Below are 144,179 nucleotides of genomic sequence, written 5' to 3'. Positions count from 1 at the left end.
TACTGAGCTTGAGAGATTAACAATGGCCATAATGTGTCAGAGATGAGAAAATAAAAAATGGAATGAGGAGCAGTTGTGTTTTCTACTGTGGAATAGCTGCACTCAGCATCTTATACTTCCCAGTTCTTGAGTTTTACATCCACAATGCATTGTTTTTATTTTTATTTTTTTTTTTTTTGCAGCACCATGTGAGAGAATGAATTGTCATTGCAAAGGTTTCGTGTAGCATAAGACGGACATTTATTGACTAAGAATGGAGATTAAATCTTGAACTTTCCCTATACATTCCATGACTTTTTATATAATAAATAAAATCCAGTATTTAATTCATACACATGCAGATAAATAAAATATTAAACTTTGGCCTCATAAAAATGTGAATATAAACAACAGAGCCTCCAGTGAAGGCAGTACTATTCGATCGCACTGGAGATGTGATTTAGCCTCACCATCATAATTTTTATCACTGCACCGATTATGTGGTAATGAGGGGCTACATCATGGCAAACATGTCATCTTCCATGTGCACACATATGCATAAACATACACTCGCTCACACTAGGCAATAAGTCGGAAGTGGTGAACAGTGATGGGTGGCCCCTTAAAGGATGACTAGTCCCTCATTTTTCCCCACACTGCAATGTTTTAATAGAGTGCTGCACTGACTTTTTTCTTCCTTATGAGCAACCACTTTTTCTTTATGATAAAGCATTAATATCATTCAGCACCTCTAATGGGTATGGGGGATATGTGAGGGGGTTTTATACTTTTATATTTTTTTGTGAAAGAGGAGGAAGGAGTGGGCTCATCTATTATGGTTGAAAAATAAGTAAGAGCTGACTTATTCAACAATGTAGGTGCAAAAAAAAAACACACAAAAAAAAACCATCCACAACTCATATTTTTCATTGTGGTGGATTATTCTAAGATCTGCATTGTATAACGTTTGCAGAAAGTAATTTAAATATTACTTATGTAAGCTTTTTTTTTTTTTTTTTTTTTTTAACTCACAGAGGTGAATCTAAAATGAGTGGTAGCATTATACTTATAAGTGCAAACATTTGTGGTGATATAAATATTTCAGTTTTTATCCATAGTTATAAAGCTCACATTGACGCTCTTTTTTTTTTTTTTTTTTTTTTTTAATATTAGGCGGAATGTAACAGAGTAGTGGTTAGCACATCTGCTTCACAGTTCTTGGGGTTCGAATCCCAGTTTTCTAATGCGGAGTTTGCATGCTATCCCCATGCTAGCATGGGTTTTCTGCAGGTCCCTACGGCTATGCATGTTAGGTGAGGCAATGACACAAAATTCTCCATTGATGTGAATGTGAATGAGAATGGTTGTTGACTGTCCTATCCAATATATCCAAAAATCTAATTAGTATCTTCCGAAAACATGTTGCAAATCATGAAACTTCATTTCGGACATTTTGGCATTAAACGTTTGAAAAATATCACTTTTTTTTTTTTCTTAGACGCAATTAAGATCTTTTGATGTATAACAATTGCCAATCATTCAAAATACAGTGGAACCACGCGGTACAAACGTAATAGGTTCAATGACCCTGTTTTTAACCTAAACGTTCCTAACTCGAAGTAATGTTTCCCACTTAAATTAGTGGAAATTCAAATAATAAAAAATTATGTGATACCTACTTTTTTTTTACCAGTGTGTATGGTTAAAAATAAATGTGCAAAATAGAAATAAGTGAAACCCACTATTTTAAAGAAATAGAACAATAAATACACATGCTAAATGTTTATTGCTCATTAATTTTAACTTAAAAGTTAAAGTTAGGATTGTCATTTAAAAGATGAATTTCTCTCTTGGCCAATTTGATGCACATTTCTTTTGATCATTTTGATCATTTATTTGTTTTATCTTTTTCTATTGCCTCGGTCACGTTATCCCCTGCGAGCGCTTTGCCTTTTTTTGTCAGTCTAATACAGAGCAAAACAACAACAAAGATACAGTGCCTACGCACAGCGCACCGTCAATGACTGTTGGACAACGCGAGAAGAAGCACAACACAGATTTTACTGTTCCTCAAGTGGTTTCTCTTAGGAACCATTCTAATTTCAGACTATTTAGCTCTTTGTTTACTGTTTTTCGAAAAACGTTCTGTGCCTCGATATCGCACCCACTTTCATTTTCATTCATAGTCTTATCTGGATTTGCTGAATGCTCATAGGTTGAACATTCGCCGAGTGAATGCATGCATGGAGAGCTATTTTGACATGATTAAGCTGACATTAACTGTTCCTTGTCTTAATTAAAGAGACGCTACAATTCAATAAATAACATTCATACTGTATATAATAGTATTTTTTGATAAAAATAAAATGATTTGCAGACTTTTTCAAGTCAATCACAAATGCTATTAGATTTGTGATTGGATGACAGAGGATCCAGAAGCGGAGTTTATGCCACAAAGCGTAACAAATTTCTGTCTATGCCGTGGCGCTGAGCAGACAACTCGTTTTGAGCACACCAGATACTTCTGTTCGTCCATACCAAGACCGTTCACAAACTGAAAGTAATACGTAACTCGAGGTATTTTTTCTACGAAAACTGAACATAACCCAAACTGTACGTAAACCGGGCGTTCGTAACCCGAAGTTCCAGCATACTCATAACAGTAAAATTAATTGATTTTCAAAAGGAACTTCAGTGGGCTATGTCTTTAACGTTACTGTAAAATGTAGGCTGCCTGAATTTACCCAACGGGATTAATAAGATATTTACTGTGTCAGTCAGTCTGTCTCTCTATCTACATATTAATTACATACACATTACACTTACCAAGCAAGTGCTAATGTAAATAGCATGTAGTTACATTCATTATACTGTGCTGGAAATGTCACAACCTGAGCATGTCTATCAAATACATAAACAATACATACCGACGAACCAGTTGTAAAGATGTGTGCCAGATGTCATTGTTATATTATATGATTCATTTCTCTTTGAACTTGTATGCCAGTTGATAATATTCAAATGTTAGTTATAACAATGCCTGTACTGTCAATAAAGATTTCTATACGGACAGCTTGAGCCCGATATCAAATGATTCACTTGACATTATTTCCCAAATTCTGCCAAACATTTTTTTAAAAAAATGAATAATCATTTGACTACTAACATATGCATTCATCCATTTATATTCTATTATTTAGGGTCACAGGTGAGCTGAATTTAGGCGACAGTTGTCATACACTGGACTGGTCACCAGTAAATCGCAGGGCACAAAGACAAACAGTCATTCATACTGGTTTTGGAATGTGGGAGAGAGAAGAAAGATGAACAAAACCCTCACCAGCACAGGTAGGATATTCAAATTCCACCCAGATTCGAACCCTGAACCTTATAATCTTGCCCCTTTACCCTATAAACACAGAGTCCCTACTGCCCTCACCAAGCACAACTGATTCACAGCCAGAGGTCATGTCAGAGTCATTTTTAATCAGACTCCTGCTCAGCATCCCATCTTCACGCTTTTTTTTGTTTGTTTTCAGTGTCTTTATCTCCAGACGCCAGCTTTCCAAATGGAAAAATGGGGGCCTTCGTCTGAGAGATGGAGCTAAATATCAAGGGAAGGTAAAATAGAGTGAAACCATATCACTGTGAAGAGGTCCGTGACTCTATTAAAAAGACGGGGGGGCGGGGGGAATCCATCTATCTCATTTCCCAGTTGAGGCCCTCAATAAAGGAATTTTCTGAATGATGTCGATTCCCTCCTCACCTCCTCGTCCCCCAGCTGTAACGGTGACCATAATAAGAGAGGCAGGATCTGAAAGCCATCAAATCCTCGAAAGTGCATTGATAAGCAGCGGATGGCGCGCAAGCATCGAATCATTGGTCAGTGGATATTCTCAGATATGTGTCCATAGCAACGCGGCTTACATCAATGACATGGACTAAATGTAAAGAGTACCCTAAATTTGAGATTTTAAAATGATTTAGTATTGGGCAGCATTAGTTTAGTCTGGAAGTACTTGCACTTTGGTGTTCGGAGTGCACGGGTTAAAGTCCCATTGCAGACAAAAGAAAATGTAAAAATCTCAACTAGTTTTGAAGAGATGCTAGCCTGTTTGCTGGCTGCTTTTGAGGTGCCCTTGAGCAAGGTACTGTCCCCACCACCCCAGCTCAATTGATGCAGCACTCTTTGCACACCTCTTTCACTCAGAATCTCTCCTTGCATGCCCGCATGTGTGTGATCTGTTTCCGTGTGTGGTGTGCAACACAAAATATACATTGAAGTGTGAGTTGAATTTCTTCTTGGGAGACAGCAATGAGTAGAATACATTTAAATTATTACCAATGGGATTCGGGTTAATTTAATGTACCCTCAGATTTTCTTGCAAAGCACTTCATATTTGTGTGCTATAGTACAGCAATCCAGCCCCTTGTCAGTGCAAATGAATATCAGCTGGTTCAGTCCTAATTGATGGCCTACAAAAAGGTCTAATTGCTAACTTGTGAGTCAAGACACATCTCATGATGGGTAAGCGCAGAGAGCTGTCTTAAACTAATTGTTGCAAAACATAACAATGGCATTGGTTACAGGTGAATATCTAAGCTTCTGAACGTTGAAAACTAATCATACCACCATAAATGTGCCTCAGCCAGGTGCTCCTCACAAGATTTCTGACAGAAGAGTGCAAAGAATGATCAGAAGAGTTGTCCAAGAGCCATGATTTTGTGGGTTTTATGAGCTGGAAGACCAAATTATGTAAAAATAAAAAAATACATTTTGGGGCCTGAATCTATAATCTATGAAATTTTTACTTTTTGAATGGAATTATGGCAATAAATAAACTTTTCCATGATATTAATTTTTTTTTGGAAAGGGTCTGTATATATATTCGTTCGGCGAGACCAACACGACCACATAACACACATAACTTAACAAATAACACACATTGGGCGGCTTTGCTTGGCAGTCACTCTCCACCCCGCCCCGGCATATCATTTTCCACCGATACAGATAACCTCTGTCTTGTCGAGTGCTGTGCTCCGAGTGTACTAAACGCTTGCGAGTGTCATAGTTACCAACTCAAAGTCACTGGATGATCACAGTTTCAGCAAGTGCTGGCGAACATTTGCTAATTTCCTTTGGATATTGACAATTTTTGGTGTCATAGGTAATAAATGTTGGTCAAAATATCCATGACTGTCACAAACCAATGCAACAGCTGTCACTGGCACCCAGCGCGCCACTGAATGAGATGGCTGTTGCCATCGGTCCAGTTTTTTTTTCGAAGTCGGTCACACCGCGGCACGGTGGATGACTGGTTAGAGCGTCTGCCTCACAGTTCTGAGGGTTAATTTAATGTACCCTGGGGTTCAATCCCTGGGCCGGCCTGTGTGGAGTTGTCATGTTCTCGCCGTGCCTGCGTGGGTTTTCTCCGGGCACTCCGGTTTCCTCCCACATCCCCAAAACATGCAGGGTAGGTTAATTGAAGACTCTAAATTCCCCGTAGGTGTGAATGTGAGTGCGGATGGTTATTTGTTTGTATGTGCCCTGCGATTGGCTGGCAACCAGTTCAGGGTGTACCCCGCCTCCTGCCCGATGATAGCTGGGATAGGCTCCAGCACTCCCGCGACCCTTGTGAGGATAGGGGGCTCAGAAAATGGATGGATGGACCCACCAGTCTGACGTAATTTTTTCCCAATATTGGTCGATAATTATTGGTACTGATCATTATCGTGGATCCCTGGTATTATTATTATTAGTGTATATAGTACTATATTAGCATAACTTGCTGAGAACATTTGATCTGGCCTGCCATGCAAGTTTAAAACAAATAAAGCCTCATTTAACCCCAAAATGTGCATAGTATTTAATAATAAACATTTGATTGTTGCATCACAGTTATTAGTATGACCCTCATAAAAACTTAAATGAACCCTGATAGGAAAAAGGTTTCCCACCCTTGCTTTAGAGCGTGTGTCAGCTGCATGGGACATAATTACATACTTTTTTTGCACTCTTGTTATGGACAGAATTGAATTGGAGTCAACAGGAGCAAGTATTGAACATTTGTGTACACACAGACCAGAGATGAGGAAAACGCTGCCATCTGGTCCTCGCTGGCAATGACATGAAGAGGGTCCTTCAGCCCAACTTCCCATTAAACATCATGTCCTTCCGCTATGATAGCAGAAAAAGAAAGATGCTGTGTTCCTTTTTGTTTTGTTTCTTTCTCTGTGTCCCTTATGACATTTTTAGAGAATGTTATCGTTATTTGTGGCAACCCCGTGGCCTCCATTCCCGTTGGCAAGGACAGCATCAGATGAAAAAGACGATTATCTAGAGTTTATCTTTGGTGGGGTTTTTTTTTTTTCAACATTTCAGCCAGCAAAGGCATTGAGGTAAAAGTATTTAAAGGTATACAGTAGATACTGTAAATATGTACAGCGGTACCTTGACTCACAAGTTAAATTTGTTCTGTGATTGAGGTCGTAATTCAGTTTACCCGTACGGTATCTCAAATTGTGAGTGAGATGTGGGATGCTGGGTGAATGTTGTGGCATTCTGGAGGCAGCACATCTGAAGCCAGTTCGTAACACAAATTCTGGCTAGCAACTCAAAGCCATCCATCCATCCATTTTGTTTACCGCTTATCCTCACGCGGGTCGCGGGCTGCTGGAGCCTATCCCAACTGTCTTCGGGCGGGACTCAACTCAAAGCATTTGCTCAAATTGCTGGCCTTTACCATTTACACATTTCTGTAGTCTATTTTCTACATTCAAGTACACGTTGACACAGAGGTCTTTACTGTTTCAATTTATTGGCATGCTTCTCTCATGAATTTGCATGTCATCAAAAGTGTGTGATTTTCTTGAATATACTTATCTCTGGCCTTCATCGACCCCTCAATCATCCCATCATCAATGCGGTAATTCCTCATCAAGAAACCACACTAAATATGAAAGAATTTGGTATAACTCTTAAAACAGTACAACTACTTTACCCCCTAGACATCATACACATCATGATTTATTTTTCCCCGGTGCCAATCATACATGAGTGCAAAGAAATTTCATATTAAAAAAACATGCTGCGACAGGACCGATCCTAAAAAAACAGTATCACTGATTAGTAGATAAGTGTTTGAAGCCGTAATCTGGCACACATAAGGTTTGACTGCATATTGTAAGGGAGTTCCCCATGCAGTAGATGAACGCCATAATGTTGTCCATGTTACGCACCTGATTAGTCCATCAATTTTCCATTTATTTCTTCATAATAGTCAATTGTATTTTGTTTTAAACTCCAGTTTCACGGTATTTGAATATGTTATATGGTAGACTGATGCACACACATACTCTCAGATTGCAGACACTGATGAAAATTTAAATTTAAGTAGCGGCTAAGGCTCTCGGCACAATAACTCGCAAGTAAGATGCTACTGCTACCACTAAAATAGGTTGGAAACATATTCTCTTTCTTTCGACCATCTTTTTATCTTTTTTTTCTTTTTTTTTTGTCTTATTAGCATGATGCTCAAGGTTCAAGCCGCTGCTTAGACTTATCTCTATGAGGACTGAGTGAGAAAAACATCAAGTGGAAAAAAAAGGGGAAAAAAAGGTATTGAAGAGAGCGAACAAATGAATAAAACAAAAATGACAGCTTAATAGTGGGAGCACTTTATGGGCCTTATTCTCCCATGTGCTATAGTAAGAAAGGACAAGTTCTTTCTGGCTGCGCGGATAGTCTCAACCACTTAAGTATGTCATTTAGGCACCTCATCATACGCACTCTGGATGGATCAACCCTATAAAGTAAGGGTGTTCAAAATTGGCTCCCGTGCGATTTCCCATTCAGGTCGTCCCGTGACCAAGCTTGTAACTAAATTCACTCGTGCAACAAGGACATGTCCCCCATTGGAATTAATTGAAAATATATTAATCCATTCCAGTGGAAAAACAAAAAACACAATATACGTTTTCACATAGAATAAATAAATACATTGGTTTGAAGCTTAAAGTTGACAATTGTGCAAATGATGTCCTCAAGCAATTTAAAGCGCTTTGAAGTGACTCGTAGTGTGATAATATGACACAGTGACAACTGTGTAAATGGTGCAGATAGTTCTCAAGCACATGAGTGGCCAGTATTGGTCAACAACAGATATGCAAATAGTGCAGTGTGATGAGACTACTACAGTGATTGCACAAATAATGTAGTAGTGTCTCAACATAGATGTGCAAAATTGGCAGCGTGTTACAATGGAATTGTAAGTCAACTGTTTAAGTGTTTGATGGCAAGAGGGAAGAAGCTGTTGGAATATCTACTGGGTTGTCCGTTAGCGGCTACCTGAGGGAAGGAGCTGGAAGAGGTGGGGACCATGATGTGGAGGGTCCAAAAGGATTTTGCAATGATCCTGTTTTAGGTTCTGGCCGTGTGCAAGTCCTCAAGAGTGAGTCGGGGAGTACCAACAATTTTTTTTCGACAGTCCTGACTGTCCGTTGAAGTCAGAGTTTGTCCTTTTTTGTATCAGCACCAAACCAGACTGCAATGGATGAACACACAGAATTGCCTCAACAGCTCCTGTGGCAGTCCAAATCCACCAGAAGATGACAGGTGAGCAGCTGTGCTGAAGAAGCTTGTAGGAGAGTAGTTTGGGAATGATGGTGTTGAACACAGAGCTGAAGTCCACGAACAGGATTCTCACGTAGGTCCCTGCGCCGTCCCTGGCGTTATTAATTTCTTTTGTCAGCTGGTTTCTGGCCCAATAGTACGGGGCTCTGTCCCCACTCCGACAGGCGTCCTCTTTAGCCTGGCGAAGTTGGCGAAGTTTGGCGGTGAACCATGGCTTGTTGTCATTGAACATGCAAAATGTCTTTGTTGGTACGCACACATCTTCACAGAAACTGATATAGGATGTGACACTGTCCGTATATTTATCCAGGCTGCCAGTTGAAGTTTCGAAGACACTCCAAGCTGTGCAGTCTAAACAGTCTTGAAGTTCCATCTTTGCTTCATTGGGCCACTTCATTGGGCCACCTGTGTGTTTTCACCACAGGCGTCACACATTTAAGTGTGTGCTTGTATGTTGGTATTGGGTGAATGCAACGTGTGGTTCTCCCATTGTTCATATTTTTTATTTTTTTTTGCTCTGTTCTTCCTTTTCTCTCTAGCTGTCCGCTCTTAAGCCTTGTTCCGTGTGGCTGCATTCCCAATAAATATCAATCACAATACAAACAACAACAACCTCCCCTTTTGCACAAAAAAAAAATGTCCTAGCATAAAATGGCATTCAGATCCACCATTCACCATGCTGAAGCAGCTGAACAGGACAGGTTCCATCCATCCATCCATTTTCTGTACCGCTTCTCCTCACTAGGGTCCCGGGCAGAAGAAAAAAAAAGATTTTGCAGCAAACTGATTTTGAACATAAGGAGAACACCTTTGATCAAATGAAGGTCATAAATCGATTTGCAACAAACACATATTTTCACCATGTCATTGAACAATAAAAAAAACTACTAGTACTATTACTACTACTTGCCACTATGGAAGACATCCTCCAACCACTCCGCTGCCCCGCCCTCCACCAAAAAATAAATGATAAGGTCCAGTGATTTTACATTATCCTCCATGTACATGCTGTGCATTGTGTAATTGAGTGCAGCTTGCTTTGGGTGCGGCTTTACAATAATTCACATTCATTGCCTTCATTTACTGCCTCGTTATCATCAGAGCTCATCTTGTAGAAACTGTTGCTTGCCAGTGTGAGCTGAAAACAAATATACCACTTGGTATTTTTATTTTAACTTTTTCCAAGTTTTCTATACGTCATGCTATCACAGTGCAGTATTTGCAGTAGCTGCATCTTCCGCCCCATTTCAATCTCATGTTCATCATCATTCTTGCACTTCGCCATCAGCGTCTCCAGCCATTCCCTGTGTTTTCTTCCTTCTGTTTTGCCCTACTTTTGCAAATGTTTGATACCTTTTTCACAACTTTGGACTGTTTGGGGGTATTTGCTTTTTGTCTGCTCACACCCACTGCACTCCTTTTTGCTTCCTCATTTCAATGTTATTTTAAGTCCTAGTTTTGGCTTCCTTTTTGCCTGTTTTGAGTCAATCTTGTGTGAACTCACCTCTCGACTCACACTGAAATCCCTGCTTTGGTGTTTTGACCTTGAGGATAGTTTTTACTGTTTAAGGACTTTAAGGAGAGAAATCAGCCTCTTTTCAGCAAAGAACAAATCTTTATAGTAAGGATATTAGCTGAACTGTTTCCAAATTGAAATCAATCCTAAAATAAAAATTTTAAAAAGTGAAATTGCAGAGGACCTTTGCCAAGGCCAAACAACCCGAAACATGTCCGTCCGACTTGAAAACTGAAAACGATGAAATGCTGGGCAACATTACTCCACACCAGTCCTGTAGGTGTCAGTAATGAGCGCTACACTATGGGTGCAAACTGCCACACACAGCAGATCCCTCAATTGGATCTGGTGGATCAGTGTCTTACTGGGCCCCATTGCCAGCAGAATGAAACATCTAAAAGTGAAAAAAGATTATGGTTGCCCCTTTATTTGGGTCTGCACTAAAATGTAATGGCTTTTTCATTGGCTGATGTAAGAGCTTTTTCTTACAAACCTGAATGATCTCCCCAGTGCAGCGGAATGGCTTTAGCTTGTCCAACTCCATGGGGGCCGATTCTTGTTCTGTAGCTACTTTAACTTCACAATATTAATTCATGTAACCAAGACTTTGGGGAATGGAGATTATTTTTTTAAATGCTTAATGATTCAAGGGGCACTGCAGTAACATGTTCTGCTTTTTCTCCGATAGTCTGTGTGGCCTCATATTAAATATTAATATACATTGAAATATCATGCAGGCTGTGGAGCATGATTTTGTTCCCTGCGCTAAGTGCAGTCTGACCAGCGTGTCTGCATGTTTGTATTCATGTCACGACCGATGACACCTTCCCTACATGGACTAGAAGAATTGTTTACTTTAATGAGATCATTAACTCAAGTTATCTGTTTGAGTTGCACTCTGGTTCTCTGCCAGGAGAAAAATAAAAGGCTGGAGAATATCTAGCACATTTAATATAATTGGCATCACATTCACTTCTCTCCCTTCATTACGGTGCTTTAATCGCCTTATCTGTCTCCATCTGAATTAGTTGTGTTTAGGGTCAGCTGTCAGGCCCGAGTCCTTCGGCTCGGATCGCATTAGTACACGTGGAGATAAACAAGAGGGCAACCAGCCACCTTGAAGCTTTAATTTATACCATTACAAGTGCCAGCGCAACTTAACTCTTCGGCTTCTCTAGTTATAACAGTTAGGTGTCATTTTCATTGCTACACAGACGACCATAATGTATCCCATCGCACCGGGCATCCTGCAATTACTCGTGACATATGCCATTTAAAAAGAAATGCTAAAACGTCAATGAAATTCCAATAAAAAAATTCTGTTCATATGAGTTGGCTTAATTTGTTTAGATTTGTTTGGTGTAATCTTTGTAAAAAGAAATAATGTAAATACTGATACTTGAGTTGCTCGTCATGGAATTCCAAAAGGCCACTGTGAACAGTTACACCTGGTTATATATTACTTGTGTACGGTTGCCACCTACACTGCTTTACTCAATCTCAATGTTTGGCGCTCTAAGTATGTGCATAGATATTTGTGAATTGTTTACTTTTATTGTATTTTGGAAGTGGCTACTCACCACTTTGCTGCAGCAAAAACTGGATGAGGCTTATTGTTTTCTTTTCCATGGTGAAGGTAGGCACAATGTGGGGGTGGGGGGGCGGGGGGGGGGGGGGTGAACAGGAACAATGAGTAGTGAACAGTTGATGCACTTTTTGCTCCAAAAATTCCCAGTGGACTCATTTTTGTACTTCTTTCAAGAAAAAATAATTTGAAACAATTGAAAACTGTCTAAAAATGTTTACTTTTTTAGGTGATGTTTTATTTTAAATTTAATCAGATTAGCTTTGAGACTTGACTAGAAATAAGACAAATATTCCTGGTAAGATAGAATTTTTACAGTGCACAGTAAAAATTTCAAGCAATTTCCTTGATCCCCTCCAAAGAAACTTATTGTGAATATTCTCTCTGGATCTTCTGAACTCCTGATTGATGCCATTGTTGTACAGAGCAGAAAAATGTTGCCGAGAGGAATTGTACCGTGGTGGTTGTCTGTACTGTGTAGCTTCACACAGCTGATGTAATGTTTTTTCTTTGTTAGACCACAAACCAATTGAGACTGAATCAACAGTGTGTCAGCTGGTTGAAGCCAAGTAGTGCACACCATTTTGCATCAGTTGTTTCAATATCTCGTCTCACACAATTGCCATTATTTTTACTAATCATTTAAATCAATTATTTTAACCATCCCCGTTCCTTTGTACTAAAATATCTTTGAGGCAACACAGCATTTGACATTATGGCATTGGCACTAAAAGCCACCATGTGTGCCACAGCTTGTAAGAGGCTATATAAGGATCCCTACAATCAAACTTATCACTATTTCTCCCACTTGCCTTTTGGGAGGAGTAGCGAACAGGCCCCAGGTGGTGTTTGAAATGAGGCTACATTCTTTCTTTCTTGCTCTGACGTCTGTTTACACACTCTAATTCCCGCAACCTCCAACTCTCTGTAACAGGAATATCTGCCTATTTTCTCTCAACTCAATATATATTCATCAGTCCTTTAACTGCACAAGGATTTTCAATGTAAACATCCCTGACAAGACTTGCTCTCACAGTGTTGTCACCCAGGAAGTCATTTGCGGATCATGCTCATCAGAGCTGTCCAAGATCAACATTGTCTGGCGTGTGAACAATCAAACAAATGCCTTCTGGATTGTCTTGATAAATCAGTGAATGAAGACAAAAAAGAAATATCAGAGTAGTCCCATCGAATAAACAAAAGATATACATATTTCATGGAATGCATAATTGATCATTTTTGCTCGCAGGGTGTCCTTTGCAGTTTGTGCTGAGCACTGGAGACGTAAAAATAAAACATGTAGTGGGGTAAAGTCATTAAAGCAGTGAGTAGTGACATGACTCTCGCTCGAGTTCAGTGTCGCTGCATTGGTACAAGCGTTAGTGGATAATTGACCAGCCATTAATCACATGCACGGTGAACTGCCTGCTAAGGAGGTCGCCGTCTTTCTGCTTAGTGGGTCCGGTTCACATCACGGGTCCGTCACAGAATTGGCCTTTTGCACTGCAACTACATTTAATACAGTACAACATCTTCATGTGTACCTGTACATAAATATACCCTGGCGGCTAGGGAAAAGTTCAAATCAAGAAATCTGATTGGACACAAAAATTTAACTTATTGACACATACTGGAAGCATTGCAGCCGAGAGAAACAATACTAAAGAGAATGACTGTTGGGAATAAATTAATTAAATTAAATATTTTTCATTATTTAGGTCGTAAATGTAGGTCAGTGCTTCTGATAAAAGTTAGGCCAGCAGAGAAGGCCTTGCTGGTGCTGACCATTCACCACAGCCTAAAGTCATGGAGCTATTGGTTGCACAGGTTGACAAAAATTGGATGGACAAGACAGATCCCCACAGAGACGTATATGCCACAGTAAATTGTGGTATCGCACCAACACACACAAAAAAAAGCCCCCCCCCCCAAAAAAAAAAACAAGCATAATTGGAGTTAATCATAAAGATGTTCACTGAGCCAAAAGCCTGAGATTAAAATATTTGGGTCCAAATGTGGAACTTTAGATGCTACCTGTTTTCATGGGACAGTGACAGTATGTGTGTTTGTTTTCTCTTTGTGCAGCCAATGACACAGAGACCATACATCACAAGCACCATGGGGCCATCTGTGGAACAGTCTGACAAATGTCTCTCTCCTTTGTCATAAGGACACACGTAGCACACAGCCTGCGATGAATCCCTCTTCGTCGACACGTTTATTTGTCACGCAGGTATTTATCCCCGCAGTGTCGTGCACTGTATTACCAAGGCTGACAAGTCTGGCAGTCATTACCACCAAGGCCATCCTCCTGCACAATTTGGATGCTACTGCCGCCCCCTCCTGTTGTGGCCCCTTCAGCATCGCATGAAAAGACGCAAAAGCCCTCATTGACCTTCACACAATTGCCAAGAAGGGGAGAGAGGATCTGTTGTTTAAAATAAAAAAAATCACTCTTTCCCTAAAAAAAAGTGCTAGTCATGACCTTGGGCCAACATAGAGCATGTATCAATGATGAAATCTTTCATGTTTATCTTGTGTCGTAAGCAGCTGGTGGTCAAGACAAGGAGACACTCTTGTGGATGTGATTGCCTTATGGTCAATCTATCCATCTCTTTCGGTAAATACGGCCGAGGGGCCATCAGACAAGGTCGAGGACACGAAGCTTCTTATGTCATCACGTGTGCCGAGCGCTTTCTGTATCATACCCACCAAGTCCATCACCTCTTCACCTGTGGACATTCAAAGGTATTGGGACACCTTGCTCGTTAGATTGTCATCTCCACCTGTTCTCCTGAGCACTGTTCCTTGTGTCTACCAATCAGCTCTCTCCAGCCACTTGTGTCTTGCCCAGGTGTGCCTCGTTGTCTTCTCAGTTTGTTTGTATTTGGTTCCCTGCTTACTTTCTGTTTGTGTTGGTGCATTGTTGTCAAATGTCACGTGTCCTTCGTCCTGTTATGTTTCTTGTAGTTGTGAGGCTTTTTTTTGTTTGTTTGTTTCCTTGTGTTTTGGGATTAAATCCTAAACTCCTGCCTGCATCTCTGCTTCCCTGCACTGGGTTCACCTTTTGCCTCATGAAAACCATGAAAAACCATGCAGAACTTTCAAGTGTTCCCATAAAAATAGAAGCATACAATTGTCAATTGCCATGCTAATAGGAGGAATTAACAGGCTGGATTTACGCTACATGGTTCCAACGATAGTGATTATTTTTTTTTCTTCTCCCAAGTGGCCCAATTGCATCATCGCATAGGATTGCATATCTACAGATTGGAATTGGGCCTCTTCCAAATGTGGATGCAGATATCTACCAATGCAGCTGCAGTACAAGTGGACAGATTGGCAAGAAAAAGATCAATGATGCATATACACACATCCCTACCCAAACAACAAAATCGTGGTCAAAACACAAGTGATAAATCTAAACAACAATGAAAGCATAGACCATTAAATAAACATGGTATATTAGAGACCATTACATCAGGAAAAACCTTTATGTTGTTGCTATACAAAGTCACTCTAGTTGTTGTTTATGCACGCTATGGAGGATGTGTACATGCGGGTGTCTTCACGTTCAGTAAATGTAAGCACAGTGATTTTCGCTGTCACTCACTGATGAGAATATGTACAGTTGTTGCTAAAATAAAAATATGGGTCATAATTACATGTTAATTAGGGCTCTTAATTATTTATTGAAACCGTTCTTTCGCTATGTTGAAATAATCATACAATGTCCAATCTTTTACTAATAAGTAGTGCTGAAGGTTCCAGAATGCCTGGTAAGGCCAAGCCCAATTAGCTGCTTGTTAGTGATCATGATTGACGACAGCATCATAAAATAGTAAAAAAAATCATCAGTTTGACAGCACTCATTGGACCGACCAATACTCAGAACAACAAGTCCAAGAACCTCAGTGAAAAATTAACACTATTGGGGAAAGTCTTTTCTAAACCACCATGGCCATTTCTTAAGAAATGCATATTCCAAGATCATATGTTTTTGTTCAAGTTCAATTGCAATTTTAACATGATGACCGTTTTGGCAACTGCTGCTGCTCCAGTTACGATGTGTTTGTTGAGCATGCACAACGAAGGGGATAGACCATTTTTGTGTGCGTTTCCATAAGGCACTCCCACTTACACACACCTACGCGCACACACACACACACACACACACACACGCGCGCGCGCGCACACAGCGAGTCAGAGGAGGGTGAAAGCAGAGGAACAAAAACTCACACTCCAAAGAACTTGGCCCTCTGGAGTTAAATCTGCACACACCGATAGAGTCACTTGTTGGTAATGAGGGCCTGGAATCCAAATCAATTATGAATGTTCCATCAGGAGGCTTGGGGGCCATATCAAGGGAGCTAGGTAATGAGAAGTGGAACACAGAGAAAGAAAGTGTGGCCCTGCAGGCTATGATGTCTCCAGGCAGCATGTGATTCAGCGCTTTAAATACATTTGCATTCTTTCACATGGCAGGAGGGATTATATTTTATTTAAGTGTCGAACAATAACGCGGCGAGACAAAGTCTTTGATTCTTGGATAGATGAAAAGTGTTTCTTTTATGACAGATATGGCCTGACTCAACTGAACTGCTGTTTCGTCTATGTGAAGTGAGTGGTGAGGGGGAGTAAGTGGGTTAGTTCTGGCCCTACTGATCCCAACAAGTCGTCACGTTCTGCGTTTGACGTTGGCCAGAGCCTCGTGCGCTGCAGCTCTCCATGATTGATTCTTGTTCGGGGCCATGCCTTTGGGCCTTATTAAATCAAAATGTAAACTCACTCTTAGAACAGATTGCAGGGAAAATGCCAGTAGTCACCAGCTCCCCACCCCCACCACCATCCTTAGGGCTGAACCTTGATTGCTCTGACAAGCTAAAAAGCCAGAAAACCCTTCAGTGCCCCTTCCGTGCTTACTTTTTACTCGGACTTCTCCAGTGCCATAAAATTGGGAGAGGATTCTTCCTCCATTAATAGAAACAAATAGTTTGGACTGTGTGAAATGATTCTGGCAAATATGTTCTTTTTTGGCCATTGTTTTGTGAACATAAGTGTGATTATGTTTTTGTAATCCTATCCACAAACAAACACGTGAGTAAACACAAGCTTGTTTTCACAGGCAAAATGACCAGATTTGCTCAGCGATGCACAAAATCATCCACAATTTAGAGTGTAAGTGACCCCAAAATAATGAAATACAAGTCTATAAGACGAGCTGTGTTGATACGTTCAAAAAAGCGATTATTTCTTCATGAAATGTATCTTGTATTTTAAATTATTGTAAGCTGCCGCTGCCAATTCAATTTACTGTCGTTATTGCAATCGAGACAACAAAAACGGCATGAACACTACCCTTCAGGTATCGAACTACCATCTTAATATCGATCACAGGACTCCACAAACATAACCATATCTCCGCTGACAATCATGAGTCTCCTCCCCCAACCCCGAATTTTGGCGTCTGGCATCTTCTTTTTTGTAGTGAATGACTTGCTACACACGCTATACAAAAACACAACCTTTTGCCTCTCTCGTTTTATTTTTTTTTGTTCCTGATAGCAGGTCTCTCTTCAGGTCTCTTCCTAATTTTGATTCAGTTCTACATCACAATCAAGGAGTCCGTGTCTCAGCTGATCTCGGTGTTGACCACGCACATAAGGATGTGGTAATACTGAACAGGTTTAACGTATTTGAACTTAAATTAGCTCGATACATAGGAAAACATGCCATATGCCGCAGAAAATTAATGTAATGTACAAAAGAACAGCAGATAAAGTGAAATCTAGCATGTTCAATATCGGTTATAGAGAAATTAAGTAGCATTAAATTTAGTATGACCATGAAGCTACTATTAGTTTTACGTTCATTCCTTGTGCTTTACCACACAACTGTTTGTAATTTCCCAGCTGAACCTGAAAATTATGTCAAATAAGGCACTGTCAAGAAGCCAATGTAATCAATACGACTACTGTAGATGTGGTGGTTAAGGGTGTTGCTACCGGTTTATTTTTCTCAAGAGAATTGGGGAAACAAATATGTACAGAAGACAGATTTGTCTTTGTGTTGCTTATCCCCAGCTCATGCAAATAGACACATGCAAATACATACACACACAGACTGGCTCATCGCAGGCTTCTTAAAGGGCAAGTTTGCCTACCATCTGGCTTGGAAACTGTATTAGCACAGGTTATTATGTCAACAAAATCGTTAGCCAGCACATTGTTTATATTGCTCCCAATTTGCAGTTCTTAGCTGGAATAAGACATCTAGCTCTCCATTTGAGAAGCTGAATGCTCGTTGTAGCACCACATTGTTGTTTTCTCTTTACCTCTGTGTGGCTTTTTTCTCAATTATTTTTTTGTGGGCTATCTCCCGTCTTCTAACTCAACTGTACTTTTAAGGATCCTCTCTTTAGATATTGGTAACAATCCACACACTGATAAAATAATATTATAAAATATTAAGATTAAAAAAAATACAAACCTGTTTATAATTGATAAGAATCGTAGCATTGCCGAATCTTGAATGATTTGAATGACATTTGCTATATTTGTGCAGGTTCAGAAGCTGTTATGTCGGTTCTGATCTAAATTGCATCTTACCAACAAATTAAATGGAACACATTTAAACAATTATGTAGTCTGTATCTCTAGCAAATCTCGTCACGCCAGTCTGTAATTTGTATAATGTTAAATAAAGATACAAATAATCCATCCCAGGGTCAAACTTGTTATTCCATAGTGTTTTTTTAGGAACTTACTTATCTCTGACTTTAAAAAATAAAGTTGTTTTTTTTAAAGAAGATTTTGAGTCAGAATGAATTGAAACAGCACATCCGTTGTTCTTGCTTGCCATTTGTTAGGATTCGCCAAAATGTTCTGATATACTTTGTACACAATTTGCACAGTGCATACAATTAGACATGGACTATGTTTGAGTCCATGATTAATGATGATTAACGGAAGGATCGTACATTATATTTGCTGAGGAACAATAGTTTGTATCAGCACACTCATTTCATAGCACCAACATTGATGAATAATCCAATTTGCAGAAACGTTAGAGCTAATTGCAGCATTCACGCAGTATGATAGCCATGAAGCTGCTACGTGCATACACAAACACACTCAAAGAACTGAAGGCTGAAACCAAAAGAAGAAATAGGTCTCATTTTCACACCTGTAGGCGTAGTTGAATGTGCTCCCGCATAAGACAAAGGCCAGGCCCCTTTTTACTGTAGCCATGAAGCACCTGATTAAAACATGGGAACACTCTTTATATATGTTATATGTTATATGTACATATGTTACAGTATATGTTACGATACAAAGTTCCTTTGACATACTAGAGTTAACTGTGTTCGAGTCGACTTCATGAGTTGATATGAACAGATCAGGTCACATTTCCGATGTGCAATCTACAGCACTTTTGTTTGAGTGAAGTCTTCAAAGCTTATCAAGTGAAATGTGAAGTCTACTTTTGGATCAGCAATCTTTGTATTTTTAATAACGTGGACTAAAAATCCCTTTCACTTACAATTGCACCTTTTTTGATCAATTAGTCACTTGAACGCCACGAGGCGTGTGAATCAAATCTTGGCGGTTAGTGAAATGAAAACTTCTTTAATATTTGACCTTGGGATCAACTGCAGTTTTTTTATTTCAGAAAAAAATGACATTTAACAATCAGGCCAAGTATTTACATACATACCATAATCTAAATATCTGTCACACAGCTGTTAAAAAAAAATAATCCGTTATTACGACATTATTTGTGTTGCTCACTGTCTCACTTCGTTCATGCCAAAACATGATTGGCATTTCTTAAACCCCTGAAGCAAAATAATGTTACTTGAATGCATTTGGGGAGAGTATGGCAATTCTTAATGAGTAATTGAGCTCAAACAATGTCTTAAATGATTGACATTTATGATTGACAGTACAAATAAATATGACTAATTAAAAGTGGAGTGGGAACCCTGTGGCCCTCGACAGCATTTAGTCCGACCTTGCCATGCAATTCTAAAAAAATATAACACATAAAGCCTTAGAGGAACTGTTACAAAAGTCACCAAAATATGTAACGCACAAATAGATGCTCATATAATAATAAACGCATTCTTCATAAATTTAGTGTTGCTTTCAGAGAAATGTATAAAGGCCCCTGATAGTTAAAAGGTTTCTCTCCCCTGATGCAATATACTGTAAATGTATGTCCAAATGTTACGAATTACTATAACTAATGTACGCTATAACGACCAATGGGTCAAATATCAGCAAGAATAGCCTGGAAGAAAGAAAAGAACTCGTGCTAATGGGGCAGGTGGGCCGGGCACAAGGGAAGGGACACAGGTGTTCAGTGGACAATCTAACGAAAACAGGATGTTGATCCCTCTGCAGACACATGAGGTTAACAGTACAGGAAAAAAAAAAAAAGGTCAAGCAAAGTATCAGCGTAATCACTTGGTAAATATAAAGAAATATGGGCGAATGTGAGTTTGTAAGAAATCCCATTACTCAGCTTTTTTGCCAGATGAGCTTAACATTGAAACATAACAAAACGTTAGGTACACCTGCACCATCTAATGAGCTCCAATACAAGAGCTGAATTACAAAGTCTTTAAAATATAATGTTCTGTTCATGATAATACGGTCATTTTTAATATATACAGTAAATACAACAGTGCTGGTGGGGAAGAAGTTGGCAAAAGTTAGCTACTTGTACTTCTCCTTCATTCTTTAATTAGGGATCTTTGCAATGAAGTAAAAACAAACTTCAACTCGAGTTTTTTTTTTTTTTTTTTTTTTCCTGGTATTTGGAGCACAAAGGCATTTGGAACAACGAGGCAGGTGGAAATGGCTTATGTCTCCTTGGTAGCACACTGAGATAAAACCAGGTGGCTGCCAAACACAGACACACACGCACGCACACACACGCACGAAAACACACACACACTAAATACATTTGTGGGCACACAAACACTGTCAATATTTTACCCCTTGCATTTGCCAAAAATGAACTAGATGTGTTTGTGGGGAAGAAAACATACACAAATCTAAACTTAGCTGTGTTCCACACATACACACACATTGAGTCAGCCGAAGACCCCCCCCCCCCCTCCCCCCAGGTGAAATCCCAGAATATCGTCCCAGAATATCGACGGCATGATTCTCCTCTTTAGAAGTGTTCGCTATTCTTCTCCATGTCACGTATCTTTTATGAACACAAAGAGGAAGAATAAAAAAGAAACTGTTCAGGCAGATATCCTGCCTTCATCAGAAGAAATCATTCTCATCCTGACTGCACAGTCACCAGCGAAGTCTATACAGGTGAAAAAAAACAAGAGTTGTTGATTTCCACCATGCACCTTCTTGAGGGAGACAATCGTTACCTCTACCAAGGAGGTAATAAGTTTGTTTTGGTAGCACTATTATGCAAAAATGACTTCATCTTGCAGAAACCTACATTAAACACCAACAATTCAGGTGTGGCCCATATCCAAATGAAGGAATCACCGTTGCCTTGTCTCAATGAATCGGCAACTTGCCAAAACAAACGCCTCTTCCATAATAGATGCCTCCCGCCCTACCCATTCACTGCCAACTCTCCTAGTTAACATGGACATTTGACTTCTAAAGACATCAGTGGCAGTGATTAGGAATCTGTATTTATATTACTCCATAAACACTATAATTCTCACACAGACACACAATTATTGTCTGAGCCCATTTTAACTCGGTTGCCAACCAATATGGCTGCAGATAAAGAGTTCTAGCTGAGTATGGACGGGATCACACCAAAATGTTGTGTGCATTCACATTTATGTTCTAAGGAGATATCTGTGGAGATTGTCATCCAGGTCATGGTAATCCGCAAGGGTTGAATCAAGGCAAATAGACTGTTGTTGTTCGTTGAAGACATTCTCCCTATTTATGCCACGGTGGGTCTGTCCTCTAGGGTTGATCAGTAAGAGGGTGTTGTTGTTGCCTGTTGTGGTTAGTGAAAAGACCGTCCTGCATACCAATCAGGTAATCACTTGTGGCAAAACAGTTTGTTTGTGGCACTCTTCCTGTAGAATGATGCAATCTTTGGGGGGGGAGATGTCAGAACAGATGTTTCAAACCTCTTCATCTGTTTAGAGACAGGTTTTCTAGTTTATCATTGATGGCTTTTTTCACACCTCTTTCAAACCAGCAGTCCTCCCTATCCATAATTTGGACGTCGCTGTCCTCAAAGGAATGTCCCGTCTTCCTGAGATGCAAATGAGCCACCGATTCTGTTCTGAACCGGAAGAAGACACCTGCCGATGGAGTGCCATGTGCCTGTGTAATAGCTGCATAGTCTCTCCAATGTAGCGGTCATTGCACTCATCACTACACGACATAAACAAGTTTCCTTCTTGGGATTTGTCCTTGGGATTAACCGTTTTTTGTCTGTGGGTGTCAGTTGGTTAGAAGTTCATTGGTATGTAATGTTTGTAGAAAATCCTTCTGAGTTTCTCTGACAAGCCAGCCATGTAGGGGACCACCATATTTTGCCTGCTGTTTCTTTCTTCAGGCTCAGGTGTAGCAGCTCTTTATCTCTTGGCAGTGATAAATGAAGTGACGTCAGGGTTGTGTGTATGTATAAATATATACAGTGGAACCTCGATAAAACGGACCCGAATATAGCAGATATCGGGTAAAACGGACGGTCGGGACTGAACAATGTGTCCAAAAATAGTTTTGATTTGTCACTTAAAATGGCATTGACAATGTCTGTTGGTTCTAGAATTGGCCGCTGTTGTTTACTGGCGCTGTGGCACAATGCAGGAAGAGAATGGGGCTGTCGTATTTTCCGGTCACAGATATACATATAACTATATAACTAGATCCAGTTCCAAAAGATGTGCCTCCTGTGCCTACATGTTGGCCATGTTGAATGTTAGGCATTGACGTGGCGGCCATGTGATAATGGTTCTCTGTATTGTCAACTGTACATAAAGCGCTGGCAGATAGAGAGCGGCATGGCTGCAGTGTTATCTCTGAGGAATACAAAAGTCTGGAACATGCTATTTTTGGTATAGTAATAAATTTTTTGTCAAGCCATTTGCCTTTGGGAACAGATTCGGAATTAGGAAACACACTAATTTGTCGCGGCTCATGAAAGCAACTCCCCTTTGAAGAGTACAGTACGTCAACAATCTCACCATGACAAAGCAAAACAACATGGTAAGTTTGGATAAAATGTGAACCTTTCAAGCTGTTTTTTTATATTTATTTACAATATATATATATATATATATATATATATATATATTTATTTTAAAAAACATATTTTATTTTTATTTTGGTTAGTCAATTCACCAGTTGGTTACTTGGCATGTTCACACAAAGACTTTGTGGATGGTGGGGTCATTCAAGTTTTAAAAGAAGTGAACCATTGTTAACGGTGAACCGTAAAAAAAACATAACTATCTTGACTTTGATAACTCTTCTTTTGCCAAATGCTACAAGAACTCGAAGAAAAAGTTGACATGCACATCTGCTGGTGGCTCCCAAACTGACATTTAGAGGTGTATTTTCCCAGAAGGTCTGGTACAAGTCAGAATAGCACAATCTCAGGAGAAAAACTCATGATATACTGAATGTGCTTTTCATTCACATGGGTGGCTTTAGTGGCTCAAGTGGGATAAACACATACACTTAATCGGGCCAGATGTGACCATTTTTTTTCTCAGTGCCGATCAAACTCAGCAATGGCCTGATTCTCATCGTGACTGAATATCGTGTGGTGTGGGGTGTGTTGAGAGTGATTTTTTATTTTATTTTCCCCTCCGGTTGAGGATGAAAATCATTAATGAATAAACCTATTTAATATTTACGATTACAAATCCTGAAGTGCGTGGTTTACACCGAGTTCTGCTGAGCCACTGACTCAGCGATTGTGACGTAAAACAGAGCAAAATCAAATTAGGAAGCGACCTGATTAACTGTGTTGGATGTTGTTAGTTTTGTCATTCACCACGGTAAAATTGACAAGGAGAAGAGAGAGGACTTTGCAACAAGAATGTTGTTACTCGAAAAGCTAAAAATTAGCCCTGATTCTTTTATTTCTTCTTCTGCTACTATTTGTTCTTCTTTGTGCTTTCCCTGAATCTGGATGCCCTGTTGCTCTGTGCTGCCTTCTCACAGGTCAATTTTGGTACTAGGACAGACATCTGTTTTAGGGGAGGAGACTCACAATTATCAATAGAGGTACAGTATGTGTGTGGTCTGCTGTGTTGGGTTATCTCGAGTCGACCACACACCATAGCGTAATAGCAGTAAGCATACACTTGCCGATTTTTCCATCATCATGTGTGGGATCTCTCGCAATTAAAAAAGTGGATAAGATGTTAAAAATTGTTTGAAAAAAAATTGTACACTGCTCTAGAAACATTTGCTCGACATAGTCACATTTTAGAGATGATTTGATGAGACTCAGCAAGGTGAAGATAGACTGCCGAAGCAGCGCATGAACATATTGGTGATAAGATTGCCACGAAAACAGGTGGAGTGATACAGTGAAACGGTGAAAAGCACGACGGCGACGAGAAGCAAATAATGAGGGCCTCAACAACAGACAAACTGCTTTCATTAATACCATTTGTTTGTGTAAAATGTGTGACCTTTTTGACCCATCCAGCCTCCATATTCTGTCATTCTTACTCATTATGCAAGTGGCGCTAAGATCCAGGCTGACACTTGTCTCCCCAGGGAGGAATTAAACAATAAATGAATCCTCTGAAAGTTTTGAAAACTTCCGTGACGAGTAAAAATATACAAAAAATGTTGACGGGGGAAAAATAACACTTAAAAAAAGGTAATAAGACTAGAGGACATTTCAAGAAGCCATAAAAGTACCTCATAAAAGCTGCCATTAAGCCATAATAGTCTGCACTTCCATTAAGGCAAAAGCTGCACTGTATTTAGAATTTATCCTCAATTAATTCAGGAACAATACCAACCATATAACAAATTGGCGAGTAAAGCTTCAACAAAGCTACTTGTTTCATTGATTTATCCTCAGACCAATCGAAGGGAGTATAATTAGGTGTAAAGATGATTTATCATCCATCAGCTATACATTTTCTACATCTTATCCTATTCAGGGTCACAGGTGAGCCGTTATCTATCCCAGCTGACTTTGGGCAAGAGGCAGAGCACACCCAAGACTTGTCGCCAGTCAATCACAAGGCACATACAGTATAGACAACTTATGACAGTCCATCAATTACGATGATAACCTTCTGCCACCGTACTGCCCTCGTTTAAAGATAAGTATTACACACAAAGGTACACACACACACACGCACACACAGTATAAGCGAAACAGTTGGTGTGTTGTTGTTTTTTCAGTGTTCTGGAATATGCTTGAAAGTAAAAAAAAAAAAAAAACGAATTAATTGTGATTGTTTCACTATTTACAAAGCATCTAATTAATTCGATTTTATTCTTATCGAATCCCACCGTTAGTAGAAATATGTAATGAGTATCTAGCTATGGATCTATTTGTGCCTTGCAGTGATTCTCAACTGGAGGGGAGGGAGCCAAAAGTGGGTCGCGGACCCATTTTGGGTGGGTCACGGACAGCTAGTAAAAAAACTACATTGGTCGTAATCATATTCTGATTTTTTTTTCATTACAGTTCAGAGGCATACCAAGTTCCTACATAGAACATATTAGAAAAGCAACAGGAAATGTTACCCATTGTGCTGTAGTCAATAGTTTACAGCGTAAACAAGTACAGTGTTGCTCAGGCTCTGGCCTGGCAATATGCTTTTGGCAGTATGTCAAACTCATTTCAAACGACATTTAAAAATATAATGTACGGTACTTGTTTACAGAGGCTATTTTTTCAAATGCGTGGGTTCCGACTTTGCAACAATAGGGAAATGTGGGTCCCTGGGTGACACCAGTTGAAAACCAGTGCCTTAGAAGAATGCATAGTGTATGCAATTCTGATTATTCTACTGAAGGGCATAGGGCGTGGCACCCTCCCCCCTACTATGGGTGCACTAGTTTGAAATAAAATCATAATACAGTATTCCCATCAGCACAGAGTAATAGCCTCGCAACAAAGACACGCCACAGTTTTGAACCCTGCCAGGTATATCTTTAATGTGCCCAATTACTGACAGATCCCCTCAAATCATATTCACCTTTTGCCATCTTTAATTAGTTCTTTATCACCGCCGCCGGATGTGGACCGCAGGCCCGATACACCCCTGACGAGTGCATTAATAAGGACGCGTCACGCACCAAATCCGTGGGGTCTCTGTCAGCGTGCGTTATCTGCTCTGAGCGCTGTCATTTTAGGCAACACACACACGGGGTTTAATGGAATGTCAGAGACAAGTGCGTGTCGAGGAAGTAAGTGGCAGTTTTGAAGCCAAAGACTTGTACCTTGTATGGCAGTTAAGCAAATATTACCAAAGGGAGAGAATGTATGCTTTTGTTTACAGCAAATTTGCAGGGTGTGTTTATTAGCCAGCATCCTGACAGCATATATGGATTTTTAAAAAAAAATCACATTGACCTACCATGTTTTTAATTCGGGATTAATATCCCCCTGATAGAACTAAATGTGTTCGGTATTACATGTCCACTCTATTGATTTTGTTTTTTCCGGCGGGCCTCGTAGGAGAATGAGGTTTCTCCCCTTTTGTCAGCTAATTATCGAGAACTGAGATTTTTCTCTTGATTAAGGGAGCAGATCGTTGTCACTTCAGACACACGGACGCATACAAAACACATGAGGTTAGGTGGAGCAAAGTGGGCGATTGTAATTTGAGGGGTAAGGGCTCACCCCTCCTTAAGCCTCTTAAAGAGACGGGCTCTATTTTACTTGAGATTTGCTATAATAACATGGATTAAAGGTCACCATGTGTCAGAATAAGATTTCTCATATTTTAGCAGTGGAATTCATGAAAGCTATTCTGTGGCGTATGGGCAGTGTTAGGGTTTCAAGGATGATATGTTTGCCAAACTCTATTTGAAGAAATAATTAGAATTTTTTTGCCAGCCTGAAATAACCTAATCCCTTATTCATTTGACTACATAAAGTATTGATTTCCAGTCACTGATGGTATAGTGGTTTTCTCGCCTGACTGAGGAAATTTTATGTTGTTAATAAAAACGGTTTGATCCCAATTACCCCTTCTGGTAAAAGTCAAAAAGGCCCTGTTGACCATGATAAACATACCTGCAAAATGTGGGGGTATCGAGTTTTTGGGTATGGAAAACAATTTCTTTGGTTTTAGAATAATAATAACAAACAAATTAAGCATTTTTTGAGAGGGCCAATTAACCACTGAGGAGAGATAACTGCCCTTGGAAAAATTACATGAACATACGTAGTCTTCATTCTCATCATATTGCAACTTTTTTCTTTTTTTTCTTTTTGGCGTAAATTGTTGTTGTTTTATGGAAATTACATAGAATTACAACATAATCTCATAATATTTCTAGATTGTCTCAAAAAATGGCTTTATTCTCACCATAGTCTCACTTTTAAAATTTGAACTTTATCCTTGTTTTCTTTCCAGTGTGGCTCTAATACCCCTTTGTTCATCCGCGATGTGAGTCACCTTCGCATTATACCTTCCACTCTCCTCTTAAAAGACTTACTGCCCACCGAGAATGAAAGATTAAAGATGGCTTGACATCCGAGGTCAGCAATACTTCAGGTTCATAACCAGCAAACAATACTTGGATCCATCATGGAAAACATTAACTGTCCACAAAGTTGTCTCTTGTCCCATGATGGATGCCCATGGCTGCGGGTAACAGCAACAACCAGCTAATATCTTCTCAGGAAGCCGATGATAAATCAGTAATGGAGGGGATTTGATGCTAGTTTGCTTCTGCGGAGCTTGTCTTCCCCTTTGACCCGACACCATGAACGGCCCCCCATCCCAAGAGGAAGAAAGTAATTGCTCATTTTGTACATACAGCACCTTGTGACCAAACCACTACTTAATTATTTACACCCCTTCCTGCTGCCCAAGTCCAATGACTTGTACAATGATATTGAAATGTGACCAAGGTTGCAACACTGTTCTCTTGGGGATACAGTGGTACTTCGTCCCAAGTCCAACATTCCTGACCTCGTACAATTCCAAAGTAGGCCCCTGAAGTTTGAACCCCTGGCAAGCGTACCGTAGGAGAAGTCAGCAAGCATCAAAAGATGAATTATTATATAACATTTATTCCCATTATTTTCTAGTTTGGAAATTTTGACCTCAGATGCTCCCTATAGAAGGAAATTATTTCCACTTCGAATCACAATGGGAGTCCAGGCTGAAGTCTACAGTATGTTACTGAGGGTATCAAGGTGATTGGACGGTGATGTAGTGAATATGTTGAAAATGCCACAATGCACAATGTAGTGATTGATCCACAAAGCTGTCTCTTCTCCATTTTGCCACAATATTTCTGGATCATGTAGCGTCGCACAAACACTTGAGCAACTCGCTGAGTCATTGCACACACCATTCTCCCGCTGACTCATAAATCATATTGGGAAAGGAGGACCAGGTAATGTTTTTTTTTTTCCCTTCATTTTATCAATTGCAGGTGTATTCATATTTTTTTATAAATGTGCATCTCTGCTATTGTTATCCAAGTGCATCCTTTGAAAGTGAACGCTGGAAAACACTGGGTGGGCGTTTGCTGAATTGCTGCGCATAATTTATTTCGGAGGAGGAAAAAAAGGGATTATGGGTGTAGTCGCAAGTACCTCACACACACGTACACGCAGACACGCACACACACTCACGCGCGTGCACACACGCACACACAGAAGAGCAAAATCAATAAAATGGATGATAAATTGTGTTGTTTTTGTTTTGGTTTTTTTATTTGTTGTTTTGTTGTTGTCTTCCCGTGCACAAGTGAGGCATCCTGGCAACTCTGAAATGTGGGAAAATGAATTATGTATTGTTCATTTACGTTCACTCTCGCCTCACTGTATTTTAGGGGCATTAAGAGATAGTGGGATGTACACAAACACAGAGGTTAAGAATTAGGCGATTCCTGGAGGATTGTATATGAATGCAACGCATCTGTCGTTGCTGTCAGCCTGTTTTCGCCTCATGGCACTAATCCAATCTTCATGAAAGGAGGAGAGATTAATTCAAATAAAAAGCAAATATTCTGCAGTGCCGAGGTAATGGGAGGAAAGAGGCGGAGGAGGAAGAGGAGGAGAGCACTGGAGACGATCCTCCCATCCCAAATTAGTCTAATCAGGTCGTCTGTTTTGACGTCATATCTTCTCACACTCGCTTCCCTGCCGTTGAGTGATTGCCATTTATGAGCAACTCCATCAGACCATAGTTACCCTCACTCCGTGATTATCAATCACATCAGACGTCGTCACAAAGTGAGGGGAAGGTACAAATGGAAAAGAATGTCTGTTTGCAGAATGAATACAGAGGGGAAGATAAGGACACTAAGCCAGATGTTGTATTCTCAGGCTCGTCTTTGGAGTTTTCCCCGCTCGCGGAGCGAAGGCGTCTGTGCGAAACAACATGGGAACAGTCGCCTCAACTTGGCGGCAGACGAAAACCAGGTGGTCAACACACAGACGGGAGGCAGCTCAGGCAAAACTTTTGTTACAACTTAACAGCAATAGAATGGCACCGTACTTTGGACCGCCACCAAATTGTGCATCATCAAAGAAGTCCTCCTTCTGCGGCTGACCTCCAATCAACCATATATTCCTAACGCTCCTGCTCAGGGTCCTGGTGAAGATGATGCTATTGTTTCTGTGCATTTGGGATGGCTGGGCATGTTGGTTGAGCTCTTTTCTAGAATGCAATCCAGTAAGCCCGCGTTTATCCACCAGGGGTTAGGTTCCAAACCACCCCTGCAATAGATGTAATCCGCAAAGTAGCCACCACGTATTTCTTTGATTATTTATACATATTTTAAAGCTGTATGAACACCCCCAGACTCTTATTAATCTTCCCCACACTGCTATTAACCCCTACCATACAATTATAAACACGTTCTATACTTTTAAACACCTTTTCAACTCTTAAACATAGAGTAATGCACAGTCGTACTGTACATTATGTCCATTTTATTCAAAATCTGTTTTATTTTTGAGGGTTTTTTTGTTTTATTTTTTTAAAGTTTTAATGTTTTTTGTCGAGGAAGTATTTTACCACAAAAATAATTATAGTACACACTCAAAATCCTGGGAAATGGTGAATTATGCATGATATGAATATGATATAAAAATCTGCAATGCACTGAATCTGCGATATAGTGAGGGACCACTGCAAATAAATTGTTATTATTCTTGGAAAAATTATATATACTTTCCTAGATCCGTATTCAGCAAACAATAATTTAAACCTCTTAAAACAAAATAATTGGCTTCATCCAAACATGTTTATTCAAATATAATAGAGATTGTACACAACAGAATGTCATGGCAAGGTATTTTACTGTTGTTTTAATATCGATTCAACTGTATAGACTGATATTGGAAAAAGGCACTAAAACTAGTCATACATGTATTTGTGCTACCAGTAATTTGAATGTGCGCCTTATTTAACTGTCACGGTTTATGTTGTTATTTTGTTTGTTTGTTTGTTTTTATCAAACCATGACTTTAGGTTGTGTGTGTATATATATATATACTGAATGAATTCCAGTTTTAAATTAGTTTCCTGTGAAAGATTTTATTAGAATATCATTATATTTGTTTAATATTGTAAAGGTATATGAAGAAAAAAAATCGGCACATATCGGTAAAATCGTTGATTTTTGCCGATATAAAAAAAAAGGCTAATATTTGTTATCTGTCTTTCGTCATGTGCTGTGTCGGTGCTGGGTTCAATTCAGGAACAGCATTCAATATGAGAGGTGGTTAAGAACAAGAGATTTTGGCAATGTTGTACAGTAAACGGCATGGAGAAAACCTACTCTGTATCTTAGCAACCGGGGCCAAATATGGAAAGCCTCGTGCTTGGCCACCTTTGTCTCTGCGCTGTCCTGTGTCTAACCCCACAGTGAAAAACAACAAAAACCAAGCGCAGCCATGACGGAAAATACACATGAATTGAAACATTTCAGTTCAGACAGGAGTGCGTCAAACAGGAGACGTTTTGGCGCTGTTTAGAAGTGATTTTAGGGTGAAAAAGATGTGACTAGAGTTGTTCAGTAAACTACATAAGTAAAATGGAGGAAATAACACATCCCGTAATGTAGTAAAGGAGGCACAGCGATGGACGGAGATCTCCGCTATGTTGAACATAAGTGAAAGTGGTGTAATTCTTAGCATTTTTAACAATAGAAATGTTACCTTAAAACAGGGGTGTCACACTCATTTTTGTCGCGGGCCACATTGAGAGATATGGTTTTCCTCAGGGGGCCATTATGATTGTAAAAAAATATCAATGTTTAATCGCCTCATCATATTATTACACATAGACAACAAATTGATGGATAACTAGTTTTGAAATCAGAAGGCAAGGATAATGGTTTGTTCAACTATTGTTCAAGTAACTGTAAAAGGGGTTTGGAGGCAAAACATGCTTACAATAGTTCATTACTATTTATTACAATTTGGAACAAATTTGAGCAAGAATCATGGAAGTTGACACACATGATTTGAATATGCAAGCTTCAAGTGGACGCTTTCTACTTTTTAGCCTCCTAGAATGCAACATTTATTACAGCTATGGAGACATCCTTGGTGGCGGTAATAATCTTGCACTATAAAATCTCATTTTTTTCCTCCTCCAAATAAAGACAATGTTTTCCCGCCGCTCACCGTATGTGCAGCCTTGGCGGAATTTCTTAACTGAATTATGTAGCAATTGGCTGCAGCTTTCCTGTAATAAATCTGCACCCCTGCTGAAGTGTCCACAGACTGGAGGGTTCACGAAGCAAAGCCCATCAACGGCGTCGTTCAGCTTGTGCTTGGTTCCCTCTACCTCCTTGTAAAAACAGACACCAGACCATCCATATCTAAAGGGCTTTTCTGCATTTAGAAATGCTTCACTCAAAAGTCCGGCGGCTTCCTTATTAGGGAGGGGGGAGGGGGGGGGATGATACAACTCTAGCTAGTGCTGGAAATATGATGACTATTCAGGAATGGAGAAGGATGCTGACTCGTAGCATCCTCAGGAAACGGGCAGACATAATGACTTGTATGCACAGTGGAGAGGTCTGATTTTAAAAAGGACAAAATAATAAGAAATTACGTCCACCAGCCAGGTAATGGAATCACTTGTTAATGCTGTGCAAAGTGCATTTTTCATTATTTTCCTAAACTGAAGGTGTGTGAGTAATTCATGAATCATGATGAAAAATATTCATTTAACAAATGAAATGTCGACTTAACATAATGTTTTCATATCAACTACTTCCAAACAAATGTCTTTTCTTGGTTAAACACAAAAATATTTCGTTCACTTAACATTCGCTTTTTGTTGTTGTTGTTACTGTTGTAGTTGTCGACATCCCAGTTTTTAAAATTGAGGGTTTGAATCTCAGCTCTGGCCTTCCTGTGTGGAGTTTGTTTGTTCTTCCTGTGCTCGTGTGGATTCTGGTGTCCTCCCACCTTCCAAAAGCAGAAACTAGAAACTAACCAAACCCAACTCTAAATAGTCCATAGGTGTGAATGTGAGTGTGAAGAGTTGTCTATATGTGCACTGTGATTTAATGGCAACCAGTCTCTCGCCGAAAGTCAGGTGGGATAAGGTCCCGCTCACCCACGAGGCTAATGAGGATAAACAGTATGGAAAAATGGATGGATGGACCAATAAAGGCCTCACCCCGAATAGACACTTCCCCCATCTGCCACTAATATTGTGCAAATTCTGATCTTTTTATTCTATTTTACACCCACTCTGTTAAATTAATAGTGGGGAAAATGTATAAGGGTCCGTGGTGTTTGTGGATCAATAGTGTTGGACGGTTTCTCGGTATGGGTGACACAGCTTTCCAGTTATTTGGAATTGCATTAGGGTAGGGGAGGAAGGCAGAGATGATGAAGCGTATCAATCATTCTGTCTCTTTTTTTTATTATTTTTTTTGTCCCGTTCAGCTGTTCAGTCAAGCAGAATGGAAAATCTGTATCCCTTTTATGCCGGAACAGTTTTATTGTGTCACAGTGGAGTTTTTAAGCTTCCGCTGTGGTATTATAATTGAGGTTTATTGAGAATCAGACTTGATCAGTCGAACAGAACAAAGCGTATCAATCATTCTGTCGCCTGTGTGAAGTTATTTGGGGGTCGACGGAATGTGCAATAATGAAAGTTCACTCGCTCACCTCCAAGGGGGTCGTGGGTGAATTTATTTCCTTTTGCTTCGATCCAATCGAGATCACGGGGACCAAGATCTCTGACGATACATGCGAGACTATTTTCCCATTCCCTGTGGCACATTCCTTTGTCATTATCCACCATTTAAGGGAAGGGTAACCAATATATGACACAATCCAAACACTAAACAGCCTTTTATCTCTTACACATATAATTGCTCTTCCTCTTCTATTCAGTAACAGAGGGATCAGCGGACCCCTCAGATGAGATCTGATAATATTATTGTAGACCTGCCCACTCCGCTGTCGCGGTATTAGCGTGCGTGGTTGCGGTGTAGAATTGTTAAAGTGAGATTGATTGAACCTAGCTGATGTGGAACTCTGGTGTGTCACAGTCATTTATACAGGGGTTGCCTCATAAACTGTCAATCAGATGGATGGCTGGCGTGGTGGCGTGGAGAAAGGTAGGATTGAGGGAGTCACCTCAGAGGTGAGGATGAAGTTGCAGAACACCCTATGGTGCAGCTATGTCCTTGAGCGTGCAGCAACATAGATTTTGGAATAAATAATGTATTATAAGGAGCCATGCAGATGGCAAAAACAGATTTATATGTTTAGAGAGTGGGTGAAGGAGTGACTGATGTCTTATAGAGATACATAACCCATCCATCCATCCATTTTCTGAGCCGCTTCTCCTCACTAGGGTCGCGGGCGTGCTGGAGCCTATCCCAGCTGTCATCGGGGAGGAGGCGGGGTACACCCTGAACTGGTTGCCAGCCAATCACAGAGCGCATACAAACAAACAACCGTTCGCACTCACAGTCACACCTACGGGCAATTTAGAGTCTCCAATTTATGCATGTTTTTGGGATGTAGGAGGAAACCGGAGTGCCCGGAGAAAACCCACGCAGGCACGGGGAGAACATGAAAACTCCACACAGTCGGGGCCGGTGATTGAACCCGGGTCCTCAGAACTGTGAGGCTGACGCTCTAACCAGTCGTCCACCGTGCCGCCAGATACATAACCAATGTGTTAATTTAAGTCTGTCCTTTATAGGCACATGACAGTTCAATTGAAAAGCTGTAACGAATACAGTAGAATCTGCAAAGTCGAACACCTGCTGAAGTCATATAAATAGGCGTTATAAAGGATTGTTTCGACAAGAGTGTCTTGCTTTTGCTGTTTTTGTGACACAACCGCAGAAGGCTGCTAGTGATGCCAATGTGGAAAGTGTCATCATAACCATTAAACCGGAAATTGATTTAGAACGTACAGGAAAGATATAGCATTAAGATATAAACATTACAACAAATTACTCTTAGTTGCCACGTATTTTCCAATACGTCAGGGGCTCTGCTTGAATTATTCTAATATCAGTAAAGATAGATCCTGTGCTAGTTATTGTTGTTGGAATCCTTGTGCAAGACTTTAAAGTGAATTACCATCGTAGGACCTGATAAACTGAATGTCTGACTGTCTGGGTCTGGGTGTTATCTTGGCGTTGCTATGTTCATCGGGGTTCAGTGTTGGTGGCAAAGGCAGGTGGCAAGAGTAAAAGGCAGCGAATAAAGCAGGAAGCGGATTGCGCTGAGAGAAAGGTGTGTGGCAACGTGACAGCCACAGTGACATCGAGAGGGAGGAGGACATGAAAAAAATGGGAACGTATAGGAAGCCAATGGGTGCTGGGTCTGTCAGGCATGCAATGTGTTATCATGATTTTTCTTTCTTTTTTTTATTTTCTTTTTCTTTTTTTAAGCCCCACAGCAGAATATAGTGAGGGCAATATTGTATGTGTGGCCCATCGATGTCATAGGGGATTGTAGCTGGGTTTGACACTAATTAGGTAAACTTCGCACCTCACTGAAGTGAGATAAGACTCTTTGAAGGGTGAGTGATGTGCACAGGTAAAAGAATGGATATATGTGTGGGAACTGGTGCAGCACGGTGGACGACTAGTTAGAGCGTCAGCCTCACAGTTCTGAGGAGCGGGGTTCAATCCCCGGCCCCGCCTGTGTGGAGTTTGCATGTTCTCCCCGTGCCTGCGTGGGTTTTCTTCGGCACTCCGGTTTCCTCCCACATCCCAAAAACATGCACGGTAGGTTGATTAAATTGCCCATAGGTGTGAATGTGAGTGCGAATGTTTGTTTGTTTGTATGTGCCCTGTGATTGGCTGGCAACCAGTTCAGGGCTGTACCCCGCCTCCTGCCCGATGGTAGCTGGGATAGGCTCCAGCACGCCCGCGAACCTAGTAAGGAGAAGCGACTCAGAAAATGGATGGATGGATGGATTTTAACCTAACCGCTAAATCCCCTAATAGATCGCTCAAATCTCAAAATAGTAATCAGCCACAATGCTCCAAAATACTAGAGCAGTATATGGATGACTTTGGTCTCGTTGACATATGGAGGCTGAAACCCCGTACAAAAAGAGAATACACATTTTGGTCAGTTCACCGTTCTTTCTCAAGAATAGATTTATTTCTTTCAAACAATTCGGCAACTTAAAGAATTACTCCAAAAATACATCCACTCATAATCAGCGACCACACACCGATTTCTCTCAATTAAAAAATGTAATCAAATTTGGGGCCCCCGCTGACATGGCGCTTCAGCACGTCCCTATTGAAGGACCCAGATTTTGATTCTTTCGTGAGGAAGGAATGGGATGAGTTTATGAAGTTCAACAACTCCCCAACCATATCCCCATCTCTGTTGTGGGAAACCGGTAAAGCTGTTTCGAAAGGTCGAATCATATCATATTCTTCGTAAAAGAAAAAACAAGAACAAAAATTGGAAAATGGAATTGAGGAAAAAATTAAACACCTAACAGAAGAATATGCAATTAATCCGATAGATACGCTTAGAAACCAACTTCAAAAGGCAAAACATCAGGGAGACGTTATCTTATTAAAAAGAACAGATTTTTTACAACAACAGTTAGGATACACTAAGTTTGAGTAAAATAATAAATCGGGAAAGTTCCTTGCGAACCAACTTCAGCACAATAAAGAAAAATCATTAATTACAGCCATTCAAGATTCAAACGGCAACTGTACACAGTCACCGTTAGAAATAAATGACATTTTTTACAATTTTCCTAGCAGTTTATACGCATCTTCGAATAACCCAGATCAAAAAGAAATTGAAACTTTTATTAAGGATCTAAACATCCCTCAATTAAATACACAAATTAAAAACAGCCTTGATGTTCCTTTAACCATCACAGAATTACATAACGCATTAAAAAATATGCAACCGAGACGGGCGCCTGGTCCGGACGGAATCCCTGTTGAATTCATTAAACATTTTTGGCCGATACTAGCGCCTCTATTTTTCAGAACAGTCAATGAGCTAAAGGATAAAGGTAGAATTAGTAGCCATATGAACACAGCTTCAATTAAGTTATTACTAAAGGCAGGTAAAGACGCCACTCTCCCGACGAATTATCGGCCCTTATCACTGATTAATGTAGATATCAAGATTATCTCGAAAGCCCTCGCAGCGAGACTTGAAAAGGTACTTCCGTCGATAATCCACTATGACCAGACATTAAAGGTAGAAGTTCAACAAATAATGTCAGACGACTGTTGAATTTAATAAGCATGTCACAGCGTAAAAATCTAAACGCAATCATCATGTCACTTCACGCAGAGAAAGCTTTCGATAAAGTTATTGGGGCTTTCCTGTTTGCAGTACTTTGCAAATTTGGCTTTGGAGTTTAATTTATACATTGGATAGCAACATTATACAATTTGACGAAAGCGACAGTCACCACAAATAGGATCACTTCACAAAGTTTTACATTACAAAGAGGAACCAGACAAGGATGTCCACTCTCAACAATGCTATTTGCAATATTTATCGAACCTCTTGCTGCCGCTATACGTCAGAATGCTAATATTAAAGGTATCTGCTCACTAGTGACAGAACACAAAATCAATCTATATGCTGATGATATTCTTCTTTACTTACAGGAACCCAAGTATTCTCTTCAGGCAGTCTTCAATCTCATTAAAACATTTTCACAAATATCAGACTACTCTATTAACTGGACAAAATCAACAATACTCCCAATAACAGCAAGCTCATGGACTCCTGCAGATCAAATCCCAGAGTACCGTATGCCTATGGGAAACATTAAGTACTCAGGTATCAATATTTCGTCAAAACTCACAGGGTTTACCAATCTAAATTACACACAACTTCTGGAAAAAATCTCCGCTGATTTAAGACACTGGAATAACTTGCCAATATCATTACTGGGAAGAATAGCTACAATAAAAATTAAAACCTTACCAAGTGCGTTCCTATGTCTCAAAAATACACTTTCATTTGGTTTGGAAATATTACAGACAGATCAGATTCACCACACTGTCTCCATGTTACTGTGTAGCTGTCAAACTGATTTTAATTTATTGAGCAAGGAGATGCTAAACATTGCCTATCCCTGGCTTTTCATAGAGTAGCATATTAAGAAGAATGGAAATTGCAGAAAGCTTGAGAGTGTCTGTCACTTATCGATTATCAACTGATTATCTATTAAAGTTACATCCGATTAGTGTTGGAATTGTTGTTCGGTATTTTTGAATGGGATCCATACTGTAACAAATGGAAATGCCACGTTTTCAACATTGGGCTTGAAATGATGCAGAGACAACCACAGTCTTTTTTGGGTGGAGGGGGGTTAATAGTAATGGTTTTAGGATTGAGGGACCCCAGTGTGGCGGGTGGCAATGATATCGCCACAAAATGTTATTTACATTCACTTGTATTTACAGGAAACACAAACCAAACACTTGCATTTTCTCCCATGAATTATTCTTGAAAATCCAGTTTTTAAACAGGATGAAGATTAATCCCTATTTACTGGTTGCCTTGTTCCACTTGACGTTTGTTAGCCTATCACCCTTTGAGGGTACTTTCTATAAAGGGTAGGCAGTGTCCATCTCCACTCTTTGAACATTGTGTCTTCCCTTCTGCTCCCGTCAACGCTGGTATGTAGCGGTTGTTGCTTTTGTTTTGATGTACAGTAAAATTAGCTCTTTTGCTGGTTTACAGACTGCTCTCAAATCTCCCATTGTGTCGGGACGACTCTCAGATGTGGGCTGGTTGATGTCACGAGCTGCCTCGGGTGTGCCTCTCCCTCATTGGTGCTCCCATTCTCTCGTCAATTACTGCAAGTAATAGAAATTCTGCTGCTTTGCCTTTGCCCGCTTAGTGCTTCGCCTGTGCTTGCTTCAAACTTCTCCTTCACCTGCACCACTACAGCGTTGCCTGCTGTTCAATACTCTCACTTCGCTCAGCGCTTTGCTACAGGTCAGCACAAAGTCGTAGAAAACAAAGTCTGGACACTCTTTGATCTCACCACACAGCTCTGTGATTGGTTAATTCGTCGCCACATGGTTTAAGAACACCATGTTGTCAACCTGGCTCTCTAATCCCAGAATTACTTTGCATTAGCCTTTGTCGATTTTGGTCTTTTTTTTGCTTGGATTTTTGGGATTTTGGGCAAAATGGTTTGTTTAGTGGATCCTTTAAACAGATGAATAATTCATTTGTATTGTGTCAAAAATTATAATTTTTGAAAAGGGGGGTACAATCACCCCACCCCATTCTGGCGGCCTTGGTGAAATAAAAAAAAAAATGTAAAAAAAAATAAAAAAATATTGTCTTAATAATGTGAATTTATTTCATTTATAGTTCACTGACAGCGGCACGGTGGCCGACTGATTAGAGCGTCAGCCTCACAGTTCTGAGGACCCGGGTTCAATCCACGGCCCCGCCTGTGTGGAGTTTGCATGTTCACATGCATTAATTGGAGACTCTAAATTGCCCGTAAGCATGACTGTGAGTGCGAATGGTTGTTTGTTTCTATGTGCTCTGCGATTGGCTGGCAACCAGTTCAGGGTGTACCCCGCCTCCTGCCCGATGACAGCTGGGATAGGCTCCAGCATGCCCGCGACCCTAGTGAGGAGAAGCGGCTCAGAAAATGGATGGATGGATAGTTCACTGACACAATGCTAATCTCAAATTAACATTAAATATATACAGTAAGAGGTTTCTGTGGAAAATAAAACTAATTAGATAGTCATTTGCATTGTATAGTGACATTATGTCACGCTGGCTGAGAATATGGCAACCAGCATGTCACTGTCCAGAGTTTGTTTTCTCCAGCTTTGGGTCAGCACCAGAGCCCTTGTTGGAGCATCACCTGCCTGCTGACCATTGTGGACTGACCGAGCGTAAGACGTTTGTTTGGTGTGCATGTGGTCTACAGTATAGTTTTAGTTTTGTTAAAGTCATTTGGTTATGTCCGATCACTAACCTATTTTGTGTGAGCTGTTTTTTTTCTAATTGTGCCCTTTCACTTATTTTTGGCCATTGATATTTCTTTTTGTATTGCTATTTCTGGTCATTTTTTTTCTTTTCTTTCATTATATTAATATTAGTGTATTTAGGCCTCATTTGGTTGTTGTGTTTTTTGTACCTAGATTACTTGGTGTAATCCAACTTCCTTTTTGTTGTCCCTTTCAGTGCTGAAAGGCAAAGGTCATTGTGCTGGTGTCCTGAGTGGTGTTTCCCTCCTCCTTTTTGCTGTGTATCCCCTGGTCTGTAGTTTCTTCACAACTTAATTCGTGTGTGAGTGGTTGTCACATGTGAATGGGGTGACCTTATTTATTTTTGGGACTCCACTTACCCGGTTATCGATCCACCAACTGGTGAGCCTCATCACTGAAATTGTTCAGTTTTCTTTTTCTCTTAAATCCTTGTTGTAGTTAAGGTGCCTGATTTTAATTGATCTTATAAGGAAGTAATTTTAGATTGTTATAAATGTAACAGCGCCCCCTGCCTCATTCGTGAAACGAACCTGACCGCCTTATTGCTATTGTAAAACCTAACTGTTTCCGTGGCCGAAATTCCCAGGTTGGCATTGTCTGGTTTTCTTTGTTCATTAAAACTGCTGGAACAAGTTGGTGTCACAAATATAATTTTCTCCTCTCTGCTCATGCCACACATGGAAGGTACTTCAATGCCATCAATCTGAATCTGAATCTGAATCTGAATCAGAATCCTCTTGATTTGCCAAATTTGTCAAAAACACACAAGGAATTTGTCTCCGGTAGTTGGAGCCTCTCTAGTACAACAATAGACAGGCATTTTGACCCAAAAAAAATACGTTTGAGACATCCATCCATCCATCCATCCATCCATTTTCTGCGCCGCTTCTCCTCACTACGGTCGCGGCCATGCTGGAGCCTATCTCAGCTGTCATCGGGCAGGAGGCGGGGTACACCCTGGACTGGTTGCGTTTGAGACATAAAAACATAAAAAGACACTACGGAGAAGCTGTCGGAATGTCTGCTTTTAGTATGCATTGATCGATAGTGTCTACCTGAGGGAAGAAGCTGGAAGAGGTGGTGACCAGGATGTGGAGGGTCCAAGGGGATTTTGCATGCTTTTGTCTTAGTTCTGCTAGTGTGCAAGTCCCCAAGGGTGAGTGGTTAACAACTTTCAAAATAATGAGGAAATAAATACTATTATTTGGCATGACACCAATCTCCATAAAATTGGAAGCACAGAATTGTCCAAAATGAATTTTTTTTTCTAATTGGAACTAAGGGATGTAGACCAACCTACATGTGTCCTATGTCCTGATAGGGTATACATGGAAAAGTAGGTAATGTCGAGGAATATTTCAAATAGAAGTTGTGATTTATATATTGTGCAGTTTCTTTTGATATTTTTTCACTGAACAGCACCTTGAGTGTGTGTCAGACAGTGAGTCAGATATTGGAGGTGGCAAGGAAAGGAGAGTGGTAGGAGCACATGAAAAGACGTAAAGATGACAAATGAATGGTTGTCAAGGAAAAGACGGTGAGTGGGGGGAGTTTATAAAGAGGATGTAGTAAAGCAGCACTGCCAACACAGGAGGCTGATACTGAAATACAGCTATTGTAATTGAGTCCAGAGTGCAATACCTCCAGAGTAATTTCTGTGTGAAAACGCTCTATTACCTTTGTCTTATACATTTACATTTCTAAGTGTGTGTGCGAGAAATTGGAAGGTGATGCACGGAATAGTACAGTTCTAGAGAGAGAGAGAGAGAGAGAGGGAGAGGGAGAGGGAGAGAGGGAGAGAGAGCAGCATGATTCCAAGGCACGCCTAATGTGAGCGCAGGGGTCGTTGACGGGGGCTCAGCTCACAGATGGGCTCAGCGGGAGGCCGAGAGAGCCGACTCCTCAAAGGTAGGAGGCCCACTTACTGACTGATCATTGCTCAAAGGGTGAATGGGATGTAGCGAGCAGGTGATAAGGAGAACTTGCTTTTAGGAAATTCCAACCCCCTTCTCTGGCTTTCGGATACACCCTTTTGTGGAACCTAATTCAGAAAGGCCGTCTGAGGGATTTACTCCATCGAACTTGCCTCCTACCCTTAACCACCTGTTATGCCGGATGTTCCCGGTGGCTAATCCCATCGCCAACCGCCAGCGCTCCTCTATGGCTGCCATCATTATCATCAAACCCAAAGAGATTCAGTAGTGTGTAGTGACACCATCACTTCAAAATTTGGGTTTATTTGTTGATTTGTTGTATTTGTTGATGATCACTTGTCACCTTTTTTGTTTATTTGTTGATGATGATATCATTTTTACAGCATAATAAATGTATACAAACCAGCCACAACCTTTAGGTACTGTAATGTGACAGTGTATTAGTATGAAGCAATGTTGGGGGTAACATATTTGGATTTTATTATTATTATATGATCACCTCTAGCAGCCTGTTTTGCTAAATGTCCATTACAAATGTTATCAATTCTTCCTGTGTGAAAGGACGTAAAGCAAGCTATAGTGTATTTTGATTGGAAAAGATTTTGTCTGGTTATTTATGATTGAGTCACTGATGGTGTAGTGGTACACTCGCCTGACTTTGGTGCAGGCAGCGTGGGTTCAGTTCCCACTCAGTGACAGTGCGAATGGTTGTCCGTGTCTATATGTGCCCTGCGACTGACTGGCGACCAGTTAAGTGGTGTTGAAAATGGATGCATATTTATGATTGCATTATTATAATTGATTTTATTGTTTTCTGTTTTGTTTTGTATAATTTTTTTTGTACATCACATTGTAGTTTGTTGTATCTGTATTTGTTTGTATTTGCTTTTATTTTGGCTTGTTTGACTCAGCTGTCTGCAACCAGGTCGGCATTGCAAAACAGAATCTGTTCTCGATTGCTTTACTTGGATAAATAAAGATTGATGTGATACAATTACATAAATCATCACTTTTTGGCGTAATCTAAGGGATTACTCATAACATTTCGATAATGCATTTTAACCTTGTGCTGACTAGATAATGTCTGTTCTGTGAAAACTATACCTCTGGAATTTTTACATCATTCAGAATCGACATGTATTGTTCCATTTCACCATTCCCTGAGTTTCAGTTTAAGTCCCGCCTGCTGCAAGGTCTGACTGTACTGTCACTGGCTTGCTTTTCATTCACTGTTGGCAGATCACTGGGTGAAAGAGATGTCAGCCATAACATCACCACTCATTGGTCCCGATGTCAGTCACTGATGTGAATCATCATGTCCGCTGCACACCGAGTGACGCGGTCATACGGTCGGCATCTCACACCTCCACACCTGTGGATTGACTCTCACACACCTAACAACTCGCTGCTGCAAGAAAAAGTGTGACCCGTGTTGTTTTTATCTGGAAACAACGTTTTGAGGCGCTACATATATCATACTGTATTATTTTGAATTGAAAAACAAACAACATGGCGGATTGTCAAGGAAGACGTGTCCTTGTATTATAATAACACAATGAGACAAAACCAACTACAAATAAAGGAGAGAATGTGGATATTAGACCATTTGCTATGTAAACATCTGCAATTAACATTTTGAATCACAGCAATTCTATTTCCCGACAGTGAGCCACTCATGACAAGTAGTTGCAGAACTCCACACATGTTGTTTGGTGTGCAAGCCTTACGCACAGCTTCGAGGACTACCTTTTCAGTGTGCTGGTACACTACACCCTCAACAGAGTGACAGACAGGAAAGACAGGATTTTGGTACAAATTGTGCTAGTGTACTAATGATGTGTGTGTCCTTTCACCTCTTTGCACAGCAAGGATGCAGCTGGATAGAATAGTAGTTTTTAGAATATATTTGTGGTCAGGATCAAGGCGCATGATGTAGAGGGGGATAAGTATGCTCTGACATGGTTAGTTAGCCTTTCACTATACCAGCCTCAAAGAAGAAAACATCTTGGGTGGATTTTCTGTAATAACAATGACATCTGTCCGTGCCTCTTTTTTTGGAGACCTGAACAAAATCCTTCAGGCCAGAGCTACATCTTTTCTACTTGTAATTGTAGAAGACAGCATAGGTAAGATTGACACAATGCCTCATCCTTGCAATGGCTCAAGTAAACAAATACTGTGGCAAAGAGGCCAAGACAGGAGATCTTACACAAGAGTGAGAATGTAGCTTTCATGGGTCAAGGTTGATGCAAGACATAAGCTCTTTCTGATACACTGACTGGGATGAAAGACAATGTCCTTGACATCTTGTGTGGACTTCCTTCTTTTCCAGAGTCAGTCGTAATCTTTTGTATTTCTTTCTTCCACCTGTTTAGTCAAACAGGGTACATTTGGGATTGTTAAATCCCAACCTAGCTTGGGTTTTCACCCTGGTGTGTTTAGATGGGACACGAATTAATAATGTAGTGTGACATCATAGCAGGCTTGTGCAGTGTAACAAAAAAGTTCCATTCCTTTGCTGTCATTGCAAAGGAATGCTGATTATGGTCAACCAATCAGCTGACCAGTGAATGAGTGAAATTTTGGGGCTGCAGGAAAAACAAATATATAGTGTTGGACAACAAACAGTCAAAAGCATTGTTAATTTAATCCCCAACATAAACACACCCTGAAAATCGACAAGGTGGTCACTAATCTAAATATAAATTTACTGTGCTCACGGTACAAACAAAATTACAACATATGATAAGTATCGTAATTTCTCGTGTATAATGTGCATTTTTTCCCAAAACAATTGTCAAAAGTCAATAGTGCGCATCATACATAGGTATAGCGGAAAACGTAAAAGAAAATGTATGCCGCCATCTAGAGGTTATGAAAAAGCTGTACACTTTCATTCCAAAACGCCACCGCCCCCTTGAGGTTATGAGATAAGTGTACACGTTCATTCTAATATGCCAAAATAAGAGCAAGTAAATAAAAAGAAAGTATTATGTGTTCACTGCGATTGGCTGGCAACCAGTTCAGGGTGTACCACGGCTTCACTTTGAACGTCCTGTTTACACGGATGTCCAGCGGTTCGTCAAGCCTCTCGGAATGATGGCAAGCCCCGAGTTATTGCACTCAGTCGAATGGAGACTGTAGAGACGCTTCTCCCGGCTGTTCTTTGCTCATTAATCCATTGCTCGAGTTGGTCTTCCAACTCGGGCCACCTCGCCTTGTCTCTGTGTTTTGTTTTTCTTTTTTTTCCACGGAAACTCAGCTTCGTCTTCTTGACTTGGCGAAGGTCGTTTTCCTGCTTCCTCCACTTGCGAACCATGGATTCGTTGATCTTGAATTCTCTCGCGCCTGCTCGATTCCCATATTCCTCCGCGTAACTGATAGCTTGGAGTTTAAACTGTGCTTCGTAAGTGTGTCTCTTCATAGGTGCCATTTTCGCGGGTCCTTAGCCAAACCAATGTTGTTTTTCACAATGCACACCCCGGAAATGCTCCCAGTCAGTCAAGGGGTAAAAAACAAAACAAAAACAAAAAAACACCCCGGCGCTGTATACCTACTGGGGGCGTGGCTTTAGCGTTGTACTTCATACACCCTTCCCCTGTCCTCAGCCATGTCCGCTTTTTCTCTGTGTAAGCAACGTGTCGGCAGGAAATGCTAAAAAAAAAAAAAAAAAAAAAAAAAAAAATGGAAAGAAAAAAGGGCAAGCGGAGCGCTCATCACACAACAACATTTATAGATGTTGGAACTCGGTGCACACATAAGGCGCGCTGCATTTTAAGGCGCCCAGTCCATTTTGGAGAAAAGTTAAGACTTTTAAGTGCGCCTTGTGGTCGTGAAAATACTGTACATATAAGAGTTTTTCAGAATTTTGAGGTCACCTTTGGGGGTGCATATTATACATGGGTGCGTATTATACACGAGAAATTACAGTATATAAAACACACAGACACACATTCACACAAACGTGGAACAAAAAATAATACCTATGTTAACAATAAACATACAGTATTTCTTTAAAACTATTGTCCCAAATACTACTAGGCTTGTTGGGAAATGCAGCTCCATTGCTTCAACTCCTGCTGTAGTGTTGGGGGAGTTGACGCTTGGCATCCCAGCATGCCTTGCGGCATTGGTAAATAGTTGTAGCTAATTATACGTGAGGACCGCCACTGCGTGTTCTCCCCATGATTGCATGGGTTTTCTTGGGGGAATCCGACTCCTCAACGCATTCCAAAAATATGGATGTTAGTTTGCCTAAATTGTTCGTATGTGTCAATGAAAGTGTGTGCACAGCGACTAGCGATTGTGCACTCCACGTCTGGCCTAGAGTCAGCTGGGATAGGCTCTGGCTTACCTGTGACTCTAATGAGGACAAGAGCTATTTAAAAAAAAAAGTATGGAATGGCTATCCAATATTTACTTTTCTCACGTCACACTACCTCCTTAGGTGTTTGTTGCAACCCCTGACCTTGTGCTACAAGGTCTAAAAACGTACACTTTTTCACTCTTAAACTGACATTTTCAATATGCGCGTGTGTAATGTGACCAGCAAACAGAGAATGGTGGCTCTGCTTTAAGTGTTTGCAACCAAATTCTTACCAAACAACCATCGATCAATCATATGACCGGTCAGGTCCAACAAAAACGCCCAACCAGAGGAAATGAGTGAGCCGACTTGAAACAAACATAATTTGTACAGCGCATGCCAAGTTTAACTCTGAAAAGGGTTTTTTTTTTTCCTCCTCACGGATGCCTACAAATCTAACCAACACCTCTTTTAGCACGATAGCACCAATCAAACTGAAGCAAATAGCTGTGGGTGATGCAAGGTGAACATGCTAATTGAAAGTCAAAGACTTCACCAGCCCTCTGGGACAGGCCCTTTTGTGTATGGAACATGCCGAGTGCTGGGTATTTATGGCAGAGGAAAGCAGATTCGGCAAACGACACGGCATGTCTCTCCAACCGAGCTAGAGCTCCCTCCTGCAGCAGGAACAGCTTGGCGGTTCCCAAAGGAACGGACCTGACGACGGTCTGCAGCTGTGCTGAGAATTGTCGCCATTAAATATTCACATATTTAATCCGTTAAAACAATGCCCCGAATGCTCTTGCACACATGCTTGCTATCCCGATGAATGAGTTCATTTTTAACACTAATGGGCTGTATTATGTGGATTTTAGCACTTGATAAAACAACCGGTGACAATATCATGAATTATTAGAAACTGTTCAAATCCAACCCATGTTTATCTGGTTCTTGTTTAAAATCTTGTTTCGAGTATGTGGTGGATACTATTAGAACTGTAGAGGATTTAATTCATAGATAACCAAATATTTCCTGAAGGCTTGACGACTAAAGGCATAACATGTTTTAATACTAATACCTATACCAAACAATACTTTGTAAGTAAAAACAAAACTACGCAGTCCCAGTCATGACATGTAAAAATAAAGTACTAGTTCGTTCGCACAAGCTTCTAATTTGTGCGCACAAGCTACTATTTTGTGCGCACAAACTACTAATTTGTATGCACAAACTACTACTTCGTACACACAAACTACTACTTCGTGCGCACGAAATAGTTAGAGCGTGCACACGAAGTAATTGTTTGTGCGCGTGAAGTAGTTACTGCGTGCACACGAAGAAGCCGTGGCTCCGTACTGGACCAAATCGAGCGCACTTTTACGGACTTGTTACAAACGACGCAGCGAAACTGCAAGACACATGTGATGGCTTCAGGGTAAGTTTATTTTCTTATCTTCTAGTCAATATCTTATTATTCAACATTTAGGCAGTTATTTGATTGGGTCTATGTTTTCTACTTTGTTACAGCGAGGAGTAGACTACTCTTTGTGTGTTTGTCGGAACTGCAATTCTGCCTCGACTTTCAACTTCGAAAGAGGGTGCGCTCAATTTCCTTACCCTCCTGTCCAGTATGGACTTCGTGGACACCCTGTAACTATTTCGTGAGCACAAACAACTACTTCGTACGTATAGAAAAACTATTTCATGCGCACAAAGTGGTAGTTCGTGCGCACAAAGTAGTACTTCGGGCACACGAAATAGTTTATTATAGGAGTTTGTGCACACAAAGTAGTTGTTTATGCGCACGATGTAGTAGTAGTAAAAAATATATATATATGAAAAACAACATGTATTCAAGAACACAGAAATTCACAACCAGCATCAATTAGCCGTGTGCAATGCTTTGACCTGTCACTAGGATATCTGAGCACCTTTTATCAACCTCGCATCTCAGTGTAAGAGGTATCATCCTTAATCATGCGCCGCTGCTGTTTTTTCCTTTTTTTTTATCGAGGTAAAAATATGTTTCGGCACCACACACGACTCCCCAGACAGCCTTGTTGTTTACTGCCGATTAACAAAGGGAAGACAAGTCAAGACTGTGACACAGAGTAATGTGAAGGAGGTGCCACAATAATACCACAGTGGGAAAAGAATTCTAAAGCAAAAGTCTGAGAGTGAGAGAACAACGCAGCGAGGAGGAGGCAAACAACAGAGAAGCACGTGAGCAAAGACAGAACTAAGGAACGAGACAATAGACGGCGATTTAAGCGCCGTCTTCAAAGCTGAATACTTTTTCCAAAATTGTGCAGAATAAAAGACAACCTGCCATGCTCTTTGCAGACATCCAGTCTTCAGAAAAGAAAATGTGCGCAGACTTTTGAATCTAAAGTATGAAGCTATTCATTGGTAGATTTAAGTCACCCATATGCATATTTATGAAAGAGTAGTTAGCACGTCTGGTCTGCCTCACAGTCGAGAGATGCTGGGTTCTCATCTTTTCAGCTCCTAAAATCCCCAAATTATTCACACATTAATTTGTGTCCCATCCATTTTCTGAGCCGCTTCTCCTCACTTGGGTCACGGGAGTGCTGGACCCTATCCCAGCTATCTTCGGGCAGGAGGCGGTGTACACCCTGAACTGGTTGCCAGCCGATCGCAGGGCACACATAAACAAACAACCATTCGCACTCACATTCACACCTAAGGGCAATTTAGAGTCTTCAGTCAACCTACCACGCATGTTTTTGGGATGTGGGAGGAAACCGTAGTGCCCGGAGAAAACCCACGCAGGCACGGGGAGAACATGCAAAGTCCACACAGGTGGGGCCAGGATTGAACCCCAGTCCTCAGAACTGCGAGGCAGACGCTATAACCAGTCGCCCACCGTGCCGCCATTTGTGTCCCATTTAACTTAATGACAACCTTTCCAAAAACCTTCCCTAATATCTATAAATATCATCTATTCTCGTTGACTCTCTAATATCAATCAGTGGTTTTCATTAGTTTGTTGATTTCTCGGATGAAGAACGATTGTCAAAACCTTCATACATCATCGCTGTGAAAATGAATTTTTGCATTTCTTCGCAAACTTTATGCCGACAACAAAGGTGTTGCCACATATTTTGCAGATAAGTTTCATCATGTAAATAGTAGAGTGGCTCATTAAGGTTTTAGCATCGCTTCAGCTCAGATTGTTTATATTGGCCACCTACCTGCTTGCGTGGGTATAGTCTGAATGAATGCACTGCACAAAAACACACAAAGCAGCTTGAGCAGACAAAGCATGAGTGAGAAACTGCAAACATTGTAGGTAAAACTGATAGGAAGCAATGCGACAACTGGCAGAAGCAAGATGACACATCCACCCGGCATTACTGTGGGCAACCTCACATCCCAGTGTTCTAATATCCTAAAAATAATCTTTAAACAGATTTGAGGAGTCTGCCAAAGGATCAAACAGGCACAAGTGCTGCACCAGCTGGTGCTGTGAAGAATACTTTGGATGTAAGTGCTGCTCGCAACTCATGTATAGCTTCACAGGTCAAACTGAAATGCGTCGAAATAATTGGCATTTAAAAAAATCCTCACTACTTCTTCTCCAGCAGATATTATGACATCATATCATCATAATATAATAACTCACAAACACAGACTAGCTAGCATAGTACATAGGAGTGATCAAATAGGAAAGTTAAAATAAAATAACCTTATAAAGTCCTACAATGGGGAAATTTGCATCGTTTTAGCAGCAATAGTGGAAAGAGGAAATAAAGAAATATAGGATATGTCCCCATTGTACTGTATATGGTCAAGCACATTCACATAATATACATTCTACACAGGGCAGAAGAAAGAGGGTGACAATGTTTTTGAAGGGAAGACAACACTTAAACACATCTTAAACCAATATGAGTTCAGCATCAGTTATCATTAGCTCTCAGCTTCATTCACACCAGTAGGCGCTGAAAGGATTAAGATGATATTTATAGGTTCTTTGCACCTCCCTAGTACATGTTTATCTCATACCTGCTGCATTATATTCTGCGGACGTAATTCTTCTTTCATCAGTGCCCGTAATTACCACCTTTTATTTGGCTGTACTGTCTGCTGAATGTTACATTATGTTGTTCCTTTTGGAAGTAAATGTAAAAGGTTCATGTGAATGGTGCACAATGAACAATGAAAAGGCTCTTTGAAAGTTTTCCCTTTATTATGAAGTGACAGAAGGATTTAAATGAGTTGTAGGTCGTAATGTTCTCTTTTTACAGTTTTGTGGGGGTAGGGGGGGTTAAAGAGAAGAAAAGAAAATGCAGTCACAAGCTACATGAGCTTCAATTGCATAGTATAATGAGAATCATTATAACAGCAAACAGCATAGCTAGAAATACAAGGTTGTAGATTACCACAGTGTATCTCGGTGGACATGGGTCTAACGTGCTCAGCAAACGTCAAGTAAAATAAAGGCGTGAGGACATTGGTAACCTACAGTTTTAGCAACCATTTTCTTATCAATGCTAAAAGGTTGTACTTTTAATACAGACGCTGTAAATAAATGTTCAAACAGTCTTCGGCACACCAATAAAATTTACTAATTATAATTGATACAGTATGTTGGTATCTTGGTTAACTGGGCGAGCTGGCTCACACAGCTTTCAATATGGTGCAGTGTGATTTTGCACAAGTGTTGGTGCAAAAATATCGTAAACAAATACAGTATTGATCCACAAATTCTGATATTTTGCTGTCAGATGACACTATCATCTCCACTCTGTGCTGTCAACACAGCATCTCAACAAAAACCTGTTTCATTCACATTTCTTCCATTGCTCACAAAAAAAAAAATTCTTATTAGATGTGTATCAGTTTTCATCTGACTATATTTTTATGGTAAAATTATGTGTGTAAAATCTGACATTTAATTTCTTAAATGTTTATACGCTTCCAAAAATGTGCAAGTAGACAGTTACATATAATGTTTTATTGGTGGGTTTCTTCCCATACTATCCATTAGCCTACTGTTTATTTCTGTATTATGATAATATCAGATTGTATGTTAGTTTGAGTGAGTCTGTGATTACAGCAAACCACAATAATGAATACTTTTTTAATTACTGTCTATGTCAATTAAAAAAAAGAGCATTCATATCTTTGTAAAGGCAGATGTTTAATAATGCTGGTGTATTGGTCCGGATGAAGTAGACAGTGACTGTCGATACAGGTGTTACTGTATCACGTGTATCGACACATGCTGAGTTCGACCGTCTTTGCAGTAATTTGGCAGACAAATACATAGTGAGATGAGTCACAAGTAAAAGTGCACTTATTGTGGTGATATTTCTACCGAGGGGTAAAAAAAAAAAAAAAAAAAAAAAAAAAAAAAAAATGCATAAACATCATTGGAATAAAAATAAATCAGCACTGAGAATGGGAGTAGCAAGCAAGGAATTGAGCAGAAGCCACGCTGCTTGTACTCTATTTAGATTCATGCAGCAAAAGATAGCTATCAGCCAGCCCTGTGATGTAGGGAGAAATTATTTCTTTATTTAATTTTCCACCTTCTATTTATTTCTACGTAGTTTTCAATACCTCCCACGTCTGCTCCGTATTGCTCCCCTCCCCACTCGTTAAAGATGTAGACGCCCGGGATGACAGTCTTACTTTGTCGTTTTATCCTATGCTGCTCTAGAGACTCCTCAAGAGACTTTATGTCTAGAAAATATGCACGTGATGCGCATTATTTTCCCTTATTTTCAAATATAACTGTTGTTTGTGTTTTGGCATGAAAGTCGCAAATTTGAAACCCTCAGCTACTTTCAATACATTTTGTAAATTCCTTTAAACAAGACTTGGCCGATAAAAGAAGCATTAAACATCATGTGATAGAGTAATAAATCCACAATGTTTTAACCCTGTCCAGGAATTGAAATTAAAAAGAGCAATCTGCTTGGCATTTGTGAGGCAAATAATGATGCCAGATGATCATACCAGCACGTTAAATTAATTACAAGCTGTATGTCTTGATTCATTATAAGTGGAGAGAGTCATTCATTATAAGTGGAGAAGCTGGGGGTTGTGACAAAAGATTTTTGTTTGTGTAACACATGCGTCAGAGTAACACATAGGTTTGATGATAAATTTGCTACAGGAACCTTTTCTGAGTCAACAAAGAAGAGGTGGTTGCATTAAAATAACCCTGTGCCCTCCTCACATTTGAGGCATTTTATGCTCTCAGTAAAGTGGATTATTTGCAATAAATGGAGCTGACATTTTGTAACTTGCAAACAGGACATCAATGGGCAGGCATGTGCGCAGATATTTATTTTTGGGTGCTCAAGCAAAAAAATAAAAGGGTGAAGATTGCCAAAATTATATGTACTATTAAGAAAAAACAGTAGTTTGTATTGAACTTTAAACGTATCCCTGGTAACAGTCAACACAGTCATGAATACAACTACTGTATTAACAAAGGAGGTGATGGGGAAGCTACAGTGGATATAAAAAGTATACACACGCCTATTGGAATGGCATGTTTTTATGATGTACAAAAATGAAACCAAGATAAATCATTTAAAAACGTTTTTTCCACGAAAATGTAATCAATAACCTGTACAAGACAATTGCCCAAAAAATATATTTTAGGGAGTAGAAGTAAAAATAAACACTATGCTACCAAGGGTTTTTTTGCGAGTGTCGCCCAAAGATTAGGTTCGCTTGCTGTGTAAAATGTGAATTGAACTGTGACTGCAAAACCAAGGCGACTGTGAATTTTGGCTGTTACACACCAAATAATTACGAAAATGTTCTCCCACCCCCAAATGTGTTTTGTTGTCTCAAACAAAGATATTGAATATGATTTTCTATTTTAGCCGTAAAAATGAATCACAAATGCACATCAGCTACTTCCAGTTGGACCGCTTTCTTCTATGACATAAAATTAACACAGCTAAAGTGATTTTGTTTTTATTTTGGAGAGACGGGTTGGGGGGTGGGGAGGTTGTGGTGCATTCCCGGATAGTTGTGTGCCAAATCTGTCAGGTTGATATGTAGCAAAAAAAAAAAAGTTGGAGAAAGGTTGATTTAGATATTGGACATTTAGACAATTACATGGAAAAATAAACTACCGCTCTACTGAAAGAAAAACAGGTATAGCAACAGGGAAAGAATGTTTCAGGATGAAAGACCACAGCAATGCCAAACATAACAGAAATTAAAGTGCGGAGGAGAGTAGCAAGAAGAGTGACCATTACCCTTATTTAAGAAGGCATTGGGTTTTTTTATGCTTTGCCACTAAATCTGTACTAGGTTACTAGCTACGTGGCCCAAACATGAAGCATGTAATTGTTCACTTCATTCAGGGGTGTATGACCTCTAAAATTAAACATGATTGCTGAACATGAGTTTTGTTGGGTTTGGTTTTTTCCCCTTCTCTGATGACAAATTACATCCCACATTGCCAAGACACCTTCGACCTCTCTTTCTGCTCCATGTAAACAGGAAACACCACATCACTCTTTTCAGAAACACTCAATTTGATCATCATGCTCAGCATCACAAGTGCATCTTTGGGTTTTGATTCAGGATGATTGCTTTGACCTCTAAAACCTCAGTAGAGAAGAATAGAGGGCTTTAAAATTATGACAAAAGTTATTTAATTACTACAATAATCATGTTTTACCCATAAATTGAAAATAATATGGAACCTCAAAAGTCGAGCTTCCCTAAAATAGAATTGTATAGTGAGGAAAAGTGTGATTATAACCATAGAGCTGACAAATTATGAGCAACACAACCACAATAATTAAATATCAATTGCAGACTTCAAAGAGTATTTGTACTTTTCCATCCTTTTTTACCATTTAGTTTTTGTTTTGTGTCGTGCCAAATCGTTTTGTACTATTTACAGCCCTTTAAGCTGTGGCATTTTCTTTGCACTATTCCAGCATTTTAGCCATGCTATTATTTTTACCGGAGAATATCGTTCCTATTGGACTGTCGTTTGTTCACAATGCGACAACCACGAGGTCAGCCAATGTGAAGGGAGTGCTTGTATATTTGAAATAGGAAATAATATTTCATTTATTTGTTCATTATTCTATCCTTATTAGTAGTATAATTATTGTTTTCTGTTTTTATGTACAGCACTATGTTACAGCTGTGTTTGTTGTTAAAGTACTCAAGAAATAAAGTTGAGTAATTACCAAGCAGATGCTAACATAAATAACATGCTACAAAAAGAATGAATATAATAAGAGAAAGAATATGACCAGAAAAGTGTGCCAACAAAAGTTTTTCTTTTTTTTTCTACTCCCAAACAACAAACCAGTCATTTTCTTTACAACTTGTCCTCATTAGGGTCAAGGGTTATCTGGAGCCTCTCCCAGCCTTACTTTAGGTTACAGGCAGTGGAGTGGTCAGCAGATAATCGCAGCGCACATACAGTATAGACAAACAAAAATTCACACTCACGTTCACACCCAAGGACAATTTAGAGCTGTCAATTAACTGAACATGCATTTTTTTGGGACTCTGGGAGGCAGCCGGAGTACCCAGAGAAAAGCCACACAATCACAGGGATAACATGCATTAACCATGCATCATTCCATCAAACTGCAATTACACCATTTCCCACAGTCTAAACCTAATTGCACGCTTAAACTATTATATTGTCACAGGACCCGCCACTTTGTGAGATGAATAAATGAAGGAAGGCATTCCTTAATCTGAACACATCCCAGTAGATATTCCTCATGACAGCTGTGGAAATGTAACCGTCCTCCTCAAACAGAATTATTTCAGTTGTGCTTGAACACGCTCCCAGTTGTCATTACTATTGTATGGCCTGTGGCTTCTTTTACACATCGAGATTACATTATTTACCAAATGGAAACAATTGGGAGGCCGCTGCATTACATGGCAGTGAATCATCCATTAAATCCTGAATTATGAATTTGTATTTCATTTGCTATGCTGTATTACTGTAAGTACTATTGTGTGGTGAATTTATATTTAAGGGACATGTTTCAGAAAATAAAGAGGACAGATTTGGGACAAGAATTCTCTTTTTGACTTGTTCTAATTGAATGCTGGGGGGGGGGGGGGGGGGGGGAATCTCAAAGGCTAATAGGACTGAAGGATTTCAAGAAGAGCCTATGGCTGCAATGAACTCAAAGAAGAAGGGACAGGCTGACAGATGGATGGAGTCAGTATATGGCTGGCTGGAGACCATGTCAGTCAGATTAACTGATACAAGCAGTGAGGGGATCCACTTCGCCCCAAATCACACAGATCAGCACTCTATGTAAAGGCTGAAATTTTGATACCGCTCTTATATTGTGTAAGTGTAACTGATATTAAAGATAGAACTTGAAAGTTGTTTAGACTGCACAGACTGGAGTGTCTTTGAAAATTCAGATGGCAGCCTGGATGAATATACGGACACTGTCACATCCTATATTAGTTTCTGTGAAGATGTGTGTGTACCAACAAAGTCATTTCGCACATTCAATAACAACAAGCCGTGGTTCACTGCCAAACTTAAGCAACTTCGTCACGCTAAGGAGGACGCATATTAAAGCGGGAACCATGGCCCTGTATAATCGAGCTAGAAACCAGCTGACTAAAGAAATTAACATTGAGGAAGAGGAACTATGCAGCAAAGTTGGAAAAACAGTTTAGCGCTAACGACTCTAAATCAGTCTGGCATGCATTCCAATCACTGACCAATTACAAGCGACGATCCCCCCAAGATGAGAACAATAGCACACCAGCCAACGACTTGAATACCTTCTACTGCAGATTTGAAAAGGACACTTTCACACTTCACACCCATCCAGCCGCACCACCGACCACTATCACACCACTGACTTCTGCGTTAACCATCCACGAACAAGATGTGAGACGCATCTTCAAACAACAAAAGACCAACAAAGCGGAACGCCCAGATCATGTGTCCCCATCCTGCCTCAAAGTCTGCACAGACCAGCTCGCTCCAGTCTTCACACAGATCTTCAATAGATCTCTGGAACTGTGCGAAGTACCATCCTGTTTCAAATGCTCCACCATCATTCCAGTCCCCAAGAAACCTACAATCTCGGGTCTAAATGACTACAGGCCTGTCGCCTTGACATCTTTGGTCATGAAGTCCTTTGAACATCTCGTGCTGGACCACCTCAAGAGCATCACAGGTCCCCTGCTGGACCCCCTGCAGTTTGCCTACCTAGGGAACAGGTCTGCAGATGATGCAGTCAACATGGGACTGCACTTCATCCTCGAACACCTCGACAGTGCAGGGACCTACGCGAGGATCCTGTTCATGGACTTCAGCTCAGCGTTCAACACTATCATCCCTGAACTCCTTTCCTCCAAGCTTCTCCAAGTCAGCGTCTCACCTGCCATCTGCCAGTGGATTTACAACTTCCTGATGGGCAAGACACAGCAAGTGAGACTGGGAGAGACCACCTCATCCACACGCAGCATCAGCACTGGGGCGCCCCAAGGTTGTGTCTTCTCTCCGCTGCTCTTCTCTCTCTACACGAACGACTCCACCTCTACGCACCCGGCTGTCAAACATTACTGAATTACAGTCTCTCAGGACCTGCAGTGGCGATCAACATCAACTCCGTCCTCAAAAAGACCCAGCAGAGGATGTACTTCCTGCGGCTTCTGAGGAAGCACGGCCTGCCACAGGAACTTCTGAGGCAGTTCTACACAGCGGTCATTGAATCAGTCCTGTGTTCTTCCATCACAGTCTGGTTTGGTGCTGCTACAAAAAAGGACAAACTCCGACTACAACGGACAATCAAAAGTGCTGAAAAGATTGTCACTACCCCTCTCTCCACCCTTGAGGACTTTCCCGCTGCCAGAACTAAGACGAGAGCGTGCAAAATTCTCTTGGACCCTCCACATCTCAGTCACCAGCCCTTCCAGCTCCTCCCCTCAGGTAGGCGCTACCAATAAATGCAAACTAGAAGTAGCAGACATTCCAACAGCTTCTTCCCTCTTGCAATCAACTTCGTAAACAGCTAACCTTCAATTCCATTGCAACATGCTGCCAATTTTTTTGTCTTGAGTTTATTGTCACATTTCTGTCAGGCCAATTTTACATTATTCGTGCACTCACTGTTGTAGTCTCGCCCCGCTCCACTATTTGCATATCTGTTGTTGACCAATACACTCATACCAGAGTAGCATCTGCCCCATTTGCACACTGATTGAGGAGTATCTGCAAGATTTGCACAATCAACATTGTCCCAGATTATCGCACTACTAGTCACTTTAAACTGCATACATTCCTTGAAGTCTCAGCGCCCTTTGCACAATGGTCATTGCACCGGACTATTGCGAGATTAGTCATTCGAACTGCTCTAAGTGCTAGAGGACTATGCATCTTTTTGCACAATTGTCAAAAAAAATAAAAAAAATTGTACCAGCATTACCAGATAACTAGCAACCCTTTATTGTTCAGTGACTGTTTTTGTCAATGTCTTTATGTCTTAAAAGTGTTCTCTGTCAATTGACATAGTACTAGATGACTCCTACATCATACTAGAGCGGCTCCAACTACCGGAGACAAATTCCTTGTGTGTTTTTTGGACATACTTGGCAAATAAATAGGATTCTGATTCTGATTATGGCTGGAAGTTGGGCAAAATAGCTGAAATGGCATAAAGCCAGTGAGCTGCTAAACAAAATAGCATGAGTTGTGACTCCCTCTGATGGTGGATACAATTTTGATGGGTAATTTTAGGACCAGCACACCACACACATTGATGTATTAGTTATTCCCAGGAATCAACAAGGCTCTAAATATTTATTTGGCTTGTGATGACGATCAGTCAGTGATGTGAAGCAGCATAATTAGCATACATCTCATTGATTGGAACAAATGCAGCCTCCCCTCAAGCTGTGACTAAGGAGATGTGATCCATGAGCCTCACTGTCATATCAAGTGAACATGATGGATCCCCACTTCAGTTGCACAAAGAGAAATTACAACTCTGGATTAATTGTCTGGTAAATGTTATCTAATAAAAGGACAACTGGCGGTAAACAATAGGCAGCTGCCATATAATACTGCTCGATGCAAGATAAAAAGCTTGTCACAACAGTTTGAATGTGGCAGATGTGTGACAACTGCCAGACATGCCAGTGAAAGGGGAGCCATCATGGTCCATTACACAACACGAAATGACTATAGAACATGAATTGTAAATGGTGGAGTTTTTCTGTGGGTATCACTTATGTGGGTCATGCACTATACACTTCTAAGAAAACTACATTTGCTGTTTGGTACACTTTCTAGTTTTTTAATTAACAATTTCAGAAATTAAACACTGCCAATCAAGATCAACTTTCTGGTCACTTTGTATGGCCACTTGTTGCAAGGCAGCATTTAAAAGGTGCAATCCTAACTACGGATGGGCAGACTCGATCGATTGATTGAACTTTATTGTGTCTCAAAGAAAATGAGGTAAAATGAAGTGCATTACTTTGCTGCAACCAGCAGTGACGCTGTTGATTCAGTCTGAACTAATTTGCTATCAAACGAATAGGCCAGCATGACATCGATTATGTGAAGTTGAGCCACCTCCATCCAGACCACCACAAAGAGACAACTCCTCCTATCAAGATTATTCTGATCAATATATTAAAAACATATCTTCAAAGATAACATATATTCAACTTAAGGAACTAATACTGCGAATATTGGCACTTATTCCTTAGATCTGGACTTAAAAAAGATGTCTGCAGAAAAGAATTCCCCGCAAAATTCACATTGGTAATTTCAAACTTGTTTTCTGATTTTCAACCAGACTTTGGCCCACTCACATTTATGTTGAAAACCTGCCTGATTGACACATGAGCCTGCTGACGTCAGTGACACGACAATGAACACATTTCCTTATAATAGTACTGCTACTATACTTACACTAGTGTTCTTGGTTGCTTCACAAATCGATATTATTGGTCTGTCCCCACTTGGTCTGTTATCTTTAGGAAATATTTAACAAGTTACAAGTGGTTAAAAAAGTTTGAGAACAAAGCTATAAACCCTTTTGGATGCTCAAAATGTCAAAAGTGTTATAAAACGCCGCCTATTATTGCGTTCTGCAGAAACCGTGCAGCGTTGTAAGTGTTTGTTATAGACAATAACGAGTGAAAATAGTGAGGTTAGATACATTTGAGTAGGCTTGTTTTAAAATCGATCGTGTGATGATTCGTTGTAGAAGGAAGCCGCATGAGCCACAAAGGTAAGTGCGTGTAGATTCATTTCTGTAATACACGTATTTTGTCAGCTCATTGTATTTATTGCCTCGCTCTTGGCTTTAAGACATTTTTAAAAAAATGAGTTTGGGGTACATAACATGGGCGTTTGCTTTTGAATAGTTGAAGTCTTTTTGTTCAGTTCGTGATGTCATGTGACTGCAGACTTTGATGTGACAGCTGGTTCTGGCGCTGTTTCCATACCACTTTAATCAATGACAGCGTATTAAATTTATTATTTATTTATGTATTATTTTTATTTTATTTGCACATTAAACAGCCAATAAACATAATTGTGGGGTGCTGTTTTGGTGATGTGAGTGTGAAATGGTATATGATAGCAATATACGGTATGACACCAACTTGAACAAAGCGGAATGACGTTTTTTGTGACGTGATGAAACAAGCAGAATGACGTTTTTTTTTTATTTCCTGAAAAGTTGTCATTTTGGAGGCTTGAGGGTTCCACCAGACAGCGAAACTATATTAAATATGGATGGATGGCTGAGTAAATACTGCTACTTTATAGTATAGTACATTCCTTTGTCCACACCAGCTCTGCGGTGAAAAGGTCTCCAGTTCTGTCGATGACGTCACAAAAAGACATGGCAGCATGTCGATTTTGGTGATGCACAAGGGGCGTTACCTGGGCTTTTAGTTATTTATAGATTGCCCCAAAACGGATTGATATTATTGGAAATGACTGCCATTTTTATTTTCTTGAGCAATAAATACATAGAGAACTATTTTGTGAAATATTGGCTATCTGGACGCAATAGGTCTTTTCGTGGATAGTTCATTTTCACAATTCATAGATGGATGTTTTGTCGCATGCCAATCCCTAATTATAAAGGCCCCAAAGTCCAATGAAAAACATCTTTGGAAGTTAGAATGTGAAATAAAACAAAAAACAAAACAGCTTTAAAAAGAATGAGATGACAAGTTTATTTCACTTCTGTGTATTAAATAGAAAAGTTGTATTACAAAGAAAGAACGACAACACAGACTCCTGGATCTGGTGGAGCGCTGCCTTCCCTGCCTCGGCCCAATAACAGACTCAGCCATTAAATGTACTGTATGCTGTATTGCTACTCACTGCTTGACAGAGTAGGAAAGAGAATAAGAGCTTCTATCAGCGGGGTAAAAATGACATTGTGAAAGAGTGATGCGTCCTGTTCTGGTGTCTGATCTAAAGAGTCCATTCCTGGTTTAACACCAAACCGCCACCTGCTCTCTCTTCAACCTCAAGCCTCTTGGCCCTTCAGCACCCAGCTACTACATGGATAAAAGGCGGCTGGTTTCCAAATCAAAATGATGCCCTGTCCATTTCTTGATGACTGCCACCTGTTCAGCTCAACAGCACATGCTGAGTCTCACTGCAAGAGTGAAGACTGTGAAGTGAAGGATGGACACACCACTGAGAAATGATGGTGCACTGTCATTGGCAGATTATTATTTTTAGAAGCACTCCAGTTATATCACCCAAGACCCAAAGTTCCACATACAGTGTACTGTGTTCTCAACAGTTTCTTACCTAAAGATTGCTTTATCATGAAGTAAACATCAAAGCACCACTTGGGGAAAAAAAAAAAAACATTAGGATCCAAATATCCATCCATGCATTTTCTGAGCCTCTTATCCTCACAATATTCCAACTAAACACTCCAATATTCATCAATCACATTTGATATCTCATCTTAGGAATCAATTTACTATTTTCAAAAATATTAAATGTCTTATATCATGATTATTATTTTTGGTTGTTATATTTCCATCTATATTTCCCCAAGTTAATTTCTCGAACCCATTCTACAATTACTTGGCTGCCAATACTTTATCACAAAAATGAATGGGGCTGTTTCTCAAAGGGCTTTCTTTGATTGCATTGCAGGCTCCTCCTACCATGACTTTCAAAAGCTCAATATGTGCTCAACGAACCTGGATGATATTAAGTTTAAGATCAAAAATAAATAAACCTCTGAAATTCAATAAATATATTTTCTGATGTGTCCTTCTACACTAATGACCTTGCTAGACTCAAGAACTGTCTAGGCAGGTTATCAATCACACGTCAAACTGACCAGGATTTCTTTCTCCAGCCCTGATAACCTGTGGTTGAGGCCATCTGGAATGTCCATTTTGTGGTAATTAGGCATGTGGCTCCTCCCGAATCAGGACCAATTGCTCTTTCTTCATTAGTCTTTGCTGTGATATCCATTTTATTTGCAAAATTATTTTATTTGGTGGCATAAGACTGACACAACATGTCAAAGTGTGGGGGGGGGGGGGGGGGGGGATCTTTGAACAAAACATTTTCTGGTGTGGGGGTACAAAGTTGATGGAAGCACATCGAACTGAATTACCACAAACAGAAATACATGAACTACAAATAAATTGTTGTAGACCACCACAAAAAAAACTTCCATCAAGCACGACTAAATGTAAATCTTCTCCAAGATGAACACACGTGCGAAAGTTATTGAAGAGGCAGAAGCCCAGAAGTAATGAATAATAAATATGGAAAAAGGATACATTTCACTGATTGTCACCTGAAAATTCTGCTTCATTCAGACCACATTCTCCTGATCTATAGTTACATAAAAATGTATATCATTCGTACTTTATTACAATTGTTAAATGGGATAAGAATAAACTGTCATTTCCCTACCAATATCTGAACACACAAAATGCAACCGGTTCAACGATAGTGGGTTTATTCATCAATGTATCCCTTTTTTCTCCTTTGTTTTAAAGAAAACCATTACCTGTGTTCAAAGAAAACGATGCAGCATACATAGTAAATACAACGTACCCCGTAGAGATACCATAATCACCGAGATGGGAGGCTGGTTCAGTAGAGACCTGATGCTGAAGAAGGCGGTCCCTTGTCTAACAAGGCTAATTGGGCTTTAGAGGCTCCTAATGCATGACAAATAGAGAAGGAGAGTGTCTGAGTACTGCTGGTGTGAGCATCTCAAGCATTAGCTGCACCTTTCAGTCAAAGACATCTGTTGCCAGCAGGCAACACTGCCTTCATCATTACTGCCCTAGCCCACCCATGTTTGCCTGGCATGACCATTTAAAGGGATATATATATATGTTTCCCAGCTAATTCAAGCTGTCAGCATCCTCCGAGTTTGGAGGTGAAAAATGGGTGCACCGTGCAGCGCACCAGATGGCAGGGTCGGATCATTAATCTCAGCCGGCAGACGGGAGGATTCTCCACAGTGAGCTGTTTCAAAACTGAAAACTGACCCCAGGGATGGAATTTTCTCACAAATCAGTAATTTTGTTGAGGAAGAAATGCAAACATTGTGTTTGACTACTGCTAATAGTAGTGAAACAAGCTAAAGTCTGTTCATGTCAGGACTACAATACATTTCAATGAAAAGCTGGACATGCATGAGCAGTAAAAACGCACTAAAGGAGAAGTTGGTCTTTTAAAAAAAAAATCTACTTTTTGCTTGCCTGTGGGTTGATAGCAAAGGAACCTTGGTGGCTGAATGAAGCAGAAACATCAGTTGAAGGCTCCACAACAAGTTCCATCCATCCATTTTCTGAAACGCTTCTCCTCACTAGGGTCGCGGGCGTGCTGGAGCCTATCCCAGCTGTCATCGGGCAGGAGGCAGAGTACACCCTGAACTGGTTGCCAGCCAATCGCAGGGCACATACAAACAAACAACCAGTCGCACTCACATGCACACCTACGGGCAATTTAGAGTCTCCAATTAATGCATGTTTTTGGGATGTGGGAGGAAACCGGAGTGCCCGGAGAAAACCCACGCAGGCACGGGGAGAACATGCAAACTCCATACAGGCGGGGCCGGGGATTGAACCCGGGTCCTCAGAACTGTGAGGCTGATGCTCTAACCAGTCAGCCACCGTGCGCCACAACAAGTTGAATACAGAAAAACGTCTTGGGTTGGGAACATTCTCAGGCAAAACGTCACACAAAACTTTGCCTATTAATGACCCACTGATTACATTGTAGCCATAATTGAAGTCAAATTTATTTGTATGGCCCGGAATAACAGTTTCAAAGGCCTTCACAGGTCCACAGTTGAGAAAGATTGATGACATCCCCTGACTAAAACCCCAATAAGGAATGAAAAACCCAAAACCCCATTTGGGGAGAGAAAAAAGAAACCTCGAGAAGGGACCACAGATGGAGGGATCCCCCTTTCAAGGATGACCAGGCTGCAATGGATGTTTAGTGGGCAACATTTATCGCATAGTATGATGCTATACAATGTTAATTAATACGGCATAAGAGTCCATTTAAAGAGAGCTGGCATGGTCGTGTGGAGCAGAATCCTCCACAGCAACATCTCCGGAGAAGTGGTCCACCTCAGATCTTGTCCCAAGTGGTCAGTGCTGAACAGCCTCAGTCATTGTCACCTAGGCCCCTCTCCGAGCAGGACAAACAAATCACTGTGACTCCTGATTAAAAATGACAACAGCGTAACCTTGAACACATGATGTCTGAGAAAATAGACATTAGTCATTGTTGTATTGTCTTACTAAACCAGAGATTGGCTTGAACTTTGCCAGGAAAGTGAACCCTTGCTCACCCTTTAACTGTTTTCAATTTGAAAATTAAAAGTGAAATGCAAAAAAGGGTGTTTTTTTTAAGGGAGGGGCAAAGGCATCTCCATGACATACGACTACCAGTGTGCTATGAATAAATCATTGTGAGCCAGGCAAGAGAGAGTAAACAGTTGTGTATCTTCACCTGAGATGCCACGAGAGGCCTGTCAGACACTGCAGTTAACAAACGCTGCCTCATCGCCATGCAGATGGTGTTTTCAGCAGATCCAAGTCAAAACCTGACATGATCAGGGTACCTACCACATTAACCCAAGTGTTTGTTTAAGATGGCCTCCATTTACGTGTAAATACAACAATTAGGGGACAAACCTTCTTAGTGTCAGAAGCAGGGTATTTATTATTATGATGATGATCCCGTATTGTCTACTTGACTAACTTCTTTCTGGTCTCCCTCTGAAATCCATCCATAAGCTCCAAATGGTCCAAAAAATTTAGCTGCTCGCATCATCCCCAGGACCCCCTCCTTTCACCACATCACTCCAGTCCTCCAGCAGCTTCATTGGCTCCCCGTCAAATACTTGAAGATTCTGCTACTCACTTTGAAGGCCAAGCATAACCCCGCTCCTCCATGCCTCTCTGCACTCCTACACATCACACCCATTTGCTCTCTTAGGTCTTCCTCCTCCAACCACCTCACTGTGTCACCTGCCCACCATGATTTAATCTCCTGTTCATTTGACTCGACACACTTATTACACTCACTTTTTATATGGATTTTTTTTATCTGTATGTATTCTCTGCATTTGTTCTGTTGCTTCCTTTTTATTTGTTTTGCAAGGTGACCTTGGCTGCACAGAAAGGCGCCTATAAATTCATAGTTCATTTTCCGTCCCGCTTATCCTCACTAGGGTCGGGGGCGTGCTGGAGCCTATCCCAGCTGACTCTGGGCGAAAGCCGGGTGACACCATGAACTGGTCGCCAGCCAATCGCCGGGCACATATAAACAAACAACCATTTGCACTCACATTCACACCTACGGGCAATTTAGAGTCTTCAATTAACCTTACATGCATGTTTTTTGGGATGTGGGAGGAAACCAGTGTACCCGGAGAAAACCCTCGGAGACACGGGGAGAACATGCAACATATGTACACATATATATACATACATAAATATATACACATATATAAATACATGCATATATATATATATATATATATATACATATATATATACATATATACATACATACATATATATATACATATATACATACATACATATATATATATATACATACATACATATATATATATATATATATATACATACATATACATATATATATATATATATACACACATATACATATATATATATATATATATATATATATATATATATATATACATTCTATAATGAACAACATTTAAAAAAGGGTTAGGGTAACATTATCTCATGTTTGTCGTAATGTCTAATATATGTATTAGTCATTGTCATATTATGACTAAAGTAACAAATACACAAAAAATATATTAAAAAACTACAAGAATTATGTTACAATATTACAGATAATCAAAGTGTGGATTTTAACTATGTCCATTCCTGCACCATTATAACATCTTTCTCTTTTTTCCGGTTCAGTGTGACCTTAATAGTCCTTATGTCGGGAACTAATGTTACATTGTTGAATAAAAGGTTTATCTTAACAGACAATAGTAACAGTGCTACTTACAGTATGTCTAGTTTTCACTTTTGTGATGCCAGTCTTAAGTAGGAAAAATTAAGTACTGGAAACCAAAGCAATACTTTTTAGAATATAGTTTTTTTTTATTTATAATTTATAATTGGCAGATACAAAAACCTCTTAAACTGTATCCAAAATGTGCAATAAATCACTGCTGATTAACAAAAGAAATTACAAAAAGACTGTCTACTTTGGGAAGTTGACAACCAATGTAAACAGATTTGAACTAGTAATTCTCAAGAATGTTTACTAATTACTACGAATGCTCTTTTGAACTGAAATCTAGTTTTGAACAAATTGCAAATCTGCGTTGCTCCCCCAAGATGACGACACACCATCGAGTGAACATACGTTGAAATTGGCGACATTCTTGTGCCCCTATTGTTAAATACAAGAAAGGCAATTATTTTCCGTAAGCAGCAAAAAAGTGTACAACACATGACAGTCTTGTACCAATATATTTGAGAGACATCAACAAAACATGGACGAGGTGGGCTTTTCCAAAATGAATGTTGTAAACGATCACCTTCATTTATCGAGATACACAGAAAATTTGTGATGCTTGTTAAGCGCGGAACAGCAGCCCGAACACGTATCAAGATCTGGAATCACATAGTGAAGGTATTAATGCTTAATAATAAACAACATTAAAAGTTTTGAGGGGGTGGAAAACAAATCACAGCTGCAACACTGTAGAAAAGGACTCCCGCTCATCAAAAATGTGACAATGAATTGCAGATCAAAACGGAAATAGAACTGAATGAACATCATATTAAAAACATCTTACTTTCACATTTCAAACAAATGTACATCCACATTCATGATCCGCCTATCTGGCGAGGATGCTGGTGCCTTCCCCTTCATGTTTCACACATACGGTATGACACCAAACTAATTACAGTAAATAGTTAAACAAACGCTTACATGAAGAAATAACGACTACCGTGCGACTGTGAAGGACAATTCTTGGCAGGATGTAAAATCTGAGAATCCAAGTGCAAAATAATTCTTCAATGTAGTTTGTTTTCCGAATTCTACTCCAAACAAGCACACGTTCCTTTTCGTGTATCGCAAATCCCCCTAGATGGTAATTGTCACACATATAAAACTAAAGATTTTAAAAGAAAAGCAATTCCCAACGTGTTTGACAGAAAGAAAACATCCCAAATAAAACAGGATAGCATAACCTAGATCCTTCATTCCTATTCAACTCAAATGCTTTAGAAAGCTACAACATGCAATACCATTCAGCTCCTAATTTTTCAGACATCAACATTTCCAGCTAACTAAAACTAACGCCCTATCACTTGTCTGAAGGCCCATCTTCAAATACTCAGCCCCTAGTGTCAAAACTCACATTACCGGAATTCCCTATCAAGGTATCCGTATAAAGCACTTGTATAACGAAGGTATGTGCTTTTCCCTTTACGTTGGAGAAACTGCTGGACGATGCAAAACTGTATTTTGAGTATCCCCCCCCCCCCCCCCCCCCCCCCTCTCTAAACTCACACGGTGCTAATGAAGCCAAGCAACTTTAATTAAATTGTCATAAGCTGAGACCTTGACATTATGCCAACCATGGATTTCCTAGATCCTTTCACACAGGGCTCACACCATTTTAGGTATTGAATTAATCTGGGTCAAACTTTAAGACACAGGAGTCACTGCATACGGATTCAGGTCAAGTGACGACAGGTCTGTTCTCAAGTCCTCGTTTCTAATTAGAAACCACATCACGGGTTTATTCGGGTTTACGTAATGTGGCAAAACCCATTATGACATCTTTTCTCATTGAGGTCAACTGTTGAAGCCTTCACGACATGCACATAACCAGATTTAAAAAGAGTAGCACATTTCTTCACTGTAGCTGCTGTGGAGTATTCATTACACAAACATATGTACTTTAAAGGGGGACCTATTGTGCTCAACTTGCTTTTTCCAACAACCAAACTAGGAAAATGGACTACCAGTCAAACGTTTTGACACTTTCTCATGCTATTGGCTGAGAAACCAAGTCCAAACTTTACACTGGCAGTCTAATTCTAAATTAGCTACCCTTTAATTGTTCAAACAGGCCCGTATTTCTAAAGCCCACAATTGTAGTTGCCTTTATCAGAAAACCAAACACAGACATCAGGGACGAGCTAATGTAATAGAAAATAAGAATAGAAACACTATTTTGGCATATGTTTGCCTCAGTATTGTTTGAAACTTCGTATCGTAAATCACAAACAAGCATAATAGGTCCCACTTATTTCTATAGCACAAGATTAACACGATGCTGTTTCCACAAACAGCACAACATGGGGGAAAAAATAAAATAAAATTTCCAGCATCATCAGTACCGTTAGACTTGCATAATATTGAATGGCTCCATATAGCCAGAAGTTAATTTAAAGCTCATTGTGCATGACCAATTGTTTAAGATGTCTCAATTTCAGACCACCATAAACTGTGGCTACTTGCACATCATGCATGTCACGCCACAGAATTTTATTTAAAAAGAGAAAAAAATAACATTTCATTTTCATGTGGCATTTGTTTTTGCAACGGAGCAATCTTCAGATCTCCAAGTCTATTATGATAGAGCTTTGTGCTTTCTCGGGTTCTATCACAAAACCAAAGCATTCACCAGTTGACGCACAGTGAAGAACACATTTTTAACATGTCACCTGTATTACACAGAGACAGACTGATTAATTCTAGGAAAAACATCCAGTGAATAAATTGCATTTTCTGATAAGTTGTTTGTTTCAACAATCAATGCACGTTAACATGAAAAGTTGTTTTCACGTGCATGAATGTGTTAGCAAACATCTATTGCAATGAAATAGAAAATGATACAACTCATCAGTTTGAAGAGAGTTTTGCCAGCAATGTTTTTTAGGCCAAAAAAGGTCAATGTGAAATCCTTCCAACTTCATAACAACAATGCATATCAATGTACAAGTCGCCTTAAATTTTGAACTGTATGTAGGCTTTGTTTCAGCATTTCATTGTAGAACTGGGATTACTTGTTGCGGCGGCGGTTTGTGTGTGTTTGCTCTCCAAGTAAACCTATCATCTCAAAAGGGTTAGGGATGTGTAAACCTCACTAAACATAAAAAGTGCAAAACAGCCACCACTGTCCTGTGTGTGTCAGTAGTGCTTCTCCTGTAAATAATCTTTCATCTTGTTAGGTAAGGGCAGTTTCTGAATAAGGTCTATCCTTGTGTATTGTCTAATGACAAAGCGACAAAGGTATTGCAGGGAGCGCACTTGCATAAATCGAGACACGGGGTTGGTGAGTCTGACAGGGTATGTTGCCGACCCTGGTAAGCGAGACCTGGAATAACAAAAAGCACCATTCTCCGAGTCTTTTATTGAGTGTTCAATGAGGTCCACAATTGACGTGTGTCCTTCCACGTCAGGCTGCTCATAAAAGCTGAAGCGTCCGTTGGAATGCTCGATCCGGGTGTGGAGAGTTTTGCCCTGTGACCTGAAACTCAGGCTGAGCAGGTACCTGTCATCCGAGCTGTCTCGGACCAAAAACGAGCCATCGGCCAAGTTGATGAGCTTTTCCTCCGCCTCCCACCGCGTGATTGGGCCCCAGTACCAGCCCTGCTTCGCCAGTTTCTTTAGCTCCTGTGTCAGGCTGGTCACCACCATGGGCCCGCTGCTTTGGACAGAGTCATACACTCTGCTGACTCCGGGAGCTGAATTGGGATCAAAGTTGAGGTGGTGTCTAACTCTCTCGGCAACCTGGCTGTCTGAGGAGCTGAAGCCAGAGAACGTCCTTGGAAAATGGCCGATACTGCTCATGGGAGACAGAAGGGGAGAGAGGGGAGCCGGGACCTCTCCTCTTGAGCTTTGAAGCATGACGCCAGCAGAACCGATAAAAAGACTATTGACTGAGGTGTCCATGAAAAGGTCTGGAGGTAAACCGCCAACCATCTCATGCTCCTCCTGTCCCTGATCCATCAGTAGGGACCCATTGTCTGCGTCTGCCACCACCTCCATAGGAGACGCGCTGTCCAGACAGAAGGAGTGGGACCCTTCTGGGTACATTCCCTCATCTAAAGGCATTGTGTACTGAATGTAGTCTTGGGGCATCAACCCCAGTACCACAGGCACATCATTGTCATCAATATTTAGATGCAGCTCACCATTTTGTGGCTGCTGGAGGTTTTTTAAGGATTCAGGTTGGTCCTGAAAGAGCCCATCCATCTGAAAATCGCTGAATTCCTTTCGGATTCCATTTAAGTTGGGGCTGGGGCTAGGAGAGTGAACCATGGCTTTAACTTTGACCTCCATCTTAATACAAGCTTCGTCAGAGTTGACCGGCCGCAGAGGCCATGGTGAGGGGCTATAGTGGTGACTCCGTAGTGATGCAGACCTTAGAGGTCTCTGGGCTTTAACCTCGTTGAAGCTGATGGGCACAGAAGAGGAGGAGAAGGTGTCCTCATCGTCCGTTGAGCTAATTGCAGAGGGACCGGCTTTGGTCTTTGCCTTTTGCTTGGCGGACAGCCTTCTCTTAAGTGATCCCATCAGGCCCTCACTCTTTGAACGACTCTTATTTTGCGCACCTTTGTCTTCATCGCCACCCAGATCACACACGGAAAGGTCTTTGGTGTAGCAGCCACCGAAAACTGACTCGTCCTTTGAGAACTCTGCGGCCACTGGGGGCTGCTGGAGCATGACAAAGTCACCATCCTCTTTGCCCTTTATGCTCAGCGACTTCCGAATGGTCTTAAGGCTGATCTTCTTCATTCTGGCTGGCCCTCCACCTAAGTGGCGGGCATGAGATGTCTCTCCTTGTATCCTGATGAAAGTGCTAGCCACAGTATCCTCCCATCAGGTCGCACATAAGTCATGCATAAAGCAGAGCCTCCAAACCCTTCAAAGAGAAAAAACACATGCACACAGTGAAACATTCTTAAACCAGAAAAGCACAGTTAGAAACAACCACAATATATCTGTCCTCTTTATTTTCCTTATGCATTCGTACATGCAAACTGATTAAATTTTGACTGTAGTCACTCTTCCATGTGAGTGAGTTGTTGACAGTTCTATCAACCCTGTGACCAAAAAACATTTGCTGAAATGATATGATGAGCTCTCAAATACTCAAAAACACACACACAGGGGCTCCAAAAGCAATGCATTCTGATGGGACACCAAAATACATACATAGAGCACACAAATTGAAGGTTCTGAAACAGTATTCCATAATTAAAAATACAGTTCACCCTATTTTATTTTTTAAACACTGATCATTTGCTTTGTATACATATACCTGTTCTCAATTTTAAATTTTCAAAAGTAACACACAACTTACAGGCAGGAGTGGTTGGGTATTATAAACAGGACAATCTGCGCCTGTAAAAATGCAGAGCTGCCAACCTATAAAAATTCACTTCCAGAACAATTGGTCCAAATTTGTCTGAATTTCCATATTTTCAAATGTTGTCAAGAACATTATCGTGGGACAGTTGTAATCATAATCGTTAATAAATTATGGCTTCAATATTGGTCATTTTAATGTTGTTATTACATCAACCTTGGAACAGTGGACGCAGTTGCAGCCTGAATCGAAGTACCAGTATATGAGATGTCGACGTGCCATCATCAAATACATCTGTGTCTATGGATTAATTTGCCAATTCTGTTTTCAAATCCTGGTTAAAAAAAAAAAAAGACAAGAAAAAGAAAGTCTATAAAATCAGATTACTCAGATCTCAAATGTCAAAATTAAAACTCAGCACTCTATTTTGTAAACAAATAACATTGCTGATAGATTGAATTGGATAGTTTATGTATGGACAATTTCTTTGGTTTCTATTTTGTGAAATGTACTTCTTGTACATATTCTCTTCCATGCTATTTATATTACATTAACACACTTTCCCTATATCCACAATTGCTGCTGAAACGATGCAAATGTCCCCCATTGTAGGAGTAATAAAGGTTATCTCATATTACAAATATTTATTAATAATAAGAATATACTTTTAACCTGCCCACATTCTGAAGTGATGTATGCAGTGGCATACTAATTAATTTTCGGTTCAGACGTGGCGTCCTGTGTGGACGTGTATTATTTTATATCTTCAAACATGTATTAATTGGCCTGTTACTTTGTTGTTTAAAGTTGGTTGATCTCTGCGAAAAACACGGTTCCCGGCAGGCCTACGTGACAAGAGTACTGTATCACCAAATCACTTATTTCGATGTTTTGCAACTGCATGTAATGATAGCTTAGCAATTAGCATGGCTTTGACATCGTCATCGACTATTCATTCCTCATCCTCCCTTATCCTTTATTCGCTACCAAGGCAATGATCAGTGACTTACAAGGCGTAGACACTGGACGCAAAGAGAACTCCGCATCTTGGGAGCTTGAGGCGTAATAAAATAGCGTGCACCAAGCAGCTTTTCAATGTGGACACACCGGTAATGTCAGATGCTGAATTCCACCCACCCCCCCAATATCCAGAACAATCAGGGTTATGGACTTAACGAGTCAATGTTCAGTGATTTCCGTAAAAAAATACTGACGTTCCATAACATTTGACAGCTATGAAAATGTGATAGATGGGTATATCGTTAATGTGTAAGTAAGTGTGTGAAGACAGCTTTAGATTTCATTATGGTTATTTTAGAGGTAGTTTGCCTAATCAAGTTGTGGAAGTTTTAGTGGATTGTATAGTCATCTTTTAGAAATAGGTTTGGAACAGGGCATGGGTGTTAATTATTGTTGATCGCAGAACCCTTCAATTTATACTCGACCACAAAGGCTTTGAGTGCTGACATTTCAAAACACTTCAATTTAAATACTTTGACTTGCCTAAAGTAAAGGTTGAAGTACTTGGTAATTAACATCAAGTGCCCCGCCTCCTGCCCGATTATAACTGGGATAGGCTCCAGCACGCCCGTGACCCTAGTGAGGAGAAGCGGCTCAGAAAATGGATGGATGGATGGATGAATGGTTTAAATGTCATTTCTAACCATTGAGTGCATTAACGATTCAATTGAATCACTAACACCTGCACACACACGACATTTCAAGCACTCCAATTTCAATCTTTATGTTTACACTCCAATGTAAATCGAAGATCTTGCACTCTTCAGACTTAAAATATAAGGTTGAAGTACTTAGCAATTTGACATGAAGTAGTTATATCATTGCCAACTATTTTGAGGGCATTCATGATTGTGACAGATTAAATTAAACCTCCACCTTAACAACAGCACACACGCAGACAGCACTACACTATCAAAACACACCCAAAAAGGTGCTAATAAGACAGCTGAGAACGATTACTCACCATTATGAGCAGGAAAAAAAATGTGACTCGACTTGATTCAATGGGTCAAGTTCCTCTTCCAGTACCTTTAATTTGATGCTATAAAGGAAAAAAACAAAGCCTGTTATCCTAGTTCAAACATTTACTGTCACCTAACATGTTATTACCAGCGAGTTAATAAGTAGTTTGTATAGCCTGGCCCTTGGCTGAGCTTATTATGGAATCAGAACCAAGGTTTTGTCCTGACCTAGCCTAGCACGGCCTACACATTTAGAGGCATGCTTTAGCTTAGCCATCAAAGTTAGCACTTTACTATAATGTCCCAAACGCACAACTCCGCTTTACCTGACAAAATCAAGCATGAGATAAAACTTCGATGACCAATCGATAAAAGTAATGGTTGTTTATTGAACATGTGAAAACTGCCAAATATGCCACTACGAAACAAGCGAGAATGACAGCTATATTGTTAGCACATTTGCTCCTCACAGTGTAAATGAATCATTACCGGTCGCATTTTAAATATGCCCACGTTGAATACACATTTACTCTACCACTTAAGCTCGTGAGAAAGACAAATATTTCCAAATGTGAAAGAAAGTTTTGCTTTTTCACCTTTCTTGGCTACCGAAAGCTACCTTGGCTAACGTTAGCGTACTACCTACCAAAGCCAATCAGCTAGTTTCCTTAACGTTTGTTGCCGAAAATAATATAACGTTACCTTGCAGTTACTCTGCTTCCCGGTCCTCAGGAAAAGCATCAGCGTTTACATTTCCAAGGTCGGCACGTCTGGGGCAAGAAAAAAAAAAAAAAAAAGCGGTGATGTATTCTCGAATACAATGACACAATAAGGTGACACCTTTCTGACTGACTAGGTTAGCACACTTGAGTAGCTCCCGGCCTCTTCCTTTGTTGCCTGTTGAGTTGGGGCAGGCACCAAGATTGGGATGTAGCGAGCACACACGCAGACGCTTTAATATTCAATTGATGCCCAATTTGACAAATAATCGATATTCTACCTATAAAAAATATGTACATATACCTCTCAAAATATAATTCTCCCAATAAAAAAAGAAAGCATAAAGTGTGATGCTTTCCCACGTTAAGAATATTAATTTATTTATGTATTCAGTTTATTTTGCAAATACTCTGTATTTTTTATCATTTGGCTGCATTTGAAAATAAATCATGATTCTACTTGTGCAAAAACACATATCATTTCAATCCCAATAAAAGAAATGCCGAACATGGATGACACATTTCATTGATAAACATGTATACTAGCTGAACCAAAACGAATATAAACCTGATTAATGTAATTTAAAACAATTAAATGAATAAAAAAAATAGTTTTGTAATGTTCATTGATATTATCTATTTATTTTTGGATGCTTATATTGCGCACAATTTGACAAACTATTATCATTCTCCCAATGCAATAGTAGTAATAGTATGCTTTCACACTTTATTCATAGACATAAGTGAGATTATTGACTCGAGTGAGGATCATTCGGTCCAGAATGTGGATGGATTTATATATTTCGCCAATATCGCCCCACATCATGTATTTTAGGGCTCTCACTATCAAATATTGTTCGAATCGGGTATTCAATCAGATATTCTATCGAATAATCGGATTAAAAAATATAATTTAAAAAGGTTATTGCAAAGTCCTTTTTCCGACAACTGTTTATATCATGATGATTGCTGTTTTTTGGTATTGATGGATGGATGGATGGATGGATGGAGACTACAGGAGACAAATTCTTTGTGTGTGTTTTTTGGACATACTTGGCAAATAAAGGGGCGGCACGGTGGACGACTGGTTGGAGCGTCACCCTCACAGTTCTGAGGAGCGGGGTTCTCCGCCTTAGTGGAGTTTGCATGTTCTTCCTGTGCCTGCGTGGGTTTTCTCCTGGCACTCCGGTTTCCTCCCACATCCCAAAAACATGCATTAATTGGAGACTCTAAATTGCCCGTATGTGGGAATGTGAGGGCAAATGGTTGTTTGTTTGTATGTGCCCTGCGATTGGCTGGCAACCAGTTCAGGGTGTACCCCGCCTCCTGCCCGATGATAGCTGGGATAGGCTCCAGCACGCCCGCGACCCTAGTGAGGAGAAGCGGCTCAGAAAATCGGATGGATGGATGGCAAATAAAGATGATTCCGATTCTGATTCTGATTCTGATTCTGAGTTGAAGGGCTTCACTGCGAAGTGGCCTGCTACTAGGAAACTCGTGGAGCAGTGGCGGACCGGCGTTGGCTCCGTCCAATACTTGATCCATGTGTCACGCGTACATCCACACAACAGATACATTTAAGGGAAAGTTAACTGATTATTATATTCGCTAGCCTGCGAGCTAACGAGTTAGTGGGCTAAGGAGCTCGCTCGACCACAGCGGGTTCATCCAAAACGTTAGCCCCTCTTTCAGAGTTGTTGTGTGTGGGTCTCCCCACATACCAGAGACACGGGGGAGGTTAACTGTTTATTAACCATAACCACAGCTGCACATATTATTCAGCCAGTAGCTGACAACAGACACTTGAGCACCTAGCGGAGGCGCAAACGCATTTGATTGACAGGTGAAGGGACTTCTGCAGACACGCCCACACAGTCCTGCAGTTTGACGGCGGGTGTTATTTTTCATGATTTCACAGCCTTATTTTACATACATGATGACTTATTTATTTATTCATTTTTTCATTCAAATTTGTCAGGTTTTAAAACACTTCTCTGTGTTGTGTCAAATTTACCATACTTTTTTTTTTGCCTCTTTGGTGCATCTTTTAGCAATATCACACGAGAGGGAGTGATTTTGTACTCACCAACCTTTTTGAAACTGAGAGCTACTTCTTGGTCACTGATTTATGCGAAGGGCTCCTACTTTGATACACACGTTTCATACTACAGCTGCAAATGATTATTTTCAAAACAGATTTATTTTTTTTGCATAAATTGATTACGACTCAGTTACTGTTTTGATCCAGAACATGTCAAAAATGGGGGGAAATTGGATAATTGTTTTCCAAAGAGAGAGCAGATGTTTGCAAATGTCTTCTTTTTATCAAACGCAAAGATAAACAGTTTGCTTTCATGGAGGACTACAGCTGCATTTTTCTACACCTGTTTGGGGTGCAATCAATGATTATTTTAAGAATTGATTAATCTGTTGATTTCTTTCCAACTAATCGATGAATCAAATTGTTTCTTTTTTAGGTTTGCAAATGTCTTATTTTGATGAAACACAAAGTTACTCAGTCTACTTTATTGTTGTAATAATGCAAACTCCACACAGGCGAGGCCGGATTTGAACCTGAGCCCTCAGAACTGTGAGGCAGATGTGCTAACCAGTCGTACACTGAGCCACCCATTATTAATATTTACTGTTTTATTATTATAATAAACATCATTACTTTCACTTTAAACCGCATACACTCCTTGAAGTCTCAGCGCCCTTTGCACAATGGTCATTGCACCGGACTATTGCAATGTTAGTCGTTCGAACTGCTCTCGGTGCTAGAGGACTCTGCATCTTTTTGCACAATAGTTTTTTGTCAATGTCTTTATGTCCCCAAAGAGTTCTGTAAATTGACTGTCTGTTGTACCAGAGCGGCTCCAACTACCGGAGACAAATTCCTTGTGTGTTTTGGACATACTTGGCAAATAAAGATGATTCTGATTCTGATTCTGATTATTAATGAGTGAAAGATTTGGACAGGTTTAGGTTAAATAGATAACAAATGTACTGATTATCAAAAATCATTATCCATTAATTTCATCATTCATTAGTTGTCGATTAATTGATTAATCGTTGCACCTCTAATATATTTTTGTACTTTTAATTTGGTTCTTGAGCTGGCTGAAAAAGTTTGGGAAACCTGATGTAGTGCAAACATGCCACTGCAACTCATTTCTTGTTCACCAAACTGTGACCATAGAGGTTTAGCTTTGACTGCATTGTGACAGGACAAGTGTATCGAAGGAAGCTTTATGAGAAAAATAATTGCTCGAAAATATTCAGTGTCCAAATATTCACTAATGAGTAAACTTTCCTGTTTGTGGTTTATGAGTCTGATGCAGTGTGGTGACTTGTGCTGATAGGTCTTTTTAATTTGTATTCCAAAAAAAAAGATCAAGTTGACTCTCCAACTACGAGTTGAAAGAGGAAACTAAACGTTGGTTGCCTAATTAGTGTCAGTATTGTTTTTAAAGGGGATGATGTTTACCACTGCCAGACTAATTTGGTTTCTGCTGAACATGACATTGTTTTTTTACACGCTGTCAAATGTATGGCAGTCCTTCCCCAACTTGCTCGGGGCAGCTATGGGCAGACAGGCTCTCTGTGAGCTTTCTAATTACTGGGCCTTATTAGGCTTTTCTTGATATGTTGGCACACGAGGGAAAGTGGCAGTGGAGGAAGGCAGGGAGAAGGAGGAAGCAGGGATGGCAGCTCTGGAATGATGCACCAAGGACACCAAAACACAAGTTTGTTGTTACGTGCCAAATTAGACCTGACAATTTTTTTTTTTTTTTTTTTACTCCACTTCATATTGAGTGCCAGACAGTAAAAAAGAGTGTGGGCACAATTTGACACAATCCCGTACACAGTTTTAAACATACTGTCTCTAAAAATATAAATACAGTGCAGCCTCCAAAGTCAAATACAATCAGTTTTGTGATCCTGATAGACATCCAAGTTGCTCTATTTAAAAAAAAAAAATTCCCATTGAAAAAAATGTGAAGTGAATTTACTCGTCACAGACTCAAATTGTTCCCATCATAAAACCTTAGTTAATTGTACAGTACAGCCAAACCTTAAAGTGGCATTTGAACTGTCATACAAGAAGTTAACCCTCCTTTAAAACAACTACTCTCAAATAGTAAGCTTCCTTATGCACCTTTAATCCCTCCTAAAAACATCAAGGTGACTGTAGAAAATGCGATAACGTGATTAAATTAGCTAATTATCACCTTGTCAACTCATAAAATGCACATCTCATCTGCAGTGTAATATCAGTGCTAGTACTGCAGTACACAATCATGTAGTTAAGTGCCATTCATTTCTTGCTGTATTATTTAAAATAAGAACATATAGGATGTCTCCATCAGTGTGTTACCAAAAATAAAATAAAAACATTTGTGTGCATGCGTTAATTTTGAACATGTAAAAGAACAAACCATTATTATAAGTACAAAAAAGCATAAACAATATACCAAGAAAACAATCATTTTGATTTAAACTCACCCAATTTACAAACTGTTGATTTTCTGTTAAGTAGTTTCTCATCCAGTTTAAGGCTATACGCTTACTGCCACAATGTTTCATTTTATTGGACAATATATCATGGTTTGTGGTATCAAATGCTCTCTGGAGAGCAACAAACCGCACTATTGTGGGTTTATTTTTGTGTATGGAATCAGTATTGGCTAGCGACCAGTTCAGGGTGTACCCTGCTTCTCGCCCAGAGTTAGCTGAGATGCGCACCAGCACGCCCTCGACCCTAGTGAGGATAAGCGATATGGAAAACGGAGGGATGGAATCAATGAGTTCTTCGATGAGTTCTGTTAAAGCCAGTGCAGTTGCCTGATTTGCTCGAAATCCATATTGGCTGTCAGAGAGTAATTTATGTTTTTCCATGAATTTATTTAATCTGTCATTGAGGGTTTCTTCAGGAATTTTGGAGACTTGTGGAAGAAGGGAAACTGGCCTATAGTTTGTGGAGTTGTGTTTGTCACCAGTTTTGTGGATCGGAGTTAATTTTGCAGTTTTAATTTTACGAAGAAATTGTCCAGATTGAAATGATAACTTGGGAATGTAAATTATTGGTTTGGAGCTTCCCAGAATTACCTTTATCGCTTCATATCAATTTCATTACAATCAGTAGATGTTTTTTTTCTTTACATTCATTAACAATATGAATTACTTCTTTTTCGTTCACAAGTTTAAGAAAAATTGTACTTGGTTTTCTTTCAATTAGGATGGTACTAGTATTTCCTGCTATATCCGGATCAGGATTTTTTTTTTTTGCTAGGGTGAGCCCAGCATTTACAAAAGAAAATTTGAATTTATGCACTACTTCATCCATATTCTTAATGTTTATATCATTCTCTATGAAATAGGGTAGAAAATGATACAAACATGAACAATATCGATGAAATTTTACAGCTTTACAATGATAATACAAGAAATTATTATCTGTAAAGGCAGACTTTTTTTAACTGGATCTCATTTGATTCTCCAGTTGTACCCAAAAAACATGTTTACCAAAAATAAGCTTTCCAAGGCCGAAAATTTATTACTTTTTCTCCTACATATTTGAAGGCCGTGAATGCATCCATTTCCTATCCCGGAAGTGGAATGACGCTGGCGCGGAAGTTGAAAAAAAACAAACCCTGGTTAGCTGTCTGGTGTTTTACGTTACACGAGCGGACATGGATTTATGAAACTGTCTCACTCGAACATCATCTGGGCTTGGATAACACTTGATTTAAACAACTAGAAAAGCAATGGTCACGGGAAATGGAATTATCAGGCATTATCAAGAAAATGGGTAGGCTAAGTGTTAGCTTTAAGAAAGGTTGCTCGGAGGGCTGTTTTATGCAAAGCCAGTGATCGCTGCCGTCTGCATTCTATTCCTTTTTACTTGAATTATGTAGCGGCTCTTGTTAGATATTACGTCTTACATGTGCGCTTTAAACATACTTTAACTCTTTCTTTTAGCTAATGCAGAAAAGTTATCAAAGTCGGTAAAATCCTTCAATGCAGAACTTTTATCTGCTACTCAGATCAAAATACAACAACAAAAGCCTGATGCTTCGTTTCAAATTGAATATTTTGTTTCTGTGACCAACAGGCCATACTTTGATGGAGATACGAGTTAGAGCATTGAAGAGCATTATTTCCAAGATGAAGCACTCTCTGATTTCCATCTCTGACATTGTTCAAGAAAAGATGCTGTTTGTTTATCTCCTGGAATGGTTCAATTTCCCAGAGGTGCCAATGCAAGAGGAAGTGCTGGATTTACTCATGACTTTATCCAAGGTAGATGACGGTGAAGGTCAGGTCCTCTATGTTTTCATGTCATCATTGTTTCCCGTTTCTTTCATTGTTTGTCTTTTTTTCCCCAAAGCATCCAAGTGCAGCCCAGATGCTGAGAGATGTAGAGGCGGAGGATTTCCTCTCCCAACTGTCTGCTAATGTGGAACCGAGACTTCGAACTGTCATCGACGCAACCCTGGACCAGCTGTGCCACCTACCCGAGATAATCCCCTGTCGCACCACCGTCTACACGCCTGGACTCCACATTACACCTCAAACGGGTGCTGCAAGCTTGGACAAATACTTTGTAAACTATATTCAATACAGATAAAGATTAATTTATGAATATCCTATGTGGTGTCATATGTGAAATACCCACAGATTTACCATCCGATGAGCATATTTCTAATAGGGGGTATTTCCAGAAGCGTGTGCCGAACCATGCGGATGTACCTCCTCTGAAGATAGCAGGTACTGATTTTTACTTTGTTGCTCAGTGCATCATACAATGGAACCACCAAAGTTGATCACAATCAATTGTAAATATGTATATATTGAACAACTGTTGTAATTTGAGAGCAAATATTATCATAGGAAATGATGTAAAGTGAATCAATTCGTGTGCCATCATAAACACTCTTGCACACACTTTCTTTCATTCAGTTATAAAGAGAGGTTAACCATTCACCATTATGTATTAGAAGTAAGTAAAACTAAAATAAAGCCTTTGAAGACACTTGGCAGATGACTGAAGGTGTTTGATGTGTGATACTGTTACCTTCTATGATTATCGTCAGACTTTTCTGTCACAAGCCCAAGAAAAAGCGACACATTTGTGTAATTAATCCTTTCGATGCTCACTGAGCTGGAGTCTCACAAGATTTTCTGTTGTCTCGCTTGATGTTACAAACTGATGGTTTGAGGTGCAAGTTTTGTTTGAGGGACAATTTCTATTTCTTTTGTGGTTGTACTCCAAATTCTACCACTTGGAGGTGTTTGATTTTGAAGGTTCCGCTGTATATTTATTGTCACTAAATTCCCCACTATGTTGCATTATGTTATGTCATCCACTAGTTTTAAATTATATATATATTTTTTTATACAGTGCACGAGTCTGTGCAGTGCTTGAAGTTCTCTGTGTTTCCGTGGCTGTCTTTGACAAACACTGACAGACACATTCTGTCTTCCAATGAAAGGTGAGAGGCAATCAGTTTTTCTATATGAAATTGAATGCTGCATAGAATTATTGCATTGTGCGTGATTTATGAATTCACTAATAACTAATGCATTTTATTTACTGTACAAGACATTTTGATTATTGCTGACACTTTTGTCAAATTCACATCTGAAAAAGTTCTTTAAGGAGTAGCAACCCCAACTTGGTGCGGGCCACGTGTGAGCTACTATGCGATGTCATCATGCAGGACTTTCCTGCTGAGATCTTCCTGCAGAGGCCCAATATTGCAAAGGTTTGCACTCCTAAAACATGCTCTGGGTGAAACAAAAAGCACTGGCCCATTCTGAAAAATATACTCTGTAGTTACCTGCACATTCTTAATGAGATTTTGTACTGTACAAGAGCTTCGCCCAGCTCATGTTATTCAACATGGTACCCAAAATACGAGAAACACCTCTCTGTATGATGAAGCACAGTTCTATACTGTTTCAACTACAACCCCAATTCCAATGAAGTTGAGACGTTGTGTTAAACACAAATAAAAACAGAATACAATGATTTGCAAATCATGTTCGACCTATTTAATTGAATACACTACAGAGACAAGATTCAAACTGATAAAACTTGATTGTTTTTAGTAAATAATCATTAACTTGGACTGCAACACGTTCCAAAAAAGCTGGGACAGGGTCATGTTTACCACAGTGGTGCATCACCTTTTCTTTTAACAGCATTCAATTAAGGTTTGGGAACTGAGGACACTAATGGTTGAAGCTTTGTAGAGGAATTCTTTCCCATTCTTGTTTGATGTACAGCTTTAGCTGTTCAACAGTCCGGGGTCTCCGTTGTCGTGTGTTACGCTTCATAATGCGCCACACATTTTCAATGGTAGGCAGGTCTGGACTACAGGCAGGCCAGTCTAGTACCCGCACTCTTTTTACAACGAAGCCACACTGTTGTAACACGTGCAGAAAGTGGTTTGGCATTGTCTTGCTGAAATAAGCAAGGGCGTCCATGAAAAAGATGTTGCTTGGATGGCAGCATATGTTTCTCCAAAACCTGTATGTACCTTTCAGCATTAATGGTGCCTTCACAAATGTGTAAGTTACCCATGCCATTGCCACTAACACAGCCCCATAGCATCACAGATGCTGGCTTTTGAAGCCAGCATCTTTGCGTCCACGACAGTCCAGATGGGTCTTCTCCTCTTTGGCTCGGAGGACAAGACGTCCACAATTTCCAAAAACAATTTGAAATGTGGACTCGTCGGACCACAGAACACTTTTCCACTTTGCATCAGTCCATCTTAGATGAGCTCGGGCCCAGAGAAGCCAGCGGCGTTTCTGGGTATTGTTGGTAAATGGTTTTTGCTTTGCATAGTAGAGTTTCAAGTTGCACTTACGGATATAGCGCCGAACTGTATTTACTGACATTGGTTTTCTGAAGTGTTCCTGAGCCCATGTGGTGATATCCTTTACACATTGATGTCGGTTTTTGATGCAGTGCCGCTTGAGGGATCGAAGGTCACGGGGATTCAATGTTGGTTTTCGGCCTTGCCGCTTACATGCAGTGATTTCTCCAGATTCTCTGAACCTTTTGATGATGATATGGACAGTAGATGACAAAATCCCTAAATTCCTTGTTATTGTACATTGAGGAACATTGTCCTTAATGACTAATCTCACCGGACTATTGCGAGATTAGTCATTCGAACTGCTCTTAAATGCTAGAGGACTCTGCATCTTTTTGCACAATTGTCAAAAAACAACAACATTGTACCGGCATTACCAGATAATTAGCAACCCTTTATTGCTCAGTGACTGTTTTTGTCAATGTCTTTATGTCTCAATAGTGTTCTCTGTCAATTGACTGTGTGTTGTCGTACTAGAGCGGCTCCAACTACCGGAGACAAATTCCTTGTGTGTTTTTTTGGACATACTTGGCAAATAAAGATGATTCTGATTCTGATTCTTAAACTGTTCACGCGTGTTTTCTCACGCAGTTGTTCACAAAGAGGTGAACCTCGCCCCTTCTTTGCTTGTGAATGACTGAGCAATTCAGGGAAGATCCTTTTATACCAAATCATGGTACCCACCTGTTCCCAATTAGCCTGTTCACCTGTGGGATGTTCCAAATAGGTGTTTTTCTTTTTTGTCACCTGTCCCAGCTTCTTTGGGATGTGTTGCAGCCATAAATCAGTTTGAACATTAAATATCTTGTCTTTGTAGTGTATTCAATTAAATATATGTCGAACATGATTTGCAAATCATTGTATTCTGTTTGTATTTATGTTTAACACAACGTCCCAACTTAATTGGAATTGGGGTTGTACAATAATAAACCTACATTTTGAACAATACCAGTGCAGGTGAAGATTCATGCTTCAGTCTAATCATTACAAAGGACATTTTCTTTGTGTATTTATTTAGCTTCAATTTACTGGACTAAATTGCAGCGTCAATAAAACTTCAACTTAATTTGGTCTTTTTAAAGATTGAACTTTTCTGTCCATGTAAAAAATGTTTTTTAAAAACATTAGTAGAGTCACCATAAGAGTGCACACACCCATGTGTATTTCCATATATATCCTAAATCAGTCAAGTCATTATTGCCTTCTCTGATGAAGTCTTCCTGTCATCAGACTCTTCTGTCCCTTCTGAGGCTGAGGTCGGATAAAGGTAAGGCATGTTACCTGCACTTGCAGGCGCTCTCCTGTCTGAGGCAGCTTTGCACGGGCCTGAGGCAGAGGCTGCGCTTTCATCGAGATCCGAGTTTCCACTCTGCCAAGCAAGGAGGTGCTGCCAGTGAGTCAATGTGACAGCATTTTGCATCTTTTGCATACATTCAATTTTAATATTCAAGTTAAAGAAATATGGCAACTAGCTGAGATAATATATATAGGTGTGTAAATACAACCCCAATTCCTATGAAGTTGGGACCTTGTGTTAAACATAAATAAAAACAGAATCCAATTATTTGCAAATCATGTTAAACCTATATTTAATTGAATAAACTACAAAGACAAGATATTTAATGTTCAAACTGATAAACCTTATTGTTTTTAGCAAATAATCTCTTTTACTACAAAGCCACGCTGCTTTAACACGTGCAGAATGTGGTTTGATGAAATAAGCAGGGTGGCAATTCAGTCTAATCATTGCCACCTGTCCCAGCTTTTTTGGAACGAGTTGCAGCCATAAAAAGTTAATGATTATTTGCTAAAAACAAAGTTTATCAGTTTGAACATTAAATATCTTGTCTTTGTAGTGTATTCAATTAAATATAGGTTGAACATGATTTGCAAAATCATTGTATTCTGTTTTTATTTATGTTTAACACAATGTCCCAACTTCATTGGAATTGGGGTTGTGTGTGTATATATATATACACTTATATATACATATGCTTCACACACACACACACACACACACACAGTGTATATATGGGGATGTAACGATATCTATATCACATGGTTCCGTTTTATCACGGTATTAATCTCATGGTACGATAAATATTGCGATATCGTGAGAAAGCTCACGGTATTGCAGGAAGGTTCATGGTACGGGTGGAGCCAAGAGGCGAACGCAGAGAACCGAAAAAGCTCTTTTTCTTGCTGGCCGAGTCCTTCTCTTTGATAAGTTTCTGTCTAAAAAGACATCTTCAAATCATATGTCACCATGTACTTCTATCTCTGTCCATCCAATGTTTACATTCGTATGCAATACCTCCAAAACACTGTTATTACTGCAGCAGTAATCATGCTATGCTCACAATAGCGAAACTGTTCGTTGAGGTGTTGTCTGTTCACTAATTTAACAGTGTTTATTGTCATTTTTCAAAAAAATTATAACTTTACAAATTGGATACTGCCCACTAACAGTGATTTAAAAAAAAATATATATATATATATTTTTTATTTTTTTTTGCTTGAGTCCCAAAATTCAATTAGTCAGAAATGCAGGAACACATGGGAATCCTTAGTTACTTTTCCTCCTCTTGGTGATATTGTAAAATGATTTATTTTTCTGAGCAGCCTCAGTCTGTAATATGCTTTCATTTGAAATGTGGACATTTCATTTGAAGAGAGGGAATTATGTTAGATGATTTATTTTTGCATTGATGTTGGTTGTTGTATTTGTATGGAGTGGACATATTTTATTATTTCATTTTTGGGACTAATGGGATGGCTTGGCGGACAGATATGTTGTAATGGGTGTCGGAATCGTTATTCTCTCTTCGTGTGAGGGTCATTCACCGACAACTTTCGACGTTACAAAGACTCACTAGCCCACCACTAAAAAGTGATACTGTTACAATATGCTTTGCTGGAGGATATACAATATAGATACAGTATATATAAATACACGCACACACACACTTCTGCCTTTCATGCAGACAGCGCGAGTTTGATTCCCGGTCAGTACCCGAATATGCAGCACTGCCGGTCCAAGGCCCGGATAACAATGGGTTGGTTGCGTTCGAATGGGGATCCAGTGTAAAAACTGTACCATAGAAATTATGTGAGGGACTTACTGTGGCGATCCCTGACGGGACAAGCTGAAAGTCACTTTATTTATTATTAGAATTTAATAACTCTTACTGCTGTGGGTGTCATGGCATTAGTGCATCGTTACTGTTATTTCCGAACCAGTGAGTGTTGAGGATGTCTTAAATGAGCTCCATTTATTGAAAAAAGACTTTGCAATACAATCTTATCTTCAAACTTTTATTAAGTTTTTGCAGGATAATGTGAATACTGTATCCTTTATTTAGTTGCCATACAGGTTTATTTACTCGACTGCAGAGAGTGCCAGGCGTTATTTGGGAGGAGGCATTTTTTGCTACGGATTTATTTTTATGACAGCACATTTATTTTTGTCTCCTGTCTTTTACAATGTTCAAATGTTAAGCAGCTTAGTCATTAATGTTCTTTCTCTTAAAAACCACCATGGCTGCTGTCCGTGTGGTACTGATTTGGCCATGACGTCTACCGCAGCATATGGGGGTGTCATTTTTCCTTATAAAGAAAAAGGGAGGTGGCTATTTAAGGTGCAATGTTCATTTATTTATAGTGAACAGAGCCACCAGTGATGAATTGAAGCACGGCATTTATTAGAGTGAATCCCACCATTGTAGGATGTACAGTACTCCACTCAGCATTTAACTAATTAAATCAGAACCTGCAACTAAACAGTTTATCTTTATAAAAAAAGCTAGAATAGGTTGTTAGAAATGTGTTTTTCTTTGCTTTGTCTGTTTAGATACTGTGTCCCAGGATTCCTCCTACTCCCAGGAAGCACAGACGACCCAGCGTTCGCAGGCTTCTTCCCCAGCAGTGGAGTGCTCTCCTCGGCCATCTGTGGTTGGTGGAACAGGTCAGAGAGTGAGGGGTGATGGCCAAGATGGAGATGCAGGTTCCAACAGGTGTGCATCTAAATATCCATTTGTGTGTTTGCTGTCATGATCTACTAATATCTCATAGGTCCGTCTTATACTTGAGTAACTCATGTTTCTTTCCCATCCGTCTCTTGCCCCATACAGTGGCAGCTCACACAGAAGTGCAGTTTCAGCGCATACAGCCAGACAGACGCCTCCTGCAGATGTGGGCCGCTTGTTGCTGCCTGACCTGGATGTGGAAGATGACCCAGAGATGGGGTTGCGGCAGCTCACTTTAGCTCAATTTACTGTTGCGACCCTGGAGCATGTCATACCGCTGCTTAAGACCGGTAAGGGTTTGTGCTCCACTAACACACGCACTTCTCACTATCCAAATAAAGACCTCTTTCCCAAATTGCGATAAATGCCATAATAGCTTAATTGAGCTTACCATGCCTTTTAAATGTGTACAGACTCTATTATCTGCTGTGTCCGTGTTTTGTGTCAAACCGCAATTTACCCATTTTTTTTTAATGTGCTGCAACCTGCAGTTCCATTCCAAATTGCTATAGTGCCATGCAGGGGCATGCAGAGACATTTGGAGGGGCAAATGCTCAAAGGTAAAAAGGGGGAACATCGAACAATAGTTTGAAACACCTTAAAGAAACATACTTTGGGGCATAACATTGCTTCTCTGAATTGAATTACTTTTCAATCCAATTTCTTTTTACAGTGTAATGTGAAATACTGAACATTGACAGTAAAGCATAAGTGGCCAGATAATTAAATAGCCAATGGCAACACTGAACACAAAAATTCAGTAAAATAATTCTTGCCAGAACACATATTCCACACAAAATGGAAAGGACGTGAAAAAGGTTTTGACCTTTTTTTTTTTTTTTTTTTTTTTAAATATATATCAAAAAGTCCAAATCCTTTTGATTTTCAGTCAAATGAGAACACTTTCTGATTTTCTTAGTCCTTTAAGAAAACAAATGATCTTTTTGTTCTAAGAAAAACAGAACATTCATAGAGCTCAGATGAATTAGGCAAAAAGGTTGCTCACTTTTTCTATCTTCTGACATTTTCTTTTTAAATCAAACACTAACCCAGACTTAAGAGTGCTGTGGCCCATTTTGAAATCCTCTTGAGTCCCACTAAAACTTAAGTCACTTTGATCAACACATGAGACTAGGCTCAGTAATTCCCAAATACTCGATATGGTTTTCATAATCATCTTCCATAAATATGTGCAAAGCAGTAAGCACAAATTCTGAGCATAAACTAAGGAGTGGCTTTGTTTCTTGTGTTAAATTAGCTACAAGCAAGCAAGCTACCATACTGTAGGTAACAATTACTTTCTAAGCATCACAGCTCTGATTTTACTGCTTATAACGTGACTGGCATGTTTTTATTTATAAAGCAATTCTTAATCTGCTTCCCTCTTACCTATGTCATTAAATTAGGCTGAGAAATGTTGAGACTTGCCGTCTTTTTTCTGTTACTCATTCACGAGACCTTTTTTTGCTGTCTTTTCCTAAAGTATGACTTGAAATGGGAAAAATGAGTTTTAGATATACGGCTCCTGCAGCATGGAACCTGTTGCAGGAAGAGTTGGGCCTAAGGGAGGCAGGTCTCTTTAAATCTTTTTAAAAGTCATTTGAAGGGATTGGATGATGATGCAACAGGTTGTAAATGCTTTGATAGTTGATTGTTTTGAGATTTCACTAGATATAGTGATGTACCTTTAATTGTTGTTGTGGACCAGGACACTTTTCTAAAGGAGATTTTTAATCTCAGTGAGGCTTTCCTGGTTAAACAATTTAAAATAAATCAAATAAAATTGTTGAACCACATTATGCAAAAAAACTGATAATCAAACATGATGAAATGTACAGTAAATGCAAAGTGTAACTAACCATGAGTGTAACCTTTTCAAAATCTCAGACAAACTAATAGATTGGACCACAAGGTAGCACTTTGAGGTCATATTTCACAAAATATGTTATGTTTGGAAATACGGCAGAATGCCACATGATGAGAGAGAGCCAATCACAAGTGTTGGTTTTGGGAGGAAGCGATTATGGGAAAAACAAATCTGAGCTTTTGCAGCTATTTTTCAAATGTAACTGAAATTGTAATCATGGAAATTTCCAAAAGCAACGAATTTAATTACACATTTTCTCCTAGTAATGTAATTGCAATCTAGTGTAGATTACAATTAAATACATTTTGTAATTAAATTATGCAATCTCGTTACATGTATTTAGTTACTCCCCACCATTGGTGAGGAGTGCGGTTCTCGATTCCTTTTGCTATACAGGTGTAGTATATAAAAAATGTCTATACTCCTAATGCATTGCATTTTATGGTTTGGTGAAATCAGTAAATTGTTGATATTGCAGCAAAATTTCTGGATTTAGTGTTATGAATGAAAAAAAAAACCTGTTCTCATAATCAAAAAGTAGGTGACAATTTGTAGGCTTTTTCAGTTGGTGAACATGTTAAGGCTTAGACAATGAATAGTTTTAAAATGATAGAATTAATGTTTATAAAATGTGCAGTTCTGGGTAAATAAATACTGTAACATCAAAACTGATTTACAGCATTTTGAAAAAGAGCTCTTCAAATAATCCACCAGTAACTTGTCAAGAAATCTCTGTATCCTTCTCATCCTTTTGTATTTCTCAGATGGTTCGCACGTGTTCTGTCGTGTTCTGGAGCTGCTGTTTGACACTGTCCTCCTGCTCGGGGAAAGCATTTGTGAACTGGTCTGGGACGATCGCAGCCTGGTGGGGATGGAGCTGGCAAGTCAAAACACATCTTGTGACAGCCTCTTATACAGATGAATGGATGAGCTTCACTAGATGGGGGAGGGGCAGGTGTACTGGGTTTTGCCTCCAGGCAATTTGCCACAAACACACAAGCATACGCTACTCAGGAGTCAATGTGGATTTGATGCGTATGATTAAGCAGAATGAATTTCAGAATGTGACTAACATTCATTTTACGACATACATGCTGTGAGTTAAAGGATTTTAGTTGCCGTTTTAGCTTTACACAGTGTACACACTGTCGATAAAATAGGTATTTTCCATTTGGATGCAGTCACAGAGACGTACACATTTTTGAAACCGAGACAAGCAGGAGGTTATAGAATGTGTATGTCGATATATATAAAATACAAAATAGAAATAAATAATATAGTTACAGTATTTGTTTGGCCCTTTGATTGACTGGTGACCAATCCGGGGTGTAGTGCGCCTGCCCAATGTCAGCTGTCATAGGTTCCAGCTCCTTGTCACCCTGAAAAAGACAAGTAGTATCGAAAATGGATGGATGGGTCTATTTAAAAAAAAATATATATCATTATTGTTTTTAAAACAATAAAAGCTATATTATACGGACTGTTGTTGTTGTTTTTTTTTTGCCAGAGAACCATCTTTTCATCCTCAGTTAAAGATTATATTCCTCTGCTTGTTGGTTCATACTGTACACTGTCAAGAAGGGGAGCCCTCAGGCCCTCTGCTGTTTAATACATGCCATTCAACGTCTTGTGGTCTGTTTTGTCATATTTATATGGAGCGCAGTTTTGTGTAGCAGACCTTGAGTTTTTTTTTGTCCTATGGGGACGCACTTGTCTGAGCCAACCAACCAAACAATAAATAGGACACTTACTGCCCCCTACTGGTATTAATCAATCACCGTTCCTCATGGAACAAAGTGGCTGAGAATAGATTGCTCCAGTTTCTTCATTGTCTGATGGATGCATCTGTATTTTGTCCAAAAATAACATTCAAATCCTCCTTTACATTCAATTTCTTATGTCTGCAACGAACAAGTATTTTCCTTGGCTGTCTGCCACTATCTTTGGCTTGTGTGTGAAGTGAAGATTCATGTGATGGAACAACATTCTTGCCTGTGTGTATTTTAGAAGGAGAAGCTGCAAACATGCATGGACTTACTAGCAGATGTACTGAGTTACCACCAGAACAATAGCAGTGGTCCTCAGGTTCACCACAGAGTTGCATACACAGGCTCGGCTGTATTCATCATTAAATTCCTGCAGACCATACTTCCTCTTGAAAAGGTGTGTGTAGTACCAACTTAACTATGTAAATAGTTAGTTTATTAATATTAATACACAATGCTTTATCTCGCAGGCTAGTGGGAATGTCCCAGAGAATGCAGTAACAGCTATTTTTCACATGTGCCTGGACAAGTCATTTGGAATGGCACTACACAGCATACAAGAAACTGCAGTGGCCTACTTGGAGCAGTTGAACTCTGACAGCCATGAGCTGTACAGGAGGGTGACCCGAACTGCTTTGTGGTTGGAATCCACTTGCTGCTTCCTCAAGGAGGCAAAGGCTGAGGTATGATGTGCATGTCACATTAAAACACGGTAAAATGAACTCACTTATACATTGAATGGGCTTATACAGTGGCACCAGTTGTTTGTTTTTGTGTGCCCTGCGATTGGCTGGCAACCAGTTCAGGGTGTACCCCGCCTGCTGCCCGAAGATAGCTGGGATAGGAATCTCCAGCACTCCCGCGATAAGTGGCTCAGAAAATGGATGGATGGATGGATGGGTTCCACTGTGTTGGGGAAACCCTATCATTAAACAGAGTGAAAACAGAAAAGGGGAATTAAACAGAGTGAATTCCCCTTTTCTGTTCTCCTTTCTATGAAAACCTTTTACAAGATTTTGGAATGTAGGAATTATTGTTCATTTATCCAGAAGAACCTTTGTAAGGTCACTGAGCCTATTCTGCCGAACCAAACACATCCAAACATGCCTTTCAAAGACCTCGCTTTGAGCATTGCCAGCAAATATTTGTCCAAAGTACATTACATACAACATGTATGCTAAAGAATAAAGATTTGGAGAGAAAGGTCTAGGCCACAGGTGTCAAGCTCATGGCCTGGGGCCAGATCTGGCCCATCACATAATTTTATGTGGCCCGTGAAAGCAAATCAAGTGTGTCAACTTTCATGATTCTTGCTAAAATCCATACTAAAATTTCTAATTTTCGTATGTAATAAATGCATCTTTTTGTTACCGAACTGCTTTTTATAGTAACTTCAACAATAGTTAAACTATTATCCTTGACGTCTAATTTCAAAATTACTGATCCATCAACCTTTTGTGTATATGTAATAATATAATGAGGCAGTTGAACATTTAACATCTAACACGGCCCTCTGAGGGAAACCGTAACTACAATGTGGCCAATGACAAAAATGAGTTTAACACCCGCCCACTGTGATTGGCTGGAGACCAGTTCAGAGTGTCCCGCGTCTCTCGCCCAAAGTCTGGTGTGGTAGGCTCTATCTCACCCGCAGCCCTAGTGAGGATTAGCGGGCCATAAAAAGGCTATATGAAAGGTCTAGCCCAATCACTTATTGACCAGTTAATTAATTTAGAGGTGTGTCCCAACATTTTAGCCCATTTAGTGTGCAAGTCACTGATTCAAACTGACACATATTTCTTCATTAAGGGAGAGAAGAACTGGCCGGATCTACTGGAGCTGGCAGAGCAGGCAATAGAAGGCCTTCCATTTCATGAACACTTACCGGTCATCAAGGAATGTGTTCATTTCTGCTCCTACTTGTGAGTGAGAGATGATTACTTGAATCACCACACGTGCTTCATCACATCAATCGTCTTTTCAACTGTTGTGCCTTGCGATCAGGTGGAAGTTTGATCAGCCCAGTCCGGTCCTCCAGTTGGAGAGTCAGAAAGTCCTCCTCAAGCTGCTGTCACATCCATTGCTGCCTGTCAAGATAGAAACCTACACGTGCACATTAACTGTGGTCAAGGTCAGCGCATGGTGTCTTATCAGACAGACAGTCAGTGTTTAAATGAGAGTTCATGGCTAAAACAACAACCAAGGGCCGGCACTCATGGATGAACTGCAGTTACTGTCGTGCGGCAGAAGTTAACTCTGGCTTTCACTGATACATAAAAACATGCTTTGTTTAGTGTTTTTAAAAATAAAGTTGCAACGGTATGTCGTTTATGTACACTACCTAAAGGAATGCCTTGGCATCCAGAATGTGTCGAGACAAGAATCAGGACTCTGCGGCGGAGTCAACTTCCTCCTACACCACAAGGTGCTCTATGAAATAAGCGCCTTTGGCCTCCAGGATTCTGCAGAAAAGGTGTGCAAACATTTCTGTCTGTCTTTTGAATGTAATCTGTTATACAGTATATGCCTGCAGGAACTCATTTTAAGGCCAAAAGGGGTCAGTAGCTGGACTTATTTCCTCAACATTCACAATTTCACAGTGCACATCTATGTATCGATGCAAGAAGCCTACTGGTCAGGAATAATTACATTCCCTTTCAGAGTTCTACAGTCACAATTTTCATCTGATGGATATTGTATGAAATTAAAGCAAGAATAGTATTCATTTTGAAAGCTATTCAAATGAACATGGCTGAGGTAGCTGAGCTCTCTCTCTCACTGTCTTTAATTGTACCACATTCAAATTAGGACAATTTTCAGCTGATTCTCTCCAACATTTCAGAAACTATCGTACAATTTCAATGCAAGAATGTTGATTTTGAACAATATCGATATGACTGAGGTAACTGCAGGCAAAAGTCATATCGGCGTGTTCCTTTTCTCAGCTCTGCTAGTCACAATTTTCAACTGATCTTCAATCAAATTTTCAGGGATTTTTATTTGTTTATTTTTTTTAACTTACGTCAAATCAAAAATTATTTTGAATAGTATCCAAATGATTGTGGCTAAGGAAACTTTGGCCAAAAATCACATCAGCACATTCCTTTTCTGAGCTCTGACAATTTCCAACTTGTCTTATTTTGAATTTTATGTCTTATTTTTTTTACTTAATAAATGAAATGACCATTTAAAAAGAGCATTTTAAGTTCACTTGGGTTATATTTGTCTGATATTTATCGTATCGTATTGTTTGATGATCTTAAAGATTGGTGGGGAAACTGCAAAAATATAAGAATTTGAGAATTTAGCAATACCTTTTCACAGAACTATATATTGTTTTTGAAAGTTTGTTTGAAGCAATTTATCTGTGTTCAATTGAGTGCATTACATTACATTTCACGTGTTTTAAAACGTGCTGTATGTTTTATTCTAAGTAAGAGCCATTTGAGTGAACATTAACAGTTAAGTTGTGAGCCTACTAGCTGAACGGTGACCTTGAATATTACTTAACTCTGGAGAAAGTCTAATTATCTGTTGTAACACCCCACTGTGTCCCCTTAAAATGTTAATTCTAGCAATTTTAAGGATCCTGAGGCAAGGTCATTCATGCAAAATGACTCTGACCAGGCATCCATTTTTAGAGATGTTAGTTTAGGTCATGGTTGTGAGCGGTAATAGTAATTAAACAAAAGGCCCGCGCAGCAGTTATGTGCATCACGGGCCTTGTAAAGCTCGCCAACATAATATTAAGGCTGTTCAACTGCCAGTATCACATAGTGTTAGACATTTAAAACTCTGTCACTTGCATTACCTGCTGTCTTTATCCATAGTGCTAAATGTCAATCCACCACTTAACCTGTGATGTACAGGTGAATGTCGCTGCCAAGGATATCCTGCTATTCCTGCTCAAGGGACGATTGATGATGACAACATCAACCTGGGACAGATTCATTGCAGGACTTTCCCGGGTCATCGCCATATTACAGGTGTTGTTCTCTTGGAAAATTGTATAAGTACTGCACACCACACAAAGCACTGGAATGTTCAGGATTTATTATCTGATATTAATGGGGAGAGGGGCCTGGGGGGTTGGATGTTCCCCCGTAATGAAAGTAACTGTGATCCAAAGTGCAAATGTAGCATTTGTGGACCAACAAAGGCTGTTTATTGAGCTGCCAGAGAGCAATGTTTAGTTATTGTGTCATTTACATAGTCCTGTTTTTTTGTTTGTTTACTTTGTGTGCGTGTGTGTGTGTGCGTGTGCGTGGGGAGGAGTGTTGTTATTAATTGTTCCATTTCAGGCAACCGAAAGCCTAAAATCCTTCATAAATATACATGAAACTGACGAGGCTGTCGAGCATGATTTAATTCAAGGGGGGCATTCAGAAATGTGTCCAACCTGTCAACAAGCGACAAAATGAAAACCACCCGTAATCAAAGTGATGCATATTTTACTTACTCTTGTGCTTCTTATCAGGAATTCCCCATTGTTCACTTCGTTGTCTGCCAAAACAGCTTGAAAATGTGTGTCTGTTGTGTGTGAGGCAGGGTTATGCCAGCACTGAGGAGTCATTGGGAAGTTGTGTCCTGCTACTAAGTGACATGTCGGAGGTGGCGAGAGACGACACCTTTCCGAGCACAACAAAGTTAAAAGCAGCTCTCAGACTTCTTTTCACCAGACAGCCCACGTGAGTCAACATTTCTAATGATGTCTCCCTGTGTGTGTCTGTGTGTGCGTCATTTTCCTGTGTGTGTGTTTTTGTACACTAATGACATGGTTCTTCTGTTCCTTGGCTTGTCCCTGTTATTTTTTTAATTATTTTTTTTGGTTAGCAAACCAGAGAAGCTCTTGAGACTTTTTGTGATCGACATATTATTACAGTCTGTTGCTGTCGGCCGATCGGCTCATCAAGTCATCTAAATGCTTTGCGAGGCCTGTGTAAAACAGCTACTCGGTCCCAGTCTATGAATATTGATGGCAATGGAAATTCACAGCCGGCCAGTCAATGAGCTCCGGTGAATTTTCAACACATAACAGATTTGTCTGCTCTGCTTGACGCTTTTGTTAGTGATTATGTGAGGAGTATTATGCTTCTGAATTGGCTTGTGTACCGCCATAATGAAGATGAAAAAGCTTTTTTCCTGACAACACTAAAGTTGATTAATGTGGTCATGCTGAGAGAAGGTGATTCCTTTCTTGGGTGTGTTTTCAATTAAGTGTTCTGTTAATTGTAAACAGGGTGAGAATAGCAGCAGTTCAACACATCATGGCCCACCTAACTGGAGCAGACGATGCTAAAATAACCAGACCACAGCTGGACCAGTCAGTGACCTCCTCGCTTCCCAATCTCTATTGCATCAGACATCTGGTGGACGTCACTCTTGACACCAAAACCAAGTCCGTTTTGAAGGTATAAATAGACAGTACTCACTCACAAAAAGTTGGGGATATACAGCTTTTGGGTGAAATTTCAGGATGAATCTAAAATGATATATAAACATTACAGGCGAACTTTGACCTTTTCTAAACTTTTGAATGCACATGTCCAACTATTTAGTGTTTCAGTACTTTTTGTACAACCAGCTGTTTTTAACAAGGAGGTGAATCACAAAATTTACAACCAGTGATTTTTCTTTTCATTCCCCCCCCCCCCCCCCCCAAGAATATCCACTTTTATACCTTTCTATGACTCAGATCTTCGTTTCTCTGTTTGCAATCTGCTGATAACACTTGTCACTCTAAACTCATGCTAAACTTAGTAACCACTTCCCTCTGCGAACATCCTGTTTGAAGCCTCACAATGGCGAGGTCCTGTTGATCAATTGTTTGGTGTCCTGACCTCTTGGTCTCATGATGTCAAAAGGTGAACTGCAAACACCTGTTGTGAATTTAGTTGTTCAGCTCCTTGTTAGAAAACAGTTAGTTATTCAGCAAGTACTGAATCACTCAACACCTGGAGGTGTGCATTCAAAGGTTTAGAGAAGGTGACATGAAGTTCACCTGGTACAGGTTATAGTGCATTTTAGGGTCATCGTAAAATTTCACTCTTCCATTTTGTGACTACTGTGCATACCCTGAAAGTGCATCATTATTGATCAACTCTTTCATACAAGTAACAACGCAGGAGAAATAGCAGCAATATGGCTGAAATTATTTATATCCCTGACAATTTACACTTTGTAGAAGATTGGATATACACATAATGATAAATTATATAAATAATTTTGGATGTGGAATGTTTTCATCAAATTAAATGAAAAGCGGGTGACTGGTTAGCACACCTGCCTCACAGTTCCGAGGACCCGGGTTAAAATCCGGCTTCGCCTGTGTGATGTTTGCATCTTCTCCCTATGCCTGCGTGGGTACTCCTGTTTCCTCCCCCATCCCAAAAACATTCATCGTAGGTTAATTGAAGACTCTAAATTGCCCGTGAGTAGGAATGGTTGTTTGTTTCCATGTGCCCTGCGATTGGCTGGCGACCAGTTCAGGGTGTACGCCGCCGCTTGCCCAAAGATGGCTGGGATAGGCTCCAGCACGCCCGCGACCCTAGTGACGATAAGCGGTGCGGAAAATGGATGGATGGATTAAATGAAAAATTATAATATTAATACTTAATATATTTATTTTCAGTATTGCTTAACACAGTGTCATTTGCCGTTTTCCCCATGTAATTTCCAACTAAATGTTACCCATTCGCCATTTTTAACCCTAGATTTGGCCAGAATACACTGACTCCTGAAAGTGAACAGAGTGCGTTTCCCCGGTTTAGCAAAGTTGGCATCAGTTTGCGTTAACATGTCGGCACACTCTTATTACTCCACAAATCAATCGGCTGAACATTTTTATTTATTTTTATTTTTTTCAACACATCTTAGCTTTGAACCTCTCCCTCAATTGGACATAGCTGGTAGTATTCAAAGCATTCTTGCAGTGCCCACAATATTATGGAAAAATGTACTGAAAAAGAAAAAAAGAAAAGAAACAGTTGTCTTTAGTGTTAATTTTCTTCATGATTGATTAAGAAGTGTTTTCAGTGCCAATCCTCACGGGCTCACTTTAAAGTTGTGGCGTTTACCTGTATGTTTGATGTTGATTAGGTGGAGGCGGTGGAGAAGCTCTTTTGCATGTTGTCCTCGGACACTGTTGACGTGGCTCTGAGAAGATCTGCTGCCGAGCAGCTGTGTGTGGTTCTGCAGGGTGAGCTTTCTCTAAAAACCTCTTTACGCTTCTCTTCTGTAATTCTTATAAACTCTTCAAGGATCACCTTTTAGTTTACATCGGCGTTTCCTACCATATGCCTGAGTGCTGTCAAACCAAAGCATTTGTTTCTCCAGAAAAACTGCTGACTGGTTACTTTCTGGGCCCCTGCTTACTTTACTTCTCTGCTTCCTAAATTGGTTTCACAACACACTCTGTCTCGCTCTCATCACTCCGTTGAAGTTACAAAAAGTGCAGCAGAGTGCAGTTCCAATCAATTACGAGGCGATCTGACTGCAACACAACTGATTTTTCTTTTGTGGCACAATTTTGTTGAACTGATGCGGTTTGTCTTATTGTATGAACAAAGACACAGAACATTTATGGATTTCACTTAAGCAGGTTGGCGGAATCTAATTTTGAACCTGTTTCAGGTGAGAAACTATCCATCTATTTGTTAATAGTCATTTTAAACTTGCCAAGGAATAGCCAGTCGTGATAAAATATAAACATGGCATCACATATTGAAAACATTTGACAAAACATATGCTTTTAAATTTACGGATGTACTTCCACCACCCAGAAGTTAATAAAAATAATCAATTATTTAATTTACAATTCTGTCCATTATGTGGATTTGATTACCCACATTTTCAAGAACTTGAGCCAAATAGAGTACACTAGTTAGCTACTGTTGAGTCAATTTGAACCACAGGAGTTTACTGTCTAAAGAAGTGGAGCATGCCTCAGTAAAAAAACAAAAACAAAACAAAACACACTTCTCCATTGTCGGAGGGAATTTGTCCTCATTTGTAGTTTGAAAAAACTGTAATTGGTCTTCTTTTTTAGTGTTAATTCTCTTTATTACAAAATCTTTATGTTGTAGATGTTCAAACCCAACAGAACAGAAGACCAGATATAAAGTAGCTTGTTCTGAGTTTTGTTTGGAATTGTATGCGTGATGCATGACGTAATTAAAAAACACGACAAGTTGAGATGGTATTACAGCGTTTCCACTACAGTTTTGTTTTTGAAGTTTGTGCATATGTTTATGGCCTATATATATATATATATTTGTTCTCTTCCTTCTCTGTAGACACAACAATGCATCCAGTTCTGAAGAATCTTGGAATAACCGACAGAGTCATTTCTTTCCTTATCGACAGTGTCAATGGTAACAAGGTAAAATCACACCTGTTTTGACAAAACAGTAAATCATCGAACACTGTAGTGATTCAAGCCAAATGGAAGGAATCCTGGGTGGGTGTGTGCAGTCAACAATAACTTCCTCTGTATGACCTCGTTGATGCGCACATGTAAGTTCACTTGTTGCCAGTGGATGTTAACATGATCCACTGAGGCATGGATGATAGAAGGATGAAATGGCCTGTATTAACACTGTCAGACAGGCCCCGGTTGGGTGTGTTTTTAGCCCTCCAGGCCATGAATCAGATGCTGCGTTTGACTACATCGAAGTAGACACAGAATGAGCTGTCTGCAGGTGCTATTTGTCCCATCGCGTCACTGGAGTGCCAGTTAAAGAGTTCACTTGCACAGTGTGTGGGAGGCTACTGCTATTTTTTCCCCCTGACAATTAAATACCAAATGTAACTTATTCGTTGTCCTTCTGCACAGAGCTTGGACTGCATGCTGGAGCCGTGTGTGTGTATCCTGAGAAAACTGGTGTATGCTGATCCATCTCTGAGGAACAGCCTGGCGCAGCGCAACCTCCTGCTCATCACTCTGCTCCGAGGTGCATTATTTAAGAAAGACATCTCATTAAGAAATAAATTTGCTAATCTGTACAGCGTATGTGGTGTAGCTCACAGGCACGCTTGGGTACAAAAATACAACAAAGCTCTCCGTAGATGCAAACATTTGAACCATAGTGTGGCATACCCAGTACTCACTGGACACTTATTTAGGAAAAAAAGTTCCCTATTTCAACTTTTTTTAAATTATAATTTGGATCTTGCTTATTATTTCTCGTATAAGTTTGTTACTCTCATAATGTTATTATATTGCGTATGTGTATCTAATAGTGTATCCATTGGATTCAGCTACTTTAAATGTAATGTTATAATTACATATTTTAAGTTATGCACATTTTTAATGTGATTGTATGGCGTTGAAAATGCAGTTTCATTTGAACTGAAATTCAGTTTAGTTCAACTACTTTTATGGTACAGAGAGTGGTGCATCTCAATAAATAATATAGTAGAAAAGGGGTTTATTTCATTACTGTAGTTAGATTCAAAAAGGAAAACTTAGGAATACATTTACTGGTAGATCCACTATACACTGAGTGAAAATATTATTATTATTATTTATAATTTTGATGGTTATAGCTTATAGCTAATGAATACCCAAAATGTACTTTCTCAAAAAAGATTTTTAGTATAGAAATTAAATAGGAATTGGCCTTCTGAAAAGTGTGTTCATTCATAAGCAGTTGATACTTGGTCCTCCTTTGGGATGAATTATAGAGAAATGAAGGCAATCAGCTTTTCTATGATATTTCCTTCGTTTATTGCGCTGCATCTGTGTATTGTGCATATATGGTGCATACTAAATTGGATTCCGTGCTCTGTCTTCAATATAGCATCCCTAATCATGAAGGCAAACAACAACAACAGGGGTGAGGCTGCCATCCTAATGAGTTTGCTGCTCTTTGATGAAATAAGCAGCACGGTAATATGGTGAGTTAACATCTGCTATCACATGCCTCCATTCAGAACTTGGGCGTTACATCTTACAGTAATTTACTTTGGCATATCAGGTCTGACAAATCACTGAACGATGGCACTCTCCCGACATTCTCACTTCCACTGTCAGTAGTTCGCAGGTAAACTTTGAGACCGCTGTCATCCAGCTTTATTTGGTTGTCCATAACTGTTTCTGTTTCACTTAAGTGTCTCTTTTACCCATTAAGATACAACATGCCATTCCGAGCTGTCAGTCATCATGCTGTCAGCCCATACTGTTGTGTCCTGATGGCCACCTCAGATCTACTGGTCTTAGCCCCTGCTCGTCAAGCCCTGCAGGTGGCCTGGAACGTTGCATGGCACAGTGGTATAGACAACCTGCTTGAGGATCTCAATGGCTCGACCAGCAACGCTGAGTAATACAGTAACCTCCTGTGAAAAATTGTACTAAAATGTGTTTTCAAAGGTTTGATATCTCGGGTTTCATTTGTCTTCATTTTAACTTTTAATGGGGCCTAATTGAAACAGATTAATATGCCTCTAACACAGTTTAAACCAGCTTTATTCCTACATTCTTTAGCACCATCAATGTGTATTTAGAGCTACTGTCCTATCCTATGTCGGAGAATTTTTGAATATCTGATTGGAGTCCGACACCTGTGCACCATTCTTGATGCTGCTTTGTGTCATTATACTTAAACCTTTTCGTACCTTCCTTTATCAACATGTTTATTTTCTGGATCCTAGTTACTGGAAAATTGTCTCCTCCCATGATTCTATTTTTTTCTTCCTATTTTTTTTCCAAGCTGCTGCACCTACAACCAGAAGTCTGACGTCAAACCACTCTGCTCTGCAGTTTACGCATCCTTTTCTATGTATGTTGTATAACCCTCAGGTTCCATGTTGACTTGAAGCTTTCAGAGGCCCAGATCGCGTCACTGCGAGCAACGCACCTTCCCACCGCCCTGCAGGACTGCGTCCAGGCTGTGGTCTCGGCGGCGGGACACAGTTCGGTCATTGCGGCCCTCTCCAGGCTCAACATCCATTTGATGATCGAGAGACTGTCCGTCCCTTCCGCAGCCACCTACAGATGTAGAGAAATGCTACACTCGCTCAGCTGGCAGGCTGCCGTGACCAGGTACACACAGTGCAACCTCCAAAGTTAAACACAATCTCTCCATCATAAAACTTTCACACAGGGGCCTCCCCCTGGTGGGACATGCCCGGTGCGCCTCACCAGGGATGCGTCCAGGAAGCATCCTGACCAGCTGCCACACAGCTACCTCATCTGGTGGAAGGAGGTGCTGATTCTCCTCTCAGCTGCTTCACACTAGGCTGGGAATCCCTCTAGTGACAGTTGTAGATCATGACCTGATGATGCCAATAGAACAACATCTGCAAAATCTAGAGATGCAATACTTAGGCCACCATCACAGAAACCCAAAGATATTTAACCCAAAAATGCACATTAAAAAAAAAAATAGGTTGATCATTGCATCATATTTTTTCAGGAATTTAGTGTGGCACTTTAAAAAGGGCTTTAGTCCAATCCCTGATTAGTTGATGAATTGAGGTGTGTCACAACACTTTCGTCCATATAGTCTCCAGTATGTCTTGTTTAGCTGAATGAATGAAGCTAATTAAGGCATGGTTTTTATGGCCACCATTATCTTGGCTGCTTCTGCAACTCTGCAGAACAGTGTGGGATGGCACTTGCTCTAAATTAAATGTCTTCATGGCTCAGCAGGGTAATTTCTTCTCCTCCATCAGTGCACAGTGTTCCGAAACAGTTAATAAAGTATTGAAAGAGTTGCGATTAATTAACCCCTAACTTTGACATATTTTCAAGCAGACCTATGAGCTATTTTAAAATGTGTCTGCTTTAATGGGTTGTAATCTGAAACAAATAGATGTATTCGATTTGTTCCTTGAAGATAAAAGCATATTCTCTCATGGTGACCGTCTCTTTGCTCTTCCTCCCTGCAGGTTTCTCCAGGTGCATCCAGCCTCTGTGGAGGATGAGAGGCTGCTGGCGTACGTCGTTGCATTTCTGAACGCAAACTTCAAACATGCACGCACACACTGGTCAGACCCGGAGGACAAAGACCTGCGCTGGATGTTAGAGCTGCTTCTCAATGAGGTAGAAAAGCTGAGCAAAGCAGCAATATGTGCATCTCTGTTATGGTAATCCAGTTAGTCTTCTCTCCAACACAGATTGTGATATACTCTACCCGTAATCAAAGCAACAATAACAACACTAAATATTTTACTCCCTCATAAAATCTCAAAAACAATTGCATCACAGCTTCATCTCAGACATGCGGCAGTGATTACTTCTTGGACTTGGGTTTATATTTTTACCTGGAGGAAAATACTTGCTGCAAGCATTTTTTTCAGAGTTGGTTTCAAAATTTAATCAGCTTCTCATTGATGTGTGTCTGAGGATGCATGAGTGCATGCATTTCTAAGCAATAGGCCCTTCCTCTCTCTCTCTCTGCTCGACTCCGTTGACTCCGATTGAATGACTAGTTATGGCGAGACACACCGCCCTCACTTTTCTGTAATCACACAACCGCATCTGGGGCTTTCTGCGCATCCATTCGTGACATATGACATGTAGTACTCAAGATGGTAGTCTCTAAAGTACTCAAGTACAAATCTTGAAGGGCCACAAACATTTTTTCAATTGGTCAAAGGTCCATTTATTCAGGTTGGTCAGGCCACGTGCGATAATGCTGTAATATTCAAAACAAAATGTCCTTCCTATTCCTCAACAACAAAAATAAAATTTTTGACTGTCCACTTTTCTTTTAGCAAAAAAACTTCGCTATTTTTGTGCAATCTCAATATGCGAACTTCCCCAAAAACAAAAGTGAAAGTTAAAAATAGCTCTCACAGCAGTGAAGTCTGAGTGAGCATGTAACAGGAGTGTAGTGGAGGTATACGCCTCTGTTGATAGTTCAGGTGTTAAGCTTTCATGTCAGTGTGTCGACCAGAACACCACTTGAGGCTGGCGTCCTATGCTCAGAGGAAGAATGGTAATAAATTGAAAGAAGCTGATATTTGTGCTTTTCTCCTTTACTTCAGTTCTTAGAATACAATTCCCGTGTGTGTGTGTGTGTGTTGGGTGTGTGTGTGTGTGTGTGTGTGTGTGTGTATGTGTGTGTGTCTTGTAACATCTATAATGACAATGACAAACCTTTTTGGGTGGGCGTCAGTTGCTTGCAAATGTTCGCTGTTTGCGACGGGGCTCTGTCCCAATCCTTCGTGAATAATGTGGCTTCACTCTCCATGGATTTAGTTCTGATAGAGACTGTATGCACTGTAGAGCTCTCATTGGCTGTGTGCCTTGTTCAGTGTGTGGTACCATTAGCAGATCAAAGAGCATTACACGCTCGTGGAGCGTGATTTCTTGTGGACACGAATCTGATTCCACTTATTTGCTTATCACTCCTTAGGAAGCAGTCTTTAATTTGCTGCCTGGTGTGGAGACTGCGAGCTCCGGCCAACATCCAGATGAGCCACAGGAAGTGAAGAACCATGTTAGCCAGAAATTACAGCGAGAGCTCACTAGCCTTTTTAAAAACTTGCTTTGTCACCTGACACATACTTCAGACAGGTATGATGATGTCATAAACCAGGTTAAGGCAGTAACATTGATCTTTCTTATTACATCCTCCAATACTGCCTCTTAATGCCTGTGCTTTCCGGTTTGTCTGTCCTGACTGTCTTTCCAGGCTATGTTTGGCACTAGCCGGCCCTTTCAAGAGCCAGCTGGCACTCCGCTTCCTCCAGAGCCTGCGGGTGTCTGACGCTCCGCACTTCTACGGCCTCCCCAGCCTGGAGAGGACTCTGCAGGGCATCGTCAGCCTGACGGCCCAGTCTGGCTGGAGCTCGCACTGCCTTGACCTGTCCCCCACCTCCCTCTGCGCCAAGTATCTCAGCGGCCTGCTAGAGGTTTGTGTTTGTGTGGGGCAATCCACTCACCAGACAATTCATTTGGTACAAAGTCACTGTCTAATGAGATGATAATATATATATATATATATATATATATATATATATATATATATATATATATAAATCAGTCTTTAAAAAGATGATAATGTTGATAGAGGCTGGCACAGAGATTGATTTATTATGAAATATAATTTATTATTGTCTAGTACTGCACTGCAACATTATGGAGTGGTGCCTCGCCTTGCCTTTCTTATTTAGCACAATGAGGAGACCAGAATATTAAAAACACATCTCCTTAGCAGTTTACTGCTGCAAACTGCAAAGACAGTAATAAACATATCCATGATTCTCACAAGTGTTTGACAATGCAGTTATGGTAATGATTTGAAAGATATTTTAAAAGTGCTTGATTTAGGAATTAGTCCCTAAAAAGATCAATATTATTGCCATTTAAAAAAAAAAAAAAAAAAAACACAATATCCATCTGCTATTACATTTCCATTGCATATTGAGTTTGTGAAGCTGTTACTAACGCATATTGTGGCCAGTGAGCGAATGTAGTATGACTTTGATGTTCTGTGTCTATATTGTGCGTGTGTCTGTGATTGTTACATTGCGTGGCCATGAGGTAAGCAAGCCAGCTAGCCTCTCATCAGAGATTAGAGAGTTTACAGAACTGAATGTACAGTACTGTATAAGAAGCAGTGTGCTTTCTGAGGAACTAAGAATTAAAACTAAGTTAAAAGATATACTGTACATGGGACTTAAAATCACAAAGATTACATATGGCACAATACAGAGATAGTGATGAGATTAATCAAGCCTGTGCACTCCATCTGTTAGTTGTTCCACAGTCCCTTTAAATGATGGCGTAACGTGGCGCAGCGGACCAGCTTGCACAGCAGCCATGTGTCCGAACCTTTTTGTCTTTCAAAATTAAAGCCCCTGCGGAATGGGTTGTCTTGTTAACGCAACAGTTTGTCTATATTGATTGTACACGTGAATTAAGATCACACAAAGAGTGGAGGCTGTTTCCTCTTCATGGGTGGCCTCCTATGACTACGCCACTCTTGCACAACAATCACAGACCCAACTCGCCCGCTCAATAGTCGCACAGACACCTTGGTACACGTTTCCCTTGGTTCTGAAGGGCCCTAAAGCTCTGCAGACTGTCTGAGCTATTCACTCTTCATCTGTTCTTTAGTGCAGTCCCACATTCTGATGGCACATCAAAACAGCATAATTAGTCTCGGCTGTATTAATGCCTGCCTTTTGGATTGGTAATGAGCATATGTAACATCCAACTGGGCAACGTGTCCTTTCGGGTATTTTTTGTACTGGTGTTGCAATGTCAAACAGAGGGAGCAGCATACCATGTCCACCTTGTACCATGCAGGGTCACAGTGGAACTAACTTTTAGAACTCTGTCTTCTGCACAGGTTATCTCCTCATTTTATGTGAAGTGGGGAGGCAACTCCATGTCGTTTATGGGGAAAGGCGTTACCAAGAATGCTGTCATCTGCCTGCTTCACTTGTCTCATGAAATGATGGCTGAAAGTAAGGAAAAGGTGAGCAGTGCTTGTCCCTGTGTGCGCACGTGTCCGTATGTATGTCCGCATGTAGTTACTTCTCAGACACTGATGTGCCGAGATGGAGCGATTGCAATATTACAGGTTTAATTGTTTACTTAAAATGGTTTATGTAATAAGAAATATCTGTATGACTGAATAGTTCATATACATGTGTAAAAAAAAATTTGTATGTTAGGGGACCCACACGCACACCCCACACACACATGATGAGGAAAAAAATCTGCCCTGGTATGCTTACTTCTCTTACAACGTGTAGTGTACTTGAGAATGATCAACACAGAACGATATCTTCATCAACGATCACAAGTCTCCTCTTCCAAACTAGATGTCTGTCATAGTACCAACACTGACCTGTGAGAGGCAGCATGGTGTCACAGGGCATCCAGGCTGCCTGAGAAGAAATTAAAGAAGCTTGGCTAATCTTTAGCTTATTCTTGTTCCGATTGTCTCAGGAGAGGCAAAACGTCCAGAACAGTCCAGTTGCGATCGATTCAATGCTTATGTGGTAAATGGCATATATAAAAACTCAACCCAACCAGTCGCTCTGCTGTTTGGGTCTGGCAACAGCACAAACTTCAGGTTGCTTCCTTGTTGGTTATCAGTCCATTTTGCGTCACGGTCAAGGAGTATGCAGCACGGCCGAATTAGATTTTGACCACACATAAAGATTTGTGATCACAAATATTGAACAGGTTTCACATTTATGTTGGCTCTAAACTTTTTCTGGGCAGATCGGGGACAAGAATCACTCTTAATCCGTTCACACCACAGGACAATTGGGCAGAGAGGTGTCTGAGAATCGGGCCTTTGAAAATGCAAACAAAATGCTATAATTTGACCTGACTGTCAGTATGCGTGTAGCCCGCTTTGTAAACAGCTTGACCAGTAATTCCCAACCAGAAAATTATCCCGTTTCACTTACCAGCAAATGCTCCGAAAATTATTATATATTTAGGACTAATAATGTATCTTTCTTCATCTATCATTGCCAGTGATGTATTGTGACAGGCAGAGCAATTAAATGGTCTTCCACTAGATGGCAGAAGGTACATAATTAACTTGTGTATTCACTTTTTGTGACATTTTTGTTTGGTGGTGTGTCGTGAGATGTAAAATATGTGCCATGTCCCAGTAAATGTTGTGAAACACTGAGTTACACAATTAAACACAGTAAGTTAGGCCCCAAAGTTATTAGAGTATTGCTAGAAAAACTAATGCAATGACTTTTGGAGGATACTCTATATAACCTGTTTAAATATTGTATGTATGTGGAAAAACTTTTAAAACTACTCTTAAAAGTACTTGAATTTGACCTTGAGGTGTCTGTTATTGATATTCGGCGAATGGAAAGCTGCACATTATTAAAACATTTACTTCATGCAACCAAATGTTTTCCTTATGTCTGGAGTAGGACATCATTTCCATGTGGTCTTTGGGGAACGAGAACACCGCTGAGGAATCAAACACTTCTCAGCTGGGTTTGGCCTGGCTTGTCCCACTCTGGGTGGACCGGGACCAAGAGGTACAGGTGTCTCAAGTCTCTCATTTGAATCAAATAACCTTTGAAGTGTTTTATGATAAGATGTAGGCAACCGAGGTCTTTAGTATTCAGCTTGTTCACCATCTCTCCGCAGCCCTTCTTCATCTCATATCAACTTTTTCTGTCACAAAGTGATCATTTGTAGACTCTTGGCTTTCGGGGCTGAACTAAAACCCCAAAAGAGCATCACAAGAAGTTAAGACTACAAAGAAAGAGGAGTGTATGACGGCGAGTCACACAAATTCTCATTCTGTCACCAAAAATAAGCTCCTTCGCAAGCTAAGCGTCATCTAATCAGTCTCGATTTAAAATGACAAATAGATGTTTCTTCATCCCTGTGATTAACTGGCAACCAGTCGAGGTTTTATCCCGCCTCTTGCCCAAAGTCAGTGGCGGTAGGCACCAGCATCACCCTGCGACCCTAATGAGGACAAGCGAGATTGAAAATATATGGATGTTGTTTGTTCATTCATGTATGTGGTTCCTTCTAATTAATTTTCTGTCGACATCCATCCCAATTCTCCAACAGGTTAGATTTGCCAGTTTGGGTTTAGGCGCCGCTCTGTCATCGGTAGAGAGCGGGTGCCAGGCTCTGTGTGCCAGCTGCCAGAACATCAGCGGAGGCCTGTGGGGCACATTGCTCAACATCCTGCTCGATCAGCGCGACAGCAGCATGGTCCGGAGAGAGGTAGATATATTACTTACTATATCATGTTCATATTTTGTTACATTTGCAAGACTAAACACAGTTGTCAGAAACCCTCATCAAAGTAACTAAATACAGTTAACCGCCGCTATTCGCGGGGTATAGTGACCAAGTCCTGCTGCGACGAGCAAAAGAAAAACAGTAATTGACACCTTGCCTGAAAAAAGGTTTATAATTGCCTTTCGTTGCCACAAAATGATGACAAAGCACTAATATCTAAATGAAGCTCCTTAACTCTCTACAACTTTCTTTGTTGGTACTAAGGTAAAACAAAATGGCAACAAAGCAATACTTTTATTTCTTTAATCTGAGCACAAAAACGACAAATAGGTTTTTCAGCAAATATTGGAGGATAGCCTTTAATGTTCTTGCACAGTATTTCGGAACCAGCGACTGACTGTTCAATCTGTGAAAAATAATAGCTCACCGGAAAGAACCGCGCATTTTATTCTTTGACTGAGTTTGACTTGGTAAGCTGTGCTGCTATTGTGTATTCAAACAAGACAAGAAATATTCACAGAAATATTAAGTGAATGCTGGATAATATATCACAGCAACTCCCATACATCAGGCAAATATGCTGCCTTTTAGTCCATTATCTTGTGTCAGCCAATAGTTTGTTTATGGACTAAGAGATTCCGCAATATTGTGTGTGTGTGTGTCTCTCTCTCTCTCTCTCTCTCTCTCTCTCTCTCTCTCTCTCTCTCTCTCTCTCTCTCTCTCTCTCTCTCTCTCTCTCTCTCTCTCTCTCTCTCTCTCTCTCTCTCTCTCTCTCTCTCTCTCTCTCTCTATATATATATATATATATATATATATATATATATATATATATATATATATATGTATGTATGTATGTATGTATGTGTGTGTGTGTGTGATATATATGTACATATATAAAAAATACACACACATTGTATTTGTTAAATTCTTAGCGTTCACTTCAGTCACCAACTATGAGAAACATAGTCATGTACTAGCAGCTAAAGGTGGGTAGAGGGCACTGTTGCTGATCCTTCCATACTTAAATTGTGTGTGCCCAATACTTTTTTCCTCTTTCTATCATGTTGTGTGTCCAGGCTGCATTTATCCTGCAGAACCTGCTGGTGATGCCAATGCCTGCCAATGCAGAAGAGGCTGAGGATTCCCACTGGCAGGTCAGCAGCTCTGCCAGCTAGTTAAAAAGCCTTTTCTGGACCTTGAGCTGTTTTCTGTTTTTGTGTCTCTCTGATTTTTTTATTTTGATTTTTTTACCCTCTCCACTTTGTACTCTCAAACCTTTTATTCCTAACTCCCATTTTCTCTCTTGTTGAGCCTTGCAGGGTTCAGAGCAGGGGGAGTTACTTGTATTGAAGCACTACTAGGTTCTCAGGCCTCCCTGCAGTCCCACTAAAGTTAGAATTTCTGTAGGAACATCAATAGCATCTTATTTGATATTTATTTCTTTTAGAGGCGGTGTTTATCCGAGGAAACAAATAAATGAATAAACCATGGCCACTATCAGCTCTATCTTGAACAAAAACAAAGGTCAGAGAACATTAGATTCAACACATTAGAAATGCTGCCTCCTCCATGTGGTTTGCTCTGTTGTTTTTAAAGTGCCTTCCTCTACTGTTTGTGATGCTTGATATTTTACAGTAGATCACTATTTGCACTACATTTTGATGACAATTACCTCTCTGAGGAGGATGAATTTTTTAAAATAAACTTTAAAAGCTCACTTTTATTTGTAAGTTGCAAATGTGAGAACATCAAGAACACAATTAAGGGCAGAATGGTGAGCTAGTGGTTATTACATCTGCCTCACAGTTCTGAGGTTCGTGGTTCAAATCACTGCTCTGGCTCCGGCTTCTGCGTGGAGTTTGCATATTCTCTCTGTGCTTGTGTTGGTTTTCTACAGATCTCTGGCTTTCTCCCACACTCCAAAAACAAGCATGTTAGGGTAATTAAAGACTCTGTGAGGGTGTACAGTATGTCTATACATTATGTGCCATGGAGTTGGCTGGCAACCAGTATAGGGTGTGTTCTGGATCTCAGTTGGGATGGGGTCCAGCTCACCCGTGACCCTCATGAGGACAACTGATACATCGAAAATAGATGGATTTGATGTTTTTTTTCCTGAATATAAACTTATTTGATTTAGATGTGCACTATATTGCCAAAAGTATGCGCTCACCTGCCTTGGCTCACATATGATCTTAAGTGACATTCCCTTCTTAATCAATAGGGTTTGATATGACGCTGGTCCACCCATTACAACTATAACAGCTGTGATTCTTCTGAAAAGGCTTTCCAAAGGTTTTAGGAGCATGTGTAGGGAATGTTTCCAGTGAAAGGAACTCTGAAGCATTCAGCCAACCAAGAGCTTTTGAACAACTCATTGCTCCCAACTTTGTGGGAAGAGTTTGGGGTTTGGCCCCTTCCTGTTCCAACATGATTGTGCACCAATGCACAAAGCAAGGTCCGTTCCAACATGACTGTGCACCAGTGCACAAAGCAAGGTCCATAAAGGCATGGATGAGACTTTGATGTGGACTTGACTGGCCTGTACAGAGTCCTGACCTCAACCCAGTAGAACACCTTTTGGTTGAATTAGCGTGCAGACTGAGAGCCAGGCCTTCTCGTCCAACATCACTTTGTCACCGCAATAATACACTTCTGGAAGAGTGGGCAAAGATTCCCTACACACACTCCTAAACCCTGTGGAAAGCCTTCCCAGAAGAGTCTAACCTGTTACAACTACAGAGGGTGGACCAATGTCATATTAAACCCTGTGGATTAAGAATGGGATGTTACTTAAATTTGTATCTGATTAAAGGCAGGTTAGCAATACTTTTGGCATTTTAGTGTATTTCGTGATTTTTATTTAAAGTGTTGCTATAGTTTTTCTTTTTAACAATTTTATATGTTTTCATAGTTTTGTACTTGGGAGTTTTCATGAGGTTTTTTTTCCAAACTAAAATTATGAAATTATTTTATTTATTTATTTATTTTAAAATAAATTACAGATTATTTTAAAATAAAATAACATTTGCTGTGCTATATTTCTGTTTGTCTCTCTGCCAGCAACCTTGCGTCCACAACGAGGTGTCTGGTGTGTCTTTGATGGGTCTTCCTGCGCTCCAGGCTCTGCTTTACCACTTTCAGTATTTCCAGCACGTTGCTCTGTCTGCCTCTACCTGTTACAGAGGCAGGTACACTTTTTATCTCCAAAAACCTGTTTTTGGGGCTCCCAGTCGACTTGGACCTCAAGACAGTGCTTCAGTTGGTAGGTTTTAATCCTGTCTGCACATACATCTCTCATATGTACATTTTACAATTCGTCCTTTTATAGTTGTAAAAGAAAAAAGTGTATCGGTACTTGTTGTCAATCATAGTTTTTGAAGTCCAAACCAGGTAAAGTCAGAAATTAAATTATTAATTATGCTTGATGCTTTAAATATATGTTTTGAATACATCACCTTAAAATACACTACTTTGGCCCTTATTTGGCCCTTAGATGAAATTTCAGGAGGAACAAAAAATGTGCGTTAACAGGGGAACATTATTTGAAATTCTCTAAACTTTTGATTGAACATGACCAACTGTTCAATGTTTCATGAGTTTTTACATGCCAAAATCCAGAACAGGTACTGTTGATCAATTGCTTGGCGTCATCTTGTGATCTCAAAATGTGAACACCATGATGGCATTCCAGTCGTAATTGAACCTGGAAATGTATTGGACAATAGCTGGATCAAACATCTGTTCAGAATCAGAATCAGAATCATCTTTATTTGCCAAGTATGTCCAAAACACACAAGGAATTTGTCTCCGGTAGTTGGAGCCGCTCTAGTACAACAAACAGTCAATTTACAGAACACTTTGGGGACATAAAGACATTGACAAAAAACAATTGTGCAAAAAGATGCAGAGTCCTCTGTTGTTAATTTTGCCATTCAGCTCCTCTTTAAAAAAAACAGCAAGTTGTGCAAAAATGGACTGAACACCGAGCAGTTGGAATTGTGCCTTCAACAGGTTAGAGAAGGTGACATCAAGTTTGAAAGCCAAATATTAGGGCTGTCCCAGTACAACTTTATACTCATATTAAAGCTTTGCGAATTGGCAATTAGAAAAAGCTTTAATCAAGTTATATTACTCAGAGAACAATAGTCAGCATCGGTAGGTATGAGTAAAACTGACCATTTGTTATCAACCAATGTTGCATAAAGTTGAATCTAAAACATAAGACTATACTACAATTCAATACAAGAAATTAAAAATAAATGAGACCATACTGAAAAATAACCTAAAAAAAATTTAATAAAAGCAAAAAAGTAGTGTATATTTCACAACAAATAACTTCTCTATGCAACTGAATACAGGAAATTTGTGGTTTTGAGGTCACAAACGTGCGCAATGAACTGCTTTATATACCGACTCCAGAATGCGTCATCACGCAACACTGGAACGCAGGCTTAGTTACCATTTTACTTACCATTTTTCATTTTATTTATCTGTATGGCTTCATAATGGTTTTCGTACAAATATTCACTGTAATTAAGACTTGTCAATTATGCCACAATGAAACTTTGCTTTGTACTTTGTTTAAATACTGTATATAAGTTTTCAAAGCATTAAGGTGCTGCAAATGCTTAAAATGTGATTGCAAGAGCATGAAAAAAGCTAGAATTTGATGTTGCAAAGGGGTACGGTATATGAATCTTGACCAATGTGCACTCTTCAGTTTCAGATAATTCTCTGCAGTTTTGGAGAAGTGCTACAGCAGCAGCACCAGCTGCAGATTCCAGCAGACCTCCCAGCTCCTTGTCCACGTCGAGCACCACGGTTAGATTGCTCTTTTCCAGTCAACGTGTGCCACACTGACACACAAATTCACATTTTGATTCAAATCCATGTCGTTTATTGCAGGTAAGACGTTCAGGTTCTGAGACGTCCAGGGCTGTGTCCCCCATGAGCTTCACAGCAGATGCTCCTGTTAACAGGCTAACAGCACAAGGTACCATAGATTGTGCACTCTTGAAATTCCTAAAAATGTGATGAAGTGCAAGAATTCGTAATATTTAGATAGTTATTTAGTGGTCACACTACAAAGTGGTCACCCGACATGTGCGTAAGTAAAAGTACAGATACAAATCGTAAAAGCAATACTGAGTATGTCACCTGTAACATGTACAATTAAATTGACTTTTTTCTGATCTTTTTGAGAAGGAAAGTCAGATATTCAAAATGTATGTGGCACAAACACAACACTGCTCATCAGCAAAAGAACACCGTACTTACAGTGAAGCATGGTGGTGGAAGCATCATGCTTTGGGCTGTTTCTTTTCAGCTGGACCTGGGGCCGTAGACATGGTGGGAGGAATTCTGAACAGTCCAGTGTTGACACAAAACCTTCACGCTTCTGCTAGAAAGAAAACAAAATGTTAGGAAACGCCTACTAGAACATCTGAAATTTATTTGGGGTTAATCAGAGGCATTTTAAATGGTGGCATGGGTGTGCTGACTCTCATTTAACATGAGTTTAAATCTTGTTGGTTAAATCTGAACATAGCCACATTATAAAAGAGAGGTGTACAGTTGGGCAACCACATTATTGCAGTTGGTTATTTTTACTTTCCCTCTCGAAATGATTGTTTTTTTATCAATTGAGTTGTGCAGGTTATAGGTACACATTAATAGTGCGAAAAGTTTGAAATGATATATTGAACATTGGTCTCATTTGATCATATCACAAAAACGGTTTCAACAGGGGTTTTCTCTTTTCTCAAATGCATAGTGCTCATACTGAGAAGGGGGGGAAAAAAACACTGGACACAGCTTTGCTGTCACCTAAATTCTGACAGGATAATCAGTACTGAACTCCAAACAGGTTATCATAAAACGAATAATAACCAATAATTTCTATTAGGGAATTTTTTATTTTTTTGTCGTCACAATCGTAGAGTTTTTAGTGGATACACTGTACGACATCTCTCTTAGGCCAAAGCGACATCGACACCAGCGACTCTGTTGCTTCGCAAGACCTCCAACCAGGCCGGCTCTTGTCCACGCAGCCTGTTGTCATGGTTACTCCTGACCTTTTTGTGGCCCACTGTGGCCTGCTGATGAACTTGCTGGCCGTCTTGCCAGATTTTACCCTCACGGCCATGCAACAGAATCAGCTCTTGCAAGTGTTGGCGGGGTAAGAGGCCACATGCTAAATTCACTGCAGTAACTGTCTGCTAAATTATTAATAAAATAAAGATCTTCTGGTGCATTAAACACATTTTATTTATTTATTTTTTTGTTCCCTTAGCTTGGTGACTATTGGGCCAATTGAGAAATGCCTCAGTGAACTGAAGGCACCAAACATCCTTCCTGGAGAGGGAGAAGACATCAAGAGTCAGGTGACAGTCAAGAGAAGTTTTTAGCTCATAGAGTAAACAGACAAAAAAAAACCTTTTGAGTATTGATTTGGTATTTTTTATATCAATCTTTAGGACCATGTACTGGTAAGCTCTTTTGCTGGTTATCGAATAAATTCAGAAACGGCTTTTCATAAAACAGTGTGACAGCGGGTTTTCCGAGGACAGGATTGGATTAGACTTGGGGATTTATTTGTCTTTTTCTTCTTGTTCACTCAGCTCATCATGCTTCTTCACTTCCTGTCCGGCTTTTCCAAGCTCCTGCAGTCATGTGTCTCGCTGAGCCAAGAGCTGATTAGACAGTTGGACTTCCTGAAACAGTTGTTGTCCACCCTGGTGGCGGCGCTCACCCTCAACACTGTCGGATTAGGTGTGGTCCTTATAATCATTATAAACTGCATTGCTATTTATGTTTATGCTGACTTTTTATCACTTTATCTTATATTGAAGTATTCATCTGTTATATTATTAGCCATAATGTCACATTTCAACTCCAGATGAAAGTACGCGGGACACCGTCCTTGCATGCTGGTCAGACGTGTTTACGCTCATGGCTACTCTGGTGAAGAGGGACAGTTTTATAGTGTACCCATCTGTTTCTGCTGCACTGGGGAGACGCTGGCGGATGTTCACAGGTACTGTTATATATTTATATGCTTGTGTTGAATGTAGTTGATTTGAATGAGGAATGCTGTAATAGCAGTAATCATAAGCCATTACCTCCCACTTGAAGGGGACTGTCAATGTCAAAAAGTGATAGGTTTCTATGTGGTTAGCCTCACCGTTCTGAGGTTTGGGGTTCGAATTTCTGCTCCAAGCCTTGTGTGTGGAGTTTGCATGTTCTCCCCATGCTTGCTTTGGTTTTCTCCAGGTTCTTAGTTTCATTGAAGACTGTAAATTGTCCTTGGGTGTTACGCGAGTGCAAATGTGCCCTGCGTTTGGCTGACAACCAGTCCAGGGTATTCCTCAGCTCTCGACCAAAGTCAGCTGGAATAGTCTGCAGCTCACCCGTGACCCTAATGAGGACAAGCGCGATGTAAAGTTAATGCATGGAATAAAAAATAGGTCCTTGCATTTCGGATGAAAAGAAAAAAAAAAAAAACACAAAATTAGCTGAGCCCAAATGTTGGGTGTGTGTATATGTATATATATATGTATATATATATATATATATATATATATGTGTGTATATATATATATATATATGTATATATGTATATATGTGTATATATATATGTATATATGTATATATATGTATATATATATATATATATGTATATATGTGTATATATATATATGTTGTGTATATATATATATATATATATATATATATATATGTATATGTATGTATGTATATATATGTGCATATATGTATGTATATATATGTATGCATATATATATGTATGTATATATATATATGTGCAACACAAACAGAACAGTACAAGGACATGAATAGCTATTTTTAGGGTTATGTATTGAGGATGACTTGCAACAGCTACAGGAGGTGGTCCCACACCATTTGAATATGTTACAAACATGGTTTTATAACAGTTTAAAAACAAGTTATCATTCAATTTGATAACAATATACAGTATATGGGAGGGGCAAATGATAAAATAATAAAAAGATCCAAATTAGAATAAAGTACTGCTTGGAAGACATTTTGTGTCCTTTTGGACAAATCTTGTAGCAGGAATGCAGTTGGAGCTGCTAACAATATGCTTGGTGCCGACACACATTCCTTGCACAGATCCCAGTACAATATTTTCCCCCACGTTTGCATCACAAGTGTGCCTTTTGTCTTCCCTTACTATTCGCGTCCTTAAACCACCTCAGCTTCACATAGCTCCCGCTGATAGATGGCACAGAAGGGACTTTTAATGAATGCAGTAAGAGATGAACATTGAGCCTTTTTTTGTGCATTCATGGCAGGGTTTGTTTATTGCAGTTTGATGTGGATGAAATGATCCATCAGCATGCAATACCACCTAATGAATAAATATTGGATGAAGATATTTCACCACTGGATTTATCATTTGTCTACTTTTTATTCATTCCGTGCTTATGGCTTTGTCCCTCCTTGTTCTCTTGTGTGCAGAAACGCTTTCATTGTGTGTGCTTGAGAAGTTCGTGGACCCTCATCTGCCGAAAGTAGCTTTGCAGTTCCTTTCTACCATTTTTGCAGAAGAGACAAAAAGGCGACAAGGAGCGGTCACGACTTTAAACTCGGACCACGGTGCCACTTTAGCTGATGTGCTGAGCAGTCCGTCAGCCAGCCAGCTTTGTGACCTTTTGCTGCAAGTGAGGAGCAGGATGTACAGACTACATAACTGTGGTCAAGGTTAAAAAAAATACACACACATTTTTGTTGTTTTTTTATTCTAGAGTTTTGAAAGGAGGACTCTTCAGGATCCACTTAAAATGTTGACAGCCAGAGCTCTGATGGCTCTCCTGGCCAGCAGCACTGCAGCACAGGACCATGCTGCTACAGGTAATATGCCATTTTGTTTCGCAATCCTATATAGTGGGTACCAAAAGTGTACACAGCCATGCTATATTCACATTTTGTAATTTAAAATATAGACAAAGAAGAGTCATTTTACACCCCCCCATATGTGAACAATGCAATGAAAATACAAGAAGAGAACTGGTCAGAGAGGCTGCGAAGAGACCTACAGCAACATTAATTTCATACAATTAACAACAATCTCACATATTTTTCTTTCTCTTTTATGTACTGTATGTCTCGGATATTGTTGAGGGTTGCAAGACGAAAGCCTTTTTTTTTTTAATTAAGAAAAACATCAAAGCCCGGCTAAATTTATTAAAACACATGAAGTAAAACTAGACAAAGTTGAAACTTTTGGCCATAATTGTGAAAGTTATGCTTGCTGGAAAGTCTACACTGCACATAACCAAAATAATATAAGCAAACCTATGTAAAAGAAGGAACTGTAAACCGTACCAAATATAAGCATATTTGTACAACTTTAAAAGATTCCATTTTGTTTTTCAATTTGAAATCTTCACGTAATAGGTCACGTTAATGTTTGAAAAAAGTTCCCAAATGATTTATTTCTTTAGTATTGTGTATTTTTCACAGTTTTACAAAAACCTCCTATTTTATCAGTGATATGTGAAATTCTTTATTGATGTAATGTGTGGATTTTTGCATGTGCTTGTGCTTGCTACAGCTGGCTTAATTGACTGCTGTGTGGAGCAGATGAAGCAGACTCACTCTCAGCTCAGTCTGGAGTCAGTCCAAAGCGGCAAGCCTTCCCACCGCAAAAAGGTGAGGGGGGAAAAAAAATTATATGACCATTGTGATAGTTAATGCTCCCTAAAGAGTGTTTCTGTTTCCAGATTCTCTCAGGTTCAATTTATATGCCTACAGAACATTTGAATTTATTAAAAATAGTAGGAAAGTGGGAATTTCCCACAATTTGCAAAATACCTTATAGTCCCATTAATGTTAGCTACTACCTCTTAATAAAACAGTTGCCTCACACCTGCTTAAGGGCCCCTTTAATCCTTTTATAGTGAAAGCCATTTTGTCTGGAGCCACTATTTTACCCCACGACCTCTAAAATGTAAAGTTTTTTTTTTTGTTTATTTTAAATCTAAACCAAGAAAAATATATTAGTAATGTAGACCCCAACTATTTGTAGGGAATAGAGAAGGAGCCTGACCGTGAATATCGCAAATCTGTGAACCCTTTACAATTGCCATCAAAAATATGAAAAAAAATGCGAAGAAGTTCCACAAAATAATCATCAAATAGGTGTTACTACGAATGCGGAACCACGAATATGCCGTGGTGGTCCACTGTACATAATATTGATGCTCAAGTGTTAATAGATTATTTTTATGTTGTATGTAACTATAGCTTTGATTATGATAATTTTTTTGTCTCTGTTGCTGGGAATAATTGCATGGTTCTACTACTTTGAGGTGTGACTGTCCATTTAGTTAGCAAATATGGGGTGCACCCATGCAAGTGCTTAATTTGTCTTTTTCCACATCATCAGGAAGAGTGCTACTTCAAGGAGGTTAAGCTGATGGTGGAAATCCTGCGGAGTGCTTTCTACCACAACCGAGAATGCAAAGTGAGCTTCTGCATCTTGCCTTTTAATTCCCCGCTGCTAATTGGTTTCAAATGGTTTCTCTGCGTACCCAACACTGTGCTTATAAATGAGGCTCACTCCCCCAAAATGTGTACGGCTCCACTCACGTCACTACAAGTTAACAGCTCATAAAGCGTGTGCTTTAGCTGACTTCACACTCAGAGAAAAAAAAAAGCTGATATCTGGAACCAAAAACGGCTCTTTGGAGTGATGCCATATTTAAAGGTGTGCATCAAAGAACCACCAAAAAAAAAAAAAAAGATCTTTCAAGAACCGTTTCATAAATGGATCCTTTGAAGAGTCATTATCAATAAAGTTAAATGGTTCATTCAATGACCTTTTTAAAAATGGTTCTTAAATAATTATTTCTAAAGAAATGAACAATCAAACAAGAAATCACCCCAAACAAAATGGAAAATCAAAAATTCTGTGACTGGTCACTAAAATTGCGGTTGTGGTGCAATTTTTTGAACTACAGTATATGCCAGGGGTTCTCAATAGACTGTTTGTTGCCCCCAAACTGCTACGGCCCTGTCCGAGATCAGACGTTCTCAGAGTAAGTAGTAGTATTGCTGAAAGCCACACTTCACTTTGTACAGCGCATTGTGCAGTCGACCAGCCCTTTCTTTGCCTATGTGAAGCTGGCGGTGCGGTGCGCGAGGTGGGTGCCTGTATTTGAGAACATCTGGCATAAGCCGTCTACTGTTCACTCTGTGGACAAAAGTATTAGGACACCTGGCCATTACACTTACAAAAAGAGAGCATAATGGTTTCATATCGCTTTTACAGCTTTTTTTTTTTTTTTTTCATGTCCTGTTCGGCTGAAAATCGGTATCCCTTTTATGCCGGAACAGTTTGACTGTGTCACAGTGGAGTTTTTAAGCTTCCGCTGAGGTTTTATAATTGAGGTTTATTGAGAATCAGACTTGATCAGTCGAACAGAACAAAGTTCCTAGAAGGCAGAAAGAAACAAAGACTAAAGACAAAGCACTAATTGTAAACAGGATGAGAGAAGTAAATCATTAAATTATCTACAACAATGAAACGTTAAATATGAGTGTTGCATGGGGTACCTGTATCCACCCTGTGAGGGAAGGACAGGACAAGATGGAACAGGACAAGGACAGGAGAAGAAGCATGCAGGACCAGGGTCGTGAACCCGGCTGTACAACTGAAGTGTGGTGGCATTAATTATGTAAATTATTAAAGTGTACAGAACGAGAGTATAAGTGAGGGGATACACAAGCAATTTGCATATTCATGAGTTATTTGTTGCAGTAAGGGGTGTGTGCCTGCGGATACATGCAAGGGAATTGATACCGTTTTACATGCACAAAGACTGACAGAAGTGTCCTGTAATTGCTGTGGCCGCACCGCGGTGGCTGAGGGCCCCACCCAATCAATCGAGGGGTGGGATCAGGCCCACGGTTCCACCCGAAAGCAGCCCGGCTGACGGTACACGTCCCACACCGAGGGCGCCCCGACAACCCAATGCCACCCACGGGGGGTGGACCCAATGCCACCCTCCGAGGCAACCCATGGTGTTCGTTAATGGACAATCCGTCATGAGCACAGAAGTCCAATAACAGAACACCGCTCGGGTTCTGATCGGGGGGGGTGGCGTTCCTCCCAATCACGCCCTTCCAGGTCTCACTTGCCCACGTGAACATTGACGTCCCCCAGCAGAACGATGGAGTCCCCAAATCAGGAGAGGTCAGTGAGCCGAGGGGGTGGGGGCAGGGCTGCCAGGCACTACTGCCTAACAGCCAACCCGCCCGACCCACTCCTCATCCAAGACCCACCACCCCCCAGAGATAGGTGTATGCGGTGCATTAAAACATGGGGAGTGTGTGTGATCCATGTAAAATCGAGGGCGACCGCGGCGGGATGCAAGCAACGTAGAGAATAGGAGGAAGCAGGCCCGAGGAGCGACAGTGGGGCCCCGCCGCCCCCACCGGTAGCCAGAGCGGGGGACCCAGGCGGGTGCCAGCCGGCACCGCCCCAGCACCCACGGAACATGGGCGAGTCACCATCACACCACCATTACTCTCCAGGTGGTCACCCCAGTGGTTACCCCCACCCCCGAGATCAGGAAGGAGTGAAAAATAGTCCCGCTTTTACAGCTTTAATGGTTTCCACAAATTCAAGATGTGAGATTGAGGTCAAAGTGGTCAGGTTTTCCATATCAACCTCATCCAAGCCTGCCAATATGCTCCTTGCTCATCTAGCTGGAATGGAAAATGGCTTTTCTGATACATCAGTCCAAAAAATAAAGCAAGTGAACTCCTAGAAAACAATCTCTAGGGAGGAAATTTGTAGGTCCATTGGCTCCAAACTCCAAGTACTCAGTAACTGCAAAGGATTTTCATCCACGTATTAAAGATCCCATGCTATCAATTTAAAAATATGTATTTTTTCATAATCTTTGATGTCCTCGTTGGGTTTGCAAGATCATTTGGGTTTGAAATGCCCAGGATGCCCTTTTTCAAGCAGGTCTAGTTTATTTTAGGCCTGACAATTAGGATTTCCAGATTTCTCATTAATATTGGATATGTCAATAAGATTTCTTCTGATTCTTATTCTGCGTTTATTTAGTGTTTATTCTTTAAGTTTTCCGTTTGTGTAGGTGTTGGCCATAGATGTATGCCTCACAGTGGTGCTGCATGCACTTTGGCCTTGGCTCCTAATGGATGACCCCCTCATGGAGGCGGTACTGGAGCTCCTCTGTGTCTACACGGCCGACTGCCCTGCAGGTTTCTATATGTGTCTCAGTTGTGTTCTGCATGTCTTCTGTGCCTCGCCTCATGTTTGTCCAATGCGCTCATTTGTCCACTGTAGTCACCACTGAGCATTGTGTGTCCCAGTGCAAAGACCAGCACTCCACAATGGCCACAGTGTGACGAGGAAAGGGCGTCTATCTGTGTGTGCGACAGCAGATTTCACACCAGTGGGAAATGATTTTTTTTGGGAGCTTCTACTCTGCCTCAGTAATTAGTATTCCAGTTTAATTGGAAGTCTGAATGCCGAGAGGCTTGTAAGAAAAATGAGTTTTTGAGTAGAAGAAAAGGCGAGATTCACGGTGAGGAAACTGGGAAATGTTACTTTGATAAATAGCTTGTGGTCCCTTTGGATGTGCACGCGCCAGGGCTGCACTTGTGCGATGGAAATCTGAAGTTTTATTTGCAAGACTCGTAAACCTCTTTTCTGCCGGTGTGTCGTGTCTCTATTTCTATATGATTGGCACTGCTTCCTCAGCGGGGGCCGGCGCTATAGACCCCCCATATAAGCACAGAGCTCTGAGCCATCAGAAAGCAGTGAAGGCAGCCAGTAGTATTTCCCTGAAGGTTAACTGAACAGCAGGTTGTGTTGAGGCTGCGTGCAGTTAGACTTAATGTTACACCATCCGCCTTCCGGCTACCATTTTGTCTCCAGAGACAAAAGTGAATGTTTCATCTCTCTTCCTTTCATCTAAGTCCTTGTTTACAGTCAGTTTGTTTGAATCTGTGCATGCTTTGTTTTGAGGCACGAAAATGTCCAAATTAAAACGATGACAATCCATGCTGAATGTTGGATTAAAAAAATAATTCATGTTGCAAAATTTCAAATTATTCCTCTAACTGCGGTATGTAGATCAATAAAGATCTTCCTTGACTGGTGTTGAGACAGCCTGAGGCTAACATTAGCATACATATGTTACTGTACCGGAATTAACATCACCAACAAGCCACCTGGTTGTCCAATGAGCAGCATCACTTAACAAGTCTGCAAAGAAAAAAATGTTACATCAAAAGGAAAAGTATTTTACGTTCTCCCCCCCACCAAATAGCCCTCTGTTGGAATTAATTAAAGTCATAGCCGAAGGCACCAGGTGGTTGTCAACAACACTCTAAGAACAACAATGAATTAACATGCATGACCTACATAATTGCCTAAAAACTCACTGGCGTTATGATATTAATGAGCTTTACTCAGGGTCTTTGACCTTCCACAAAGATTGAGTAAATATTTTGTGTCTGTGCAGTAATTCCCCTCTTTTTCTTTATTTATGACACGTTCAGACAGGGTGCACCCGTGCAAAATGTTTTGGTATGGCGGGCAGACAGCCGTGGTGGAGGCTGGCTGCTTTTTTTTTTTTTTTTATAAATATTATCCAGTAACTCTGGTGCTGCTGCATAGCATTAAAAATAAATAGCAAAAAACAGCTGCTACCCAAAGTGAGGAAGAGAATAATGCTTCTCAACTCAGTTCTTCACTTTATTTGTATTTCTTTGTTAGCGGGGCTGCTAACAATTTTGGTTTGAGTCAAGATTGGGTATAATAGTGTTTCCTTGCTAGTTGCAGGGGGTAGGGACTGTCTGCAAATAATAAATAAATTAATAAAACATGACGCCAGCTAGGCGGCACGGTGGTCGACTGGTTGGAGCGTCAGCCTCACAGTTCTGAGGACCCGGGTTCAATCCCCGGCCCTGCCTGTGTGGAGTTTGCATGTTCTCCCCGTGCCTGCGTGGATTTTCTCCGGGCACTCCGGTTTCCTCCCACATCCCAAAAACATGCATGAATTGGAGACTCTAAATTGCCCGTCGGCATGACTGTGAGTGCGAATGGTTGTTTGTTTCTATGTGCCCTGCGATTGGCTGGCAACCAGTTCAGGGCGTACCCTGCCTCCTGCCCGATGACAGCTGGGATAGGCTCTAGCACGCCTGCGACCCTAGTGAGGAGAAGCGGCTCAGAAAATGGATGGATGGATGACGCCAGCTATGGGAAGTTGAACGACATCCACAGTGCAACAGACTTGTTAGTTGTTGTTAGTTCTGCTCAGCACAGCACTGGTATGGAAATATTTAGAACATTAAGAGAGGTTATCCCGTCTCTTTAAAAATAATATTAAAAAATATGCATTATATGAATTGTTCATATTTTCTTATTAAGGTGGCTAATTTTTTTCTAATGTCCCAGCATGCAGTTCTATATGTGGCGGAGGGGCAGGTGTCGCACCAGTACCAAAAGGCAACCCAAGTGGCTCGCTCATGCAGTCCATCTTGAGGTTGGTTTCAGGCATCGCCCCTGACAACAGCCCCATCCAGAAGCTTTCCTTCTCCCTGCTGGCCAACTTGGTTATGTCCCGTGACTGCAGGTGCATCTTGCAGAAGGTAAGGTTTGTGCTACCGTAGTCAGAAGTTGGGTACTCATGCTGATCTAAGCGACACCAATTTTCCACACCTTTACATTGGGCTACCAATGGCACCCGTATGGTCGTGGTAGGGTGGAGCTTGACACTCTCCTGTCTGTTGATTGGTCAATGGGGATTGAATGGGAAAAACTGAACGAAGTACGTAAAAACCAATTTGTAAAATGTAAGAGACCCAATACACGACAAGGAAAAAAAAAACGGTGTGTGCTTATGAGAGGCAGGTTGTAATGTACTACATTTACATTTACGGACACAACAAAGACGAAGATTGAGGATTTTATGCATTCACAATGATCTCCCACTGCTTCCAATTGTTCTTTTTCTCCCAGAACAACTTCCTGCAAGCCTTCACGTCAGTGCCTGTGCCCAAGGTGGGTGGCGCCAGGGGTGCAGGCGTCGGCAGTGGCTCGGGCAGCCTGATGGGTCTGTGGCTCAGGCTGCTGGTCAATCTGTCGTTTTCAGTCGACGGCCAGCAGAGTATTCTCAGGGTGACTGGAGCGCTGGAAGTGCTGGTCGATCTGGCGCCGCATCGACATCCCGCTCTGCTCACCCTTCACAACCTTTGCTTTTGTCCTGCCAACAAGCCACACGTCATTGCCAACGGTATGGAAGGGGGAGCAAAGGGATTCAAATTTAGACTAATTAGTTGCAAGACTCCTAGTGAGGAGAAGCGGCTCAGAAAATGGATTGATGGATGAATAGTTGCATGAGTAGCAAGCGCTTGTTTGGTTGCTTAGGGTACTGATTCAGAAAATTATTTATTTCCTACAAATAATCTATATTTGTTCATCGATATATGCCAGTGACGTATAGGAGATAGGACAATGAAATGCTCTTCCACTACGATGACAGAATGTACAATTAACCTGTCGCTTTTCATACGATTTTACGTGGAATAAGCAAATTGACACGGCATCATCATTATTTCAGTATACGGTGTTCCCCCATGATTTGCGGGGATAAAATCTGCGAGTATTGACCCCCCCACCCCCCCATAAGGTTTAGAATTGTCTAATGATGCCGGCAAAGCCTTACTTTTCCATTACACAGGGCAGTTGCCTGACTAAATGAAGCTCCTCCCCTTACTTGGCACCAGGATGCCTCAAAATGGCATGGCCAATGCAATACTTCCATATTAAATAGGGATTCCTCATCGTAACATTTGAGAATGTGCGGCGAGAACGCAAAAATATAAACACACATGCTAATGTTAGTTTACCTAGTATTATTCTTGACAGTCTCGACTTCTCTGCTTTTTTTTCCTCCAGACAAAGCTCTGACAGTCCTGTTCTGCTGTCTGGAAAGTAAGGAGATGGAGATGTGCTGCATAGGAGCATCTGCACTTTGGGCATTGCTCCATAATAACCAACGGGTACACACATGCACACACACACACACGCACGCGCACACACTCGCACGCATTCACACCGGATGACTTTGGACTTTATCTTCAAGCGTAAATAAAAGCAAGGAGCTGCATCTACCTCTCTCCCTGTAAGCCAAATAAATCCTTGGCAAAGCTTTACAATGCAGCTGACCAGCATCTTTTATCTTTGCATTATTAAGTCCTCATTATAAAAACTCTGCTGGTCTTAGACTTAAGACTTACAAAATGTCCTAATTTTTCTTGTTTTCCCTCCAAGGCCAAGATTTATCTGAAATGTCCTTCAGTTCGATTGAGGATTGAGGAAGCCTACTGCAAGTCTAGGAAGGGTACATGTTCACTTTGATTCATACCAGTGACTTAACTACAGTACAATATTTTCATGAATCATTTGAAGCCTTTTTTGTTTTACCTTTTTCCCCCCCATTTGTACACCACAGATGCTGAGAACAAACAGAATCCTTTATGCGCCTACTTGTTGAAGTGCCTTGAAAGCCTCTCCCAGCTGCTTAACACATGATTGCCATTTTGTGTAATGATTTATCAAGTATCATACAAAGCAAATATTTTCTTATTAAAGTGTCGATGGGCAACATTTTAAACTACTACTTTGTAGACACTGTAATCAACGATTTATTGCATTTTTTAAAGTCATAGTTCAGATTTTAATTATTCAGGGGGACATTAATGAATGTTTTATATTAAAAAAATGGAACTCGGGTGGGGTGGGCGTTTATCGATGCTTTGCTCAAGGCACCTCGAGAGTAGTCAGGATTCAGACAATTGATCCAAACATAGCGAAATCCCATTTTGCTAGGGGTGTTTTTTTCGGGGAGTGGGCATATATAGAAGTACTGTATAGAGGAGTGTAATTGGCATACTGAAAATAAAATGCATGACATTTACAATTAATTGAATATTCTAAATTGCCCGTAGGTGTGAATGTGAGTGCGAATGGTTGTTTGTTTATGTGTGCCCTGCGATTGGCTGGCAACCAGTTCAGGGTGTACCCCGCCTCCTGCCTGATTGGTAGCTGGAATAGGCTCCAGCGCTCCCGTGACCCTTGTGAGGATAAGCGGCTCAGAAAATGGATGGATGTGGATGGATGGAATTAGAAGAATAAAGTTCATTTTAACAAGTTAATGTCCAAATTCTACACAGCCTTAAATGCAACAGTCTCTTCGAAGAAATCTGCCATGTATAACAATATACGGTACTATTGTTCGATATTTGTTAAAAACACACGAGCAAACATTTGCACAGTCACGTTGAACTGCTCTTACTGGTAATGGTTTTGATATCCCCCAAAATTGACTGTTTTCTTTTTTTCTGTAATTTTGAAACCAAAGAAAATTACACAAAAGTAACTCGATAGGCTCCTTGACATTCATCATCGTCACTTTGAAATATACATACAGTATATTTATTTAGTTTTAAATTGTAATTTATTCGCACACTACAACAAAATCAATATACTGTAATAAATAACCATTATGCAGGTGAGATCGGAAAACCCAGTCGGGTTTATAAAATCAATCAGTTTAGGATTGTAAATTACAACAAAATTTAAAATATTATTATTGTTGGACTTTTTTTCTCTGAAAAAAATATTGCTTTATTCTAAAATGTTTTTTTGTGCTGTACCAAAAATCACTGCTAAAACTTGGGATAAGGCTGTTTATATAAGTCAAGGTCCTCCAAAGCTGGATATAAATAACATTTTGCGGTCGTTGCTGTTAAAAGAAACCAACACACAAGTTTTTTTTTTTTTTACACTATGCTAATACACAAAATGGAACGCCCCAGAACTGGTCCACTAATACCTGTAATTTAAAAGACTATGGTCGACAGTCTGCCGTTTTTCCTTGGGTGTCAAAGATTCTGAAGCTATTCTTTTTTTGCATTAAAACATGCAGCAATTGCATATGACCACATGTATAGTATGCACATCATGTACAAGTTCACCAACCCAATGGGCAATCATATTTTATGTGGTGACCTGTCAAAATCCAATTGAGGGAGCAACCACGAGTTCTGTGTTTTGCTCAAGGGCATCTTGGAAGCAAGCTAGATTTTCCCAACCTTTGCCCGTTCATCTTGGTAAGTAGCATTTTTGCTCCTCTACCTTTTGGGTCCATTGCTGTTCTATATTTGATGTGTTGATCTGTAGAAGTTGAATCATGTTTTCTGGTTGCTCAAATGGCAGTAAGATATTTTAGCATGCGCCCAGCGTGCTTCATTGTGACATAGGGTGCCATTCCGCTGGTCTCATCAATACAGCTTTCATTCTCCTCCGCCGGGCAAAGATGGAAGTCGTACAAAAGGAGCGCTGGTACTTCATGGCACTTGTCTTACTCCCTTTTCTTAAAGGTATGGAGCGAAATACATTGTTTTGTGTGTTTTTTATTACAGTATATAAAGATTACGCTGGTGTTTTCGATTTGTGCAATTTATTTGAATAGAATTATTGTGGTTTTCATCTCATCATCATTCATTCTTTTATTGTAAGTAATGTGTTAGAATAAAAATAGTCAACAATTATTCTCACACTTATTTTTCATACAGCTCAGATAAAGCTGTGTGCAACAGCTATTGTCACTTTAGTTAATGTGGCAACTCCTTTGCATGACTCAAGCTTGTGTAATGTTTTTTCACTCCTAGTGGGAAAAAAGTACACTAAAAATGGCCATACTCTTATTTTTGACTGTTTTATTTGTAAAAATAAGTTTGACATGTTTAAACTTGGATTGGGTCCAATAATCGATTTGTTGATCATTAAGAATTTGGTTGAATAGTTTGTTGATGAATTGTGTCAATTGAGGTAAAATTGAGTACACTCCTTGGCTACAATCAGCAGAGGCGCTCGCTGTTGATTCAGTCTCAACTCCTGTGAAGTTTTCCCCCGCATAATCGCTATTTGCAAAATCACCTACTCCTGATTTTTGTTATTCGCGTGAGTTTTTCACCTAGTCCCTGTTTTTGTGCTCAGGCCAAAGCCCTAATGCAAAAGTATTGCTTTGGCTCCATGTTGTGGCATCTTGGTGCCAAGGAACTCTGGTGAAGTGAGGGGAGGAGCTTGATTTAGTCAGACCATAGCCCTGTCTTATACCTAAGTAGTGCTTTAACACAATCTTGTGGCATCTATAGGCTATTCGGAACCTTTTAGGGGTGTGTTGTTTGCTCTCGGATTTTCACTATTCCAGGCAAGGCTTGGTTCCTTTCAGCACTTGGTCCAGTTCAGAACAAACCGAGAGAGAGCTTTTCCCATCCCAGTGTCTCTTATTTCCAAACTTCATTAAATCGATTAATTGGTCGTGATTGTAGATCAAGGACATTTACTCAAATGAGCATCCTAAGTTGAAATTGAAACTGTCTAAAACTACAGTTGAACGTCCAGAGGTGAACAGAATTTGTTCTGCTAGGCTGGTTGACTTTATTGACTCAATTCATTCTGGAATACAATTTTCACCTCAATCATCCATCCATCCATCCAAGTGGAATTTATTGTATTGTTTTGTACTGTATTTATTGGACTATTTATTGTACAGTAAGCAGTGTTGAGTACAATGACCATAGAAGATATTTTGTGCGAACGTGAACTGAACTTAGTTAATTTCTGCCTGAAGAATGTCATTGAGAATGCGCTCATTCTGGGGTCAAAGAATGGTTTTCAAACGAAAGTTAATTTTCATTCAAGAGTTCCAGGTTTTGTTAGGGACCTCCAGGACAAACCCGTCTGAACAGACAATATACAAACCTTCATATGTCGGCGGATATACGCTGTATTTGACAACCGATTCAGTGCGATTCATGGCAGGCATGTCGCAGCTGCATGAGAACACAAGGTGCATTCAGGGACACTGCGTAAATGGGAGTGAATGTGTTCTTCGGTGGTTCTTTTGTAATACAGTACATAATTGTAAAGATTGATTACTAGAAAATTATTATATCTATCAGGATTCTTTAGTTAAAACTCAGTACGATCACACCGTCATGATATTCATTTGTTTTGTTCTGTAATATAAGAATAGGGCAGCACGGTGGAGGATCTGGTTATCACATCCGCCTCACAGTTATGAGGACTGCGGTTCAAATCCCGGGTACTCCGGTTTCTTCCCACATCCCAGAAACATCCACGGTAGGTTAATTGAAGACCCTAAATTGTCCGTAGGTATGAATGTGAGTGCGAATGGTGGTTAGTTTATATGTGCACTGCGATTGGCTGGCAACCAGTTCAGGGTGTAGCCCACCTCCTGCCCGTAGTTAGCCGGGATAGGCTCCAGCATAGCCGCAACCCTAGTGAGGTTAAGCAGTGTAGAAAATGGATGGATGGAATATAAGTACAGATCAAATTAAATATTTTGTTAATATAGTCAGCCAGAACTGCGAGGAATGCAAAGTTATCAATGTCTTTTCACCATTGTTCTCTTTCATACTTTGTTGCGTGTTTTTGTTTGCACATTAAGGACAAAAGTCCTGTTTTTGTTTGAATTCCTCATTTCTAAAAAGACCATTCAAGGAACACGTTCTGCACTTCGAGTTAGAGAACAGTGGGGCTAATTTACATAATAACCAGGTGTCTACCCCGTAACACGAATCAGCCAACCTGGGTGACTATCGAGAGCCACTTTCAAGCAACTGCAGCTGGATGTACGGATGACATTGTCTGAAACACTATCATGCAAAGGCAGTATCATCCAGAAACCCTGTGGCAGTGGCGTTTTTGTTTTTGTTTGGTGACGTACAGTATAAACCGCTGCCTCCATGAGTTAAAATGCTGTTATTGTCTTTCCAGGCGCTCACTTTTCATTTTTAGTTTTTTTGCACAATCTGGGCTCTGTTCTCACAAGTAGAAGACACTTGCCTGTTTAGTGCCCTTGCTCCGCCCCTGATTGTCATTCGAATGAAATCCATACTCGCCATTGACCCAGCATTATATTATTATTATCACTTACGAGACATGGCCGCTCTCTTAAATGGAGCCTATCCCAGTTGACTTTTGGTGAGACGTGGGGTGCACACAACTGATCACCAGCGAGTCGCAGGAAACATATAGACAAATAAGAAATTACTATTCACATTCACACCTGTGGACAATTTAGTGTTCAGTGAACCTTACATGACTGATTCCCAGTCAACTATAGAATAGACTTTAAAGTTCTGCTACTGGTCTCTAAATCACTGAATTGTTTAGGTCCTGAATACATTAAAGACACACTAATGGGATATAAACCCAGTAGGGCTCTGAGATCTGCAGGTCAGATAGTAGAGCCCAGAGTTGAAAACCAAACATCGCGAAGCAGCATTTAGCGGTTATCCTGCACAGAAATGGAATAAGCTGGCAATAGAAGGGAAGTCAGCCCCAAGTGTGAATGTTTTGAAATCCAGGTTAAACACTGTTCTTTTTTTCTCATGCTTACAATCGAGTTTTTTAAAAGCATTTTAAAATCCATCCATCCATGTTTTTTAAATATTTTACTTGCACTGTTCAGTCTTGTATTAGTTTTAGTAAGATATCTTATATCTGTAGTTTGGTTTTAATCTACGCACGTTTGACTTTGGAAGTTACACTGTACATGTTTTTACCCTTACTAAAGTTGTGATTTTGCTCTAACCAAATAAAGGGGCATGTGCAGATTCCGTCCCGGAGATAGAAACAGTCACGATCCACCTACAGGAGGGGATGGTCCTCGACTGCTTGTGCCCCTGGGACGGAAACCTCACTATGGTGTCATGGACCAAAGACCCAGACACCAATTCCATAGCTGTTTTCCACCCAGAGTACGGAATAGCCACCACTTACCATTACCGAGAGCGGATCGAGTTCTTGAGAGCCACGCCTATGGACGGAAGCATATCCATGAAGAACGTCACCCACCAGGACATTGGGGTTTATCACTGCTCTGTTCAGACTTTCCCCCAAGGCCCCTGGATCAGGAACATTCAGGTGGAGGACTTAGGTAACAGTTGAACACATTATTTACTTCCCATCATGAAGCATTCGGCTTTCCTTTGATAAGCTGTTTTCTGTGAACGCAGATGAGCCTCCAGAAGAAGACGATAAAGAAGACAATGCTGAGGTCATGGAGGCAGACGTGCATGTGACAGCAGAACCCAGCAGCAACCTCACCATCGAGTGCAACCACGAGCGCAACGACACGACCGTCCACCAAGCCGTATTGGAGTACATGGCGCTCGGTCAACCGTGGGTCATCATCGGCATCTGCAAGCGGGTGGAGGGTGGCGTGCTGATGGAAGACTACAGCGAGCGTGGTCGGATCATCTGCGAACAAAGCCTGGATGTCAATCTGCAACTGACTCCTGTAGTGCAGGAAGATGGTGGCTTATACCGCTGCAGCTTCAGCACGGACGTCGGCCTGCAGACCAACACTGTCATGGTCACAGTGCCCCCGTCAGGTAAAAAGTTGTACTTCACACCACATGACTGAAAGCCGTCTCAAATCGTAGTTGGGGCAATAGTGGTTATGCGCAACCATATTCCGCATTCGAAAAAACGTCAAAGCACTTTCTTCCGGTTCAGGTGAGTGGTGGAGCCCTATGGCAGGAAACTGGGACTAAGGAACTGTAGAAATAAAATGAAAATGGTCTTTTGTTTAACACAAGATGTCTGCAAGACCTACCAAAAATGACAATATCCCATGTTTAGGCTTTTTTTGTGTTTACATATATCATACTTGTTTAAATAAATATTATACATGTACACCAGCCATAAAGAAAACATTTTTGCAAGTTCAGCTTCAAAGCATCATGTCATCAACCCTTAGTTACCTATGCTAGTTATCATGGGATACACAGGGAGTCTGCTAACCTGTTTCCGGGTTTGGTCACGTGCCGCTCTGGATAAAGCAGATTAGACCCGTGCTCAGAATTAAAAACAACATAGTCTGTTGAATCTGCTAGTGAATCTCAAATGCATGTATACATAAATACAAAAAGGTGAACATCAAGCTCTTCATCAGGATTCTTAAAGCCGTTTCAAGTCATTGTTATATGCGAGTTTGGACATATGGTCAAATCCTTGTTCCCAGGCAGATTTCATGGGAGTCCAATCAAAACTGCACATATAAGCCGTTGAAAAAAAAAATGGCAGATGCTAGCCACTCCCATTGAGTGCCTGTTTAAATGGCAAACCAGGGCGACACAAAAAATAAGCATTACGAGACAAGTTTATTTTTACACGACTTTTACAATTGAACCAGTGCTCTGTGTTAAATATAAAACATATACTTTCTTAGGGCATTGAATCGATCGCAACTGGACTGTTGTGCTTGTCTTGGAAGACGTTTCGCCTCTCATCCGAGCAGACTTCATCAGCTTATGCTACAAGGCTTAGTTGGGACGCACTAGCCAGTGTTTGTGTGGAAAACTCAACTATTGATGCTCCAATTTAGAGGCATGCCCCACACCACATATAGAATGTTTATTTTGGAATGCAAAAACAGGGGAGACCGTTAAGCTGTCTGGCCGAAAGGCCATTGTCAGTCCACCAGAGTCGTTGGGTGGAAACTCCCTCATTGATACTCCATTCAGTTGTAAACTTGTTGTGGAGTTACCTAACGGTCAAGGAGAGCGTGCTGTTTGTTGGAGGCAGAATTATTAAGTTTCTTTGGAATGGACGAAAGGACAGAATTGTAAGTAGGAGATAGGTGATGTCGTAAGCTCCTCCTCCTCTGTTAATTGATGGTTTTTCCACCTTTGTGTATATGGCCTCCCTCACCCCTCTCTCAAACCATCTGTCTTCCCTGTCCAAAACACAAATTTCTGTCCTCAAAAGGGTGCTGTTTCTCTTGGAGGTGCAGGAAGACAGCTGAGTCTTGACCTGAGGGGTTTTCACATCTGTGTTGTGCCATGCGTCTGCTCAGTGGTTGCTTGGTTTCCCCAATTTATATACAGTATCTGCATTCCTCGCTGCATTTGACCGTATACACTAGATTGCTTTTCTGCGTTTGTGGTATCCGGTCTTTGGGGCGTGGCAGCCTTTGTCTCAGCGTGTTACCAGGCTTGAAGTGTACCGAAATGTTGTGTTGCTTGAAAATCCTTCTGAGTTTCTCAGACAGACCTGATGCATAGATTAATTGTTGCATGAACTGAAGAAGCATGCTCGGATAAGAGGTGAAACGTCTTCTAAGACAAACAGAACAGTCCAATTGCGATCGAGTCAATGCCCTGAGAATGAATGGATGAATGATAATATTCACAGGCATATAAAACATATATTTTTAAATCATGTATTTTTTTTTTTTTCCTCAGTGCTCAATCTGCTAGTGAACATGTTGATGGTTGTATAATGATCCATGTAAGACTATAAAAAATAGATGCCTCCCTTTGCTTATCAGGATAATACAAGCGTTCGTTACTGTAATTATCTCAGTTCCTCAAGGCTGTTGTTCGCAGACAGAGATTTGAACTCTTAACAATGTGGCTAGCCAAAACAGCAGCACTAAAGCATGTTAAGTCTTTCAGATGAATTATAGTGTATACTATTACAGCATGTTGTAAACAAGTGCAATATTAACGCTGTACAGTATTACCACATGTTGTAAACAAATGCAATATTAACACTGTTAAGTGAAAACGGCAATTAGCATTCAAGGAGAGACGAATGCGGTCAGTCCACAATATTGTGTACGTTTTGGGGAGCGAAGTGACTGAATTACCCTTTCACTACATTTCTACATAATACTCCTTATTTAAATTTAGTTTTAGTTTAGTTTTAACTTTACTACATCTGACTGAAGTTGTATGCACTCCCCTAATCAACGCATACTATGGAAGTATATCTATGCCATCTGAGGTTACATTTGAATATCTAACTGATTTTTTATTTTTATTTTTTTTTTGCCCAAAAATTGGTTAAAAAATAAATAAATAGAAAAATGAAATGTCCTAAATTGAAATTCAAACTCAGATGCTCTCGATATAGCTTGTGGTATTTTTTGTGCCAGGGCATGTATTATTTCCATACCTACCCCAATCTGTCGATGAGCATATTTGCTGTGATTAATTTTTTTTTCTATTTTGGACAAAGGTTGATTGTCATGTCATTATCAGGTGGCTTCAGACTGTCCGTGTTTATGATGTATGTTTACTTGGCGATTGCAACTGCTGGACTGATTTTACTGACTTTCCTCCTCATCATCTTGTTGACACGGAGGTAAGATTTTATAATAGTGGTGGGCAAAGCATGGCATGTATTTACATTTTCAAGAGTCATGTACTATTTGTTGCAATAATTTAGCAATTTTTCCCCCCTAAAAGTGGTTAAAATATTATTATTAGTAGAAATAAAGTGTATCTAAAAAATATGTTAAACAATTTAAAATAAAAATTACTTAACTAAACAATTGTACATAGTACATTTAACATTTTATTAAATAATTGGTAAATTATAATTAATTAGTTATTATTTTAAAGTGAATTATTGTTTTTATTAAAATAGAGAATTTCACAGATATGTAACAGTTGTATTAATTTTATTAGATAATTGGTTCATGTATAATAAACATAATTAAAGTGGGAATTGTGCATTATTTTATTATCAAAAGAAAAAAATTTACATATATATTTATACATTTATTTATTTATTTTTAACCTCATCTCGAAATGACAATGACCTGGTTTTAAAAATCAAATATGGCCCTTGAGTACAAGAGCTTGCCCACTACTGGTCTGTACCGTGTGACATAAGTTAAAATGTAATACATAGAATAGAGAAACTCCCATGACAGGAAGCATTTCTAGTCAATGTATCGTATTATGTGCTCATCTGAGTTTAATGAACACCACAGGAAGAAGAGCAGACGAGAAGAGAGTAGAGATAAACTGCACCCGTCTCACACACAGGTAAGGTCTAAATTATTTTGTTTGCAAGTTTGCATTTTGGCCCTTTATTGGCTAACAAACTGTATTTGCTAACTTACAGTAAGTGGGCGCTCAAAGTGGCAAATAATTAAGAATTTATTTGGTCATTTGCATATACTTGTAAGAATAATGGTAAAGACACTTGGAATTTTTTTTAATTTATTTATTTATTTATTTATTTTTTTAATAAATCAAGTAATTTGTTTTGTGTAAATGTCTCCCATGCTGAAACAACCATGCTTGAAGTCCTATTTTCAAAAAGTTAATGAGTTGAAAAAATTAAGACATAATAGTAAAGACAATCAAGAGACAAATGCACTAATTTTGTGGCAGTCCAATGCAAATCTAATCTGAACAACAAGACTTCATAAACAATGCTAACAACTTAAATTTTGTCGCAGCTTTGTCGATAGAACCCACTGAAAGAGCAAATGGTGGTGGCCCACTGAAATACACTTATTGCATAACGGTAAAGACAAAAGTGCATAACGGTAAAGACAAACAGCTTCATAGCAGCCATGTGAGTTGCACAATTAACATGCGTTGCCCTACAAACTCAGTGCTTAGACGATCCTAACTCCTCATTAAACCCATTACAGTCTTTATACATCCGTAATAACGGTAAGAAAATGCTATTATTCTGACACTTTTACAAATTCATACATACCTCAGAAATAACACCATCGATTGTGCTCTGTGCTACTATGTGAATGCAAAATGGCTGTTAGTTTTCTTGGAAAAGGCATATTAAACAATAAGAGAAAATCCTACAAATTAAAAAAATGTAATCTGCACATTTTTCAAAATTGAAATGCAAAGAAAATAATACATAGATAATGTAAAAGTATTGCAGGTCCATGTTTTTGTCAGAAAGTGTGTATGTATTTTAATATTAATACAGAGCAGTGATCTAAATGTCACAATAATGTGCATTCATAAAGTTGTCTCTTGTATGAGCACGCATTTCCAAATTTTGTGAGTGCACTTTGTGGGCATGATGCTCTCTGCACATAATGCTCACAATATCACTTTTTGTGACTACATTCATTTAATTTGTCCCTTTAAATTTTACTGTGAAACTCACATCAATTGAGAATCACACATTGTGTATATTTAAACCAAAATATTTAACCAAACCATATAAAATCATCCAATGAAGGTCCGCTAGCTCAATGTTAACTTATAATGTGAAACGCCATAGACGGCCAAACAACAGCTACTTTAACACACACGGCGCAGCAACACATAAAGAGCATACAACAATATATTGCGGCACAGCATTGTACTGTGCTAAAGCCGGGCATCTCTAAATTCGGATTTGCCCGTTTACAGTAATCTCTCGTTTATCACAGGGCTTTATGTTTGAGACAAACCCCCCAATGGATGAAATCTACAAAGTAGTGACCGATTATTTATTGTATTATTTATTCATTCCTTTATTTTCCATCCCGCTTATCATCACTAGGGTCGCCGGCATGCTGGAGCTTTCATATACAGTATGAAATAAAATTTCAATAAGTGATACTTTACAGAGGTGCGGGTATTCTATTTGTCCACTTGAGGTCTCCATCCACATGCACACGCCAACAAAAAGGCGAATGTGCCCTGCTTGAGTGACATGAACAACAACCAAAGCGGACATGGTGTAAGTGAGCGATTTCCTGGCTAAACCATTAGGCAAAGTGCTTCACAGCGGCGTTTGCAGCACGAAACATCATGTGAAGTAGGACCGGCAGATTCTGCAGCTTCCCAGAGTTCTTTGCGATGCTCTTTTTAAGTATAGCACTGTAGTTGTAGGAAATCAAGTTAAACGTTGCTCTTTCCTTGCATTTGTTCCTGGCCATATTGGAATGAGTTGTGTGCATTAGCCATATGTTGGGCTCGGTTGGTATTTGTGAATTTATTTCATGAAATTCTGACTGCGGTTTGTCATGTTCACTGCATCACTAAAGAACTTGGCGAATGACCAAATGTACGAGTTGAACTTTTCTCAGTAAGGTTTCTGTATCTGCAAAGTAAAAGAGCCTCTTCTTCTATTCTACATCAAGTTGTGTAATTCCTGTGTCTCCCTAGAGATGGCGGCGGTGGTGGGCGAGGGAGGTTTGCGGACAGGTCTACTGAGACGTGAACCACATGGACTGACAGAGCCATCTTTAAAGTGCATTCCCCCTTTCGTGATGATCAACAATATTTTTAAGAGAATGCACCACGTGTTCATTGACTGTCTTTTTAAGGGTGTGTGCCATTGTCCAGGTCACATGCTTTGATTGGCTAAAACAAAATAAAAAGACTTGAGACTACTGCTACATGAGAGAACATTCAAGTTTATTACCTCTGTTGTCAAAAAACATATTTACATTGAGTGAAAACTGCAACATAATGAAAGTGCTATTGATGTATTCTGACCACACAAAACAAACATGACATCTATAGATTTTCTTAAATAAAACACACACACACAATAAAGTGACACATGGGGTGGGAACTGCGGCATAATTAAGTGCTTGTACATTTCTATCAAGTCCTACAGGCTTTGTGTCTACACAAACTAAATAATAACATTCAAATAAATTGCCAGCAAAGGACTGAAAATCTTGTCATGATGTCATCATTTCTGGATTTTGCACTAAAGATATGAATGTGCCAGCAGGTACGTTATAGGCCAGACAGCGCTAATTTTCGTGTACACTAAAACAAAACACAAGACGTTTACAAGAGGTCTCAGTGGGTCAGAAGGCACTTCTCACATGAGCACAGAAAATGGAAGGGGGGGGGGGGGTGCTAAAATCAATAACATTCCTGTAAACGGCGTCGGACAATTTCATTTTACATTTTCTGTTGTGATTTTACTAGGCTGCCTCATCAAGATAAATTTGTATTGTGTTGCATTTCTACCATTATTGGTAGTTGTTTTTTTTCCATATCCTTTGGGGAAAAAAATGTCAACAAAACTGCAAGATGAAAAAAAAAAAAAAAAGACTAAATCTACATCTTGTTAATTAATGTCATATCCACTGGGGAACACAATTTTTGTTGAGGTAGGTCCGACAGCTGTTTTAACTCATTTCTGGGTGTGGAATCCAATACTCAGTTTTTCTCTACCACATCAAGTTTTTGAACAAAGTGAGAATAAAGGAAATACATACCTATGTAGATAAAACACTAAGATGAGATAGTTACAAGCTTTGAAAACTAAAAAAAAAACAAAAACAGCATAAAATGAAATAGAACTTACAACGGTATGCGCATGGTTACAAGATTAAGAGAAAAGCCAGCACAGATCCTCTTGATTCCTACTATGCTAGCTTTCTGTTTGCAGATAGAGAGTACTGACCTATTATGAGCTGCACACACCTCTCCCCGCAATCTCAATTGTGACTGCACGAACAAGTTGTCACGTAGCTGTAGATGAGTCCAATTGTAATCACATGGCAAGTCTTACTTCAGCTAATCAGTGGGATTTTGCTTGACGTACTAGAAAAAAAACTGACTGCAATTTTGGAATCAGCATGCCAATTTTAGTTTTAATTAGGGAACAAGTCTAACTCAACAGAAGTTGTTGTTGTTTTTTTTCAAATTGCTCCCTAGTGCCTGAGCAAAAAGCTAAACTTATACTGGAACATTTTATATTATCATTAGTAAGATTTTAAAATTGAAATTATATAAGGGAGGAAAAAAACATTTCCAGTCGTGTTTTTAATATTTCTAATTAGCGTTTCTCATAAGTGGCGGCTAAAATAACTTTGAATAGGGGTAGGCAAACTTCATGCTGATTGGAAAAGAAAAACAAAGTTACAATCGATTCTAAAATATTTAAGACTTCACATTTTTATTTTAATAATAAAATAATTCTTAATTTTGATTAATTCGAAAGTATTTTATTCATATTTGTATTTATTATACATTAATGACACATTTTATGAGTAAATGGCGACTAAAAATAAATATGAGTAAAAAATAATATGAGTAAATGGCGACTAAAAATGTAAATGGCGACAAAAATGCATACATTTTAAGTAACACAGTTTAGGTGAAAAAGGCTAAATTAATGCAACAAATATTTCTCTTGAAAATGTAAATCGTCGGTGGTCCGGGAATATGATGCAACCCAAACTACAATCACAATAATAAATACCTCGCTAATAGTGTCACAATGGGGCATTAGTATATCGTAAATATAGTGTAATGAGTCTGATGTGTCAGCTTTAATAAGGTGTTCCGCTGGACGTTTCACCGCGATGTCGTATCATGTCGTCACAGACTGGTCATCATTATAGTAAATAAATCCTAACATGTCATGGAGGCAGAGCGACAAAAAGGGATAAGTGGCTTGAATGATGATTTGAGCCTCTACTTTGCCAAAATGAAAAAAGGACATTCATATAAACTCTGGTCTGGTGCCTTTAGTTTAAGACGCTACTTCTGCTGTCACACAACATACAAAACAAACCGGGAAGAGACGCCATAGAAATACACACAGTTGTACGTGGTGTCTACAGTGGAGCTCGGCTCCAAGTGTCCTCAGTCAAGTCCGCTGTCGTCATTGAAGCGGCCTCAGGCTGCAAGAGGCCGCTCGGCCACTAGAGGGCGACGACGCCTCTTCCTGACACCGCTTCCCTTCTTCCTCTTTCTCTTCCGCTTCCCGTCGGTGCTCGTGGGACAGGAAGTTGGGGAAGGTCTGCGCTCGAGGAATAAATGTCATCGGCATGCTACTCGCTGGGAGACACACAAAAAAAGAACAAGACAAGAGGGTCTGCTATGAGACGGCACCCCTGTTGGCCTAAGCCTAAGTAGGAGTTTGCTTTCACAACAAATTGGATGGAAAAACATTTTTCTTGACTCCAGAATTTTCAATAAATTGGGAACTACTTGTCGAGGTTTCATACAAGTGGGCCGAATGGACAGTTATGGCCGAGGTGGGCAAGGTATGGGCCGCGGGTCACATACGGTCCACTCCATTCTTTAGTGGGCTATTGTTTCACTAATTAAATTAATAATTTAAAAAAAAAAAAAAAAAGAGCATGAATTGTTAAAATAAACTTTTGGCACACACATTTTACATAAAACAAAATTTAGTAAAATAAACTACATACATATTTTTAATTTGGTTAAATAATTTACTAATTGTAATAATTTTAAATAAAGGTAATGGAAAATGAGCATGCTGCATTTGATTATTGAAAAACATTTCATCTAAAATACAAACATGTCAGTAAAATAAACTTAACTTTTAACGTTAAGTAATTATGAACTACAATTAAATTAATTGAAAATTCTAAACAAGAATGTATAATTGTTATGTTAAAATATATTTTTAGTTTGTTATTAAATATTACATTACATGTGAAATGATTAAATAATGTACTTAATTAAAATATTATTTTATACTATTTTTTAAATAATTAAAAAAATATAAAATAAATGAGAATTGATTATTTTATTAAAGAATTTACATCATATACTAAAATATTAGTCAAATGTTTTTTTACCTCTTCTATTTCATGAAGTAGTTTTAGTTTTCTTACTTGGTAAATTGATAATTAAATTATCCTTCAATATAATATATCCATCCATTTTCTGAGCCGCTTCTCCTCACTAGGGTCGCGGGCGTGCTGGAGCCTATCCCAGCTGTCATCGGGCAGGAGGCGGGGTACACCCTGAACTGGTTGCCAGCCAATCGCAGGGCACATACAAACAAACAACCATTCGCACTCACAGTCACGCCTACGGGCAATTTCGAGTCTCCAATTAATGCATGTTTTTTGGGATGTGGGAGGAAACCGGAGTGCCCGGAGAAAACCCACGCAGGCACGGGGAGAACATGCAAACTCCACACAGGCGGGGCTGGGATTGAACCCGGGTCCTCAGAGCATATATATATATATTATATATATATATATATATATATATATATATTATAAATCATATATAATTATGAATAAAAATAAGACAATTATTACTATTATTATTATTATTGTTATCCAAAAATTATTAGAAACAAACATACTGAGTAAATTCACACATATTTTTTTAACCTCACCTATGAATAACTTGGCCCGTTTTCAAAATCAAACGTTGCCCTTTAGCACAAACAATTGCCCACCCTGCTGTTCAGTGCCCTTTATGAAATATTCAATAGAGCATACTCATCATCTAAAGAACAAACAGGAAGTAGTGATCTATAATATCTATTTCCCCATTAAATTATGTTGCTGTCGAATAAAAAAGCATGTACAAGATTTCCATATATTGACGTTTATATCCAGTATGTTGGAGCTTGGAAGGGGGGTTTGTGTTTTCATGTTAATAACTTTAATAAAATAAAGTAAAAAGAATAAAATACATTCACTGTTACAATTAAGATTAATAATGATTTAAATTGTACATTTGTTGCAGTTAAGTTCTACTGTTGAAGCCTATATCATAGTATGCTAGTTTTTGTTTAGAATGCCACCTACTGGCCAGGTATGGCTACTGAACTTAGAGGTGTGCAGTCCTTGTAAGGGTCAAGGGTTAAAAGTAATATGGCTGCCTCAAGCCAGATATGTGTGTGGGTGTGGACTCAGGTCAAACAATAGACAGAGCATGGATGCAGGCCTCTCGGCAAGAAAAGCTTTTTCAAACTATTATTTTGACACTTGTTGCATTATTTTGGACTTTGAAAGATCAGTATTGTTTGTATATCATCAACTCATCAACCCCTCTGCCGTTCATAACCCGGTTCTTGACATCACCTGAACAAACAACTGGTGAGTGAATCCATTGAAGCGCTGCTGAGAGCCTTCTACCTTCTTTTGAAATTGAAACTTCAAAAATTTGGAGAAATGGCACAGACAAAGGGTGTCTCGAAAGTCACTATACTTATGCATCCCCTTTCAAAAAGAAATAAGGGAAATAAACCCCCCGATATTTTCGCTTTTGCTGTGATCCATGTCGCCGGTGGCATGATAAGTCTTATCACGCTGGCCCTTTGAGACCTGCTTCCTCGCTGTGAAATCTCCTGCTATCAGTCCCGCGTGATCAAACTAAGTGCTCCATTACAATGCTGAGCACAAGCAGAGAGAAAGCTGGGGAAAAAAATGTTCCATAACACAAACTGAAATATATATATATATATATATATATAGATAGATAAATTATATTTAAAAAAAAAAAAAAAAAAAAAAAGAAGGAGAGTGAACAAAAGACATGAGGATTTGGTTCAACTCAAGCTAAACTAATGAAAATTTTTACTCTTATCACATCTATTCTCAAGTAGTTTTCATTCTAAATGGCAAGCATATGTGATGGAGTTGTCAAGTCAAACACGGCCCTGCGCAGGCTCATTCAGGCTGAGAAATAAACAAGTGTGTGTGTTACCTTAATTAGTCCTCTGGACCTATTTAAAAGCAATCAGAGGATGACTCAGCAAATTGCCTGTGCTGATTGTATATTCGTCTTGTGTGCAGCGGTGCACCACTGCACAGCTGTTCTTGTCCAAAAGGATAGGGGACACTGCTGTCAAGTGGCAACCATGAACATTTCCGACTACAACAACACCAATGTGTTCTGAATAGTACAACGATATAATCTCGAACAGTGATTCCTTAAAATAGTGCCATATTAGTGTCACGGGAATATTGGTGCCATTGCCATGGGAGTCTAATTTCACTTAATTGCCTGAGCAATAACTTCAAATAATGCATCTTTGTTTAATCTACAGTATCTACAGACCATCCATAATTTGTAAAAACATAATTTGGTTTTACAGCTCATAAAACCCACAAAATCAGGAATTCAAAAAATTGGAATACTGTGAAGAAAGTTCAGTATGTTAAGTGATACATTTCACCTTAAAATAAATTTAAATTTCACGTTTTAACATGATTAGTTTCGCATTATAATGTGATGAGTTTCATATTTTAAAGTGATAAGTTTCGCGTTTGCATTCGGCAATTACTAGCTACTTAACTAAGCTTCTCTTCTATAATACTTAAAAATAAGGCGGAGTGTTTAAAAAGATTTAAGATTTAAAAAGGAAACGTACTTCCAAAGGGCTCCGCCAGTGACCTGGAATGGAAGGAATTGCTTTGTTTTGTTTAGCCGGGTGCCAAAATCCAACTTATCACATTTCAACATCATAACTTATCACGTTAAAATATGAAAGTGATCACGTTATAATGTGATACTGTATTTTTTTTTTTTGGGGGGGTGTGGCAACAATATGCTTCTGTAGTTTGCCGTGAGATTTTTGGCTCAATCAAGGTTTGGTTACACGGATCTAGAAAAGTTTGTACGGTTCCTGCTGCACGCTGAGCTGAATGAGTGCCGAATAGGCTCCATGGACCCAGCACTTCCAAGTGTAAAAATGAGCCATGACAGCAGGAAAAAGAAATAACAAGAGCATGGTAGTGACAAACTTGATGCGCTCACCTTGGTAACTGTAGAGATCTCCCACGCTGTTCTGCCGCGTGATGTGCTGCCAGTAAGCGCTGCGGGGCAGCGAGATGGACTTGCTGAGTGTCTCTGAAGAGCGCACCTGAAAGGAGACGGACAAGGAAGGCGTCACATGCTTCTAGTCGCTCGCTCACTCGCTGCAGGGGGGCTCGTGTTCCAGCAGACAAGGAACATGTGGCATATTGACAAGTCCTGTAGTGTGGTGGTACGACGTAATGGAGGATGCCAGGTCCAAGTGAACGGCCATATGGTCAAGACTCATCAAACATGAGGTAGGCTGACATCAAGAAAGAATAGTGACGATGGGGTGGAGGAGGGAAGCCGGAAGAAAAGTAAGGAGGGAGAGGATGACAGGTCTTGGGTAACAAATCAGCAATGTATCCATTCATTGGGCATTAGGTACATTAGAAACCCTATGCACTGCTTGTACATTGGGAATTGAAAACAGCACAACCAAAATACATTTTCATGCGTGCAAAATTGTTTGAAATTGCAGCCTCACTCCACTGGCTTCTTAAAAAAAAATAGAAAGTAAAAATCCACCCCCTCACCTATAAGGCACAAAATGATCAAGCGTCACGATACCTTAAACAGCTCGTGGTGCTCTACCGAGCAAAGAAGCTCACATTTAATTGTGGTTCCCTTTTGGCAATTAGGCTGCTGTCCTATGGACAAATCCTTCAGATTTGGTTTGGAAGGCTGACACTCTGCCACTGTTTAAGAACTGAAATCATTTCTCTTCGATGAAGCGTACGATCAGGGTTGATTCATACAGTAATCTTATTACTACTCCCAGACTTACTGTTCCAGGTGTTTGATGTTGAATGGACAGTAATTACATTAGGTCATTCTACTTCTGTGTGTTACTTTTCTGGGTGTCAGACATTTGAATGGACAAACTACCCATATGTCATTTGTCTGGTATTACCCTGTGTCTTGGTCCGGGCGTCGGACATTGATCGGTCGTTCTCCGTTTCGGCGCGGTTCCCGGTTGAACTGCTAAAGTGCTGAATGTTCTGTCACTTTCCGATTTCGACTATCGATGCTGTGTGTCACTAGTCTCTCTTACCCTTCCCAGGAATAGTATGCGGCCATGTTTCCAGAGGTGCATCGGTCGAGGCGGACAGCCGTTTCTCCCTTAGTGCGTTTTTCTTGCCTCCATCGCCTAGTACTTGCTCATGAGGCGTTCATTTGGTCACTTAATGATTGAGGAGTGTGGTTCTAGACCTGCACCATTTGTAAAGTGCCCAGCCCTTCTGTTGTGATTTGGTGCTACATCAATAACATTGAATTTAATATTATGGAAATTGGAATAGTGACTTTTTAATTG

At 39.9% G+C, this 144,179-nt stretch overlaps 4 protein-coding genes across 11 annotated transcripts in view; 2 read left to right on the top strand and 2 right to left on the bottom strand.

Annotated features, from left to right (window-relative positions):
* Positions 1 to 66,655: 66,655 nt before the first annotated feature.
* On the bottom strand, positions 66,656 to 73,338 carry LOC133396757 (suppressor of cytokine signaling 6). The gene is made up of 3 exons (XM_061666916.1): positions 73,165 to 73,338; positions 72,465 to 72,542; positions 66,656 to 70,033 (listed from the first exon to the last, which is right to left on the bottom strand). Exon 3 carries the CDS (start codon positions 69,904 to 69,906, stop codon positions 68,296 to 68,298), a length of 1,611 nt encoding a protein of 536 aa, XP_061522900.1. The 5' UTR covers positions 69,907 to 70,033; positions 72,465 to 72,542; positions 73,165 to 73,338; the 3' UTR covers positions 66,656 to 68,295.
* Positions 73,339 to 78,828: 5,490 nt separating this feature from the next.
* Positions 78,829 to 125,057, top strand: rttn (rotatin). 5 transcript variants are annotated; one of them, XM_061667088.1, is made up of 50 exons: positions 78,829 to 78,993; positions 79,297 to 79,484; positions 79,573 to 79,762; positions 79,863 to 79,952; positions 80,587 to 80,677; positions 80,836 to 80,950; positions 83,300 to 83,462; positions 85,920 to 86,082; positions 86,200 to 86,384; positions 88,726 to 88,841; positions 89,969 to 90,124; positions 90,198 to 90,410; positions 91,537 to 91,649; positions 91,732 to 91,858; positions 92,075 to 92,200; positions 93,597 to 93,713; positions 94,276 to 94,415; positions 94,967 to 95,138; positions 96,826 to 96,925; positions 98,022 to 98,107; positions 98,561 to 98,678; positions 99,528 to 99,624; positions 99,705 to 99,770; positions 99,858 to 100,046; positions 100,526 to 100,768; positions 101,617 to 101,770; positions 103,089 to 103,249; positions 103,368 to 103,587; positions 105,030 to 105,158; positions 106,594 to 106,704; positions 107,252 to 107,410; positions 108,505 to 108,582; positions 110,492 to 110,693; positions 112,152 to 112,252; positions 112,337 to 112,424; positions 113,408 to 113,609; positions 113,724 to 113,814; positions 114,052 to 114,202; positions 114,330 to 114,467; positions 115,931 to 116,133; positions 116,218 to 116,323; positions 117,027 to 117,124; positions 117,861 to 117,938; positions 120,583 to 120,709; positions 122,636 to 122,785; positions 122,913 to 123,106; positions 123,477 to 123,750; positions 124,416 to 124,519; positions 124,791 to 124,860; positions 124,972 to 125,057. In XM_061667088.1, exons 1-50 carry the CDS (start codon positions 78,963 to 78,965, stop codon positions 125,049 to 125,051), a joined length of 6,864 nt encoding a protein of 2,287 aa, XP_061523072.1. In that variant the 5' UTR covers positions 78,829 to 78,962; the 3' UTR covers positions 125,052 to 125,057. The 5 variants fall into 5 exon arrangements, with proteins under 5 accessions (XP_061523072.1, XP_061523074.1, XP_061523073.1 ...); XM_061667090.1 differs by lacking the exon at positions 114,330 to 114,467 and having other exon boundaries at positions 116,018 to 116,133; XM_061667089.1 differs by lacking the exon at positions 122,636 to 122,785.
* A 1,766-nt stretch (positions 125,058 to 126,823) lies between these two features.
* On the top strand, positions 126,824 to 137,045 carry cd226 (CD226 molecule). Of its 3 annotated transcripts, none has more exons than XM_061667097.1 (6): positions 126,824 to 126,901; positions 130,156 to 130,478; positions 130,571 to 130,948; positions 133,604 to 133,706; positions 134,341 to 134,395; positions 136,487 to 137,045. In XM_061667097.1, the coding sequence occupies exons 2-6, from the start codon at positions 130,160 to 130,162 to the stop codon at positions 136,532 to 136,534; spliced, it is 903 nt and encodes a 300-aa protein (XP_061523081.1). In that variant the 5' UTR covers positions 126,824 to 126,901; positions 130,156 to 130,159; the 3' UTR covers positions 136,535 to 137,045. The 3 variants fall into 3 exon arrangements, with proteins under 3 accessions (XP_061523081.1, XP_061523080.1, XP_061523082.1); XM_061667096.1 differs by having other exon boundaries at positions 126,830 to 126,901; positions 130,156 to 130,491; XM_061667098.1 differs by lacking the exon at positions 126,824 to 126,901 and adding an exon at positions 128,580 to 128,669.
* Positions 136,724 to 144,179, bottom strand: part of dok6 (docking protein 6) — a 49,872-nt gene continuing 42,416 nt past the window's right edge. The window contains exons 7-8 of one of the 2 annotated variants that reach the window (XM_061667093.1): positions 142,826 to 142,931; positions 136,724 to 139,129 (exon numbers count right to left, since the gene is read on the bottom strand). In XM_061667093.1, the coding sequence (XP_061523077.1) occupies positions 138,954 to 139,129; positions 142,826 to 142,931 (282 nt within the window). In that variant the 3' untranslated portion in view covers positions 136,724 to 138,953. The remainder of the gene's footprint in view (positions 139,130 to 142,825; positions 142,932 to 144,179) is intronic. The other variant, XM_061667095.1, reaches the window with a different exon arrangement.

The sequence above is a fragment of the Phycodurus eques genome, chromosome 21, assembly GCF_024500275.1.
Source record: "Phycodurus eques isolate BA_2022a chromosome 21, UOR_Pequ_1.1, whole genome shotgun sequence".
Lineage (NCBI taxonomy): Eukaryota > Metazoa > Chordata > Actinopteri > Syngnathiformes > Syngnathidae > Phycodurus > Phycodurus eques.
The sequence above is the reverse complement of the archived record's forward strand: the minus strand, read 5'-3'. Positions and strand labels throughout refer to the sequence as shown.

What these genes read in the sequence shown, in the direction of transcription:
- rttn (XM_061667088.1), top strand. Translation starts at nt 78,963, where the DNA reads ATGGAATTATCAGGCATTATCAAGAAAATGG. An exon ending in TGGCTGAAAGTAAGGAAAAG is followed by an intron (nt 105,159 to 106,593) that starts GTGAGCAGTGCT and finishes TGTCTGGAGTAG; the next exon opens with GACATCATTTCCATGTGGTC. An exon ending in CCTCAACACTGTCGGATTAG is followed by an intron (nt 114,203 to 114,329) that starts GTGTGGTCCTTA and finishes TTTCAACTCCAG; the next exon opens with ATGAAAGTACGCGGGACACC.
- LOC133396757 (XM_061666916.1), bottom strand. Translation starts at nt 69,906, where the DNA reads ATGAAGAAGATCAGCCTTAAGACCATTCGGAAGTCGCTGAGCATAAAG.
- cd226 (XM_061667096.1), top strand. Translation starts at nt 126,838, where the DNA reads ATGGAAGTCGTACAAAAGGAGCGCTGGTACTTCATGGCACTTGTCTTA. An exon ending in CTTACTCCCTTTTCTTAAAG is followed by an intron (nt 126,902 to 130,155) that starts GTATGGAGCGAA and finishes AACCAAATAAAG; the next exon opens with GGGCATGTGCAGATTCCGTC. An exon ending in TGCACCCGTCTCACACACAG is followed by an intron (nt 134,396 to 136,486) that starts GTAAGGTCTAAA and finishes GTGTCTCCCTAG; the next exon opens with AGATGGCGGCGGTGGTGGGC.